At 46.4% G+C, this 144,179-nt stretch overlaps 1 protein-coding gene across 1 annotated transcript; it reads left to right on the top strand.

The window, feature by feature from the left end:
- The first annotated feature begins 39,377 nt into the window (after positions 1-39,377).
- On the top strand, positions 39,378-105,877 carry LOC139247795 (annexin A5-like). The gene is made up of 13 exons (XM_070871786.1): positions 39,378-39,502; positions 39,759-39,785; positions 55,610-55,694; positions 62,728-62,822; positions 64,372-64,485; positions 77,730-77,820; positions 79,180-79,259; positions 87,593-87,649; positions 95,118-95,211; positions 97,967-98,062; positions 98,529-98,587; positions 102,836-102,958; positions 104,800-105,877. The coding sequence occupies exons 2-13, from the start codon at positions 39,768-39,770 to the stop codon at positions 104,860-104,862; spliced, it is 975 nt and encodes a 324-aa protein (XP_070727887.1). The 5' UTR covers positions 39,378-39,502; positions 39,759-39,767; the 3' UTR covers positions 104,863-105,877.
- Positions 105,878-144,179: the final 38,302 nt, after the last annotated feature.

The raw sequence follows: 144,179 nt of genomic DNA, 5'->3' as shown, positions 1-144,179 counted from the left end.
AACTTAGTGTTAGGATGCATAAATTATTTCATAATTTAATTAATTAATACTATAACAAAATGACATTGAATATTCCAATTTAAATTTCCAAACATCATTTAAATATAAAATATGTATAATTTTAAATATAAAATGCAACTTACTCTGGCTGCTGACAGCAGGCTATGCCATCTTTTGCGGCACTGGTCCGGTGTCCGCATTTCATTGGATGCCGATGTAACCACGTCGGCAATCTGTGCCCATATTCAACAGTATGCATGGGGTGGAGGTTTCCCCTGCTCACCCCGTGTTAAATTCGCCCACCAGCCGCTCACGATGCTCACCAGAGCCTTGTTTGCCTCCTCGCTAAAGGGCTTAGCCCATTTACGGTCCAATTCGGCCTCTATTCACTTTTTTGGTAAAATTATTATTTTACACAATATACTTCAGTTTATATTATAGGGTTAGGGTAACTTTGTGTGCTAAATAATAGTTTAAAAACAGTTAATCTTTGATAAATTTTAAAAAAACGGTTATTCTACAAACACAAACTTAGCTGGCAATGATAATACTTCTTTTCCTCTCTCTCTCTCTCTCTCTCTGACCCTCCCTGTGCTGCTGAGCATGTGTGATGACCTCTGACCTCTCAAAACACGGCAAAAAAACCCACAAAAAAACCCCACACATGCGTACAATAGAGTTGCTAGGGAAGCTTTTTTTTCCACTTCCGTTTTAGGTGGACTATCGTGAGATCGCCGAAAAATCACATCGCCCATTTGACATCGCCGGGGTAAGGCCGAGTGGAAAATCGCAAAAAAAAAATGGGCGATGTGCCGGTGATCAGCAAGTCCGAAACGTCCCACATCGCTGGAACATTGCCCACTTTTTTGGGCGATGGCCCCCTAGTGGAAAGTCTAGCCCATAGAAAATGGGTGCAGGAGCAAGCCATTTGGCCCTTCGAGCCTGCACCACCATTCAATATGATCATTGCTGATCATGCAACTTCAGTACCCAACTCCTGCCTTCTCTCCATACCCTCTGATCCCTTTAGCCATAAGGGCCACATCTAACACCCTTTTGAATATATCCAATAAACTGGACTCAACAACTTTCTGTGGTAGAGAATTCCATCGGTTCACAATTCTCTGGGTGAAAACGTTTCTCTTTATCATGGTCCTATATGGCTTACCCCTTATCCTTAAACTGTGACCCCTGGTTCTGGACTTCCCCAACATCGGGAACATTCTTCCTTCATCTAACCCGTCCAATCCTGCTTCTATGCTTCTATGAGATCCCCTCTCATTCTTCTAAATTCCAGTGAATATAAGCGTAGTCGATCCAGACTTTCTTCATCTGTCAGTCAGAGAAACATAGACATAGAAACATAGAAAATAGGTGCAGGAGTAGGCCATTCGGCCCTTCGAGCCTGCACCATCATTCAATAAGATCATGGCTGATCATTCCCTCAGTACCCCTTTCCTGCTTTCTCACCATACCCCTTGATCCCCTTAGCCATAAACGCCATATCTAACTCCCTCTTGAACATATCCAATGAACTGGCATCAACAACTCTCTGCGGCAGAGAATTCCACAGGTTAACAACTCTCTGAGTGAAGAAGTTTCTCCTCATCGCAGTCCTAAATGGCCTACCCCTTATCCTAAGACTATGCCCCCTGGTTCTGAACTTCCCCAACATCGGGAACATTCTTCCCGCATCTAACCTGTCCAGTTCCGTCAGAATTTTATATGTTCCTATGAGATCCCCTCTCATCCTTCTAAACTCCAGTGTGTAAAGGCCCAGTTGATCCAGTCTCTCCTCATATGACAGCCCAGTCATCCCTGGAATTAGTCTGGTGAACCTTCACTGCACTCCCTCAATAGCAAGAACGTTCTTCCTCAGATTAGGAGACCAAAACTGAACACAATATTCCAGGTGAGGCCTCACTAAGGCCCTGTACAACTGCAGTAAGACCTCCCTGCTCCTATACTCAAATCCCCTAGCTATGAAGACCAACATACCATTTGTCTTCTTCACTGCCTGTTGTACCTGCATGCCAACTTTCAATGACTGATGAACCATGATACCCAGGTTTCATTGCACCTCCCCTTTTTTTAATCTGCCGCCATTCAGATAATATTCTGCCTTCGTGTTTTTACCCCCAAAATGGATAACCTCACATTTATCCACATTATACTGCATCTGCCATGCACTTGCCCACTCACCTAACCTGTCCAAGTCACCCTGCAGCCTTTTAGCGTCCCCCTCACAGCTCACACCACCACCCAGTTTAGTGTCATCTGCAAACTTGGAGATATTACACTCAATTCCTTCATCCAAATCGTTAATGTATATTGTAAAGTGCTGGGGTCCCAGCACTGAGCCCTGCAGCACTCCACTAGTTACTGCCTGCCATGCTGAAAAGGACCTGTTTATCCCAACTCTCTGCTTCCTGTCTGTCAACCAGTTCTCTATCCACGTCAGAACATTACCCCCAATACCATGCACTTTGACTTTGCACATCAATCTCTTGTGCGGGACCTTGTCAAAAGCCTTTTGAAAGTCCAAATACACCACATCCACTGGTTCTCCCTTGTCCACTCTGCTAGTTACATCCTCAAAAAATTCCAGAAGATTTGTCAAGCATGATTTCCCTTTCATAAATACATGCTGATTTGGACTGATCCTGTCACTGCTTTCCAAATGCACTGCTATTTCATCCTTAATGATTGATTCCAACATTTTCCCCACGACTGATGTCAGGCTAACTGGTCTATAATTAACCGTTTTTTCTCTCCCTCCTTTTTTCAAAAGTGGTGTTACATTAGCTACCCTCCAGTCCATAGGAACTGATCCAGAGTCGATAGACTGTTGGAAAATGATCACCAATGCATCCACTATTCCTAGGGCCACTTCCTTAAGTACTCCGGGATGCAGACTATCAGGCTCCGGGGAATTATCGGCCTTTAATCCTATCAATTTCCCGAACACAATTTCCCGCCTAATAAGGATATCCTTCAGTTCCTCTTTCTCACTAGACCCACTGTCCCCTAGTACATTTGGAAGGTTATTCGTGTCTTCCTTCGTGAAGACAGAACCGAAGTATTTGTTCAATTGGTCTGCCATTTCTTTGTTCCCCATTACAAATTCACCTGAATCCGACTGCAAGGGACCTACATTTGTCTTCACTAATCTTTTTCTCTTCACATATTTATCGAAGCTTTTGCAGTCAGTTTTTATCTTCTCTGCAAGCTTCCTCTCGTACTCTATTTTCCCCCTCTTAATTAAACCCTTAGTCCTCCTCTGTTGAATTCTAAATTTCTCCCAGTCCTCAGGTTTGTTACTTTTTCTAGCCAATTTATATGCCTCTTCCTTGGTTTTAACACTGTCCTTAATTTCCCGTGTTAGCCATAGTTGAGCCACCTTCCCCGTTTTATTTTTACTCCAGACAGGGATGTACAATTGCTGAAGTTCATCCATGTGATCTTTAAATGCTTGCCATTGCTTATCCACCGTCAACCCTTTAAGTATCCTTTGCCAGTCTATTCTAGCCAATTCACGCCTCATACCGTTGAAGTTACCTTTCCTTAAGTTCAGGACCCTAGTTTCCGAATTAACTGTGTCACTCTCCATCTTAATAAAGAATTCTACCATATTATCGTCACTCTTCCCCAAGAGACCTCGCACAACAAGATTGCTAATTAGTCCCTTCTCATTACACATCACCCAGTCTAGGATGGCCAGCTCTCTAGTTGGTTCCTCGACATATTGGTCGAGAAAACCATCCCTAATACGCTCCAGGAAGTCCTCCTCCACCGCATTGCTACCAGTTTGGTTAGCCCAATCAATATGTAGATTAGAGTCACCCATGATAACTGCTGTACCTTTATTGCACACATCCCTTATTTCTTGTTTGATGCTGTCCCCAACCTCACTACGACTGTTTGGTGGTCTGTACACAACTCCCACTAGCGTTTTCTGCCCTTTGGTATTCCGTAGCTCCACCCATACCGATTCCACATCATCCAGGCTAATGTCCCTCCTTACTATTGCATTAATTTCCTCTTTAACCAGCAATGCCACCCCGCCTCCTTTTCCTCTCTGCCTATCCTTCCTAAATGTTGAATACCCCTGGATGTTGAGTTCCCAGCCTTGTTCAACCTGGAGCCATGTCTCCGTGATACCAATTACATCATATCCGTTAACTGCTGTCTGCGCAGTTAAGTCGTCCACCTTATTCCGAATACTCCTCGCATTGAGGCACAGAGCCTTCAGGCTTGTCTTTTTAACACACTTTGCCCCTTTAGAATTTTGCTGTAATGTGGCCCTTTTTGTTTTTTGCCTTGGGTTTCTCTGCCCTCCACTTTTACTATTCTCCTTTCTATCTTTTGCTTCTGCCCCCATTTTATTTCCCTCTGTCTCCGTGCGTAGGTTCCCATCCCCCTGCCATGTTAGTTTAACTCCTCCCCAACAGCACGAGCAAACACTCCCCCCAGGACATTGGTTCCAGTCTTGCCCAGGTTTAGACGGTCCGGTTTTTACTGGTCCCACCTCCCCCAGAACCAGTTCCAATGTCCCAGGAATTTGAATCCCTCCCTTCTGCACCACTCCTCAAGCCACGTATTCATTTGAGCTATCCTGCGATTCCTACTCTGAGTAGCACGTGGCACTGGTAGCAATCCTGAGATTACTACTTTTGAGGTCCTACTTTTTAATTTAGCTCCTAGATCCCTAAATTCGTCTCGTAGGACCTCATCCCATTTTTTTACCTATATCGTTGGTACCTGTGTGCACCACGACAACTGGCTGTTCACCCTCCCTTTTCAGAATGTCCCTTTTCATCCGGGAATCAGTCTGGTGAACCTTCGCTGCACTCCCTCAATAGCAAGAATGTCGTTCCTCAGATTAGGAGACCAGAACTGCTCCCAATGTCCCAGGAATCTAAAGCTGTTCCTCCTCCACCATCTCTCCAGCCACACATTCATCTGCTCCATACTCCTATTTCTATACTCACTAGATCGTGGCACCGGGAGTAATCCGAAGATTACTACTTTTGAGGTCCAGCTTTCTAATCTCTTTCCTAGCTCCCTAAAATCTGCCTGCAGGACCTCATCCCTCTTTCTACCTATGTTGTTGATACTGATACGGACCGCAACCTTTGGCTGTTCGTCCTCCCCCCTCAGAATGTTCTGTAGCCACTCAGTGACATCCTTGACCCTGACACCAGGGAGGCAACATACCATCCTGGAATCATGTCTGCAGCTGCAGAAGCACCTGTCTGTTCTATTAACTATCGAATCCCACTACCACTATGGCTTTCCCGATTTTCCTCCTCCTCCCTCCCCCCCTCCCACCGTACAGCTGAGCCACCCGTGGTTCTGGCTGTACTCCCCAGAGGAATCATCATCTCCACCAATAATGGCTGGAGAGCGAGATGCACTCTGGGGACTCCTGCACTACCTGCCTGGTCCTCCTTGTCTATCTGACGGTCACCCATTCCCTCTCTGCCTGCACCACTGTTACGCTGCGGGGTGACCACCTCCTGAAACATGCTATCCATGTAGCTCTCAGCCTCAAGGATGCCGAAACCTAGAACTTAAGCTCCTCTAGCCTACGTCACTTCCTGCACATGTGGTTGTCCAGGATACTGGAAGCATCCTGGAGTTCCACAATGGTACAAGATGCGCATTCCATCTTCATATTTGCTCCATCAAAACCCCTCATGATTTTGAACACCTCTATCAAATGTCCTCTTCAGCTTCTCTTCTCTAGGAAGAACTAGCCAGCTTCTCCACATAACTGAAGTCCCTCATCCCTGTTACCATGCTGGGAAATATCTTCTGCATGCTTTTCAAGACCTTGACATCCATCCTAAAATGTGGTGCCTAGAATTGAAAACAATTCTCCAGCTGAGGGCTAATTAGTGTTTTCTAAAGCTTTAGCAATACTCCATGCTTTTATCCTGTATTCATAATGCCAGGGATCTTATATGCTTTTTTAACAGCCTTCTCAACTTGTCCTGCTACCTTCAAAGATTTCTGTACGTACAACCCAGGTCTCCCTTGTCATGTATTCAACCAGCATTGTAACCCATGTATAAACTGACCTAAGTACACCGTGAGAACACTGACCACGAGGTGGGAGACACTCCTAACCTGGACCTTCAGGTATAAAAGGGGAAGCTCCACCCACCTTCATAACTTGAGTGCTAAGGAATAAAGGACAGGTCACAGACTGACCTTCTCTCAAGCATGGGCCTCGTGTGCATTTATACTGTGTAGTAAAGACGTATCAATGGCGACAAGAAACTGGGATTTAAACCACGCGAGCATGGCCACTAGCAGAACAGACGAGAGGTACTGTGTTAAGGAATGGTTGGGACAGAGATTCAACATTGTTAAAGCAGCACACAGTTCTCCAGGCAGACAAGGGCAGTCAGGCATGCCCCAACATGTAGTCGAACCCAGAGGGGGAGTTCGACAGAGACAATGGCAAGCTGAAAGCGATTCATGCCATTACAAGGGACAATGCGGCCAGTAATGGGGCCATCAACACCTGTTAATGGTGCACTCAAGGACAATAACAGGGGCAGTAGGGACGATCGACTGGCAAGGGACCTTTTGTTTCAAACCGCAACTCATGCTGGAGGCGTGGAGGCATACATTCAGCCGGAGTTTGCAGAGATGAGCAAAATACCCGCAGAAATTGCAGAAATGGACACTGGGGGAAATCGCTGGAAGCTGAAGTTCAGCGAGTTCATGTGGAGCACGTATACAGTTCATACACCAGGACGCCACCGATAATGATGAAAGTGCTCCTCAATGGCATCCCAGTATCAATGGAGTTAGACACGGGGGCCAGCCAGTCCCTGATTGGTATCAAACAGTTCGAAAAGTTGTGGGCATCCAAGGCCAGGAGGCCAAAATTATCGCCGATTGAAGCACAGCTACGGACTTACACAAAGCAGATCATTCCGGTGATAGGCAGCGCCATGGTAGTCGTGACCCACAAAGATTCGGAGAACAGGTTGCCACTCTGGATTGTCCCAGGGGACGGTCCCGCACTACTGGGGAGGAGTTGGCTTGCTGTCATGAACTGGAAATGGGGCGATGTCAATGCAATTTCCTCTGTGGAGCGAGTATCATGCTCACAGGTCCTGGACAAATTTGACTCATTATTTCAACCTGGCATTGGCACTTTCATGGGGGCCAAGGTAGTGATTCACATAAACCCGGACGCCAGACCAGTACACCACAAGGCCAGAGCGGTGCCGTACGTGATGCGGGAAAAGATAGAAGACAAATTGGACCGCCTGTTGAGGGAAGGCTTCATCTCGCCAGTCGAATTCAGTGACTGGGCGAGCCCGATTGTGCCGGTGCTCAAGGCGGATGGGTCGGTCAGGATATGTGGCGATTACAAGGCCACCATCAATCGGGTGTCACTACAAGACCAGTATCCGCTACCGAGAGCGGAGGACCTCTTTGCGACGCTATCCGGTGGCAAACTTTTTTCAAAATTGGACCTGACCTCAGCTTACATGACCCAAGAGCTGGCGAGTGAGTCGAAGAAGCTGACCACCATCACGACACACAAGGGGTTGTTTGAGTACAACAGATATCCGTTCGGGATTCGCTCGGCCGCCGCGATCTTCCAACGAAATATGGAAAGTCTCCTCAAGTCGATTCCAGGGACGGTGGTTTTTCAGGACGACATCCTCATTACGGGTTACGATACTGAAGAACACCTCCACAACCTGGAGGAGGTGCTACGCAGACTAGACCGGGTAGGTCTGCGACTGAAAAAGGCGAAGTGCGTCTTCCGAGCTCCAGAGGTAGAATTCCTGGGGATGAGGGTAGCAGCAGACGGGATCAGCCCTACTGCATCCAAGACGGAAGCAATCCAGAGAGCACCCAGACCCCGTAACACGACGGAGCTGCGTTCGTTCCTGGGGCTCCTGAACTATTTTGGTAACTTTCTTCCCAAATTGAGCACGCTGCTAGAGCCGCTACACGTGCTCCTATGCAAAGGTCGCGAATGGGTCTGGGGGGACAGCTAGGAAAGGGCTTTTAATAGAGCATGCAGTTTGTTATGTTCCAACAATCTATTAACGCTATATGACCCATGTAAGAAACTTGTGTTAACGTGCGATGCGTCGTCCTATGGTGTCGGGTGTGTGTTGCAGCATGTCAATGCCAAGGGTCAGTTACAGCCGGTAGCTTATGCCTCCAGGAGTCTGCCCCAGGCAGAAACGGGCTACGGGATGGTAGAAAAGGAGGTATTCGCATGTGTATATGCAGTAAAGGAAAATACACCAGTACCTGTTTGGCAGGAAATTTGAGCTGGAGACAGATCACAAACCCCTAACGTCCCTTTTGGCCGACAACAAGGCCATAAATGCAAACACATCGGCCCGCATACAGAGGTGGGCACTCACGTTAGCTGCCTATGACTACACAATTCGGCACAGACTGGGCAGCGAAAACTGCGCCGATGCACTCAGCAGGCTCCCACTAGCCACCACTGAGGGGGCTACCGAGCATGGTGCTGAGATGGTCATAGCTGTTGAAGCTTTCGGAAGCGAAGGCTCACCCGTGACAGCCCGTCAGATTAAAGTCTGGACAAATAGAGACCCGCTATTGTCTCCAGTCAAGAAATGTGTCCTGAATGGGGACTGGGCAGCCACGTACAGGGCATGCCCTGAGAAATTTAAACCATTTCATAGGCGCAAGGATGAACTCTCGATTCAGGCCGATTGCCTACTGTGGGGAAACCGCGTAGTCATGCCCCAGATGGGCAGAGAGGTGTTCATCAGAGAACTCCACAAAGGGCACCCGGGCATTGTCACAATGAAGGCAATTGCCAGGTCACACGTTTGGTGGCCAGGGATAGACGCAGATCTGGAACTTTGTGTTCGCAGGTGCAACACGTGTGCCTAGCTGGGCCATGCGTCCAGTGAAGCCCCCCGTAGCCCTTGGCCATGGCCCGCCAAGCCTTGGTCACGCATCCATGTGGACTACGCAGGTCCTTTCATGGGGAAAATGTTTTTGGTTGTAGTCGACGCCTACTCCAAATGGATCGAGTGTGATATTTTAAATTCAAGCACATCCTCTGCCATGGTAGAAAGTCTATGGGCAATGTTCGCCGCCCACGGTCTACCGGACATCTTGGTCAGCAACAATGGCCCATGCTTCACAAGCACTGAATTCCAGGACTTCATGGCAGGCAATGGAATTAACCATGTTAGAACGGCACCATTCAAGCCGGCCTCAAACGGCCAGGCAGAACGAGCAGTGCAGATAATCAAACAGGGGATGCTCAGATTCCAAGGGGGTTCCCTACAAACCCGCTTATCACACCTCCTGTTGGCCTATAGAACCCGACCACACTCGCTCACAGGGGTTCCACCCGCAGAGCTACTAATGAAAAGGACGCTCAAAACCCGATTATCCCTTATACACACCACCATGAAAGAAATTGTCGAGAGCAGGCGCCAGTCACAATATCACTACCATGACAGGAATGCGAGGGCGCGATGTATTGATGTAAATGATCCTGTTTTTGTCCTCAACTACGCTGCAGGGCCCAAATGGCTCGCAGGCACTGTGGTTGCCAAAGACGGAAATAGGATTCTGGTAGTTAAACTTACCAATGGACAAATCTGCCGCAAACATGTGAATCAAACAAAAAGGAGGTTCAGCAACCCCATAGAAGAAGCAGAGGAAGAACACGATATAGAGTTCACTCCACCACAGGTGACCGAACACCAGAACCAAAGGGAGGAGAGCCCAGTCACTGTGGGCAGTCCGGACAGGCCTGAGGCACTGCAAACAGCAGACACTCAGGCCAGCGCCCAACAACCGGAGCCCCAACTCAGGCGCTCTACAAGGGAGCGTAAACCACCAGAGAGACTCAACCTGTGATCCCAATAAGACTTTGGGGGGGGGAGGTGATGTCATGTATTCAACCAGCATTGTAACCCATGTATAAACTGACCTAAGTTGTACACCGTGAGAACACTGACCACTAAGTGGGAGACACTCCTAACCTGGACCTTCAGGTATAAAAGGGGAAGCTCCACCCACCTTCATCAGTTGAGTGCTAAGGAATAAAGGACAGGTCACAGACTGACCTTCTCTCAAGCATGGGCCTCATGTGCATTTATACTGTGTAGTAAGGACGTATCATCCCTATTCCTGCATCCGCTTTAAAATGTACATTTAGTTCATATTGCTTCTCTCATTCTTCTTACTAAAATGAATCACCTAACACTTCTCTGCGTTAAATTTCATCTGCCATGTGTCTGCCCATTTCACCAGTCTGTCTAATTCTTCCTGAAGTTTGTTACTATCATCCTCATTGTTTACTATCATCTCCAAACTTTGAAATTATACCCTGTAAATCCAAGCACAGGTCATTAATAGATATCCCAATACCAACCCCTGGGAACACACTTCCCTCCAGTCTGAAAAACAACCCACTATTCTCTGCTTTGTCCCTTAGCCAATTTTATATCCATGCTGCCATTGTCCATTTAATCCTGTGGGCTTTAATTTTGCCAACAAGTCTATTATGTGGTACTTTGTTAAATGCCTTTTGAAAGCCCATAAACACAACATCAACCCTTTCCGTTACTTCATCAAAGAACTCGATCAATTAGTCAAACATGATTTGCCTTTAACAAATCCATGCTGACTTTTATTTATTAGCCCATATCTTTCCAAATGCCAATAGATTTTCCTGGATTATTGTCTCTAAATATTTCACCACCACCGACATTAGGCTGTCTGGCATGTAGTTTCTGAGTTTATTCCTCAAACCGTTTTTATATAGGAGTGTAATATTTGGAATCCTCCAGTCCTCAGGCACCAACCCCTATCCAAGGAGGATTGGAAGATTGTTGCCAGAACCTCCGCAATCATCTTCGGTTCATGCACGATTTTGAATTGCTTTAACAACACTAAAAAAACTTCTGACTCTGCAAAATGCATTCCCTTTTGGAAAACAAAGATGTATTTTAGACTAACCCCTTAACGAATATACTCATGGTTTTGCTCAGGCTTATCGAGGCACCCGATATCTTGATGGACACAGATTGTTGTATGGCACATTGATTTCATTTGTGGTCTGGTCAGCCATTTCAGGAGCAATCTGTAAGCCTGCATCCAGTTTGAAAGCGGTGAGGTAGCAGAGCAGTGATGAAGTGAGTCCTTCGTTTGCATGGTTGCATTTTTCTTCCTTTTACTTTTGAACCACACCACTGGGTGATTACCTCCCAGCAATAAGCTTCTTCAAGTACAACCCCAGGATCGATTGACACTCCATTTGTTTTCTTTCATGTAGCCAAATTAAATAGAACTTCTGCCGTACTGGAGCCAGGTTCTTCAATTTACTACAGTGATTTGTTCTTCTCTGTGTGGTCTTTAACGAAATGTAACTTAATAAACTTTTTGTTTCAGCCAGTGTGGAGCCGGCTTTACATTTATATAACCAGTCTATCATATGTATTTTTATAACAGGTGTCAGCAGCTGGAAGTATTAGCGGGAGAAATTGGCCTCCTTTGCGTCTCCCAGTGTGGTGCCTCCGTGGGCAATAACCGGGCGCTAACCACTTACCAACTGGGCACGGTGAAATTACCGGCACCTGCAAACTTGCATGGCGGGTTGGTGCTAAACCTTATCGCCTCGATCTCTTGCGCCCCAGCGATCGTGACGTCATCCGGTACATAGCGCCTCCTTATCGCCCCAGATCTTAAATTCGCTTCCGAGCCCTGCAGCATTGTCGGGCATCAACAACGACAGCTGCAGGAGGTGTTGTGACCTCGGCAGGCTGCTTGGGGAGCGGTAATTAAAGGCAGAGGTGACCAGGTAGGCCAAAATTTCATGCTCACCACTGAATGCTGTTTTTTCAATTTTTCCAATTCTGCGATTGAGCAGTCGTGCACTTTCTTAGAGTGCTTGGGGCCGCTCTTCGTGGAGCGCAGGTGCCGTCGCCCACCATTCCCAGCCTTTCCTTGAAATCACCTCAGCATTGGCCCTTCCCTTTAAGGGAGGGAAGGAGCCTGTGAATCAGACAGCGCTGCAAGGGACATTGTGCAGTGCTCTGCCGCTACTGCTCCTCTTGCTCTGTTTAGTGCTCCAAGGGCAAATGGTGGCGCTTGATTTAGCACTCCACTTCCCTCCTGGAGCACTGGAGTTCGCGTCGGATTGAATTGTGTAGCGCCCGGTGATACATTTGCGCTCGCACAAAAGTTATCGCCCCAAATGGGCCATTACGCAATTTGTAGCCCTTAGTATATTGCAATTAATTCAGAGTAAAGGGTTTAGCTGGGTCAGGATGAAAGAGAAACCATCTGCTTTGTTGCGTCTCATTGCATCCTGTAGTATTCTGTACCCCTCACACTGGGACTGAGTGTGTAGACAGTGCAGGTTAATGGAGAATTTGAAGAGCCACACTTTAACCACATAAGACTCACCTAAGGTTTGCCAAATTTTGGCCATTGCGAAGATGGGGGTGAGTGGGGGAGGTGGAACAAAATGAAAACTTCATAATTGAATTTATCATTTCTAAACTATGCTTTAAACAATTACAATTAATACTGGCCACAGAAATGTTTTTTGAGTTGAATGTTTTAGTTTCTGGTATCATAAAATAAATAGGATACTTGGGGGGAATTTAAATCCTTAAGAGCAGTGTTGAGATTAAATGCACAAGCCGGCTCCAACTTCTGGGTTGAACGGACGACCGTTTGGATGACGGCAAGAAACCTACTCGCCAAAGTTGGGATTTAATTATTGCATTCGAGTGGATAGTTACTGGCGCAATTATGAGACGCAAATGAGTTATTTTCAAATTGTTTTTACTTTCGCTCCAAATTTAACGTGAGCAGCACGGGTTTCCCTAGGCTCGGGACACTGACCAGGAAAATGGAAGGGAGTTTGAGCAGCAATTCAGGTGGGAATTAAAATTGTCATTGTCCCAGCCGAATAAATGCTCACTTATTGCAACTGCTGTCTCAGTTCCCTCTGACAAATGTTTAGCAGAAATATCTTCTGTGGTTACAGCTTTTTTCCCTATATATATGCTTTCAAACTAACAAGATCAGGCTAGAAACATACATAGAAACATAGAAAATAGGTGCAGGAGCAGGCCATTCGGCCCTTTGAGCCTGCACCGCCATTCAATATGATCATGGCTGATCATTCAACCTCAGTACCCCACCCCAGCCTTCTCTCCATACCCCCTGATCCCTTTAGCCGTAAGGGCCACATCTAACTCCCTTTTGAATATGTCCAACGAACTGGACCCAACAATATTCTGTGGCAGAGAATTCCACAGGTTCACAATTCTCTGGGTGAAAAAGCTTCTCCTCATTTTGGTCCTATATGGCTTACCCCTTATCCTTAGACTGTGTCCCCTGGTTCTGGACTTCCCCAACATCGGGAACATTCTTCTTGCATCGAACCTGTCCAGTCCCGTCAGAATTATATACGTTTCCATGAGATCCCATTTCATTCTTCTAAATTCCAATGAGTGTAAGCCTAGTCGATCCAGTCTTTCCTCATATGTCAGTCCTGCCATCCCGGGAATCAGTCTGGTGAACCTTTGCTGCACTCTGTCAATATCAAGAATGTCCTTCCTCAGATTAGGAGACCAAAACTGCACATACCACTCAAGGTGTGTTCTCAGGCCCTGTACAACTGCAGCAAGACCTCCCTGCTCCTATACTCAAATCCCCTCGCTATGAAGGCCAGCATGCCATTTGCTTTCTTTACTGCCTGCTGTACCTGCATGCCTATCTTCAATGACTGATGTAGACATAGCCATAGACATAGACATAGAAAATAGGTGCAGGATAGGCCATTCAGGCGCCCTATCCATTTACATCCCCTCACTACTTGAAGGGAGCTCAGCATCGCTCCCGCCAACTGTCCGAGCTGCTACTCCAATTAGGTCTGATACCCGTTGCTCAACATCATTCAGTTTGAGTATTTGTGGCTGAAGTGGGGTGGTTTATATGCGTATGCGAGCAGGAAGCTGCCGCACCCTGTATTAGCACTTGCGACCACGGAAAAAAAAATACACTGCGCATGCGCAAAATGGCCACCACCTTTAACAACACAAATTTCGGCTTGGGCGCACAAAGTCTGTTGTGCAATGCCTGACTTAACACCAGTGCTCCTCCAACTTACCTTTTCGCCGAAACTTGCAGTCGAAGGTGCAAACTATTTTCAGGCGCTGACTGTAACATCCCGCCGTGATTAAACCCTGAAATCCAATAAGCCCAAAATCCAGCCCTTGGACTAGCAACTCATGGGGCTAGATTTTACACTTTTGTGCAGATCGCCCAAAAATGGGCGTTATTTCCAGCGTGGGCGGTAAAAATAGGTTTTCAGATCGCCGGCTTGTCGCTCATTCTCAAAGCCCCTAGTCTCCATATTTGAAATTGGCCATTACCGCGAGTGAGATGAAATGGGCGGTAGCTTTAAATCTCTCTGATCTTCTGTCGTAAAGTGTCGCCGTCCTTAGCAACAGCATGGCAATGCACGATTCCCGCGATTCAGCAGATCAAGGGTTATCATGACATGCGCAGAAGAGGAGACAGTGGGAGAGGGAGCTCAGAGGGAGTGAAGGCGTGTGTGGGTGCAGTGTGGCTGCTTTGGGAGGAAGGAGGGAGAGTTTAGAGCTTTAAGCAAATTGGGAAAAAAAACGTAGCTGTTACCAGCCAGATATTTGACCGAATTTGGTGCCTATAATGGAGGGAGAGGAGGAGGCGTCACAGCACGCTGTGGAAACTGACGCTGGCGAGAGCAGTGAGCTGGGAGAGGAGCACATTGGAGGGCGCAAAAAAGCGAGGAGGTTCTCGGACGAGGCAAATACGTCCCTCCTGCAAGAGGTTGAGTCACGGTGGGGTGCTTTGACACACGGAAGGCGTGGGAAGCCCACCCCAAAGGCCTACCAGAAGATATGGACCAAGATAGCAGAGGTGGTCTCGTCGGCGACCAATGAGGAGCGTGAGGGCAACCAATGCCGCAAACGATGGAACAACCTTGTCGGATCTGCAAGAGTAAGTATTACATTTATTTACATGCACTTATGTATTTATATAATTTGATTTGTAAGAGTCATGAGTGACTATCATCAGATGTGAGTTCTTTCACTTTTACCGGGAATGTTGTACTCAAAGCCTGCGGTCACAGTGTACGTCTTTAGGTAAAGAATGATAATTATCATAATAATCATGATTACATCTGTCGGTTATGTGTTGTATCAGTCTCTGTGACAGTACCTAGCAATGATATCATGCAGAAGAAGCTATCAACAATGAGGTCCGTGCAGAGGCGAACTGGTGCGGAGGCCACCAGTCACCAGCGACATCACTGAGCTGGAGGAGCGGGTGTTCGCATTTGTGGGGAAGCACCGCCGGACGGCCATGCGAGCAGCTGTAGACCCTGAAGTGATGCGATGTGAGTAAAGTTTACACCATTGCGTGATGTAAAGTCAATAGATGCCACACACACTCATATCCGAACAATAATGTATGATAGATGATTTCTAAAATTGTCCTATAAATAATGCTGGCCTAATGAAAATCATTGCAATACAGAATGTGTTGATGGTCATGAAATGTGATGTCTGTGATGATTTTGATAGCGGTGGTGCTTTTGTCGTGCATATGCTGTGTGTAGTGCTGGAATCACCTTGTGACCCTAGCGTCCATTTCTCCTCTAATAACCTCATTTATGTTTTGCAGCTTAGCCAGCAGCGCGGCCCCAGACAAGACCACAGAGGCCAGAAGGTGGGGGCACGGGGTTGGACAGGCCGGACGATCCTACATCTGGTGCTGAGGAGCTCTGATTCTCGCCCGTCAATCCGCTGGGTCTGTTCTCTATGGATGAGAGCGCCGACTTCGAGGAACCTGCATCGCCACACTCCAGAAGCCATTCCACCCCAAGGGCATCTAGTGCTCCTCCGGCCATTCCCGCCTCTGGAGGTACCAGGCCCAAGCACCTCACCACAGGGGCACCCCATTTGTCCCCAGGGCGGCGCCAACCCGCGGAGGTTTCGTGGACGCGGCAGGTTTGTTCCACGAGCGCCACATGAGAGCGGAGAGATGGTACAGTTGTCCAGGAGGACTGGAGACATTGGTGACCAGCTCCTCGATACATTGGGGGGCATATCCCGACAGCTGGCTACCATGATTGAGTACGTTCCGCGGATAGCGGAGGCCCTGGAGGCGATAGCCAGGAACAATGCTGGCACAGGCCTCCCAGTGGTCCCGGAGCACGGCACTCCACCCCTAGGTTCCGAACCACCACTGCCAATGACAGATGAGAGGTAGGACCAAGATCCTGCTTCTGGATCCAAGAATGTTCCCACCTCGGCACTCCCCCGCTCCCGTACCCGTGCAACCACCGCCTCTGCCTTCATCGCCCTCAATGAGGCACCGCCTGAGGAGCTCTTCGGCGTGGAGCGAGGAGGGAAAGGGGTAGAGGTGGGAAGAAGAAGGGGAGGGGGAGGGGAGGAAAGTGAGGTGCATGTCCGCGGATGATGGCTGTGTTATATCTCCATCTGGGTGTATGCAATTTGTTGTAATGTATGGGGGAGGGCTTTGCCTTTGTATTCTGTGTTGCTGGACATTTGATTGATGTCAATGGTCGAAAAAGTGGGGTAGAGGTGGGGTGTTTTTGCCCGTGATACTTATGAGTTCAGACCAATGGTCATATAAAATGTTTTTTATTGAACATAACCTTGTTGCGTATTGTCTCAGATAGCTGGACCATTATACACTGGTGATTCCTTAACATGAAAGAGTTAAATAAAACTTAACTTGAATCAACATAAACTTTAACTGGCACCAAGGTGATGCCTGATCATTGATGCCTGAGCTGCACACACACAGCAGTGTGTCAGCTTTGTCAATCACAGCAACATTCATTTATGAGCTCCTGATGTAAGAGTCTTGCAGCTATGTAGCCACCACAGGCCCTTTCCTGCGGTCTGGAGGGGGGCGTGGGCATGGTTGCATGTTCAGCCTGATTGACTGGCCCTAGCTCAGCGTCCAGCCCCTCGTCCTCCTCTTCCTCTCCCTCCTGAGGTGGAACAACAGTCGCTTCTGGCAATTCTTGGCCCCTCCTGATAGCCAGCAACATGGAACACACGACCATGAATTTAGCTACCTGCTCAAGGTTGTGTTGTGGCTCCCCTCCCGAGTGCTCCAGGCATCTAAAGCGCTGCTTAAGCACAGTTATTGTTTTCTGGACTGTCATTTATCCAAACATGTTTACTGCTTGTACTATTACATATGATGTGCCACCAGAAGGCACTACTATGGGAAACGTACACCAACTGTATGGTCACTAAGGTGTGCCACCAGAGGGCACTGCAGAGGGAAACTTGTAGGTTACTTGTACAGGTGTGCCAGGCCTAGTATAAAAGGCAGGCCACCATATGTGATCCTCACTCTGGAGTTACATTAAATGAACTAAGGTCACTACAGTTCAAGTACAATACATTGCCTCATTATCAGAGCATCTAAAGACATAACATGGACCACATTGCGTGTGTCTCGGTGGCTCTGGTTGTATCGCTTCTCGGCATTGGTGTGGGTGTCATGCTGGGGGGTCATCGATGCCGGCCCCGGAGTCCCTTCGGCCGGTTAGATGCCGGCCCCGGAGTCCCTTCAGCCGATTGAGCGCCGGCCCCGGAGTCCCTTCAGCGACGTGTTTGGTTCCTCAGGGCCCTCAGCAAAGCTGCTTGAGGGCTGTCCTGGATTATGGGGCTCGCGTCACTGAAGCAGAGTCTCGTACCCATGGCCTGGGATAGAAGCGGGCCGGTGCAGGGTCCTTTCGGCCCGGGATAGAAGCGGGCCGGTGCGGGGTCCTTTCCGAACTAGCCCCCTGACAGCAACATTCCTGCTGCACACACTGGGAGCGACTCTCAGTACTGCCCCTCCGACAGTGCGGCACCAGGAGGATGCCCATTAACAGTGATAAGAAAAGTCCATGGGGAAGATTATAACCTTACCTGCCTGGCGTAAACTGGACAGGTAGGCAGTTAAAATTCATCAGGTGACTTACCCAGCAATGCCTTGCAGGATCCCACCATTTCCGATGTTTACCAGGTCTGTATTCTCAGGGAAGAGACTTTATTGTCTTCTCTCTGAACAGAGAGAAAGAGGAGGAGTGTGCACATGGCCTTGCCAGGATATTGGGCTTCCCCATGGTGCAGGGCACCATCAACTGCACACACGTGGCTTTGTGGGTGCCTGAGATGTACAATAACCTCAAAGGCTACCACTCACTTAATGTGCAGTTGCGACCAAGCCCAGCACATCATGATGGTGAATACCTGGTATCCTGGCAACAGCCATGATACCATCATCCTGCATCGGCCCGGTGTACCAGCAATCATCCAGCCACCACATCGAACCTGAGGGTGGCTGCTGGGAGACAAGGGCTATCCATTCTATGCCTAGCTGGTGACTCCCCTCCACAATCCCCCACTCATGGCGAGCAGTCATATAATGACAGCCATGCTGCTACGACAAACCTCATCGAGCAGACCATCGGGGTACTAAAGCAATGGTTCCATTGTTTTGACCTCTAGGGAGGAGCCCTACAGTACATGCCGGAGTGGGTGTCCCATTTTGTGGTGATCTGCTGCATCCTCCACTATGTGGCCATCATGAGGCCGCAGCCTTTCCCACCACGGGTCCCATGACCACCTCAGGAGCAGGAGACGGAGGAAGAGGAGGGGGAGTAGGAAGGGAGAAGGTTGGCAGCAGATCCCCGTTCTGGACAGGCTATCTGTAATCGCCTCATCAGACACTGGTTTCAATGAATAATACCCCAGATCCCCATTGCTCAACACCTTGCCACCTTACCATCGTTCTGTTACAGAACATCACAGCATCCTCTTGCACACAAAGCCATCACAAAAAAACATTCTAAACATAATTCATAAATGATTCAATCCAATACTACACAACAAAGTCAACTAATCACCCCTGTGCATTCCCTTAGTGTCTGCCTTTTCTATTCTAGTGCTCCTACGCAGTGCTACATGGCAGCAAGCTGAGCCTGCATGAGAACAGTCTGAGCTTCCACTGCAGTACTCAGAGGTTGGGTCACATCCGCTTGTGCTGCAATGGAAACTGCAACATCGACCATCACACCGAGCATCATGGTTGGGTCCACAAGTGTCCTAATGGAATTGTGCATCACTTCCACCCTGGAAATCATGGGCTCCATGCTCCGTGCAAAGCCACGTGCAATGTTGGAGCTGGATTCCTCCATGCTGCTTGTGCCATTGACCAAGCAGTTCTGTGTGTAAGTCTATCACCCTTCTTCTGAAGTCCGCCCCATCGAAGTGTTCAACTGATTCCTGTGCAGCAGAATTCACGTGTGAATGCAGCAATGTACTGCAAACTGCGAGATGTTGCATATATCACCGACAGGAGACTGGAAGGAGCCGGTGGCATAGAAGTTCAGTACTACTCTCATTTTCATTGCCACTGACAGCGAGGTCCTGGTGCCGATGTCAGGTGCCAGGTATGTCCGCAGACGGTTGCAAACCTCCGTCACCACCTCCTTGCAGAACCTCAGCATATCATAAGCACTGCTCCTCGGCCATCTCAAGATAAGAGTAATGTGCCCAGTAAACCCTGCGTGTGTACGGCCTCCTGCCCCGGCGTCTGGGGCCTCTCCTCTGGGGAGGATCCACATTTGCCCTAAGCTGTCTCTGCTGCCGGTGCCTTTCAAGTCGGAGCAGCAAGACGACGTGGTGTGTCATCACTGCCCCCATCACTTTGCACAGGTCACAGCGAGATAGAGATTTCAAATTTATCCGATATGGCAGCCAATGTGTTCCAGATACTAGTAGTCAATCTGACGAGTTAGCAGCAGTGCGACGCCAACACCCTACTGTCTGCGCGAGTATCAAACACAGCACTAACTGAGACCTCTGAGTCCCGGCTGCAACTCCGTTTAAATAACACCCCGCTTTGTTTCACCGCCTTGTGCAGTACAACTTTTTCAGGCGTCCTGGACGTCAGCCATTAAGTGAGACGGCAAAAGTGAATGTGGCGAGAAGGCGCCAAGGAGGCATTGCACGCATACTGACATCATGATTTCCATGGCGTTAGCCGGTGGTACATTACATTTTAACGCCCTTAAAAAATTACCATCGAATTTCATGTCAGGCGTGAACAACACCGAGCACCACTCCCAGATGCCTAACTCCCTGTTAACACCTAACACCAGCGTTATCAGCAGGCATTAGCAACTGAATTTTGACCCCTCACTGTATAGACTTATGCATGAAAAATAATCACATGATAGGACTGCCAGCATGTGGAACTGGGAGTGGGTGCCTACGAGAGTAGGAGGGAACAAATTATGGAAAAAAAGGTTCACCACGAAAGAAGAAACAAAACAGTTTCAACAGCAGAGTTTAGTGCCACCCTTGAACCATGCTGTTATGCAAACATATTTGTGATTCATACTGTCAAACCATCCAAGGTGATTTCCTTAATGATTGGTAACTCTTCCAAAATCTCAACAGCCATTTTGACATCTGGTATTTTCTAGAGTTCCTCACTGATCAGTCAAGATGGCCAGCAAGATGAAGGAAAGCATATATGCCAAAACATCTGTTTTCACACAATCACACAGCTTAGTGGCCAGTGTCCTATTAGCTGTGTTTGCGGAAGCAAATCTACACCATTCCCGGTTCCCCAACGCCGCTCCCAGTTCCCCAATGCTGGCTCCTGTTCTGCTCCACATGACTACTTCTCTCTGCTCTCTGGTGCTGCTCCAGGGGATGGAATACTTCTCTGGGTAATAACAATCAGAGTTAGTAATACTGAACTCCAATATATATCCACATTCTCCCGCAAAAACAAAGGAAATCACCCCAATGTTTGCCGCAACCTTTTCATATATCAGTGATGGAAAGTTGCTTATACCAACAGCTTAATTCATAAGTCTGTACCCCGCTGAACTTGCTGTGTAACTGTCGCCAAGAAATTCCATGATGCTACATCCATTTTACAGATGATGCCCTTTGCATATGCAAATAGGGGGCCTAACGCCTGTTTGAGGACCTCCTTTGTAAAAGTGGGCTGCTCTGAACACAGCCGGCTCCGGGCCAGCGGTGTTCAGGAAAACAAGTCTACATGTGGCCTAACCAGCCGTCCTGAAAGGAACGCTGCAGATCGCCATCAAAAATGGCGTAAATAATACTCATCTGAATGTCAAGCTGAGAATAGCAAGATTGGTCCTCCCAACCCCAAATTAAAACTGCTGGCCACTGCCGGCACACTCGCTCCTCTCTTGAGTGCCTCCCTCCCACTTTCAATTGTTGCCACACTCCCCACCCCTCCCGCCGATCGCTTCATCTCCCCTCCCCCCGATCGCTTTTCCCAAGACCGACCAGAGGGCCATTGCCGGTGGCACAGCAGCACAAAGTTGAAATGTTTTTGTTAGCAAACCTCCTGGGGAGTCTGAGCAGACATCTGCAGCTGTGATATAAATGGGGCCCAAGGCCCATATTGGTGCCCCGTTCACACTGGCCTACTATTTCTAGGTCAGCATGTCATAGGCCAGCAGCACAATCAGAACTGTTTTTGAGTTGTCACCTTTTTTGAGGCTGTGTAGTTTTTTCAAAGCCATTGGCCAAATTTTGCTGGGTTTCAAAATGAGTGTGTGTGGGAACGGGCAGTCAGGAAAGGTGGTAATGGTAGAGAGACACAGAGAAAATAAACAGAAGCAGAGAATAACAGGGACAACTTCTGAATGTTTTATACTGCAACCTTAGATCGAGTTTCTCTGGTCATTGTAGACTTGGTATGTACTTCTGTAAGTGCGTTTGCAGAAAAAATACAAAAAATTCATCAGGAAGATATATATCACCACAATGAATTCGGAGACCTGTTGAGGGGAGTATTGAAGGCTGTCAAGAGTTATGGGAGCTAGCAGGGAAGTGGAATTGGGGCCACAATCAGATCAGCCATGACCTTATTGAATGACGGAGCAGGCTCGAGGGGCCAAATGGCCTACTCCTGCTCTTATTTCTTATGTTCTTCCAAGCCTAAAGCCCTCTTATTCTGGCTGTCCTTGCTCATTGGGAACTTTATGCGTGCGTACAGTGCTTTGTAACCTGACGAATGCAGTAATGTGCTGCGGCTGAAAGTCCCCTGCTGTTGCCTGGAAGGAGCCGGAGGCATAGAAGGCCATCGCCACAGTCACCTTCACCTCGATGGACAGCACTGTAAGTCTGCCTGTAGGAGCTGGCATATTTCTGTCAGCATTTCTTTTCAGAAGCGCAGCCTTCTAACGCACTGCGTCTCAGAGATGTGGAGGTATGAGCAATGTTCCCTGTAAACCTGTGGGGGGGCTAAGGCCTCCTTCCCATATATCTGTGTCCTTTTCGAATCCGTGGCCTAACATGGCCAAGAACCCTACTTCCAGCTTGAAGCCATCTGCCAATAGCAACCAACATGATATGCTGGCGAACAATATTGCCCCCATTGAAATCTCTCACTAACCTTGTAAGCAAAGTGTCATGGCACATAAAAGCGCCGGTTCGCAACTCACAGCCTCACACAGTGTTTGCCGTGCAACCGTAGCAGTCACTGACAACTGTGATATAAGATCCTCCAGCTTCCGTTTAAAGACGCCACCAATAACGCCTGCTGCAGCCTAGGGCCATCTGTTTTTTTCAGGCGTTTCATGGAGCAGGTGTTAAATGAGGTGTGAAGGCCGAAAGTTCCATTTGGACTGATAGCACAGCCTTGCATGATGATTGACGACATAATCACAGTGAAAACGGAGAGCGGGGCGCTAAGTTTTTGTGCTGGCACAAACCAACAACCGAATCTTCCGGCCGGGCGCTAAATCCTGGACGCCCAGTATCATGCCCAAAAACAGCATTTAACGCCCTGCTGGGACGCTAAACTAGACGCAAATTAGCCGAAAATCCAGCCCCGTGTGCTTGCTTTATTAGGCCAGAGCGAACTGAGCATGCTCATACCAAACCATGTGATAATACATTACACCTTATTATTTGGGACCAGTAAAATACAGGGATCTCTGCAGGGGTATGGTACTGTAAAATCCCATCTTGTGGCACAGGGTCTGCTCCAAAATAGTCCAGTCTCAGAAGCTTTCGTAATTTATTTCCAGAGTGCCCTGACATGATTAGATTCTTGATTTGGAACATAAGAACATAAGAATTAGGAACAGGAGTAGGCCATCTAGCCCCTTGAGCCTGCTCCGCCATTCAACAAGATCATGGCTGATCTGGCCGTGGACTCAGCTCTACTTACCCGCCTGCTCCCCGTAACCCTTAATTCCCTTATTGGTTAAAAATCTATCTATCTGTGATTTTAATACATTCAATGAGCTAGCCTCAACTGCTTCCTTGGGCAGAGGATTCCACAGATTCACAACCCTCTGGGAGAAGAAATTCCTTCTCAACTCGGTTTTAAATTGGCTCCCCCGTATTTTGAGGCTGTGCCCCCTAGTTCTAGTCTCCCAGAACAGTGGAAACAACCTCTCTGCCTCTATCTTGTCTATCCCTTTCATTATTTTAAATGTTTTTATAAGATCACCCCTCATCCTTCTGAACTCCAACGAGTAAAGACCCAGTCTACTCAATCTATCATCATAAGGTAACCCCCTCATCTCCGGAATCAGCCGAGTGAATCGCCTCTGTATCCCCTCCAAAGCTAGTACATCCTTCCTTAAGTAAGGTGACCAAAACTGCATGCAGTACTCCAGATGCGGCCTCACCAATACCCTATACAGTTGCAGCAGGACCTCCCTGCTTTTGTACTCCATCCCTCTCGCAATGAAGGCCAACATTCCATTCGCCTTCCTGATTACCTGCTGCACCTGCAAACTAACTTTTTGGGATTCATGCACAAGGACCAATTGTGAAGCAGTGGAGGCGTGTCCTGCTCAGTTGGAGCTGTGAGCAGTGAGGAGAGCTGCTATCAACTTGAGCTCCTGCCTGGAGAGCCCTGAGACCAGCCCAGGAAAAGAAGGAGGGAAGGGGCTTCACCACCAACTTTTACCCAGAGGGAGAGGAGGAGAACAGAAAACTTTGAACAACTTTACCATTTCTGCAAAGAGTTGGAGAGAGGGGGAAAAACCAACAACAAACCAGTGTGGAAGGAGGGAGATTCTACATCTTCTACAGGTGGGTGTGGGTGCATTTCCCAAACAGACTTTGTTGTATCGGTGGGGGGAGGAAAGAAGACCACTGAGGGCCGGAATATCGCGGGGGGTGTGTGTGTGTGTGGAAGTGTGCGTGGGGGCCGTGCTTACAACTAGGCCCCCCCCACAATTGGAACCCCCCCCACCCCCCACATTTGCCTAGCCTGGGATAGCTGGAGCTACCAGGCTGAAGATTTTTCTCATTTACCCAATTAACATCGTTAGGAGTGTGTGCCTGGTAGCTCTAGCTACCCCAGGTGAAGACATCTTCTCCCCCCACCTGAAGACCAACCCAAAGACTGTGCTTGTGTGTTTTGCCATCTGGGGAGTGCACCCACCCACAGCTGCGAGGGGAGACCTGCCCTCGCAGTTCCCCCCCCCCTTCCCACCCCCCTCTCTCTTTCCCTGTTACTCTGATTCTCCCCTCTCTCTCTGAGGCCTCTTTCTCCCAAATTAATAAAAAAAAAACCAATTAAGACAACTGAGCAGAGGGAGCAAGGCCCCTCCCCAATTGCCAACTAGGGGAGAGGTGCCTCATTAAGAGCTCCTCTGCTCAGTCAAATCAAACGAGGCCAATCAAGACCATTAAGGCCTGTGACTTTGGGGTGGGTGTAGCCCTTAAAGGGACCCCGTGATGGCGACCCCATCCACGCCGGTGGCAGGGCCAGCGAAGACGTATGCGCAGGTGGCAACCGCTTCCACGGCACCTCCTGCGCCACCCGCTGCCCTGCCACCATTCAGATTAATCACCAGAAAACACGGGGTCAAGAGCTACACTCACCCCACAATGAGCATTGAGGAGTGCGTGCGGGCGATGGCTGGGGTAGTCGGCCCCTCGGCCATTGTCGCAGCCTCCAAGATGTCTGGGAAGGCCGTGTTCTTCCTGGGGTCGGAGCGGGCGGTGTCCCTGGCCCTTGAAAAGGGGCTCACGGTGGGCGGGACGTTCCTGCCGGTGGACCCTCTCGAGGCCACCGCGCAGAGGGTCATCCTTTCTAACGTCCCGCCCTTTGTTCCCACTGAGCTCCTCCTCCCTCACCTACACCAACTGGGGGAGGTAAGGTCGGGGATCAACCCCATACCGCTCGGCCTCAGGGAGAGCAGCCTGCGCCACGTGTTCTCCTTCCGCCGCCAGCTCTTTGTCCGGCTGGCGCGGGAGGAGACGACGGAGGGGTCTTTTAATGTGGTGCACGAGGGGACTGCCTACCGCGTCTTCTGGACGTCGGACGGCGTGCGGTGCCATGCCTGCAGAGAGGTGGGGCACGTTCGCAAGAACTGCCCCGCCTCCAAGGCCGCCAAACCACCGAAGGCGGCCAAGGCTGGCGCCGCCGCCACCCCTCCCCCTAGTTGCGTCCGCGTGCCGGGAGCCATAGGTGCGCGGGCAACGTCGGAGGCCTTTGTTTTCAGGGCCTCCAGCGGGGGGGGAGGGAGAGCGTCCGAGCGGAAAGAAGGCGCGGAACAAGGAGAAACATTTAGAGGCGGGTCCCCTCGGTGCGCCAGACAATTTGTTTACCGCGCTCGGCCCAACCCAGTCACCGGCGAGCGCGGGGTGCCCCGAGCCCGTGCCCGGGCCCTTGAATAACACCACAGAGGGGCCCAGGCGCGGGCAAGAAAAGGGAAAGGGTGGGGCGGAGCGGGAGGCCTCGGCAGGCATGGAGGTCTCCCTGCCTCCGCGCACCCCCAGGAACAAAAGGAGGCGCGGCTCCGATGAGGCGGAGGGGGAACAACATCCCTCCGCGGAGGAGTCGGTGCCCGCCGCGTGTCCCGCGTCCCCCACCAGCGCTCCCAAATTGTGCTGCAGGCGCGAGGAGTCTGTCCCCGGGGAGGGTGAGGCAGTCGAGGCTGCCCAGCCGCTGCCTCCTGGGAATGGAGTGGAAGATCTGCCTGTCGTGGGGGGCGTGGGGCCAGCGGAAGAATGCATTGCCGCCGGGCCGGGCGTCCCGGGGACTGAGGCGGGCGGGGCCGAAAAGGCCGAACCTGAGCCCGCCCAGCTATTAATCAACTGCCCCCGGGAGTCGCTCGGCCCGGCGGAAATACAAACTATTAAGAAATTTAATGACACTGTAGATGCTGGGCCGGGGGGTGGCAGCGGGGAGGGGGAGGAACACCCACCCTCGCCTCTTGCTGTGGAGCTGGAGCACTTGGAGAGCCTGGGGATTTCCTATGGCCGGGTCTCTCCTTGTTCCCCGGTTCCTGGGGCGGAGGGGGAACCCCTTCCGCTGTCATTTCCCGACCCAGCACCATTTTTAAAAGAGCCCAGTGGGGACTCCTCTGCCGACGATCCTGGGGGTGGGATCGGGGCAGAGCCAGGGCCGGTTGGAGCGGCCGGTTCATTTGCCGTACCTTGTGCGGTCGATGGGCCGGCTGCTGGCGGCCACCTCCCGGAGGAGGACGGGGACTCGGTGGGGGACGCGGGTGAAGACCTAGAGACCACCGCCAGCGAGGCGGTGGATCTGCTCGCGGCCGCCGCCGAGACTATCCTCATTCCTGCAAAGGAACTCCGGGACTTTTTGGCCCAGAGCCGGGGTTGCTGCAACCAAGCCCGACTGGCCCTGGAAAAATGGTCCGAGCCAGAGCTGATCAAGGGGTCCGTCCGCGCCGCCGTTAAAACCTTGGCCGCGGGCGGGCCCTTGACAAAGGCGCAACACCTTGAGCTGCGCGAGCTCGAGGGACTCCTCGCTGGGCTGCGGAGGGAGCGGAGTTCAACAAAAGACTCCGCTCCCTCCCCCACAATAGGTTAAGGTAGAGGTTGCACTATGCTTTTGCCATGAAGATAACCATAGCCAGCCTCAACATCAACGGCGGCAGAGGGGCACGCCGTAGATTTGACAATTTTTCGCTCCTGCGGGAGGGGAAATATGCGGTGTGCTTCCTGCAAGAAACCCACACCGTTCCGGGAGACGAAGCCACGTGGCTCCTGGAATGGCAAGGAGAGGTCCGCATGAGCCACCTCACCGCCATTTCTAGTGGGGTGGCCATCTTGCTGGGCCCGCATTTTCAGCCGGAGATCTTGGGGGTCGAGGAGCCCGTGCCAGGCCGCTTGCTGCACGTAACGGTTCGCCTGGGGGACGTGCCGCTCCATCTCGTGAACGTGTACGCCCCTCAGCCCGGCCCGCAGCAAACGCGCTTCTTTGAAGAGGTGTCCGCTCTTCTTGGCTCCGTCGACGTCGGCGACTGCATTGTCCTCGGGGGGGATTTTAACTGCACCCTCGAGGCGAGGGACCGCTCCGGTGCCCCACAGTGCATGACGGCGATGGAGAAGTTGAGGGACCTGGTCGGGTCCTTCGACTTGGTGGACGTCTGGCGAAATCTCCACCCCGACTCCAGCGCCTTTACTTGGGTGAGGCCTGGAGTAGGATGGTCTAGAGTCGACCGCCTTTACGTGTCTCGGGCGTACGTTTCCTGCGTCCCGGCGGCCTCCATGCGGCCGGTGCCGTGTTCGGACCACCACCTGGTGTGGGCGGAGCTCGCTTCGCTCCGCGCGAGGACGGGGTCCGCGTACTGGCACTTTAACAACCGGCTGCTGGAGGACGTGCGGTTCCAGGACTCGTTCCGTCGATTCTGGTCCGACTGGAGAAGGAAGCAGGGGGGCTTCCCCTCCTTGAGGCTATGGTGGGACGTGGGCAAGGCTCACGTCCGCGTCTTCTGTCAAGAGTACGCGAGGGGGTCGACCAAGAGGCGGGCGGCCAGAGTCGGGCGCCTAGAAAAAGAGGTGCTCGACCTGGAAGCCCGTCTCGGTCAAGTCGTCCAGGACCCGGCCCTGCGGACGGTGTACGAAGCGAAGAAGGCCGCGCTGAAGGACCTGCAGCTCGTCGGGTCCCGAGGCGCGTTCGTGAGGTCGCGGATCCGGTTCCTGCGGGATCTGGACCGCGGCTCCCCCTTCTTCTATTCGCTGGAAAAAAGGCAGAGTGTCCGTAAGCAGCTCTTGACGCTGCTGGCCGACGACGGCTCTCTCGTCTCGGATCCGGAGGGCGTCAACAACAGGGCCCGTGAATATTACGGGGCTCTGTTCTCTCCGGATCCGTCCAGCGAGGAAGCGCGTAGAGTTTTGTGGGAGGACCTGCCGAAGGTCAGCCCGGAGGGCGCCGAAAATCTGGAAGCTCTGCTAAGCCTGGCGGAGCTGACCGGTGCCCTCGCCCGGCTCTCGAGGGGAAAATCCCCGGGGCTGGACGGGCTGACCGTGGAGTTCTACAGGGCGTTCTGGGACGTCCTGGGGAGCGACTACGCGCGGGTCCTGGGGGAAAGTCTGGCGACCGGGGAGATGCCCCTCTCTTGGCGCAGGGCAAAATCTTCGCCAGGGCGATGTCTGCTCGCCTTGGTGCCGTGCTAGACCACATGATCCACCCCGACCAGTCCTACACGGTCCCGGGCCGGACAATCCACGATAACATCCATCTGGTCCGGGACCTCATCCATTGTTCCCAGGAGGCTGGTCTGTCGGTCGCCTTCCTATCCCTCGACCAAGAGAAGGCGTTCGACAGGGTGGATCACGACTATCTGCTCGGAACTCTGCGCGCTTTCGGGTTCGGGACGCATTTCGTCGCCTGGATCCGACTTTTGTACGCCGCCGCGGAGTGTCTGATTAAGGTTAACGGGTCCTTGACGGCGCCCCTTCGCTTTAGGAGAGGAGTGCGCCAGGGATGCCCCATGTCCGGCCAGTTATACGCCGTTTGCGTGGAGCCTTTCCTGCGCCTCTTGCGGACGAGGTTGACGGGACTGGCTCTGCAAGGGCCGGGCGTGGAGGTCGTCCTCTCGGCTTACGCCGATGACGTGCTCCTCACGGTAGAGGATCCCGCTGACCTGCGGAGGATGCGTGAGTGCCAGGAGATTTACTCGGCCGCATCCTCCGCCAGGATCAACTGGGAGAAATGTTCTGGACTCCTGGTGGGTCAGTGGCGGGTGGACTCCCTGCCGGAGGAGCTCAGGCCTTTTGCCTGGAGCACGACCCATCTCCTCTATCTGGGAGTCTACCTTAGCCCCGACGAGGGAGCCTGGCCGGCGAACTGGCAGGAGCTGGAGGCCAAGGTCGCCGCTCGCCTAGGGCGCTGGACAGGACTGCTCCGAGTGCTGTCCTACAGGGGTCGAGCGCTAGTCATAAACCAGCTGGTGGCCGCAATGTTGTGGTACCGGCTGGTCACTTTGACCCCTCCCCCTGCGTTTGTCGCCAAGATACAGAAGAAGCTGGTGGACTTCTTCTGGAACAACAGGAAGCACTGGGTCTCTGCTGCGGTCTTGAGTCTCCCGCTTGAGGAGGGCGGTCAGTCGTTGGTGTGCGTCAGCGTCCAGCTCGCGACTTTCCGTCTTCAGACCCTGCAGAGATACCTTTACGTCGAGCCCCCTCCTAGGTGGTGCGCTCTGGCGAGGTATTTCTTCCGCCAGCAGCTCGACCTCAATTATGACACGCAGCTCCTGTTTGTGAACATGGGGGGTGCCAGGACCGCCCTCCGGGAGCTGCCTGTCTTTTACAAGGAACTCATCAGGGTCTGGAACAAAGTCTCCACCAAGCGCAGCTCTCCGCCGGCTGGAGTGGCGGCCGTCCTGCAGGAACCGCTGCTCGGGAATCCGTACCTCCACGGCCGAGGTTTTATGTGGCGGTCGGAAGAGAGGGCTGTGGCTGGTGAGGTGACCAGGGTCAGGGACCTGCTCGATGGCGGAGGAGCGGGCTGGATGGTGCCAGACACGCTGGCGTGGCGCCTAAATTCTTCCAACGTGCGCCACGCGACCGATGCCATCGAGTCGCTAAAAACAGCTCTGGGCCCTGACTCCGTTAGGTGCATCGAGGAGGCTCAAGCACGTGGGGAGATCCCGTCCGAACTGACCCCCGTCCGGACGGAATTCCTCATCGGCGCCAAACCCCGGAACCTCCCTCGGGGGCCGGCGCCTCACAACTTGAGCCGCCTCGGGGAAATCCCCTCCGTGCCTTTCAGTTCCGCGCGGAGGGGTTTCCTGTACGGGCTGCTCCTGCACACCCTCAACTTTGCCATCCTCGCCGGCCGTCCGGACACGCCATGGCGTACCATCTTGCCGTCCGGAGGAGGCGGGGGTCCCCGATAGAGGGCACTCTACGCAGGGGTCCTCCCACTATTCATCGGGGACTTGGCCTGGAGGGTGGTGCACGGAGCAGTGCCGTGCAACAAATTTTTAAGCCGGTTCACGGACTCCCAGGCCGCCTGCAATTTCTGCGGTCTGGAAGAGTCCGTGTTCCATGTTTTTATGGAGTGCACAAGGTTGCAGCCCCTGTTCCATTATTTGAAGGGGCTGCTCCTGAAATTCTGGCTGCACTTCAGTCCCACTCTCCTGATCTTTGGGCACCCTGTGCGGAGGGGAGCGGGTAGGTCCGAGGGCCTCCTCGTAGGACTGCTCCTGGGCACGGCCAAGGGTGCCATCAGCCGGTCCAGGCAGCGGGCGGTCGAGGGGGTCGTTCAACCTGACTGCCTGCCTCTCTTCCGCTCTTACATCCGGTCCAGGGTGTCCTTGGAAATGGAGCACGCGGTGTCCACTGGTACGCTCGCGGCCTTCCGCGAGAGGTGGGCACCGGAGGGACTGGAGTGCATCATCACGCCCGGCAACCAAATTTTAATTTGATTTTACGTTTTTAAGTTTAATTTGTTTTAATTGCTGGTGCTTTTAGTGTCCCCCTTCCCTTTTATAGGGGGCACTGGGGAAAATTGTGATTTTAGTGCCCAAAAAAAAAACCAAAAAAGAAAAACACAAAAAAAAACCAAAAAAAGGGGGGAAAAAAAAAAGGGCCTTGTAAATGTCTGGAGTGTCACCCAGGTCGGGTGGCACCGTTTAATGTTTTTATGTTTTGCAGGTGAACTCCAAAAAGAGTTTCATGCACAAGGGCCACGGCAACCAAATTTTAATTTGATTTTATGTTTTAAGTTAATTTGTTTTAATTGCCGGTGCTTTTAGTGTCCCCCTCCCCTTTATAGGGGGCACTTGGAGAAAAAATATGTTTTTGTGTCCAAAAAAAAACCCCCAAAAAACCACACAAAAAAAAATAAAAGGGCCTGTAAATGTTTGGTGTTTCCCCCAGATCGGGGGGGGGGGGCACGGTTTAATGTTTTTCGTTTACTCCCAAAAAGAGTTTCATGCACAAGGGCCAATGGTGGAGCAGTGGAGGCGTGTCCTGCTCAGTTGGCTGAGTGAGCAGTGAGAGAAGGAGCTACCAACTTTGCTCCTGCCTTGGAAGGCCTTGAGAGCCCTGAGAACAGCCCAGGAAGAGAAGGAGGGAAGGGGCTTTCTACAATTCTAATCCATCTAGAGGGAGCGGAGGAGAGCTGCAAATTCAACCACCTTATTACTGCTACACGGAGTTGGAGAGAGAGGAAAAAGAACACCATCCAGTGTGGAAGGAGGGAGAAACTTCAACAACCAAAGGTGGGTGTGTTTTGGTGCATTCCCCCTAAAAGACTTTGTTGTATTGGTGGGGGGAGGAAAGAAGACCACTCGAGGGCCGGAACATCGCGGGGTGTGTGTGTGTGTGGAAGTGTGTGTGGGGGCCTTGCCTACAGCTAGGCCCCACACAGCACTGAAGCACCCCTCCCCCATTGCCTAGCCTGGGATAGCTGGAGCTACCAGGCTGAAGAATATTTAAGTACCCTAATTAAACATCGTTGGGAGTGTGTGCCTGGGTGGCTCCAGCTACCCCAGGTGAAGACATCTTCTCCCCCCACCCGAAGACCACCCGCAAAGACTGTGTTTCTTTTTTTTTCCATCATCTGGGGAGTGCACCCCAAGAAAAACACCCACCCATTGCTGTGAGGGGAGACCTGCCCTCGCAGCATCCCTCTTTCCCACACCCCCTGTCTCTATCTCTCTCTCTCTGTCTCTCCCCTCTCTCTCTGAGAGCCCTTCCTCCTAATTTTAAAAAACAATTAAAACAACTGAGCAGAGGGAGCAAGGCCCCTCCCCAATTGTCAACTAGGGGAGAGGTGTGCCTCGTTAAGAGCTCCTCTGCTCAGTCTTATTAAACGAGGCCAATTAAGACCATTAAGGCCTGTGACTTTGGGGTGGGTGTAGCCCTTAAAGGGACCCTGTGATGGCGACCCCATCCACGCCGGTGGCAGGGCCAGCAAGGACATATGCGCAGGTGGCATCCACATCCACGGCACGTCCTGCGCCACCTGCTGCCCTGCCACCTTTCAGACTTATCACCAAGAAACACGGGGTCAAGATCTACACTCACCCCACAATGAGCATCGAGGAGTGCGTGCGGGCGATGGCTGGGGTAGTCGGCCCCTCGGCCATTGTCGCAGCCTCCAAGATGTCTGGGAAGGCCGTGTTCTTCCTGGGGTCGGAGCGGGCTGTGTCCCTGGCCCTTGAAAAGGGGCTCACGGTGGGCGGGACGTTCCTGCCGGTGGACCCTCTCGAGGCCACCGCGCAGAGGGTCATCATTTCAAACGTCCCGCCCTTTATTCCCGCTGAGCTCCTCCTCCCTCACCTACACCAACTGGGGGAGGTAAGGTCGGGGATCAACCCCATACCGCTCGGCCTCAGGGAGAACAGCCTGCGCCACGTGTTCTCCTTCCGCCGCCAGCTCTTTGTCCGGCTGGCGCGGGAAGAGACGACGGAGGGGTCTTTTAATGTGGTGCACGAGGGGACTGCCTACCGCGTCTTCTGGACGTCGGACGGCGTGCGATGCCATGCCTGCAGGGAGATGGGGCACGTTCGCAAGAACTGCCCCGCCTCCAAGGCCGCCAAACCACCGAAGGCGGCCAAGGCTGGCGCCGCCGCCACCCCTCCCCCTAGTAGCGTCCTCGTGCCGGGAGCCGTAGTTGCGCGGGCATCTCCGGGGGCCTTTGCTTTCACGGCCTCTGGCGGGGGGGAGGGAGAGCGTCCGATCGGAAGGAAGGCGCGGAGGAAGGCGGAACATCTCGAGGCGGGTCCCCTCGGTGCGCCAGACAGCTTGAACACCGCGCTCAGCCCAACCCAGTCATCGGCGAGCGCGAGGTGCCCTGAGCCCGTGCCCGAGCCCTTGACCAATACCGCAGAGGGGCTTGGGCGCGGGCAAATAAGAAAAAGGGGGGGGGGAAGCGGGAGGCCTCGGCAGACATGGAGGTCTCCCTGCCTCTGCGCACCCCCAGGAACAAAAGGAGGCGCCGCTCCAATGAGGTGGAGGGGGAACAACATCCCTCCGCGGAGGAGTCGGTGCCCGCCGCGTGTCCCGCGTCCCCCACCAGCGCCCCCAAGCTGCGCTGTAGGCGAGAAGAGTCTGTCCCCGAGGAGGGTGGGACAGTCGAGGCTGCCCAGCCTCTGCCTCCCGGGGATGGCGTGGAAGATCTGCCCGTCGTGGGGGGCGTGGGGCCAGTGGAGGAATGCGTAGCCGCCGGGTCGAGCGTCCCGGGGACTGAGGCGGGCGGGGCCGAAAAGGCCGCATCTGAGCCCGCCCAGCCAATAACCAACTTCCCCCGGGACTTGCTCGACCCAGCAGAAATACACAGTATTAACAATTTTAATGAATCTGTACACGCTGGGCCGGGGGGTGGCGGCGGGGAAGGGGAAGAACAACAACCCTCGCCCCCTACTTTGGAGCTGCGGTACTTGGTGGACCTGGAACATTACTTTGACCAGGTCTCTCCGTATTCTCCGGTTCCTGGGGCGGAGGAGGAACCCCTTCCGCTGTCGCTTCCCGACCCAGCACCAATTTTAAAAGAGCCCAGTGGGGACTCCTCTGCTGACGATCCTGGGGGTGGGATCGGGGCAGAGCCAGGGCCGGATGGAGCGGCCGGGCCGTTTGCCGTACCTCGTGCGGTCGATGGGCCGGCTGCTGGCGGCGACCTCCCGGAGGAGGACGGGGACTCGGTGGAGGACGCGGGTGAAGATCTCGAGTCCATCGCCAGTGAGGCGGTGGATCTCCTCGTGCCCGCCACTGAGTCCCCCCTCATTCCCGTAGAGGAACTCCGGGACTTTTTGGTCCAGAACCAGGGTCGCCGCAACCGAGCCCGTCTGGCCCTGGAAAGATGGTCCGAGCCGGGGCTGCTCATCGCATCCGTCCGCGCCGCCTCTAAAAACATGGCCGCGGGCGGGCCCTTATCAAAGGCGCAAGGCCTTGAGCTGTGCCGGCTCAAAAGGTTCCTCACTGGGCTGCTGAAGGAGTGGAGGTCAACAAACGACTCCACTCCCCCCCCCCACAATAGGTTAGGTAGAGGTTGCACTATGCTCTAGTCATGAAGATAACCATAGCCAGCCTCAACATCAACGGCGGCAGAGAGGCACACCGTAGATTTAACAATTTTTCGCTCCTGCGGGAGGGGAACTATGCGGTGTGTTTCCTGCAAGAAACCCACACCGTTCCGGGAGACGAAGCCACGTGGCTCCTGGAATGGCAAGGAGAGGTCCGCATGAGCCACCTCATCGCCACTTCTAGTGGGGTGGCCATCTTGCTGGCCCCGCATTTTCAGCCGGAGATCTTGGGGGTCGAGGAGCCCATGCCAGGCCGCTTGCTGCATGTAACGGTTCGCCTGGGGGACGTGCCGCTCCATCTCGTGAACGTGTACGCCCCTCAGCCCGGCCCGCAGCAAACGCGCTTCTTCGAAGAGGTGTCCGCTCTTCTTGGCTCCGTCGACGTCGGCGACTGCATTGTCCTCGGGGGGGATTTTAACTGCACCCTCGAGGCGAGGGACCGCTCCGGTGTCCCGCAGAGCATGACGGCGATGGGAAAGTTGAGGGACCTGGTCGGGTCCTTCGACTTGGTGGACGTCTGGCGAAATCTCCACCCCGACTCCAGCGCCTTTACTTGGGTGAGGCCTGGAGTAGGATGGTCCAGAGTCGACCGCCTTTACGTGTCTCGGGCGTACGTTTCCTGTGTCCCGGCGGCCTCCATGCGGCCGGTGCCGTGTTCGGACCACCACCTGGTGTGGGCGGAGCTCGCTTCGCTCCACGCGAGGACGGGGTCCGCGTACTGGCATTTTAACAACCGGCTGCTGGAGGACGTGCGGTTCCAGGACTCGTTCCGTCGTTTCTGGGCCGACTGGAGAAGGAAGCAGGGGGGCTTCCCCTCCTTGAGGCTATGGTGGGACGTGGGCAAGGCTCACGTCCGCGTCTTCTGTCAAGTGTACGCGAGGGGGTCGACCAAGAGGCGGGCGGCCAGGGTCGGGTGCCTAGAAAAAGAGGTGCTCGACCTGGAAGCCCGTCTCGGTCAAGTCGTCGGGGACCCGGCCCTGCGGACGGTGTACGAAGCGAAGAAGGCCGCGCTGAAGGACCTGCAGCTCGTCGGGTCCCGAGGCGCGTTCGTGAGGTCGCGGATCCGGTTCCTGCGGGATCTGGACCGCGGCTCCCCCTTCTTCTACTTGCTGGAAAAAAGACAGGGTGTCCGTAAGCAGCTCTTGACGCTGCTGGCCGACGACGGCTCTCTCGTCTCGGATTCGGAGGGCATCAACAACAGGGCCCGTGAATATTATGGGGCCCTGTTCTCTCCGGAGCCGACCAGCGAGGAAGCGCGTAGAGTTTTATGGGAGGACCTGCCGAAGGTCAGCCCGGAGGGCGCCGAAAATCTGGAAGCTCCGCTAAGCCTGGCGGAGCTGACCGGTGCCCTCGACCGGCTCTCGAGGGGAAAATCCCCGGGGCTGGACGGGCTGACCGTGGAGTTCCACAGGGCGTTCTGGGACGTCCTGGGGGGCGACTACGCGCGGGTCCTGGGGGAAAGTCTGGCGACCGGGGAGATGCCCCTCTCTTGGCGCAGGGCAGTCATCATCCTGCTGCCTAAGAAGGGCGATCTCCGCCTCCTTAAGAACTGGCGCCCGGTCTCCCTCCTCAGCACGGACTACAAAATCTTCGCCAGGGCGATGTCTGCTCGCCTTGGCGCCGTGCTGGACCACATGATCCACCCCGACCAGTCCTCCACGGTCCCGGGCCGGACAATCCACGACAACATCCATCTGGTCCGGGACCTCATCCGTCATTCCCAGGAGGCTGGTCTGTCAGTCACCTTCCTATCTCTCGACCAAGAGAAGGCGTTCGACAGGGTGGATCACGACTATCTGCTCGGAACTCTGCGCGCTTTCGGGTTCGGGACGCATTTCGTCGCCCGGATCTGACTTTTGTACACCTCGCCGCGGAGTGTCTGATTAAGGTTAACGGCGCCCCTTCGCTTTGGGAGAGGGGTGCGCCAGGGATGCCCCATGTCCGGCCAGTTATACGCCGTCTGCGTGGAGCCTTTCCTGCGCCTCCTGTGGACGAGGTTGACGGGACTGGCTCTGCAAGGGCCGGGCGTGGAGGTCGTCCTCTCGGCTTACGCCGATGACGTGCTCCTCGCGGTAGAGGATCCCGCTGACCTGCGGAGGATGCGTGAGTGCCAGGTGATTTACTCGGCCGCGTCCTCCGCCAGGATCAACTGGGAGAAATGTTCCAGACTCCTGGTGGGTCAGTGGCGGGTGGACTCCCTGCCGGAGGAGCTCAGGCCTTTTGCCTGGAGCACGACCCATCTCCTCTATCTGGGAGTCTACCTTAGCCCCGACGGGGAAGCCTGGCCGGCGAACTCGGAGGAGCTGGAGGCCAAGGTCGCCGCTCGCCTAGGGCGCTGGACAGGATTGCTCCGAGTGCTGTCCTACAGTGGTCGAGCGCTAGTCATAAACCAGCTGGTGACCGCCATGTTGTGGTACTGGCTGGTCACTTTGACCCCTCCCCCTGCGTTTGTCGCCAAGATACAGAAGAAGCTGGTGGACTTCTTCTGGAACAACAGGAAGCACTGGGTCTCTGCGGCGGTCTTGAGTCTCCCGCTTGAGGAGGGCGGTCAGTCATTGGTGTGCGTCAGCGCCCAGCTCGTGACTTTCCGTCTTCAGACCCTGCAGAGATACCTTTACGTCGGGCCCCCTCCTAGGTGGTGTGCTCTGGTGACGTATTTCTTCCGCCAGCAGCGCGACCTCAATTACGAACTTGGGGGGTGTCAGGACTGCCCTCCAGGAGCTGCCTGTCTTTTACAAGGAACTCATCAGGGTCTGGAACAAAATCTCCACCAAGCGCAGCTCTCCACCGGCTGGAGTGGCGGCCGTCCTGCAGGAGCCGCTGCTCGGGAATCCGTACCTCCACGACCAAGATTTTAGGTGGCGGTCGGACGAGAGGGCTGTGGCTGGTGAGGTGACCAGGGTCAGGGACCTGCTCGATGGCGGAGGAGCGGGCTGGATGGCGCCAGACATGCTGGCGCGGCGCCTAAATTCTGCCAACGTCCGCCACGCGGCCGATGCCATCGAGTCGCTAAAAAGAGCTCTGGGCCCCGACACCGTTAGTTGCATCAAGGAGGCTCAAGCACGTGGGGAGATCCCGTCCGAACTGACCCCCGTCCGGACGGAATTCCTCATCGGCGCCAAACCCCGGAACCTCCCTCGGTGGCCGGCGCCTCACAACTTGAGCCGCCTCGGGGAAATCCCCTCCGTGCCTTTCAGTTCCGCGCGGATAGGTTTCCTGTACGGGCTGCTCCTGCACACTCTCAACTTTGCCATCCTCGCCTGCCGTCCGGATATGCCATGGCGTACCATCTTGCCGTCCGGAGGAGGCGGGGGTCCCCGATGGAGGGCACGCTACGCAGGGGTCCTCCCACTATTTGTCGGGGACTTGGCCTGGAGTGTGGTGCACGGAGCAGTGTCGTGCAATAAATTTTTAAGCCGGTTCACGGGCTCCCAGGCCGCCTGCAATTTCTGCGGTCTGGAAGAGTCCGTGTTCCATGTTTTTATTGAGTGCACGAGATTGCAGCCCCTGTTCTGTTATTTAAAGGGGCTGCTCCTGAAATTCTGGCTGCACTTCAGTCCCACACTCCTGATCTTCGGGCACCCTGTGCGGAGGGGAGCGGGTAGGTCCGAGGGCCTCCTCGTAGGACTGCTCCTGGGCACGGCCAAGGGGGCCATCCGCCGGTCCAGGCAGCGGACGGTCGAGGGGGTCGTTCAGCCAGACTGCCTGCCTCTCTTCCGCGCGTACATCCGGTCCAGCGTGTCCTTGGAGATGGAGCACGCGGTGTCCACCGGTACGCTCGCGACCTTCCGCGAGAGGTGGGCACCGGAGGGATTGGAGTGCATCATCACGCCCGGCAACCAAATTTTAATTTGATTTTATGTTTTTTAAGTTAATTTGTTTTAATTGCCAGTGCTTTTAGTGTCCCCCTCCCCTTTTATAGGGGGCACTTGGAAAAAAAAATTTGATTCTGTGCCCAAAAAAAAAGACCAAAAAAAAAAAAAAAAGGGCCTTGTAAATGTTGGTGTTTCCCCCAGATCGGGAGGCACGGTTTAATGTTTTTTGTTTGCTCCTAAAAGAGTTTCATGCACAAGGACCCCCAGGTCCCTCTGCACCGCAGCATGTTGTAATTTCTCCCCATTCAAATAATATTCCTTTTTACTGTTTTTTTCCAAGGTGGATGACCTCACATTTTTCGACATTGTATTCCATCTGCCAAATCTTAGCCCATTCGCTTAACCTATCTAATTCGCTTAACCTATCTAAATCGCTTTGCAGCCTCTCTGTGTCCTCTACACAACCCGCTTTCCCACTAATCTTTGTGTCATCTGCAAATGTTGTTACACTACACTCTGTCCCCTCTTCCAGGTCATCTATGTATATTGTAAACAGTTGTGGTCCCAGCACTGATCCCTGTGGCACACCACTAACCACTGATTTCCAACCCAAAAAGGACCCATTTATCCCGACTTTCTGCTTTCTGTTAGCCAGCCAATTCTCTATCCATGCTAATACATTTCCTCTGACTCCACGTACCTTTATCTTCTGCAGTAACCTTTTGTGTGGCACCTTATTGAATGCCTTTTGGAAATCTAAATACACCACATCCATCGGTACACCTCTATCCACTATGCTCGTGATATCCTCAAAGAATTCCAGTAAATTAGTTAAACATGATTTCCCCTTCAACTAATTTACTGGAATTGGAGCTCTATAAGAATGACTAATAATCAGTCTGTGGTCATGAGCCTGATCCATTTCATCCAGGTAGTTTCAGATGTACTGAATGTAACACAATCCCATCTTTCTAAGGGAGTTAGGTTCTCATTAATAAATATAGCCACTCCTTCATCTTTCTGAATCCCTTGCAACCCATTGAACTGAATCTCTGAACCTACCCTGTTTAGAGTGAATGAAAGAAAAAGGGAGAGTCTGTAAAAACACACACTAGCTAGAACTACACTCCCCAGCATGCTGCGTCCCCGTCACATTACACCATTTCCTCAGGCAGGGTGGGGTCAGTTGCAGCTGTACGAGTTGGAAAGTATGAGCTCACATTTCTAGTGGTTTTTAACTTGAGTTGTGCTTTTACAGACTTGGGAGAACTCTTTGCTGAGCTAGGTTACGAGACATTCTTTTACTGTAAGTATGTTTGATACGTTTTAAAACATAACGGGGGAAGGGAAAAGGCAGAGCAAGGTTTGTCTTTTCTGCTCCGTTTAACAGAATAGATGCAAAAATGTCTAGATTAGAATTTGGTTGTATATTTGAATTAAACAATACAAAATGGTAACCCAGAAGAAACTCTGAAGTGACATATTTTCTAGTTAACTTTTCTACAAACTTTCCTTTTGTGGTTACTTCACTGACATGTTTTTGCTCTGTTTGTTTTGACTAGACTAGAAAAATGGCATCGAAAGGGAAGGTAGGTCAAATATTTGCAACAAATTGAATGAAAAAGCTGCTTTGTTTATACACGTGATTAAATTGCAGCTTGATTAACTTTTTAAATTTGCTTTTAATGTGGAAAACTTAAATTGTTATTTTTAGTTTCAGTAACGTCAGACTGAATACTTACAGTCATGTGAGACAGAAAAGAGTCAGACCCACATTTTCCAGTTAATACTATGGCAGGGTGAATTGCTGCAGATTGCTTTTTATAAAATGGGTGGAAATGTTGAACTGATTCCAAATATTTGAAAAAGGCCATACAAAACTTGAATCCAGGCACACTGGGACTGCTAGACTGGATTTTGCTGTGCCTCATTTCTCCTCTTTACCCTGTACCCCCACCCAAAAAAAGGTATTGACTTATCAGGGTATGATTCCATGGTGTCGGTAATCCCAGTTACCTGACCCAAGTGGGTGTAATGTGAGCCTTGCAAGTGAGTGTCAGCAGGCTATTTGACAGGCGGAGGGGGCACAATTGAGGCCAATCCTGCCCTAATCTGATTCCAGATGTGCATTTCAGCTGTTTCTCTTCCTCCCCCAACCCTTCCCTAACCCAGTGATACTAAGGCTAATTATAACATCAAATTGCGATCCCAGCTGAGATACCTGTGGATTGAACCTGAGACTTTGATCCTTTGGCTCAGATACTTACTCGATAAATGTGCTGAGACTTTTTGGGGGAGGGGAGGGTGTGGCGATGGGAGCCGTAATATCTCTGACTGATGCTTGTTGCCATTTTTGTTCAGATGTGAGGGCAGTGTGGTTTGTGGTGTTTTTTTTCTCCACGTAGTGCCAGCGCTGCTCTGACTGCACTGTCCTCAAGGCCAAAAAGGACAAAGCTCATGATTAGAGTGTGGCAGCTGTGAACTACATCAACTAGTAGTCTGGTGTCTTAGCAGATTGGATGACCGAGTGAATTCCTTCCCACACACTGAGCAGGTGAATGACCTCTCCCTAGTCTGAACTTGCTGGTGTTTTAGCAGATTGGATGACCGAGTGAATTCCTTCCCACACTCCAAGCAGGTGAATGGTCAAATCCAAGTGTGACATCCCTACAGAATCATGTTTATTCTGATAGTTGGCTGATGTTAATAACCCTTCAAGTAGGCTGGAGTTTAATATTTTGATATTTCAAATAACAGTGTGTTGATATTTGATGTCTCCAAGATAAGAGGAGACTAATTGATGTCCTGTTACTAACTGCTCCATTTTTGACCGGGGCCCAGGAGAGACAAAGGCCCAGGGGCAGCATGGGCCAGCCCACACTGGATCAAAACCTAGCTGTCAAGCCCGTGTGGTGGTTGGTGTGCAACGACCACCCCACGTTAAAAGAATCCACGCGCAGGCATTTTCCACCCTTCAATATGTAATTCATGCTCTAGAATGTCAGGCCCCTCATTGAAACACTTGTGAACTCATCCTTTTTTGGTGTGGAAGCGGGTCATCCTCGATACGTGGGACTGCCTAATACAGGTGCAGCGCCCCGAATCCGGAACCCTCGGGACCGAGTCTGTTACCGGATTTTGCATTTTGCCGGATTTTGGAACGTCTTTCTGACGTCACGAATCCGGAAACACCCGAGCCCAGGTTCGGGTATTTCCGGATTTCGGAACCTCAGCAAGGGGGTATTCACCGGGCGATGAGGTCGTTGGCCGGGGCCCCGCTGCCGAGGAGGGACTCTGGTGGGGCTCGGGTGGTGGCGAGGCCCGAGACCGGCGGGTCCGGATTCCGGAACATTTTACGGATTCCGGACAACCCTGCCACCAATTGGTACGAATTTTGGACGCTCAACCTGTACTATACTAGTAGCCTGGCTATTGTCACCAAACTTCACTGCTGTTGAATTTAGTCTGACAAAGCAGGAATTTGTGAGAAATCAACAGTGAGTGTCAGATAGGTTAGAACTAGAATGCTGCTCGATATAATTGTTGCTTTATTGGGATTGTGAATAAAACTACACATACTCTAAGTCTATCATTTCTCAGACAAACATTGATCTTAAACACTAGTTTATCATGCTTTTTGTTTAATCTTTGTATGCATTATGCATGTTTAAAATAAAGGTTGCCTTTAATTAGGCTTGCTCCTTTTCAGTACAGTATCAGGTACTTAGTTGAGTGGAACATTTGCACAACAAAGGGATTTTTATTACATCTGGGGCATCTGATTTCAAATACATTTTATTTCCCCCAAACAACGTTCTCATATGCCAGCTTGTGTTACTTTTCATGGAACGTTTCAACTTTATTTGAAACGTTGTTGCATTCTGGTGCTTTTAAGTGAGTAGCTGATAGATGAAAGAGAAACTGGCTTTGGATTTTTCTCTTGCTGTGTCCAGTGTTGTGGCTTGGAATTTTTTTTTAATTATAGGAATTTTTTATAGTGTGCATAATTTTTTAAAGTTTTCTTGAGTATAATGTCCCCTCTCCTTTTTACAATTGGCAGTGGCTAGGCATAATACTTTAGCTAATGACTTTGCACCTATAGGTGACCTCAGCAGTACAGAGACACTGCTCCGTGACAACTGATAGTGCGAGACATTTACGTGGAACACAATCTACCATTGACCAAACTAGCAGTAAATCTGCTGCCACCATCCTGGAGAGAAATCCATTTGTTTCTGTATTTTCCCAGATTTTGCTATCTTGTGAAGGGATTGACTGCTGCTGATGTGTGGTTCCACAAGCGGCAATTTTAGCCTTGTGGGAAGTGTAGCCGTACCCAACCCCTGCAATTTTTAACTCCTAGTTTGTCGGGAGCAAAGTGATTGCCTGCTACAAGAATGTGGGGGCCTCCTAAATATTGAAATGTTAGGACCCTATGATTTAATTTGGACCCTGACGTAATTTTAATGCTGAAATGTGTGATTAGCACATAATATCTAAGCTGCCAGCAGGAGTGCTCCTACTTGTGCCTTCCATGGCCCGGGAATACCTCCTTTCTTACTTTATCAGGGACTGCTTCCATGGGTCCCTGATGGCGTCTGGCTCCTGCCCCAATTCCCACTCCCACCTGCCGGCATTGGCCTCATTTCTGCTGGCTTCAGTGGAGCTAAAATGGTATGGGCCTCATGCTGAATCCTCCATGGGGATTCCCACGCTCTATCCACCTCGCCTGCCCCAAACGGGGTTTAGATTTTTGTCATTGCTCTTCTATGAAGCACCTTGAGACATTTTTCTATGTTAAAGGAGCTAGATAACTGCAAGTTGGTGCTGGCAGCCCTCCAGTATTTCTTCAAAGGACCCATCCATAAAAAGCCAATGTTTGTGGCCTGTTCAACTGTGGAGTGCATTGCAGCCAAGCCCAATCCTCCACAGTGCAGACCCTTTCCAGCAAATGTCACTGGACAACGGTCAGGAGCAGGAACCTTGGTCTGATATTGTTTGTCTTTCCTAGCCATGAGTGCTGACACCAATTGTACTGCCTACAGTACCATCCTTGGCTGAGATAACCATACTCCGCACATATCCGAATGTGAAGGTGAAAAAAACTTGTGACCTGCAGAGCTCGCTATTATGGGAAGGCGGTATTATTAAATAATAATTTCACGGCACCTCCAAGTGAATGTTACACTAATGGTACACGACTTTGTTTTCAGGCCAGTCATTCCATTTTCCAATTCTGTTTTGTTTAATAATACCCATACTCCTTATTCCATTGAATTTAAATATTAAATATAAATTGTACCATTGTAATGCAAATATCCCATGCACCTACAATTAAGAAAAAAACATCAAATTGCCAATAACAATGAGTGGGCCTCACTCTTCACTTGTATATAAAGTGTATATCACGGCTGAGCATAATCCTGTTCTCAACTGGGCTCCACATGAGCACTTTCTCGCAATGGTCACTGGATAGTGATCGGGAGAAGGATTGCTGGCTCCAAACCCCTTCCTAAAACAGCTGATTGTAATGCCCCAACTCAACACTGGTTGAGACTGGAACCTGCACAGGCCGGGGGTTAAAATGCAGTCGGGGCCCCGATTTTTGTCATCTGATCTGTCTGCGTCAAGCCAGATCCCGCTGCCTTCCGCTGCTTACTAAAAACAGCATGTTCAAGTTACAGCCTGGAGGAACGCAGCGGGATTGGAAGGGGTAAGTCACTGCTCCTATTTTTAACTGCCTATCCGCCTCTGTCCTCTGGGCGAGCAGGGCTAAAATCAAGCCCAATATGTTAAATATTTCTATCTTGTAATGTGTCACATAGTGCCATCATCTTCAATTGGTAGAACAATTGAAATAGACTTTGAAGTAAGACTTTTTGGTGAGTTGAAAAGCAAAGCATTTAAAAGCAATATTGGTGTGCTTACAATCTCGTGTAGATTTTCCTCTCCTTTCTTGCTTTATTTGATTGTGGCCTGTTGCACAGCTCTCTATCCTTCTGATTAATCAATCTCTTTGGTATTGATTTAGCTAATAATTTTTGAGATACAGTGATTCCAGTTGTCAGAACTCTTAACGATCTAGCTCATTCCATGGACCAGTTTAAATGTCCATGATCTCCAATTTTAAACAGTCTTTACTTGAATAATTTCTTCTGCCCTGTTACTATCTTTCCCCCCCTCTTCCTTGCACCAGTCGATCAAAAGTTTCCCTGCACCAATCTGTTCCTTGTAGCCCTCAGAGTAGTTTGAGTCTTGAACTCTCCAAGATCATCAGGTGTGAATTTAGGTAGTTAAGTTTAGGGGGCTATTTTACTGAGGAAGGTTTTGCAGCCAATTTTTTCCTCGTCCAACATCCCCAAATGTGAACACTTCCAGCAGGGGTGGAGGTGGGAACTCAAGAGCCGGCGAAGCATTGGGGGCTGAAGGAGCATCGGGAGAGGGGTGGTTGGGACTCGGGAGCCAGAAGAGCATTGGAGGCCAGAGGAGCTTCGGGGGGAAGGGGCAGGAGTTGTGACTCAGGAGCATCGGGACTGGAGGGGGGAGGCCGGGAAGGTGATTGTCAGCCACAGAGGAGGATCAGAGGCCTCGGGGAGGGGAGAACAGAGGTCTCGTGGGTGGAATCGGAGGCCTTGGGATTGGAGGTCAGAGGAAGATTGGATGCCTCCGGGTGTCCGATCATGAAGCGTGGTTGAGGCAGGGAAGGCAGCGGCTGCCTGTGCGGCAGGCCACTCGGCTCGGGATAGGAGCGGCAAAAATCGGGTCATCCCTTTGGCCAGGGATAAGTGCGACGAGCAATGGGACGCTCTGGGAGGGCGAGGAGCTACTGCGCATGCACGCAGACTCCACTGTGCATGTGCACAGCTGCCGGCACTGTTTTCGGCGCAGGGCTGTAGCTCCGCCTCCCACTGTGATTGCCACGCCAAGCCCAAGGACGGTCCACGGAGCGGGGAGAATAAGGAGCTACATTTTTGGCCCCGTTTTAGGAGCAGAAAGTCGGCGCGCCTCGGATAAGTGCGCCGGAAAAAGGGGTTGGGGAAATTTGGGTCCTATGTTCCTTCGGGACCACCAGGTACTTTTGTTAAAAAAATTTCAGTTAGAGGCGTCTGCAGGAAGCCTCCGACCGCAATTTATGGGCCAATGTTAAATGTTGAGCATGAGCCAAGGTAAGTTAATATTTTTGTTGAAGTCAGTCAGCTTGCTTAAAGTACTGTCTATGGAGAGGCAGTGCACTTTGCCTAGAAGTGTAGTGCTGGGTTTCTAGATCTTCTGAATTTGAAGTACAGTATCCTCATTTTAAAATAAATAAATAACGTATACTTCCTTGGACTGAGGTAGCTGTTCTTTGATCCAAATTAAGAAGGATAGAAGGGGAGAGCTTTAGGACAGCAGAGGTGTCAGAATCTAAACCATGCAGAGATAGCGTATTGTACTGTACACGAGAACAAATTAAAAATTTGAATTAAAAAGGCACTATCCTGGTTAATACTTCCTCGAGACAAAAAGTAGCTTTTGGGCAGGTGAAACACAGTGGATGATACTAACTTTCATGGTCGAGACAGGTACAGTACTGCCCTTCACCTTGTGGATAAGTTATTTTTATTGTGCAGGCTGCTGTTAATTCTATGTCCTGGTTCGCCTCTCCATCCTGGAATGCTCCCTTTCTCACAGGGAGCAGATGTAAAACTTGTCTGTTATTCTTTGAGGACAGAGGTGTAACCACTGGTGGGAATGAGTGGGATTCACACATCTGCCCCTCCCCAAATCTTTTGCCCTGAGTTCTAACCGCTTTCCCTTCCCAGCTCCAGATCTGTTGATCGAATTTTTTTCCCCCTTTTTCATCCTCCCATACTCTCTATATAGTATGCCGCTTCCTTTCCATCTCCATATCAAACTTGGCGCCTGCTCATTAGACACGAGTTAAAACCTTGTTCCCATTTTAAACAAAATGGTTTCAGATCACTTTATATGGTATCTGAAGTGCTTACACCAGAGTTGTCTACAATTTAAAGCTAAACACTGGCATCTTCTTAACGTTATCTGGAATCAGCTATCATGGTTTTTTGTGCACCCAGATATGGGAAACGACAGAAATTCCTGTATCTTTTTTTCTTCTATCTCAATAAAATCGTACAACTTAACTGCTTGATCTCTGAATAATTTTATTTTAAATCATTTTCAACTTTGGCAAAACTGCTGTAGCATTAGTGGACATATTGGCCTGTGGTAAGATGACAGCAGCATGACTAATGTTTGCTGCCCTAATTCTATTTTGAAGGATAATTCTCTAAGCATTACTGCTATTAATTTAAAAAAAGAAGTAAGTTGCACTATTAAACTGAGTATCTGGGCAAAAGTTATGTTGAGCCACGAGTATGCTCCTGTCCAGCATTAAACTTTAAACATCTTGCTGTAAACTATTTAAATTTTATAAAAATGGGAGGCAGAGTTAAGTCCACTGTTGATCAGATTGTTCCAAATGAGAATTTTGGCAACATGGCATGTTGGCTAACGAGTGATAGATCACTAGTAGCGCACACGGTTAGCATAGTTTTGGTTCTTTTATGGGAATAGGTATGATCACCTGGCACTGGATGGATAGCTATCTTCATCTCAAGTTTAGGTGTTCAAAAGGCCTCTTAAACCAACTGCATAGAAGTATTCACCTAGAGATTTAGAGTAGAACATCTAAAATGATTCAACTTTTCTTGGAAGCTGCATTTTCATAAATGCCTCCAACCATTGCCTCAAATCCTAGTAAACCTAGTATCAGATATCCAATATACGTGTTCATCACAGGAGCTTTTACCTGTCGGGTGTTCACAGAATCATAGAATGGTTTCAGCACAGAAGGAGGCCTTTAGGCCCGTCAAGTGCATGCCAGCTCTCTGCAAGAGCAGTCCAGCCAGTCCCACTCCTCCGCCCTTTTCTCAGACCTGAAAATTCTTTTACTTCAGGTACTTATCCAATTCCCTTTTGAAAGCTACGATTGAGTCTACCTCCATCACCTTTTCAGGCATGGCATTCCAGATCCTAACCACTCGCTGCGTAAAAAGGTTTTTCCTCATGTCGCCTTTGGTTCTTTTGCCAATCACCTTAAATAAGAACATAAGAAATAGGAACAGGAGTAGACCATGCGACCCCTCGAGCCTGCTCCGCCATTCAATAAGATCATGGCTGATCTGATCATGAACTCAGCTCCACTTCCCCGCCCGCTCCCCATAACCCTTAACCCCTTATCGTTTAAGAAACGTCTATTTCTCTCTCAAATTTATTCAATGTCCCAGCTTCCACAGCTCTCTGAGGCAGCGAATTCCACAGATTTACAACCCTCAGAAGAAATTTCTCCTCATCTCTGTTTTAAATGGGCGGCCCCTTATTCTAAGATCATACCTTCTAGTTCTAGTCTCCCCCATCAATGGAAACATCCTCTCTGCATCCACCTTGTCAAGCCCCCTCATAATCTTGTACGTTTTGATAAGATCACCTCTCATTCTTCTGAATTCCAATAAGTAGAGGCCCAACCTACTCGACCTTTCCTCATAAGTCAACCCCCTCATCCCCAGAATCAACCTAGTGAACCTTCGCTGAACTGCCTCCAAAGCAAATATATCCTTTCGGAAATATGGAAACCAAAACTGCACGCAGTATTCCAGGTGTGGCCTCAGCAATACCTTGTATAGCTGTAGCAAGACTTCCCCGCTTTTATACTCCATCCCCTTTGCAATAAAGGCCAAGATACCATTGGCCTTCCTGATCACTTGCTGTACCTGCATACTATCCTTTTGTGTTTCATGCACAAGTACCCCCAGGTCCCGCTGTACTGCGACACTTTGCAATCTTTCTCCATTTAAATAATAACTTGCTCTTTGATTTTTTTTTCTGCCAAAGTACATGACCTCACACTTACTGACATTATACTCCATCTGCCAAATGTTTGCCCACTCACTTAGACTGTTTATGTCCTTTTGCAGATTTTTTGTGCCCTCCTCATACATTGCTTTTCCTCCCATCTTTGTATCGTCAGCAAACTTGGCTATGTTACACTCGGTCCCTTCTTCTAAGTAGTTAATGTAGATTGTAAATAGTTGGGGTCCCAGCACTGACCCCTGTGGCACCCCACTAGTTACGGGTTGCTAACCAGAGATTGAACCATTTATCCTGACTCTCTTCTCTGTTAGTTAGCCAATCCTTTATCCATGTTAATATAATTACCCCCAACCCTGTGAACTTTTATCTTGTGCAGTAACCTTTTATGTGATACCTTGTCAAATGCCTTCTGGAAGTCCAAATACACCACATCCACTGGTTCCCCTTTATCCACCCTGTTTGCTACATCCTCAAATAATTCCAGCAAATTTGTCAAACATGACTTCCCCTTCATAAATCTATGCTGACTCTGCCTGACTGAATGTTGCTGTGTCCTCTGATTCTTGACCCTTCCAATAATGGGAACATTTTCTCTCTATCTACTCTGTCAAGACCCTTCATGATTTTGAACGGCTCTATCAAATCTCCTCTCAAGTTTCTCTGCTCTAAGAAGAATAACCCCAGCCTCCAGTCTATCCACATAACTGAAGACACTGATCCTTGGAATCATCTGGTTACTCTTTTCTGCACCCAATCAAATCCTTCCTAAAGTGCGGTACACAGAATTGGACACAATACTCCAATTGAGGCTGAACCAGTGTTTTATAAAGGCTCATCATAACTTCCTTGCTTTTGTACTCTATGCCTTTATTTATGAAGTCCATGATCCCGTATGCTTTTTTAACTGCTTTCTCAACCTGCCCTGCCACCTTCAATGATTTGTGCACATATACCCCCAGGTCTCTGTGTTCATGCACCCACTTTAGAATGGTACCCTTTAGTTTATAATTGCCTCTCCTTGTTCTTCCTACCAAAAAGAATCACTTTGCACTTTTCTGCGTTAAATTTTATCTGCGACATGTCCACCCATTCCACCAGCCTATCACTATCCTCCTCACTGTTCATTATACTTCTAAGTTTTGTGTCATTTGCAAATTTTGAAATTGTGCCCTGTACACCCATGTCCAAGTCATTAATATATATCAAGAATAGTAGTAGTAGTCCGAGTACCGACCTCTGGGGACTCCACTGTATACTTTCCTCCACTCAGAAAAACAACCGTTCATCACTACTCTTTTTCATATCAATGCTGCCACCGTGCCTTTTATTCCATGGGTTTCAACCTTGCTGGCAAGCCTATTATGTGGCACTTCATCAAATGCCTTTTGGAACTCCATGTACACCATGTCAACCGCATGACCCTTATCAACCACCTGTGTTACCTCCTCAAAAAAAACTCGATCAAGTTAGTTAAACACGATTTGCCTTTAACAAATCCATGCTGGTTTTCCTTAATTAGTCCACACTTGTCCAAGTGACTGTTAACTTTGACCCTGATTATCGTTTCTGAAAGTTTCCCCACTGCATAGGTTAAACTGACTGGCCTGCTGGGTTGATCTTTACACCCTTTCCTTCAACAGGGGTGTAACATTTGTAATTCTCTAGTCCTCTGGCACCACTCCTGTATCTAAGGAGGATTGGAAGATTATGGCCAGTACCTCTGTGACTTCCTCTTTAACTTCCCTCAGCATCCTGCGCGATGCATCCCATCTGGTCCTGGTGATTTATCTGCAGCCAGCCTTTAAAGTAACTCCTCTTTATCAATTTTTTTTCACCCAGTATCTTCGCATGGAGGCAGAGGGCATAGCTGAGGTAATAAATCCGTACTTTGCATCTGTCTTCACCAAGGAAGATGCTGCCAAAGTCATAGTGAAAGAGCAGTATCTCCACTTCCTGATTTTTCACTATGACTTTGGCAGCATCTTCCTTGGTGAAGACAGATGCAAAGTACTGATGTATTACCTCAACCATGCCCTCTGCCTCCAAGCGTAGATCTCCTGTTTGGTCCCTAATTGGCCCCACTCCTCTTACTACCTGTTTATTATTTCTATGCCTATAGAAGACTTATAGGGCTAGAATTCGGCATCGCCCGCTTTGAGGCGGTGATGCTGCTGGGGCGATGTCTTATTGCCTCAAAGTGAAATATTCAATTGTATCGACTCAAGAGGAGAGTGGAGTGCTAAAAGAAGCATTCCACCTCCTTCAGGTGCTAACGGAGTGATAGCCCAGGAGGCCTACTCAATCCTAGTGCCTAAAGGTGACACAAATCCTGTTGAAAAAAATCAATAAACCTCACCCACACTTCCCCACTACTGCAACCAATAAATAAAAGTTGATAAAGTGAAATTTCAGCACTTGCCTTGCACTCCAGACGATATCGCTCTGGGATAGTTGCTAGACCGACTGTTTTCCCTTGTTGGTCTCAGCGCCAGGCCCTACGACAGGCGAAAGACTGAATTTTGCAAACACGGCGCTGCAGGGGTGTTGCGCACTCGGTGATGTCACCAAGTGGGTGGCGCTAGTGAGTGCTTTACAAACTGTCAGCACCACCGCTAAATCTTTACTGAAGTTCACAGCAGGCACTGACAGTGTGCCGCTCGGGCGGGAAGTGCTTAGCACCCCGTTAACATGTGGCACGTACCAATAGAATTTCTAGCCCTTACAATTGTTGCTTTTATAACTGCAAACTAAGTATGCTGGAAGTATAAGTCTGATGTCCTAAACATAGCTGTGACACCATAAAATGTCACTTGTGTTTTAAACATGGCTCTAAACAGACAGTAAATGTATCCTCTTGAGAACAACCATTACTTGTTTGACTTCTCATTCGTAAATTGTCTAATCAACTTGTGGGACTCATTGTCCAGCATGACACATCCTCTATATTTGTGTGAATATAAAGTTGAGGCTAAATTTCAAAATTTTACAAGTGAAAAGAGGAAGGCAGAAGCTTTGTATTGTGTGATGAGTAACTCACCTCCTATCCTCTCTAAGCCTGTCACCATCTACCAGCCTAAAGTCCGGTGTGAAGGAATGCTCACCACTGATCTGGATGGGTGTAGCTGCAATAAAAGTGAAAAAGCTCAAGACTTTCTAAGACCCGAGCATTTGCTTGATCCTACCACTGGACTTCAATATCTACCCTACAGCCCTTCCTACTAGTGCACTGTTGGTGCAGTATATATAATCTATAGGATGTACTACAACAAATTGTGGACTTGGACAGCACCTCCCAGCACTGTTAGCTCTACCAACAAGAAGGGCAAGAAAAATAAGATCAAGAACATACGAGCATAAGAATTAGGAGCAGGAGTAGGTCATTCAGCCCCTCGAGCCTGCTGCGCCATTCAATAAGATCATGGCTAATCTACCTCAACTCCACTTTCCTGCACTATCCCCAAATTCCTTGATCCCTCAATATCCAAAAATATATTGATCTCTGTCTTGAACATACTCAAAGACTGAGCTTCCACAGCCCTTTGGCGTAGAGAATTCCAACAATTCACCACCCTGTAAGTGGTGAAGTTTCTCCTCATCTCAGTCCTAAATGGCCGACCCCTTATTCTGAGACTGTGACCCCTGGTTCTAGACTCTCCAACCAGGGGAAGCATCCTGCCTGCATCTACCCTGCCAAGCTCTAAGAATGTTGTATGTTTCAACAAGATTACCTCTGGAGAATATAGGCCTCGTTTGGTCAATCTCTCCTAATAGGACAATTTCCCCCCCCCCCCCCCACCCTCGCCACCCCCAACCCAGGAATCAGTCTGGTGAACCTTCGTTGCACACCCTCAATGGCAAGAATATCCTTCCTTAGGTAAGGAGACCAAACTGTACACAATAGTCCAAGTGCGGTCTCACCAGAGCCCTATATAATTGCAGTAAGATGTCTTTACTCTTGTACACAAATCCTCTTGTAATGAAGGCCAACATACCATTTGCTTTCTTAATTGCTTGCTGTACTTGCATGTTAACTTTCAGTGATTCATGTACAAGGACACCCAGTCCCTCTGAACACCAACATTTCCCAATCTCTCACCATTTAAAAAATACTCTGCTTTTCTATTTTTCCTACCAAAGTGAATAACTTCACATTTCGCCACATTATATTCAATTTGCCATGTTCTTGCCCACTCACTTAGCCTGTTTATATCCCCTTGAAGCCTCTTTGCATCCTCCTCACAATTTACATTCCCACCTAGCTTTGTGTCATCAGCAAACCTGGATATATAACATTTGGTCCCCTCATCCAAATCATTGATATAAATTGTGATTAGCTGGGCCCAAGCACTGATCCTTGTGGCACCCCACTAGTTACAGCCTGCCAACTCGATAATGACCCGTTTATTCCTACTCTCTGTTTTTTGTCTGTTAACCAATCCTCAATTCATGCAAGTATATTGCCTCCAATCCCATGAGTCTTAATTGTGTTTAATAACCAATTATGTGGCACCTTATCGAATGCCTTCTGAAAATCGAAACACAGCAAATCCACTGGTACCAACAGTGCCTCCGCAAGATCCTACAAACCCATTGGGAGGATAAATGCACCAACGTCTGTGTTCTCGATTAGGCCAACATCCCCAGCATTTAAGTACTGACCACACTCGACCAGTTTCGTTGGGTGGGCCACATCATCCGCATGCCCGACTCGAGACTCCCAAACTAAGCGCTCTATTCGGAACTCCTACATGGCAGGTGGGCAGAGGAAACCTTTCAAGGACACTCTCAAAGCCTCCTTGATAAAGTGCAACATCCCCACCATCACTTGGGAATCCATGGCCCAAACCTGCCCTAAATGGAGGAAGAGCATCCGGGAGGGCGCTGAGCACCTTGAGTCTTGTCGCCGAGAGCATGCAGAAGACAAGCGAAGGCAGCGGAAGGAGCGTGTGGCAAACCAGACTCCCCACCCACTCTTTCCTTCAACGACTGTCTGTCCCACCTGTGACAGTGACTAATTCCCATATTGGACTGTACAGTCACCTGAGAACTCACTTTTAGAGTGGAAGCAAGTCTTCCTCGATTTCGAGGGACTGCCTATGATGATCTATTCTACTAGTTACAACCTCAAAAGATTGCCCAATCCTATTATTAGTTACGAAGTGCCTTGTTACCACGTCCTTAATAATAGATTCTCGCATTTCCCCTATTACTGATGTCAGGCTAACTGGTCTGTAATTCCCTGTTTTCTCTCTCCTTTTTTAAATAGCAGGGTTACATTAACTACCTTCCAATCTGCGGGAACCATTCTCTATAGCCACCTCTTTCAAAACTCTAGGATGCAAGCCATCAGGTCCAGGGGATTTATCAGCTTTCAGTCCCATTTTTTTTTACTAATACCATCTTCTTTCAGTTCCTCATTCTCACTAGACTCTTGTTTCTCCACTATTTCCGGGAGGTTTATTGTGTCTTCTTCCATGAAGACAGACACTTGGTATTTGTTTAATTTCTCTGCCATTTCCTTATTCCCCATTTTAATTTCTCAAGTCTCAGCCTGTAGAAGACCCACATTTACTTTTGCTAATCTTTTCCTTTTTACATATCTATAGAAGCTTTTGCTGTCTTTTTATGACTCTTGCTAGTTTAGTCTCATTCTATTTTCCCTTTCTTTATCAATTTCTTGGTCCTCCTTTGCTGAATTCTAAAATCCTCCAATCCTCAGGCATACTGCTCTTTTTGGAAACATTATAAGCTTCTTTCTTTGATCTACTGCTTTGATCTACTGCAGGTAATGTCTTTAGCTTCTCTGGTTAGCCATGATTGGATCACTTTTCTTGTGGGGTTTTTGTGCCTTAAAGTAATGTACGTTTGTTGTAAATTATATATTAATTCTTTAAATGCTAGCCATTACTTGTTTACCATCATACCGCACAATACTAGATCTAAAATTGCCTGCTCCCTAGTTGGTTCCTCAACTTACTGATATAGAAAACCATCTTGTATACATTCCATGAATTCGTCCTCCACACTATTACTGCAAATTTGGTAGCCCAGTCCATATGTAGATTAAAGTTCCCCATGTATTACTTGTTACATGCACCTCTAATTTCCTGATTTATACTGTGCTCTACATTACCACTACTGTTTGGGGGCCTATAAACTCCCACCAGTTTCCTGCCCCTTGTTGTTCCTTAGCTCCACACAAATTGATTCTACCTCTTGATTTTTGGAGCGAAGATCTTTTCTCTCCACTGTCTTTATCCCATCCTTTACTATCAGGGCTACCCCTCCTTTTCCATTTTGCCTATCTCTTCTAAAAGTTAAGTATCCTGGAATATCAAGGGAAGAACATTACTTCCGAGGTTCCCTTCCAAGTCTCTCACCATCCTGACTTGGACATCAAGTGCCATTCCTTCATCGTGGATGTGTCAAAATCATGGAATTGTCTAGCACCATTGTGGGAGCATCAACAGCACAGGACTGCAGCAGTTAAGGTGCAGGTCTACCTTCTCGGGAGCTAGGGATAGGCAACAAATGCACCCTTGCCATTATCGCCCACATCCTGAAACTACATTTTTAGAACAGCAGTAACTGTTGTATTTTTCAGAGTATTCCTCCTTTTTAAAAAAAATGTTAATGAAGCTGAAACTTAATCTTGATTTATACACTATCCAAAACTGCTCCTGTGCAGTAAATGTTAGATTTTTGAGGGGTATGTTTGCATTGTCAGTAATATAGAAAATAGGAGCAGTAGTAGGCCATTCGGCCCTTCGAGCCTGCACTGCCATTCAATATGATCATGGCTGTACCTCAATCTCAACACCATATTCCTGATTTTTTTCCCCATATCCCTTGATGCCTTTTGTGTTTAGAAATCTGTTTATTTCCTTCTTAAATATATTCAGTGACTTGGCCTCCACAGCCTTCTGTGGTGGAGAATTCCACATATTCATCACCCTCTGAGTGAAAACATTTCTCCTCATCTCAGTCCTAAATTTCCTACCCTGTATCCTGAGAAAAATATATACAAAGCTTCAGCGCTGCTGCATTTTGTTGAGATCACTCAAACACTGAGGATACACATTAGGAACAAACTGGGTTCAGTGTCCGATGAGGTGACATATAATGTGGTATGATGTTTGTTGTTGGGGGTGGGGATGGGGGAGAAGCAATAACATGGGACTATGTAAAATTAGCTCATTCACCACAACAGGAATGGTCAAATGGTTTGCCTTGTGCTTCCAATTTTGGCTATTTTTAGTTTTGAGTGACAAGTTACAGAATGGCAATATTCCAATTGGATGAAGTTATGGCTCCGTGCATTAGTGCTGAGGTGTATAATGAAAAGTCATGCCTCGAGCACAACTTCATCAATATTGTGGACAATGAAGCTACAGTCCAATAATCCATAATGTGTAATATTTCATAACATTAAACTTTGTCATTTAGGAGCTATTTACAGACTTGAGTTTACAAACATTTATAATCCCACAGCTGTCTATATTTTTTAATAAGCTGATACTTTTCATTGCAATTTTCTGGCTAGGCTCCAAGAGGAATTATTAAGGACTACCCAAACTTTGATGCAAATCATGATGCAGAGGTGCTTAGAAAAGCAATGAAAGGACTGGGTAAGTACTCTTGTATTAACACCAATATTGGAAATATATATATACTTCTAAACTAGAAAGTGTTTCTTCTGTAATTTTCTTGTTCTTATAAGCCTGTAATTAAGGATAGGGTGACTGAACACATTGAACATTTTTAGTTGATCAGAGTGAGGCATCATAGATTTGTAAAGGTTAGTTCATGCCTAATAAACTTGATTGCATTTTTTGAGGAGGTGATTAAAGTAGTGGACACAGGAATGCCGAGAACCAGCATTTGTGAAGCTTCTTCGGGTATGTGTGCACATCGTACGTACCCAGTGAGGCCGTAATTTGCAGGCCAATAATAGATTAAGCGAATGGGAAAAACTGTGGCATATGGATTTCAATGTAGGCTAATGTGAGGTCATCCACTTTGGACCTAAAAAGGATAGAACAGGGTACTTTCTAATTGGTAAAAAGTTAGAAACATTAAGAGGTCCAAAGAGACTTGGGGAGTCCATGTACATAGATCATTAAAATGTCATGGACAGGTACAGAAATAATCCAAAAGTTTAATGAAATGCTGGCCTTTATATCTAGAGGACTAAAATACAAGCGGATAGAAGTTATGCTTAAGCTATATAAAACCCTCATTGGACCACACCTGGAACACTGTAAACAGTTCTGGGCACCACACCTTCAGCAGCATATATTGGTTGTGGAGAGAGTGTAGCGTAGGTTTATCCGAACGATACCTGGACTCCAAGGGTTAAATTATGAAGAGATATTACTCAACCTAGAGTTGTATTCCCTGGAGTTTAGAAGGTTACCTGGTGATTTGGTCAAAGTTTTCAAGATGTTGAGGGAAACTGATAGGGTAGATAGAGAGAAACTATTTCCGCTAGTTGGCGAGTCTAGGACTAGGGGGCATAAACTAAAAATTAGAACCAGACTTTTCAGGAGTGAAGTTAGCCAACTTCACTCCTGAAAGGGTGGTAGAATTTTGGAACTCTTCTACAAATGCTAAGTGATGCTGGGTCAATTGTTAATTTTAAATTTGAGGTTGATAGCTTTTTGTTAACCAACGTTATTAAGGGATTTGAAGCAAAGGCGGTATATGGAGTTAAGTCACAGATCAGCCATGATCTCATTGAATGGTGGAACAGGCTTGAGGAGCTAAACGGCCTACTCCTTTTCCTATGTCATGTTGAGAGAGTTCTGCTTTCCCATCAGTGTAAAGACAAAATTTGGGAGCTCTTGATTATCAGTCTCTATTAAGCAGTATGCAGCTGCCCTCTGATTAGAGACTGAAATATAGCTGGTTTGGTTAACAACATTCAGCAGAATCCAGAATGAGTATTGTCTACTGCATCTTGGAGTTCAAGATACTGGACAAAGGAACTATGTTCATTTTGATTTGTGGTCCTGTATTTCAATCTGAGACAGACCTCAAACTATTTTCTCCTATTGCTGCTTCTACCCTCAATGGCTGGGGGAGGAGATAGACCTTCATTTATATGGTAACTACTTGCATCTTGGAAATATCTCAGAAGCATTTTGCATTTCATGAATGCCTTTGAGGTTTTTTGACTGACTTTTATATAGCCAAACGTTGGTTAACAAAAAGCTATCAACCTCAAATTTAAAATTAACAATTGACCCAGCATCACTTACCATTTGTAGAAGAGTTCCAAAATTCTACCACCCTTTGCGTGTAGAAGTGTCTCCGAACTTCACTCCTGAAAAGTCATTTTGTACACACTCCAAACACTAGTGAGATGAGAGCCAATTAATCTGTTTTGGTTGTGGTTGAGGGAGAAATGCTAGCCTGGACACCAGGAGAGCAGTCTGCTTTGTCTCAAATTGTGTTGTGGGATCTTTAGCTACTAGAACAGGCTTATGGGGCTTTGGTTAACTATTTCATTCAAATGGTGGCAGCTCTGGAATGCAGCACTTGGCACTGCACTAGAGTCAGTCTAGATTACATGCTCGCATTCAAGAGTGTAGCTTAAGATAAAACCTTCTGACTTCTCCCTCCCTCAATAACTTTTTGATACCCCACAAATTCAATAGTACTTCCAAATACAACCACAGTACAACAGGCATCTTGTCTTAATTGCTCACCTCAAGCTCGAAATACTAGACTTTTGGCATCCTGATAATTGAGGATTTTGTAAAGATGTTTTACTTGTAATGGATCAAGAACTGTAAACTTGTACTACTATTAGCAAAAAATGAACTTTCATTAATTCCTACCTTGTGTGTCTTGACTAATATAGATGGGTTGTAAGAGAAAAGGTTTTCAAATGTACCAATTGGAACCAAGTAGCACTCCATTAAATTTTGGCAAGACATTTGCCTTGGAAAGGGTACGGAGCAGATTCATCAGAATGATTCCTGGGCTTAAAGAGTTAATTTTAGAGGATAGGTTGTGTGGACCTGACTTGTATTCCCTTAAATTTAGAAGGTAGATCTAATCATGGTATTTAAAATGATAAAGGGATTTGATAAGGTAAATAGAATTGCATAGAATTACATAGAATATACAATCAGTCGATGCTGGCGTTTATACTTCACTCGAGCCTCCTCCCATTCTTCCTCATCTGACTAATAGCATAACCCTCTCTTCTCTTCTGCCCCTAATGCTTCCCCTTAAATGCATCCCTACTATTCACCTCAACCACTCCCTGTGGTAGTGAGTTCCACATTCTCACCACTCTCTGGGTAAAGAAGTTTCTTCTCAATTCCCTATTTGATTTGTTGGTGACTATCTTATATTGATGATCTCTCGTTTTCCCACAAGTGGAAACATTCTGTATCTACTCTATCAGAACCTTTCATAATTTTAAAGATCTCTGTTAGGTCACCCCTCAGCTTTTTCTTTTCAGGAGAAAGGGGACCCAGCCTGTCCATCCTTTCCTGACAGGTATAATCTCGCAGTTCTGGTATCATCCTTGTAAATCTTTTTTCCACCCTCTCCAATGCCTCTCTATCCTTTTTATAATGTGGCGAGCAGAACTGTACACAATGCTACAAGTGTGGGCTAACCAAGATTCAATATAAGTTTAGCATAACTTCTCTACTTTTCAATTCAATCCTTCTAGAAATAAACCCTAGTGCTTAGTTTGCTTTTGTTTTGGCCTTACTAAGCTGCGGTGCTACTTTCAGTGATTTGTGTATTTGTGTTCCCAGATCCCTTTGCTCCTCTACAACATTTAGATCTTTATTTTCCAAGTAATATGTGACCTCCTTACTTTTCTTACTGAAATACTTCTCACTTATCTGTGTTGAAATTCATTTGCCAATGATATGCCCATTCTGCAATTTTATTTATGTTGTCTTTTAATATGTTGCAGTCATCCTCAGTGTTGACTAACCTTCCCAATTTGGTGGTGTCCACCAATTTAGAAATTGTGTTTTTGATTCCAAAGTCTAAATTGTTAATATAAATTGTGAACAACAGCATTAATCCTCGTGGAACACCATTTTCCACCTTCTGCCACTCTGGATAGCTACCCTTTATCCCTGCTTTCTGTCCTTCAGCCAGCTAGCTATCCATTTTTCTAATTCTTCCCTGACTTTGCATGCTCTGGCCCCTTGTTCATTCATCTATTATGTGGTACCTTATTAAAGGTCTTTTGGGAATGTAGGTATTTTACATCTACAGCATTACCCTTGTCTACTTTCACTGTTATCTCATCAAAGAATTCAATGAGGTTGGTAAAGCAAGACTTTCCCTTTTGAAATTCATGTTGACTATTCATTATTATATTTTTGGTTTCTAGATGTTTTTCTACTTTCTCCTTTAGTACAGATTCCATTATTTTACCTACCACCAATGTTAAGCTGTCTGGTCTATAGATCCCTGGAAATGTTCTACCTCCCTTGTTAAATATATGTTTTATGTTAGCTATCCGCCAGCCCTCTGGCACTACATCTTTTCCTGATTAATTATTAAATATGTGTTGTAAGGCCTCTGCTATCTCTTCGCTTGATTGTTTTAAAATGAGCTGATATAATCTGTTCTGACCAAGGGTTTTATTGTTCGATATTTGTTTAATATTTCTCCTTTTTATCTTAAATATGGTTATAACATTTGTAATCTCATCATCCGATGTCTTGTCGACCTGATCCGTCTCCCTGGTAAATACTGAAGCAAAATAATTATTTAATATTTCTGCCATTTCACTATAACTGCCTATGATTTTATCCTAACCTTCGTGGCTCTATTCTCATCCTGACTTTCCTTTTTTTAAATTTTATGTCCCTGTAGAATACTTTACTATTATGTTCCTTGATAATTTAATTTCATAGTTACTCGTTATCTTCCTAATTGTGTTTTTGACTACTCTTCTAATTTCTTCGTATTTCCCCTTGGCATGCTGTCTTTTCTCATGCTGTCCATGTACTTAGTGTATGTCCCTTTTGTTAACCTTCAATTATTTTCCCTTGTATCTTTATTCATCCATGGTGTCACATTAGTGTTAATTTTTTATTTTTTAAGCAGAATACATTTTTCTTGGGCTCTGTTGAACATCATTTACAATGTTTTTCATAGATGTTGTACATCATTGTTTGCCAATATTGATGTCCATTTTAATTTCCCAAGTTCTATTCTCAGCCCCTCAAAATCAGCTTTTTCCAATCTTTTACCCTGGTCTGTGTGATGCTTATGTCCATCTCAATTATCCTAAACTGTATTATATTATGGTCCCTATTGCCTAAATGTTCCCCTACTTTTACTCCTCTTAATCTACTCTGGTTCAGTCCCCATTACCAGATCCAGTAGTGAATCCTCCCATGTTGGACTTCTGACATTGGTTTAGAAAGGAGTCCTGTACACATTGTAGGATCTCCATTCCCTTATCCCCTTTATCTACCTCTTCTGGCCAATTAATTTCAGTGTTGTTGATTATTATTCCATGTTATTCATTTCCCTAATTTATTTGCATATTTCTTGCTCCACCTCCCTTCCACTATTGGGTGGTCTGTAGATTACCTATTGGTGTGATGCAGAGAAATTTTCTCTGGTGGGATTAATCAGAACACAAGGGTACAGAAAGTAGGAATAAACAGGTCATTGCAGAAGGTAGAAATAAATAGGTCATTTTCAGGTTGGCAGGCTGTAACTCCTGGGGTACTGCAAGGATCAGTGCTTGTGCCTCAGCTATTTAAAATCTATATCAATATATTGGGCCAAATGTAATATATCTAAGTTTGCTGATAGTACAAAGCTAAGTTTGTGAGGAGGATGCAAAGGGACTGGAAAGGGATATAGACATGTTAAGTGAGTTGGAAAGAACATGGCAAATGGAATATAATGTGGAGAAATGTGAAGTTCTCCACTTTGATAGGAAAAATAGAAAAGCACAATATTTTATAAATGGTGAGAGATTGGGAAATGTTGGTATTCAGAGGGACAGGTGTCCTTGTACATAAATCACTGAAAGTTAACAAGCGAGTACAGCAAGCAATTAGGAAAGCAAATGGTATATTAGCCTTTATTGCATGCAATAGAATTGGAATATAAGAGTAAATATATCTCATTGCAATTATTTAGGGTCTTGGTGAGACAACACCATGAGTGCTGTGTACAGTTTAGGGTCTCTGTATCTAAGGAAGGCTATACTTGCCTTGGAGGGAGCGCAACGAAGGTGTTTCCTTCACAATGCGCGTGCGCGAACGCTCCAACGCGCACGCGCAGCGTTGCCGGCAGGTAAAAAACTAATTTAAATGGTACCCGCCCCCTCCCACTTACAAAATCGGCGCGAGTGTAGGCTCCGCCCCCCTGGGCTCCACGCCAAACAGACAAGGAGCTGCAAAGCGCTCCAGAATCGCGCATTTTTTTTCCGGCGCCGTTTTAGGCGCAAAAAACGGGCGCCCAGCTCGGAGGGGCGCCCGTTTTTTATCATGTGGAAACTTGGGCCCAATGACTCAGAAGATTAATAACAGGTGACTCGCCTAAATCCTGTCACTGTGATACTGTGGCATGTTGAAAAGTACTTAGTTTCCTCTCCTCTGGTACTGTCCTCATCCCTTTCAAAACTGCTATCGTCGCCTGCTCCCTCAAAAAAAAACTTCCTTGACCCCGTTGTCCATGTAGTATATTGCCCCATCTCCAATCTTTCTCTCCTCTCAAGTCCTTCACCATGCTGTCGCCTCCCAAATCCGTGCCCGCGTTTTCCAAAACTCCATGGGCCCGAACTTGGTCAAAGCTGAGGCCCGCCGAAGTGCCGCCCAAAGGACCACAGAGAGACCTGGCGGCACTTTGGCAGGAAGATTCTTCAAAGTTCTGCAAAGACCGCCCGGCGGCAAAAAAACAACTTTCGCCCTGAATGTGGGCGACAGCGGGCAGGAGCTCCCAATCTCAGCGGCAAATGCAATCTTTGCCAAAGTGCCGCCGAGGATCGGGTCGGGCCCAGGGACAGTGGGGGGGGGGGGGGAACACATAAAAATTATAATTTACACAAAAAAAAACCTTCAGGGGACCCCATCCACCTGAATTGCTGTAAAAACAAATTTTATTAACATAAATAAATAAAATAAGTTTACTAACCTTTTTTTTGCAGGTCTTCATACTTACCATTGGGGTTAGACCTGCCTCCATGCAATGGTCCTTCCCCCTGCTGCCGCTAACTCCCGCCCGGAGGAATCTGGCAGCTCGGCAGGCGGGAGGATATTTAAGCGTCTTGCACGCTAATGGACGTCAGTGGGCGGTTCCCAGCGGTACACTCCTCCCGCCGGCGGGAGGCCTAGAGGAAACTAGCATCGAGGGGAGACCGCCCTAAAAATGCGGCGGCAGCGGGCGGTGAATGCACCAGGTTCGGGGCCCATGTTTGAGTCCCTCCAGCCCAAACCAAAGTCACACAATGTATTCTGTTACTGTGATATGGTGCATTTGCTCTCCTTGACAGCATCTGAAAAGGAAGGCTCAAGTGCAGATCCTTCATCAGAACTCCAGCATGAAGTGCAATAAACTGACAGTCCTGCCTCCTTGAAAGATTACTGACTGCCTCATACTTGTACCTGAGTGAATATGATTTGAAAGCTTTAGATTTTTTTTTTTGTCCTGTAGGTACTGATGAAAGTGCTATTCTTCATGTCCTGACAACCAGGAGTAGTGCCCAGCGTGTGAAAATCTGCCTTCAATACAAAACTCTGTTTGGCAAGGTAGGAAAACATGTTTCATTATGCTGTTCAACTTGGTTTTAGTGGATTTAATAGGAATTATTAGACAAAACAAAATTAAGGTCCATCTAGTTCTCCATCTACTATCCTGGTAGTTGCATGATTCAGCGATAATGGAGATGTTGCCAACATGGCAACCAATCTCTATTCATTTGTTTAACAGACCCAGAAATGAGGCGAGGAAAATCCCTAGTGGTGGAAATCTTTACCAACCATAGGTCGAAAGACCCCGTTCCTCCCAAGCATGCTACACCTGCAAGTCACTTCTTAAATTGCTCATGTATGGTATTCCAAAATATTTTCTGACACAAATCGATCTTGCATTTGAATCAACAATATCTGCTTCCACCGTCTTCATAGAGGAGCCTGTTCCTTAGATTGATCATTGAAATAGTGGGGCGAATTTTAACAGCCCAGGACTGGTGGAGGAGGGTCCCAGGTTAACTTACTGACTCCTTTCCCGAGGGCAGAGTACTCGCTTGCCCCCCCAACCTGCCGCCAACACGCCTACTTCCTGTTTAATTGGTTTGGGGGGATGGGGGGCTGGGTGAGGAACTGCTCTCTAGAGACTGCTCAGTAATTTAAATATGATAACAATGCTGCGTGCCTCAGATTTTAACAGACTTTTACATTTAACGGTTGCGGGCAGTGATCCCAGGGTTTGGGGAAACCTGGCAGCTGAAGCAAGGCGAGAATGGCCAGAGCCAGCAGTTAAGTGCTTTTCCAGCTTTGCTTTTGGGCCGGGAGCAGCAGGAGTGCTTCTCACTGGCTCCCCACAAGCTCACCGGCTGCAGTTGGCCTCACTCCGAGGGAGCAACCTGCCTCCGTTTTGCCACCCACTCTCTTTCCCCCACCCCCCATTCCGCGACGTGCTTGCTCTTCCCCCCCCCCCCCCCGTTCCGCAACCTGCTCTCTTTCCCGGTCCGCCCTCCCCACCCCCCCATTCCGCGATGCATTCCCTTTCTTCACCCCCACCCCCGTTCCACGACCTACTCTCTTGCTTCCCCCCCCCCCCCCGTTCCGCATCCCGCTCTCTTTCCCATTCTGCGTCCCGCTCTTTTCTCCTCCCTCCTCCACCCCCCCCCGCACCCCATTCTGCGACGAGCTCTCTTTCATTTCCCCCCACCCCCCCACCCCACACCCTCGGTTCAACGACCCACACTCTCTTTCTCCCCCCGCCCCCCATCCTGCGAAATCTTCAGCCACAGGTTTTCTGATGTTTCTTGATTTTCAAGAGTAACGAGAGAAGAAGTATTGCAGTCTTGGACAAAAGTATTGCAGTCTTTAACAACACTACTAAAACATTGCAATCCACTTTTTATCCTGAGCTGCTTACTCTTTCTCGCGTTAGTCATTTTTATGGAGGCCTGACTTGTATCCATTCTGAAGAATGATTTCCAAATTCCTGTCTGACAATTAAATTTGGTGGGAGGGTAGGTCACTATGTTTCAACTGTATTCACTCTAGTATCTTGGCAGAGGCTTGTTCAAAGAATGTACTATATAACAGTAACATCATTTATGTGCAACAGGATCTTGTAGATGACCTAAAATCTGAATTGGGCGGGAAGTTTGAGAAACTGATTGTTGGGCTGCTGAAAACTCCTCTACAGTATGATGTCTCCGAGTTGCACAATGCACTTAAGGTAAATTGGTCGATGGATTATTCTGCTTTTTACTGTGAACTAGAAGATCTTGTTCTGCATGGAAGACCTGCTAGATGCCAGAAGTACAGTTGTATTTAATCCTAAAAAAGGAAGGTATGTTGTAACTTCATCAATTCAGTTTTTAACAATGATTAAGGCTCCAGTAGAACATCATTTATTCTAAGACCCTGGTCACTAATTCTGGAACACATCAGCTGCTGATCAAGTTGCACATGTTGATTTCACTCCCACATTTGTGCTTTTACAGCACTACTTGTAGGCCAGGAGGAGCAGGAGTGCTTCCCCCAGCCCTTCGAGGACACTTTCGGCCTCCCCTCTGCCAATCACGTCCTTTCTCTCTTCCGTGCTATGATCAGTGACCTGATCCAAACCGAGAGATCGACAAAGGGCAGCGGGCTCGGTGCTTGGGACAACTCTCTCGGGGCATATCATCCTACACTCAGCACCACCATTTCTAAATTTCTGCGTTTGGACTCAATAAAGGAGAGTTTTTATAAAATGACAGAAATTGCAGCACAGGAGGAGGCCATTCGGCCCCTTGCCTGTGTTGCTGGCATACTCACCAGTATCCTGCAACCTTGTGCTGCCTGCACATTAGAATGATTGCTGTATGCAGCCAGCGCTAACTGCGTGGTTCATGGCTGCACGCATTAGCATGGGGCCCAAAATCGTAACCCTAGCACCACTAAAAGCTAGCCTGCACCTCTTAAAGGGAGGTGCATTTTCCTGGAGCAGGTGCTGCGAGTTGTACAGGAAGTGAATTTGACCTGGGAAAGAGTGAGGAATGGCACACAACGGGAGAGAGTGGACTCAAGGTTTTTCAAAGCTGCTTTGGGAGTTTTGGTGGAGGAGGTGGAAAGCAGGAGAGGATGTCCTGTATCCGCAACAGGACGAAGAATGCCCTCTAGACACATGCTCAAAAGGCAGTGGGAGCAGATAGCATGGAGGTCAATGCCAGGAGTCAAACCCCGAGGATCTGGATGCAGTGCAGCAAGAAGTTTAATGACCTCACATGACTGCTCAAGGTCAGTGAATGTATCTTCAAATACCAGATCCTACCAACTGCACCACTTACCTTGGCTACTGGTCAATTCACCACACTTCCATCACTCACCTACCAACAAGTTCTAGTAATCAGGACTCGTGCCTAACGTTCATAGCTTCACTGCACCCTCACACAAGAAGCACTGTTACACACAACCACATCTCATAGCTTGCCACATTGGCTGCAATTCAACCATGACCGCCACATCACCCAAACCGATTTCACGACACTCACTGACACACTTCCCTCTCGCTTGCAGGCGAAGGTAACATAACTGGAGGCAACAGGAAATAACTGGAGTGAGACAAGGGTGCCTGCATATCCTAATTTGTGCATGAGACACACAAAGTTAGTATGCAGGTACAGCAAGTAACCAGGAAGGCAAATGGAATGTTGACCTTTATTGCAAGAGGGATGGAGTATAAAAGCAGAGAAGTCCTGCTACAACTGTACAGGGTATTGGTGAGGCCACACCTGGAGTACTGCGTACAGTTTTGGTCTCTGTATTTAAGGAAGGATATACTTGCATTGGAGGCTGTTCAGAGAAGGTTCACTAGGTTGATTCTGGAGATGAGGGGGTTGACTTATGAAGATAGGTTGAGTAGGTTGGCCTATACACATTGGAGTTCAGAAGAATGAGGTGTGATCTTATTGAAACTTGTAAGATAATGAGGGGGCTAGACAAGGTGGATGCAGAGAGGATTTTTCTAATCACAGGGGAAACTAAAACTAGGGAGCATAGTATCAGAATAACGGGCCGCCCATTTAAAACTGAGATGAGGAGGAATTTCTTCTCTGAGGGTTGTAAATCTGTGGAATTCTCTGCCCCAGAGCTGTGGAGGCTGGGTCATTGAATATATTTAAGGAGGAGATAGACAGATTTTTGAGCAATAAGGGAATAAAGGGTTATGGGGAGCGGGCAGAGAAGTGGAACCATGATCAGATCAGCCACGATCTTATTAAATGGTGGGGCAGGCTCGAGGGGCCAGGTCGCCTGCTCCTGCTCCTTATGTTCTTGTGTCCTAATCCCTATGGAGTTTCAGCCCCGCTTCAGCAAAAGCCGTTCCATTGAAATTCAGCAGCCTTTCACCAGCCATGCTGCAGGCACTGGGGTCGCACTGCGTAGGAGCACTCGGACAGCCAAAGACACACGGAAGACAAGCACTAAGAGAATGCATAAGGGTGATTAATTATGGAATGTGGCATGATTTCATTTATAAATTTTGTTTGCAAGGTTTATTTTGTGGTGGATTTTATTTTTGCATTGTGGCTAAGAGGACAATAAATTGATCAGTGAGCGAGGGAAGGTAAGGACCAAGGAAGGGAGGTTGCGGTTACTGGTATCGCACTCAAAATTAGTTCTTCACGGACAGCTGGGCAGAAAGAGTCTGTCTAGGTATCTTTCGTCCACTCTCCCTCCCTCTTCTCCTCGTACCTAGTGGTAAGGGCTCATGATGGCGATGTTGTCCTATGTCCCCTCTAAGGTGCGAGGCCTGCACACTTAAATTCATGGGCCGCGCAGTGAGCTTGACAGCTGAAGCGGCCCAGTATTTAATGAGCAGGAAAAGGTCATAGCACTGAGAGAATGACCCGGGAACCGCACAGAGCCGATCCAAATTAGAACGGCAGGTGGTAAGAGCCCTGGAACCCGGCGAGCATTGTCTCAGACAGCCGTTGACTAAAGGTGGCCAAAGGACCCACAGTTCTCTGTGCCCCAGCAAACCCTCTATCCACTGTGTTGATTTCCCCAGGGAGAGTGCGCATGTTCCCCAGGGCCGTGATGCAGTCTAGATCGGATCGGACGCAGTAGAAGAAACCAGGAAGTGGCGGGTAGGATGGGGGGGTAAGGGGGGCTGGAACAACGAATTAATGTTGACCAGCCCCTCGCTGCACACCTGCCGGGGTCTGTGATGCGCACTCAGTGTTGCTACAGCCTGCACTCACCCTCGCTCAGTTTCCTAGACCTGCTCCACGCAGGAAGGCAATCTCCGGCCTCACTTTGGAGCAATGCACCGTGGGAGCCTGACTGATAAGTCACTAGTTCTTTGGGTATGCAAGTTGTGCGTTGAATTATTTTGATGAATGCTCTTTTCTAGGCTTAACAAACTGATGTTGAAGACAGTATTCAGGTTCCTGATCAGGGTCTCCGTGTCACACACTTGTTACAGCGTTGCCTTTCCAACTCTGGGAGTTGGGTTTGAAGCCATTGCAGAGAAATGAAAAGAAAGTCCGTGGTCTTTTTCGAAAAACCAGGGCAGTATTACTTCATCACATAACTTTACCTGAGTTATGAAGTCATTCTGTAGGCTGAAATTACAGGAAAGTAAATAGGTTACACAATGAAATGTTACAGCTAGCTTAGAAGTAATGATCGAGATTCTGGATTTTGGATTCTCATGCAATGATTGCTGTTATATATGTAAACTTGTATTTACTCTGTACAGCCACCAGAGGGCTCATCCCTGGAGTCCCAAGGGATCCCATAATCCCTTGGGAGCACAGGTATTGAAGAAGGCTTCACAGGCTGGAGAGGCACTTTGGAGACCTGCAATAAAAGACTAAGGTCATACTTTACTTTGAGCTCAGTGTTCAGTCTGATTCTTTCTCCATACACAACAATTACATTTGACCCTGTGCAGTTTCCAAAGGACACTCGTCCTCAGAGAAGACCACTCAGTGAAGGCAGGAAAGTAAATAGTTATATTTTTATTATCTTGTGTTTGGAATAGATTTATTTTTAGGTTAACTTTTTAAAAATTAATTATCCCAATCTCCAGACAATGAGTGTCTTGGTGAACCTCCTTGGCAAAACTTTTTTTAATGTATCAATTCATGCGGTGTAATGCAGACAAAGATGATCTGTGGATGTGTAAACCAAGATGATCGTCCTGAACTGAAAATGTTGATGTGAATGATGAGTGACTGATTAAAACTGAATAATACCAAGATGGTAGGGGGAGGGAAGCATTTTTTAATCTTAAATTATGTTGCAGTTCCACAAGCGTTCCCATGGAAAGTGGTTTTAGGTGCACTTCAATGGAAAAGGTAGGAGGTGGGTGGGGTGGATTGACCCATCCACCTCCACGGAGGTGTGTGGGGGGCCTGACCCATCCACCTCCATGGCACGAACCTGGTATTGCAGTACTTCCAGGAACGGTGCAGTGGCTCTCGGCCTTTTGGCTAAGAGCATTGGCGCAGAGTGATCCTTGATGTGTGCAAGGTGACCTCTGGCGTTTGTGATTTGACAAAGAATTGGAAAGATTGGCTACGAATAAAAAAAAAAGTGGTAAAATTGAGGGTACTTAACTGGAGTAGGCCTAATTTCAGTAAATTGAGGCCAAGTAAATTGGAGTCAAAGATCAGCAAGCAGCATTGTAATGGAGCAATGAGCAGTCTTTAAAGAACAGATGGTTTGGGTACAGCCTTGATTCATCCCTACAAGGGGGAAAGGGAGGGCTACCAAAGCCAGAGGTCCTTGGATGACGAAGGAGTAGGTTGCTGAGGGAAGTAAGGGTGGAAATTGCTGAAGCGCTGGCCACAAACCTCCTTGGGTACAAGGGTGGTGCTCGAGGATATTATTTATTTCAAAAAAGGGGAGAAGGATAAACCTGGTAGGCCAGTCAGTTTAACATCGGTGGTGGCGAAGATTTTAGAAACAATATTCCAGGAGAAAATTAACAGCCACTTGGCCAAGCATAGACTAATAAAGGAGAGCCATTAAGAAAGACAGACTTGGATTTATAAAATGCCTTTCACGCCCATCGGATGTCTCAAAGCACTTTACAGCCAATGAAGTACTTTTGGAGTGTAGTCACTGTTGTAATGTGGCCAATTTGAACACAAGCAAGCTCCCACAAACAGCAATGTGATAATGACCAGATAATCTTTTTTTTGTTATGTTGATTGAGGAATAAATATTAGTCAGGACACCGGGGATAACTCCCCTGCTCTTCTTCAAAATAGTGTCATGGGATCTTTTACGTCCACTTGAGAGAGCAGGTGTGGCCTCGGTTTAATGTCTCATCCGAAAGACAACACCTCCGAAAGTGCAGCACTCCCTCAGCGCTACACTGGGTGTGTCAACTTAGCTTTTTTGTGCTCAAGTCCCTGGAGTGAGACTTAAACCGACAACCTTCTGGCTTACAGAAATTTGCGAATGACAAATCATGTTTGAGTAACTTGACTTGAGTTTTTGATGAAGTGGCAGAGAGGGTGGATGAGGGCCGTGTAACTGATGGTGTGTATATGGACTTTCAAAAGTTGTTTGATAAAGTACCACATATTAGCCTTATTAACAAAATTGAAGCCCATGGGATAAAAGGGTGAAGTAGCAGCATGGATACAAAATTGGGGCTAAGGGATAGAAAACAGAGTTGCGGTGAATGGCTGTTTCTCATTCTAGAGGGAGGTAGACAGTGGAGCTGCCCAAGATTCAGTACTAGGACCACTACTGTTTATAATGTACATTAATGACTTGGACTTGGGGGTACAGGGCACAATTCAGGACTAACTGGGTTGCTCTTCGAAAGAGCTGGCTCAGACCCGATGGGCTGAATGTCCCCCTTCTGTGCTGTATTCAATGATTCTGCAGTGCACCCATATCTGGGAGCAACTGGTTTGTGCAGAAGCGTTGATGTCAGCAAAAAGTACTTCTGCACATGCCACACCAATTTCTGTAGCATTTTGCAACTTGAAACAACTATGGAAAGCATCAAACACTTGTAGAATTGTAGCAACAGCCAGAAGAAACAGCGGGCGTACCGAGCCCAATTTCGCACCCAAGGTCTCTAGGCTATTTGCCCACAGGAAACCTTGTAGTTCCTGTTTTTGCTCAATATTCACCTGAATACTCTTCCAGCAGGGATCCAGTCGGGAATCTGGGCTGATTTTATTCTCCACACTCCCCCATTAATCTAGGGGAGCAGAGGTCAATTTTAGCACCCTACAAATACTCAGCTGAGGTCAGCTAACTCGGGGCAGGCTGAGGATTGAACCTGGGTCTGCCCTGGTCTGTAATACTCTGCTTCAACAAGCTGAGTCGTCAAGAGAACTCGGACTTTGTTAGTTGGATATTGTGAAGGTAATGGATGGCTTTCAACAAATTTATTGAATATCTATCCTAGTTAACCTTGGCAGCAGAATTGCACTGTGTCGAGAAGGGATTCAAGAATTAAACTAAATAGAAAGATGGGGGGGGGAATTCAAGAGCACCTCTTGTCAGACTGACTGGGATTATAGTTTGTGCTGAAACTTATTACTGAGCGATTTGGTATAACCACAAAGATCTAAAGATTTAGTTTATTAACTTGATGTGAAAATAGATCTTTTTCTGTAGATTAAGAGGAAATGTATCCCTTAACGGAATTCTTGAGTCCTTTGCTGTTCCTGAATGGATTTCCCTCATGTTTTGTCATCAAGCAGTTGTCTTAAAAATGTATGATGTTTTAAGGAGAATTAAAAGAATTCCCACTATTGCTTCAGTTCAGCATTCACATCTGTGCCGTGCACGTGGCAGGAAGGAAGCAACTGAGCCCAGAATGTATAAGCCGATGACTAAACTCATGACTGTTAACCATCTGCTGCTCTTTTCAGTAGAAGTTGAAATTATAGTGCATAGCACAAAAGACATTTGCTGGGAAACTGATTTTACAGCAACTTGCAATTATATAGCACCTTTTATTCTCGGAAAATATTCCAAGGCGCTTCACAGGACTGCAGCCAGACAAAAATTGACACCGAGCCAAAGAAGGAGATACTAGAATGGGTGACTAAAAGCTTGGTTAAAGGAGGAGAGAGGTGGAGAGATTTAGGGAGGGAATTCAGAAGCTTGGGGCCTAGACGGCTGAAGGTATGGCCACCAATGATAGGGCAAAGAAAGTGGGGGATACACAAACTGCAAGATTTGGAGGATTGTAGGGCTGGAGGATGTTCGAGATAGGGAGGGGCAAGGCCATGGAGAGATGTGAATACGAGGATGAGAATTTTTAACACGAGGTGATAATGAACTGGGAGCCAATGTCGTTCAGCGAGCACTTGTGGGGGATGGGTGAATAGGATTTGGTGAGAGTTAGGGTTTGGGCAGCTGAGTTTCGGGTGAGCTAAAGTTTACGGAGGGTAGAAGACGGGAGGCCAACCAGGAAAACATTGGAATAGTTGTGTCTAGAAGTAACAAAATCGTGGATGAGGGTTTTGGTAGCAGATGAGCTGAGTCCAGGGCATTGACGTTACGGATTTAGTCTAAATAGAGGTTGAGATTATCCTAATATTATGGTGTGAATGAATCCTTGATTGTTGCCACCAGGGCATACACTAAATGACTTGTTCCTAGAACAAATAATTTGAACTGTTGATATTGAAGCATTAGGACTAGTTGGTCAGGACACTTGGCGCTCTCCCTGCTTTTCTTTGGATAGTTTTATGGGATCTGTTACCTCTGCACCCAAGTCGGAAGATAGGGCCTCACTTTAATGTCTCATCGAAAAGATGGCTGTAGGAATTTTAACTCTTGGGTAGAAAAGCAGCCTAATAGGAGGGCCAATCACTTAACAGCCGGGTTTCATGAACATAGCGCTAGCTGACTTCCTGACTCAAATGTCTGGGGAAGCGGTGGAAAGTCACATAACCGGGAGGCTGCTGTCAGACCTAAGGCTGGTGCGGAGATGGGAGGTCTACACTTGTGGGGTTCGGAGGATCACTCCTCCAGGCCCCATAAAGGAAAGTTTTAAACTTGCCTTGCAGGGCCCTTCTTGCTGTTTAAAAATCACAAAGGATCGGTGACAGTGGATGTAATTCACACGCTTCATTTTAGCTGCCCACCTGCAGAACTGTAGATAATTGTAGCAGAAGGAATCATTTCTTGGTTTGTGTTTTATTACATAGGAACAGAAGTAGGCTATTCAGTGCCTCGATGCAATTAAATTAGATCATGATTTTTCTGTGTCTTAACTCCATTTATCCACCTTGGTTCAGTCACCCTTAATACCTTTGCCGAATAATCTGTTGATCTCAGTTTTGAAATTTTCAATTGACCTAGCCTCAACAGCTTTTTGAGGGAAGAGTTCCAGATTTGCTTTGTGTGGAGAAGTACTTTCTGACATCACTCCTTAATGGTCTAGCTCTAATTTTAAGGTTATGCCCCCTTGTTCTGGACACTCTCACCAGAGGAAATAGTTTCGCTCTATCTAATATCAAATCCTTTAATCATCTCAAACTCCATAATTAGATCACCTATTAATCTTCTGTACTCAATTGAATACAAACCTAATTATGCATCCTATCCTATCATCATTTAACCCTTTCTGTGTCGATATCATTCTGGTGAATCTGCACTGCACCCCCTGCAAGGCCAATATATTCTTCCTAAGGTGTGGTGCCCGGGACTGAATGCAGTACTCTAGATGGGGCCTAACCAGAGCTTTATACAACTGTGACATAACTTCTACCCCTTTGTATTCTAGCCCACTTGAGATATTATCCTTTTTAATTTTTTTTGTACCTGTCCACCAACTTTTAGTGATTTTTGAACTTGCATCCCAAAATTTCTCTGCTTATCCACAGTTCCCAGCTTCTCGTTATTTAGAAACTACTCTGATCTATCTTTCTTGGGTCCACAGAGGATGACTTCACACTTCCCCATATTGAATTCCATCTGCCACAGTTTTGACCACTTACCCATCAATGCGCTGAATTTTCACCACCATTCTGTGCCCTTTTTTTTGGCTTACGCTGTTATTTTTGGAGCAGATTAAAATCTTCAAGTTTCGCCAAAGTTTCTGTGCCATTCTAAAATAGATACATCCGATTTTTTTTTTTTAGTTCCCGAATTTTTGATGTCGCTGGGGGTGGAACCCCATTTAAGCGAGTTTGGCCAAGTACAATTTTTTCTAAAGTGGCGCAATGCACCGTTCTGGAAAAACCTTACCTACATTTAAAGTCGACGGAGAGAAGACGCCATTGTTTTAGCGGAGCTGAAGACACAACCGGGGGGCGAGGGGCCTTTTGGCCCGGGATAGAAGCGACCGGTGCAGGGGCCATTTGGCCCGGGATGGAAGCGGGCTGGTGCAGGGGGGGCCTTTAGGCCTGGGATAGAAGTGGGGTGGTGCAGGGGGGGCCTTTAGGCCTGGGATAGAAGTGGGGTGGTGCAGGGGGGGCCTTTAGGCCTGGGATAGAAGTGGGGTGGTGCAGGGGGGGCCTTTAGGCCTGGGATAGAAGTGGGCTGGTGCGGGGGGCCTTTAGGCCTGGGATAGAAGTGGGCCGGTGCGGGGGACCTTTAGGCCTGGGATAGAAGTGGGGTGGTGCAGGGGGGGCCTTTAGGCCTGGGATAGAAGTGGGGTGGTGCAGGGGGGGCCTTTAGGCCTGGGATAGAAGTGGGGTGGTGCAGGGGGGGCCTTTAGGCCTGGGATAGAAGTGGGCTTGTGCGGGGGACCTTTAGGCCTGGGATAGAAGTGGGCTTGTGCGGGGGACCTTTAGGCCTGGGATAGAAGTGGGCCGGTGCAGGGGGGGCCTTTAGGCCTGGGATAGAAGTGGGCCGGTGCGGGGGGCCTTTAGGCCTGGGATAGAAGTGGGCTGGTGCAGGGGGGGTCTTTAGGCCTGGTATAGAAGCGGGCCGGTGCGGGGGGCCTTTAGGCCTGGGATAGAAGTGGGGTGGTGCGGGGGGCCTTTAGGCCTGGGATAGAAGCGGGCCAGTGCGGGGTGCCTTTAGGCCTGGGATAGAAGTGGGCTGATGCAGGGGGCCTTTAGGCCCGGGATAGAAGCGGGCCGGTGCGGGGTGCCTTTAGGCCTGGGATAGAAGCGAGACGGTGCGGGGGGCCTTTTGGCCTGGGCCCCATCATGGAGTCATGGTTGAGTTTACAAAAAGAGAAATCAATTTTCAAATATTAGGCTCTTGGATTGCTTACACCTGTTATGAACATAGAAGTTCTTGGGAGAGAAAAATTAGCAATGACATTTCAGGATAAATTCAGCATCCCTCGTTACCCTGACAACCTCAGTTTTTCAGCGCAGACCTTAAGCTCCACCCACAGAGCTTAAGGACAATCTGCTCCACTCCAAAATGAAAGGTTATGCCGGCGAAGCATATAGGATCCTGGGCTTTATGAATAGCATACAAGTACAAAAGCCAGAAAGTTATGGTAAACCTATGTAAAACACTAATTTGGCCCCAGTTTGAGTATTGTCCCATTCTGGGCACCAAACTTTGGACCCAAATTTGGCCAGGAGTTTTTTTGGAGCAACTTGATTTTCTTAAAAATCCCCATTCTGCACATTTAATTTGTGCCAGTGTAAGTGAGTTAGTTAGGATTTTTTTTAGTTTAATTTTTTTTTTCAAAAGGGGGCGTTACCAGCCACCTATGCCTGTTTTGGCCAATTAAGCCAGTTTGGACAGCTAATAGTTGCTCCAAACTAACTTAGGCCAGTGTGCGTGGCCACTTGTGGCTGCACAGAAAACCCTTTTGGAGAGTTAAGAAATCAGCGCAGGTAGCCAGAGATTGGGGGGGGGGGGGGGGGAGATGAGGGAGAAGGGAAGCACAGAGGACCTTGCAAAGCACTAAACACCTTCACAACAGCATTCAAGAAGCATAAAAACCATCAACAATAAATAAAAAAATAAATAAAAAATAAAACTTAAGTCCTACCTTCATATCAAAACTCTCCTCCCCACCCCCCCCCCCCTAATCAAAACAAAGCACAACCATCAATAAATAAAAAATAAAACTCAAGTTCTACCTAGCCAGGGAAGTCAGCAGACCGGTGCGGGAGGCCACTAGGCCGGGGATAGGTGCAAGATAACGCACCAACTCAAGAATGCACCGGCAAGCCCTTCGGCCAGGGCTAGGGGCTGGAAAAGGCACCAACTCTCTCTCCGAGGATTGGACTTCTCTGAGGACTGGACTTCTCGGAGGATGGGATTTCTCCGAGGGACCTCCGGTTGGGTGCAGGAGCTACTGCGCATGCGCAAAACCTCCAGTGTGCATGCGTTGAGCTGTCGGCACTGTTTTTCACGCAGGGCCCTCGCTCCGCCCCCTAATGGACAGACCACGCTGCGCCAAGCCACGGGGGAGAATATGGAGCTACATTTTCTGCGCCGTTTTGGGAGCAGAAAGTAGGTGCACATTAGGTAAGTACGCCGCGAAAAAACCGGAGGGCCAAATTTGGGCCCTTTAGGAGGGATATGAAGGCTTTGAAGAGGGTGCAGAAGGTATTTACTAGAATGGTTTCAGTGATGGATTGCAGTTACGTGGAGGGACTGGAGAAGCTGGGGTTGTTGTCCTTAGAGCAGAGAAGGCTAAGAGAAGATTTGATGGGTGTTTCATCATGATGGGTTTAGATAGAGTAAATAAAGAGAAACTCTTTTCAGTTGCTGAAGGGTCGATGACCAGAATGCACAGATTTAAGGTCATTGGCAAAAAAACAGGCGACGTGAGGAAAAGCTTTATAATGCAACGATTGGTTAGGATTTGGAATGCACTGCCTGATAGGCTGGCGGGTACAGATTCAATAGTAGCCTTCTAAAGGGAACTGGATAAATACTTGAAGGAGAAAACAATTCCGTGATATGGGGAAAGAACAGGGGAGTGGGACTAATTGGTTGTTCTTTGAAAGAGCCGGCACAGACTCAATGGGCTGAATGGCCTCCTTGTGTGTTGTACTCTTCTGTGATTCTATATTGCAAAGAAATAAAATAGGGAGTTCAGAAGAAACTTTTTTTTACCCAGAGAGTGGTGAGTATGTGGAACTCACTACCGCAGGCGAATAGTATGGATGCATTTAAGGGGAGGCTAGATAAGCATATGAGGGAGAAGGGAATAAAGGGTTATGCTGATGGGATTAGATGAGGAAAGACGGAAGGAGGCTCAAGTGGAGCATAAGCCCCGACATGGACTGGTTGGGCCGAATGGCCTGTTTCTGTGCTGTATATCCGATGTGACGTTAAGGCAATAGAGAGGTTACTGCACAGATCCACTAGTATACTGACTGGTATAGGGGAACGTACAAATGTGAAGAAAAACATGAAAATTTAGATTGTTTTTGTTAGAACCGAGGGGATTAAAGGGTGATTTGAAACCGACTGTTTCTAGTTATTGAGAGATCTTAAGATCATAAGTTCCAGTGAGGTTAGCAGTCATTCAATTTAAAATCCTCAGTGATCAGGGAGGTTGGGAGACATCCTTTGCAGTTATTGGAGTACGGAATACTTTGTTTCAAGCAGGGAAAATTGCATCTTTTAAGGGAAAATTGAATAAATATTTGAAGCAGCAGATGGTGAGCCTCTGCGGAGAGTTTGGTTGGTGTGATTAGGTTTGGATTGCTCCAGCAAATATCCAGATATGATGGGCCAAATTACCTAATTCTTTGCAGTAAACGTCTATGGTTTTAGAAGCCGTAAATTTTAAGTTGCAGTTAAGAAATAAAAAGTGTGTGTGTGTGTGTGTGTGTAAAATGAGATTTCAGAAGGATACATTCATGGACATGTTCATGTTACCATATTAAAAAGTCAATCCGATCCAAACTGGTACAAAGTTGGAAGGTTAAATACTGCGTTCAGTATTTCTAATTGCTTTGATCAAAATTTTAATCTTTTAATAGCACTGTGCAAAGCTCTGAATCCACTGATGTCATTCGTTTTAAACCAGAATGCATGCGCTTGACTTGGCCTGCACTGTATTGTATTCAATTTAAAATATTCATCCTTCTTGTATTTAAACCTTTCCAAACTGGAGATTGCAAGCAATTCACAGATGTCATTTTTCTTTTTGACTGTTTGAGAAATAGAATCAGCTAACCCAGAAATGTATAATAAGAAGGGATGTAAAACAATCTTGGTTTCGAATTTTGATTTGTATACCTGCTGTACTAGCCTTGAAATGATCTGATATGGGAATGTTGTCAGCTTGGTGGAGAAAATGCCCATATAGCTTTGAACAGTCAGTACTGTTGTGCATGTGGGTTGAGGCACAACCAAGATGACACTGCCAGGCCATGGCACATCATTTTGTAGTTGAAGGGTCTTAAAGCACTCCTGAATAATTTTGGTGACAGTTGCATTTTTGTCCACATGTCTGGAATAAGTTTACCAAAACAGTCTGGAGTTCATGTGGAAGCCCCTAACCAATATGATATGTTCTTCTCTGAATTTATTGATCAGACTTGTCTGTTGTTTATATTGTATCTTCTGCAGGGCGCTGGAACTGATGAAAAGTGCTTGATCGAAATTCTTGCCTCAAGAACCAACCAGGAACTTAGAGCAATCATTCAGGCTTATAAGCAAGGTCTGGCTGTAATACATTTTGTACCTCATTTACTGTTTGACAGCAGTGGTTGGTTACGCAGTTGAGGTGTCACTTAATTGGTGATGGTGTACACTCTGGTGTTAATGGCCTATGGCTCTGGCAGCATTAACTTCAACAAGTTGTAGCTAACCATTTTTTTGGCTGTGCCTGCTCTTCACAGACTGGTGAAAGAGTTTGGTGTTCGCTGGCCTGCACCCCATCTTCCTCAGCCATTGGATATGATATACAAAAAGAATTGTGAACCAAGTCTTAAAAATTCTGCATGCATAGTTACATAAATGTTCCACTGTTTGGAGAGGAATAGTTTCTGCAGCTCTGGGAGTTGCATCTGGCATCTAGGGTTCCCAACCCTCCTGCTTTCGGCAGGGAGTCTCCCGGAATAGGCGAATGGTCCCTTGAGCACTGCCGCTGGCGACTCTGGAGAAACGGTCCTTGCATGTGCAGTCTGAACCATGGCTGTCGTGACTTGTAACCAAACCACGTTGTCCAAGCCCAGCTGGTCTTCCCACTATGTCGGTTTTGAGGATGATGACATTGGCCCAACAAAAACCATCTTGAAACGGCAAGTCCTGAGGGAGCAACTTTGGGAGGGTGAGAGAGGGGCACAAACTGGGAAGGAGGGGCGCGGTGGTGGGCGATAGAACACACAGTAGAGGGAGATAGAGTTTTTGTCGGCCTGTGATGTGCTTTGTTATATAATCTATTTTATTACGGGAGTTGGACAGATTTGGTGCTTCTCCATGAAGCTGGGTGTCAGCGGTGGGGTGTGGGAGTCACACATCCCTAGTTCATGCACCTAGTCCCCATCCCTAGTTCCTGACCTTAGCTGCAGCACTGTGGGGAGGTGCCTGACTTGCAATGGTTATGGAAGGGAGAACTATCAATAGACTGTTCTGTACCTCCTTGCTGCCAGGTGAATTTGCATGTACGGAAAGTAATTTATTTACTTGCAAACAAAGTGCTGTTGGGTGACTTTTCAGTATTGCATTCCACTCCTGGTTCAGCTTCAATGTTTTTACAGTCCTTTGGTTTTAAATTGTTGCTTTTCTAAAAAAAACTTGGCATATATGATTTTGGTGGGCTACTGTAACACTTGTTGCTGACTGCATATTTGTAACTTCCAGTGCTCTGTGGTGCACATGTTAAAATGTTTGTGTTGGTGATTCCAGTAGTGTCCGTTGGCAAAAGCCAAAAAGGTGATTCATACTTTTAGGACCAAGTGTTATTAATGAGACGTGAACATTTCTGTATGCCTTGAGGTATATTGTAATAACTCTCAAACTGACAGAGACTGCTCTGATCTGTGGCCCTAACTATTTCATTCAACACCTCTTTCAGAATATGGCAATGATTTGGAAGAAGATGTTGCCAGTGACACTTCTGGCCATTTCCAAAGAATTTTGGTGATTCTTCTCCAGGTAAAAATTTAGAATCCGTATCAAAGTACAAAGTGCCAAACCACTGTATTTATTGTAAATGTTTAGAGGCATCATGTCTATGCAATTATCCCAAACAACAACAACTTGCATTCACTTCACAGGAGGGTTATCAAACAAAATTTGACTGTGACACATAAGGAGATATTAGGACAGGTGACCAAAAGCTTGGTCAAAGAGGTAGGTTTTAAGGAGCATCTTAAATGAGGAGAGAGAGGTGAGGCAGTTTAGGAAGGGAATTGCAGAGATTAGAGCCTAGGCAGCTGAAGGCATGGCCGGCAATGGTTGAGTGATTTAAAAGCGGGGAGGATTGTCGGGCTGGAGGAGTAGGGAGGGGCAAAATCATGGCGGGATTTGAAAACCAGGATGAGAATTTTAAAATTGTGGTGTTGCTGGACCGAGGGCCAGTGTAGGTTGGCGACCACAGGAGTGACAGCACTGCCCCCCAGTCATCAAAATCCACGGCGCGGCCCTGGACACCGTGGACCACTTCCCATATCTCGGGAGCCTCCTATCAACAAGAGCAGGCATCGACGATGAGACCCAGCACGGCCTCCAGTGCGCCAGTGCAGCCTTCGGCCGCCTGAGGAAAAGAGTGTTTCAAGACCAGGCCCTAAAAACTGTCACCAAACTAAGCTTATGGTCTACAGGGCTGTAGTAATACCCGCCCTCCTGTATGGCTCAGAGACATGGACCATGTACAGCAGACACCTCAAGTCGCTGGAGAAATATCACCAACGATGTCTCCGTAAGATCCTACAAATCCCCTGGGAGGACAGGCGCACCAACATCAGCGTCCTCGTCCAGGCCAACATACCCAGCATTGAAGCACTGACCGCACTCGATCAGCTCCGCTGGGCAGGCCACATAGTTCGCATGCCAGACACGAGACTCCCAAAGCAAGTGCTCTACTTTGAGCTCCTCCACGGCAAACGAGCCAAAGGTGGGCAGCGGAAATGTTACAAGGACACCTTCAAAGCCTCCCTGATAAAGTGCGACATCCCCACTGATGCCTGGGAGTTCCTGGCCAAAGACCGCCCTAAGTGGAGGAATTGCATCCGAGAAGGCACTGAGAACCTCAAGTCTCAACGCCGAGAGCATGCAGAAATCAAGCGCAGGCAGCGGAAAGAGCGTGCGGCAAACCAGTCCCACCCACCCCTTCCCTCAACGACTATCTGTCCCACCTGTGACAGAGTCTGTGGCTCTCGTATTGGACTGTTCAGCCACTAAAGAACTCACTTCAGGAGTGGAAGCAAGTCTACCTTGATTCCGAGGGACTGCCTATGATGATGATGATGGGTAAATGGGACTTGGTATGAGTTAGGACACGGGCAGCAGAGTTTTGGTTCTCAATTTTACGGAGGGTTCAAGGTGGGATGCAGGCCAGGAGAGCATTATAATAGTCAATAGTTACTAGAGGTAACAATGGCATGGATGAGGGTTTCAGCAGGAGATGAGCTGAGGCAGGGGTGGAAACAGTCGATGTTGTGGAAGTGGAAGCAAGCAGTCTTGGTGATGGAGAGGCTATAGTGTCGGAAGCTCGGCTCAGTCAAATAGAGCACCAAGGTTGCGAACAGTCTGGTTAAGCCTCAGATAGTGGCTCGGGACAGGGATGTAGTTGGTGGTTAGGGAACGGAGTTTCTGGTGACGATTGAAGATAATGGGTTCAGCCTTTCCAATATTTAATGGAGGAAATTTCTGCTCTGCTGTACTGGATGTTGGACAAGTCGCATGACCAATCAGATACAGTGGAGGGATTGAGAGGGGTGTTGTTGAGGTAGAGCTGTCGCAGCGGACATGTGGAACCTAACATGATTTTGGATGATGTCGCTAAGGGGCAGCATGTAGATGAGAAATAGGAGGGGGCCAAGGATCGATTCTTGGACTTGAATTAACGATGCGAGAGTGGGTAGATAAGCCATTGGAAAAGATTCTCTGGCTGCGACTGGATAGATCTGAATGGAACCAGGTGACGGCAGTCCCACCCAGCTGGACAATGGAGTAGATGCGTTGGAGGAGGATGGTGTGGTCAGCCGTGTTAAAGGCTACAGACAGGTTAAGAAGGATGAGGAGGGATGTTTAGCAGTGTCACATAGGATGTTATTTGTGACTTTGATGAGGGCTGTTTCAGTGCTGTGGCAGTGGCAGAAACCTGATTAGAAGGGTTTGAACATGGGAAAGATGGCACAGATTTGGGAGCCGACAACACATTCAAGGACTTAGGAGAGGAAAGGGAGGTTGGAGGAGGAGTGATAGTTTGCAAGGACAGAGGGGTCAAACATGTTTGTTTTGAGGATGGGTTGATGACTACAGATTTGAAGGGGAGTGGAACAGTACATGTGGAGAGAGAACAGTTTATAGTAGATATGTTTGAACAAAATTAACTCTGGATATTGTTTGCCTTCATGTTCATACCTATTTTTATGCATTTGCATAACTGCTTTGTGGCGCAAATGTAAAATTGTATCCCTGAATTCAATAATGTAATCAATAAATAGACACGGAAGAAATATTAGGATGGCTGACCAAAAGCTTGGTCAAAGAGGTGGATTTTAAGAACAAGCAAGAGTGAAGTGCAGGCGTTTAGTGAGGAAATTCCAGCGGTCTTGGCGGCTAAAGACACGGCTGCCAACAGTGGGACAAAGGGAGAAAGTTGCACAAGAGGCCACATTGGAAGAACATAATTTGGGGTGCGGTTATGGGGCTAGAGGAGATTCTATGGGAAACACTCGAGGACACCGAGGCTGTCAGGGCCCGATGGAAGGAGCACTTTGAAGATCTCCTGAATCAAGACTCTGCCTTTGACTCGAGTGTTCTCGACTCCATCCCGCAGCATGCGACCCGCCACCAACTCAGTGAAACTCCAACGTTGCACGATGTAGGCAAAGCCATAAAACAGCTTAAGAATAACAAGGCTACGGGTGCGAGTGGAATCCCTGCCGAGGCACTAAAATATGGCGGAGAGGCACTGTTGGCGCGGATACATGATCTCATCTCTCTCATCTGGAGGGAGGAGAGCATGCTGGGAGATCTGAGAGATGCAGTGATTGTGACCATATTTAAAAAGGGGGCAAGTCCGACTGTGGCGACTACAGGGGAATCTCCCTGCTTTCAGCCACTGGGAAAGTTGTTGCTTGAGTTCTCCTCAATCGTCTTCTCCCTGTGGCTGAGGAGCTCCTCCCAGAATCACAATGCAGATTTCGTCCCCTACGGGGCACAACAGACATGACCTTTGCAGCGCGCCAGTTGCAGAAAAAATGCAGGGAGCAGCACCAGCCCTTATACATGGCCTTTTTCGATCTACAAATGCCTTTGACACTGTCAACCGTGAGGGTCTATGGGGTGTCCTCCTCCGTTTCGGATGCCCCCAAAAGTTTGTCAACATCCTTCGCCTGCTTCACGATGACATGCAGGCCGTGATCCTTACCAATGGATCCATTACAGACTCAATTCACGTCCGGACTGGGGTCAAACAGGGCTGTGTCATTGCTCCAACCCTCTTCTCAATCTTTCTCGCTGCCATGTTCCATCTCACAATCAACAAGCTCCCCGCTGGAGTGGAACTAAATTACAGAACCAGTGGGAAGCTGTTTAACCTACGCCGCCTCCAGGCCAGGTCCAAGATCATCCCAACCTCTGTCATTGAGCTGCAGTATGCCGACGACGCCTGCGTCTGCGCACATTCTGAGGCTGAACTCCAGGATATAGTCAATGTATTCACTGAGGCATATGAAAGCATGGCCCTTACGCTTAACATCGTAAGACAAAGGTCCTTCACCAGCCTGTCATCGCCGCACAGCACTGTCCCCCAATCATCAAGATCCATGGTGCAGCCCTCGACAACGTGGACCATTTCCCATATCTCAGGAGCCTCTTGTCAACAAAGGCAGACATTGATGCGGAGATTTAACATCGCCTCCAGTGCACCAGTGCAGCCTTCAGCCGCCTGTGGAAAAGAGTGTTTGAAGACCAGGCCCTCAATTCTACCACCAAACTCATGGTCTACAGGGCTGTAGTAATACCCGCCCTCCTGTATGGATCTGAGGCATGGACGATGTACAGAAGGCACCTCAAGTCGCTGGAGATATATCACCAACGATATCTTCGCAAGATCCTGCAAATCTCCTGGGAGGACAGGCGCACCAACATCAGTGTCCTCGACCAGGCTAACATCCCCAGTATTGAAGCACTGACCACACTCGATCAGCTTCGCTGGGCAGGCCCCATAGTACGCATGCCAGATACGAGACTCCCTAAGCCAATGCTTTATGCGGAGCTCCTTCATGGTAAACGAGCCAAAGGAGGACAGCGGAAACATTATAAGGACACCCTCAAAGCCTCCCTAGTAAAGTGCGACATCACTACTGACACCTGGGAGACCCTGGCCGCAGACCGCCTGAGGTGGAGAAAGTCCATCCGGGAGGGCGTTGAGCTCTTTGAGTCTCGACGCAAGGAGCGTGAAGAGGCCAGGCGCAGGCAACGGAAGGAGCGCGCGGCAAACCAGCCCTACCGACCCCTTCCCCCGACAAATGTCTGTCCCATCTGTAACAGGGTCTGTGGCTCTCATATCGGACTGTTCAGCCATCAAAGAACTCACTTTGGGAGTGGAAGCAAGTCCTCTTCGATTCTGAGGGACTGCCTATGATAATGAGAGGAGATTAGAGATGGAGAGGGGTGTGGCTACAGTGGGAATTAAATACGAAGGTGAGAATTTTATATTGGATGTGTTGGGGGACCAGTAGCCAATGGAGCTCAATGAGGACAGGGATATATATATATATAATATACCCATGTAATGGTGTTTATCCAGATTATTCTTAAAAAACAGAACAGTTTTGACAACCTTGCTGCTTTGAGAAATGTGACCCTTTAAGAATGTAAAAAACACACAGTAATAATTTTCTGAATGTTTTCAGATATGGTCCTGACTTTGAAGGGGTGGGAATGGTGCACATGAGTGATGCACCCTGAGAGTCCAAGGATGTGGAGATCCTGCCAATCTTAATGACAGGGCCTCATCTACATAGATGTTTCCAGAGTCCCATCCAAACCCAGCCAGATCCACTACCTGGCTGGCGGACGGGACGCAGTTTGGTGGCAAGAGGCTGCAGCCGGTGGGAACAGTCCCCCGCAGTCAGTGGGATGAGGGCCTGGAGGTGATCGGTGCAGGGTGGGCTGGGGAGGCACAAGGTCTCCTTGTTCCTTGTGGGGCCTGGGGGAAGCACTCCTGCTCCTGGTCCATGAATTCTGACACAAGTCATTTTTCAAAACTTATCTTGACCTCTTCTGGCCAGTCGGAATCTCCTGCCCTGGTTCTGCTATCCGGCTGCAGACAATGTGGGACTCCCCTGGACCACCGCCTGCCTATAGAGGGAGCCTTGGCTGACTTGAAAGTCGGAAAATAAATTGCCTGTCAGGAAATGGCTGGATTTGCATCGTTAATGGGAATTAATCTAGCTGTTGCCATTTAATTCATGTCATAATGATGGGATTTATGGTCCTGACATAAAACTCAAACCTTGGAGGCCCAGAAGGGGAACAAGTGAAGCTGTGGAGTCTCACTCCAGCAGGTAATGAATTGGTCCCAGAGATTTTAAAAAAAAAACAATGTCTTGGGAGTATTTTTCTCCCAGTCTTGCCATGCACACGCCTTTTAATGTCAGAAGTCAGGGTGCAAAGCTATTTTGACACACAGCAAATTCTAAAGATTTATTTCAGAAAATAAGTTGGGAATACAATATTTGAGGAAGAATGTTTGTCACCTACTCTGCCATTCACTTATTAACATCTCGAGGATCAATACAACAATTCCCAAACACAAATGGGTTACAATGTTCTCTTCTGCTTGATTTTAATACTTTTTTTCTTTGTCTCTTTTTTTCTCAAACCGTTCTTTCTTTCCTTCTCTATCTTTCTGTCTCTAGTTTGACTAGTTCATAAGAACATAAGAACATAAGAATTAGGAACAGGAGTAGGCCATCTAGCCCCTCGAGCCTGCTCCGCCATTCAATAAGATCATGGCTGATCTGGTCGTGGACTCAGCTCCACTTACCCGCCCTCTTCCCTTAACCCTTAATTCCCTTATTGCTTAAAAATCTATCTATCTTTGACTTGAAAACATTCAATGAGCCAGCCTCAACTGCTTCCTTGGGCAGAGAATTCCACAGATTCACAACCCTCTGGGAGAAGAAATTCTTTCTCAACTCGGTTTTAAATTGGCTCCTCCGTATTTTGAGGCTGTGCCCCCTAGTTCTAGTCTTCCCCCACCAATGGAAACAACCTCTCTGCCTCTATCTTGTCTATCCTTTCATGATTTTAAATGTTTCTATAAGATCACCCCTCATCCTTCTGAACTCCAAGGAGTAAAGACCCAGTCTACTCAATCTATCATCATAAGGTAACCCCCTCATTTCTGGAATCAGCCTAGTGAATCGTCTCTGTACCCCTTCCAAAGCTAGTATATCCTTCCTTAAGTAAGATGACCAAAACTGCACGCAGTACTCCAGGTGCGGCCTTACCAATACCTTATACAGTTGCAGCAACACCTCCCTGCTTTTGTACTCCATCCCTTTCGCAATGAAGGCCAACATTCCATTTGCCTTCCTGATTACCTGCTGCACCTGCAAACTAACCTTTTGGGATTCATGCACAAGGACCCCCAGGTCCCTCTGCACCACAGCATGTTGTAATTTCTCCCCATTCAAATAATATTCCCGTTTACTGTTTTTTTTCCCAAGGTGGATGACCTCACACTTTTCGACATTGTATTCCATCTGCCAAACCTTAGCCCGTTCGCTTAACCTATCCAAATCTCCTTGCAGCCTCTCTGAGTCCTCTACACAACCCGCTTTCCCACTAATCTTAGTGTCATCTGCAAATTTTGTTGCACTACACTCTGTCCCCTCCTCTAGGTCATCTATGTATATTGTAAACAGTTGTGGTCCCAGCACTGATCCCTGTGGCACACCACTAACCACTGATTTCCAACCCGAAAAGGACCCATTTATCCCGACTCTCTGCTTTCTGTTCGCCAGCCAATTCTCTATCCATGCTAATACATTTCCTCTGACTCTGCGTACCTTTATCTTCTGCAGTAACCTTTTGTGTGGCACCTTATCGAATGCCTTTTGGAAATCTAAATACATCACATCCATCGGTACACCTCTATCCACCATGCTCGTTATATCCTCAAAGAATTCCAGTAAGTTAGTTAAACATGATTTCCCTTTCATGAATCCATGCTGCGTCTGCTTGATTGCACTGTTCCTATCCAGATGTCCCGCTATTTCTTCCTTAATGATAGTTTCAAGCATTTTCCCCACTACAGATGTTAAACTAACCGGCCTATAGTTACCTGCCTTTTGCCTGCCCCCTTTTTTAAACAGAGGCATTACATTAGCTGCTCTCCAATCCGCTGGTACCTCCTCAGAGTCCAGAGAATTTTGGTAGATTATAACAAATGCACTTGCTATAACTTCCGCCATCTCTTTTAATACCCTGGGATGCATTTCATCAGGACCAGGGGACTTGTCTACCTTCAGTCCCATTAGTCTGTCCAGCACTACCTCCCTCGTGATAGTGATCATCTCAAGGTCCTCCCTTCCCACATTCCTATGACCAGCAATTTTTGGCATGGTTTTTGTGTCTTCCACTGTGAAGACGGAAGCAAAATAATTGTTTAAGGTCTCAGCCATTTCCACATTTCCCATTATTAAATCCCCCTTTTCATCTTCTAAGGGACCAACATTTACTTTAGTCACTCTTTTCCGTTTTATATATCTGTAAAAGCTTTTACTATCTGTTTTTATGTTTTGCGCAAGTTTACCTTCGTAATCTATCTTCCCTTTCTTTATTGCTTTTTTAGTCATTCTTTGCTGTTGCTTAAAATCTTCCCAATCCTCTAGTTTCCCACTAACCTTGGCCACCTTATATGCATTGGTCTTTGATTTGATAGTTCACCCTATTTCCTTCTGTTATTCGTTCTGTTTTTTTCTCTCTCCTCTTGTTTCATTGGTTAAGGAAATGGACTATTAGGCATGATGTTCATGAGGTCCCAGATGCGACGTTGACATCGCTGCGATGTTATCAATTTGCATTTTCAGCAAATATTTGCGGTGCAAACATAGCGCTTTCTGAAGAGTGAGGTTAAACGTTCAGTTAATGATTTTCATTGCGAGAAGCACCATTCCAGCAATTTCTGGGCTTTCCGTTAGCGTGAATGATGACAAAACATCGTAATCCGTCAGTTGTAGAAATTCATTCCAGCTGTGAAAATCATAATTATAACAATTAACATTTCTTTCCTCTCTGGTTAGGCCAATAGAGATGAGAACACCGCATATGATGAAACCGCAGTTAAAAAAGATGCACAGGTTAGTCAAAGCATTTCAAGGTTGAACTTGTTTTTTCGGTAACAGGCCTTACTCTTTAAATAATTCCATAGGTTCTTTGATCTTGCACATTTTTAGCTAGTTTTGAGGCTGTTGTGCTACTGTATCTACTTCATTTGGTTATTGAGCCTGCTCGAGATGAATATTTAAAACAATTTACCAATATAATACTGACCAAGTGAGTAACTGAATTGCATGTTTGTTAGGCAGCCCCATCATCTTGCAGTGCTACAGTAAATCAAGGCTTTTTGTAAACCATTCTACAATCTTCCAACTTTTGTCTTTCATAGAATCCTAGAAACTTATGGCACAGAAGGCGGCCATTTGGCCCATCGTGTAAGTGCCAGCTGAAAAAGAACTATCCAGCCAAATCCCACTTTCCAACTCTTGCTCCATAGCCCTGTAGATTATGGCAATTCAAGTGCCTATCCAAGTACTTTATAAGTGTGCTAAGGGTTTCTGCCTCTGCCTCTTTCAGGCAGTGAGTTCCAGACCCCCACCACCCTCTGGGTGAAAGAAGTTCTCCTCAACTCCCCTCTAATCCTTCTACCAAATACTTTAAATCGATGCTCCCTGGTTATTGACTTATCTGCTCCTTCCTATCCATTCTATCTCGGCTCCTCATAATTTTATCCACCTCAATCAAGTCTCCCGTCAGCCTCCTCTGTTCCAAAGAAAATAACCCCAGCCTATCCCATCTTTCCTCATAGCTCAAATTCTCCAGACCTGGCAACATCCTCATAAATCTCCTCTGTACCATCTCTAGTTCAATCATATCTTTCCTGTAATATGGTGACCAGTACTCTAGCTGTGGCCGAATTAGTATTGTATACAGTTCAAGCATAACCTCCCCGCTCTTGTATTCTGTGCCTTGGCTAATCAAGGAAAGTATCCCGTATGCCTTCTTAACCACCTTATCTACCTTCAGTGCTCTATGGACATACACTTCAAGGTCCCTCTGTTTCTCTACATTTCTCAGAATCCTACCATTTATTGTGTATTTCCTTGCTTTGTTGGCCCTCCCCAAATGCATTACCTCATACTTCTGCGGGTTGAATTCAATTTGTCACTTTTTTTCCTACCTCACCAGTCCATTGATATCTTAGAATCATAGAAATTTGCAGCACGGAAGGAGGCCATTTCAGCCCATCGTGTTTTGTGCCAGCTGACCAAGAGCTATCCAGCCAAATCCCACTTTCCAGCTCTTGGCCCGTAGCCCTGTAGGTTACAGCACTTTAAGGGCACATCCAAGTATTTTTTAAATGTGGTGAGGCTTTCTACTTCTACCACCCTTTCAGGCAGTGAGTTCCAGACCCCCACCACCCTCTGGGAAATTTCCCCTCCTATCTCCTCTATCCCCTCCCCCCCCGCCCCAATTACTTTCGATCTATACCTCCTGGTTGTTGACCCCTCTGCCAAGGGAAACAGATCCTTCCTATCCACTCTATCCAGGCTCTCATAATTTTATATACCTCAACTAGGTCTCCCCTTAGCCTCCTCTGTTCCAAAGAAAACAGACCCCGCATCTCCAATCTTACCTAATAGCTAAAATTCTCCAGTCCGGGCAACATTCTTGTAAATCTCCTCTGCATCCTTTCCAGTGCAATCACATCTTTCCTGTAATGTGGTGACCAGAACTGCACACAGTACTCCAGCTGCAGCCTAACCAGTGTTTTATACAGTTCAAGCATAACGTCCTTTCTCTTGTATTCCATGCCTTGACTAATAAAGGCAAGTATTTCATATGCCTTCTTAACCACCTTATCTACCTGACCTGCTACCTTCAGGGATCTGTGGACCTGCACTCCAAGGTCCCTTTGTTCCTCTACACTTTTCAGTGTTGTACCATTTAATGTATATATTCCCTTGCCTTGTTAGACCTCCCCCAAATGCAGTACCTCACATTTTCCGGATTGAATTCCATTTGCCACTGTTCTGCCCACCTAACCAGTACATTGATATCTTCCTGCAGTCTGCAGCTTTCTTCTTCATTATCAACCACACAGCCTACTTTAATATCATCTGCAAACTGCTTATTCATACCCTCAACTTTCACGTCCAAGTCATTGATATCTTCCTGCAGTTACTTCCTCACTAACAACTACATGGCCAATTTTTGTATCATCTTCAAACTTCTTAATCATGGCCCAACATTGAAGTCTAAATCATTGATATATATCAATAAAAGCAAGAGACCTAGTTAGTAGCCCTGCGGATTCCCACTGGAAACAGCCTTCCAGTCACACAAACATTCGGCGACCATTACCCTTTGCTTCCTGCCACTGAGCCAATTTTGGATCCAACTTGCCGGATTCCCTTGGATCTCATGGGCTTTTACTTTTCTGAACAGTCTGCAATGTGGGACCTTGTGAAAAGCCTTGCTAAAATCCATGTAGACTACATCAAACACGCTCATCGACGCTCCTGGTTATTGCCTCCAAAAATTCAATCAACTTAGTCAGACACGACCTTCCCTTAACAAATTCATGCTGACTGTCCTTAATTAAGCCATGCCTTTCTAGATAACGATTAATACGGTCCCTCAGAATTTTTTCTAATAATTTGTCCACCACCGAGCTTGGGCTGATATGTAATTACTCGGTCTATCCCTTACTCACTTTTAAATAACCATACAACTTTAGCAGTCCTCCGGCATTACACCTGAAGCCAGGGAGGATTGTAAAATGGCGATCAGAGCTTTTGCTAATTCTTCCCTTGCTTCTCTTAATGGGCTGGGATCCATTTCATTAAGGCCTGCCGATTTACCTCCTTTCAGAGATGCTAAACGCCTTAATATTTTCTGTCTCACTATGTTTATCTCCTTAACTACAATGTTTGCATCATTCCTCTCTTTTGTGAAAACAGACACAAAGCATTCATTAAGAACCGTACCCACGTCTTCCGCCTCCACAGACAGGTTACCTTTTTGGTCCAATCCAGTCGCCCACTTCACAGCCATCGCCCTCCTGCACCAGCTTGCGCTGCTCCCTGGAGTAATATGCTGTCCAGGGCCCCACAGCTCCGCTCCTTTTAAGGTGCAGCAGAGCTGGTCTCCAGTCATTTTGGTTAACCCTTGCCACTGGACCAAGACCTAGCTCTGTCAAGCCAGTGTGGTGGCTGGTGTGTAACAGCCACCACACATTAAAAGAATCCACGCAAAGGCAGCTTCCACCCTTCAATATGCAGTTCGAGACCTGGAATATTAGGTCCTTCATTGAAACACCTGTGAACTCATTGAACTCATCCCTTCCTGGCGTGGAAGCAAGTCATCCTTGATCCGAGGGACCGCCTAAGAAGATGACAACCTTTTTGGTCTCTAATAGACCGTACTTTTTTCTTTGTTATCCTCTTGCTCTTTATATATTTATAAAACATCTTTGGGTTTTCTTTGCCAATATTTTTTCTTGCCCTCTCTTTGCTTTCCTAATTTCCTTTTTAATTTCATCCCTGCACTTTCTATACTCCTCTTGGGTTTCTGCAGTATTGAGCTGTCAGTATCTGACAAAAGCCTCTTTTTTTTTTTTGCCTTATCCCTGCCCTGTTTGCCCCTTGACATCCAGGAGGCTTTAGATTTGGGAGTCCCACCCTTTTTCATTATAGCAACATATTTGCTCTGAGACCTCACTATCCCCTCCTTGAATGCCTCCCACTGCTCTGATACTGATTTCATTCATGTAGCTGTTTCCAGTCCAGTCTTGCTAAATAACATCTCTGTTTTGTAAAATCGGCCTTTCTCCATTTAAAAAAATAAAGACAGCAGTTATTGAAACAATATGCAGAGGTATATAGACCTTCAGAATGGACCATTGTTGAAAGTTTAGTGTGTGTGCTGGGTTATTTTTGTTTTTAGTTGGGTTCTCCAGCAGGTGTCCCAGCAAGGAGGGAATTTGGACATGAAGTGACATAGTTCTAATGTCAGAAATAGGAAGCAGCAACCCAATTGTCACTACCTCTGTAGCTGGGAGAGTCACTATAAATAGAAACCCTGTGGAGGAGGAAAAGGAGAGGAGATGCATGTGAACATGAGCAACCAGAATGAACGAAATAAATCATCTCTGCTCTATTCATTGCACTCGTCTCTAAATCGACAATTTACAAAAAGCCTAACGTGTACCTGGGAATGAAATCTAGGTTACCAAATGGAGGCTGAATAGATGAAAATTTGGGAACAACCTGTCACAATTGCTATAAAGAAAGTGCTAATGGGGAATTAAGATTCTTTTACTGAATACATCATATTCTGCATGAGGTCCACAGATTTTACTTCTCATCTGAGTCCTGGAAAGAATGTCACTGGAATATTCCCACCACCTGGTCCAGCCCCCAAATCCATCTACATTGGGCAGGGATGCTACAAAAGTCATGTCATATGCATTGAGGTTCCATTAGGCCCAGTCTCCTGTATTTGTAATAACATCTGGGACTGTCTTCAGGAGCAGGAGGCCTGGCCCAGATGTAACTAATATAACTCAGTGCTAGTGCTGAGGAGAGATATCCTTGCTATGATGAAACCTTATCTTGCCATACTAGATTTATGAATGAGTAATGAGCCAGAATTAACTCATAATCTGACAGTAAGGGAGCATCATCCAAACAGTGACCGTAACCTAAGAACAGGAGTAGGTCAATCAGCCCCTCGAGTCTGTTCCGTCATTCAATTAGATCTTGGCTGATCTGTGTCTTAACTTCATCTACCCAGCTTGGTTACATAACCCTTTAATACCTTTGCCTAACAAAAATCTATCAATCCCACTTTTGAAATGTTCAGTTGACTTGGCCTCACCAGCTGACTTGGGGGAGAGAGTTTCAGATTACCACTATCCTTTGTGCGAAGCATTGCTTCCTGATATCATCCCTGAACAGCCTAGCTCTAATTTTAAGGTTATGCCCCCTTGTTCTGGACTCTCCCATCAGAGGAAATAGTTTTCTCCCTATATCCCCTATCAAATCCTTTAATCACCTCAGTAGATCACCCTATAATCTTCTATATTCAAGGGAATAAAAGACCAGTCTATGCAACCTATCATCCTAATTTAACCCATTTTCTCGCAGTATCATTCTGGTGAATCTGCGCTGCACCCACCCCAAGGCCAATATATCCTTCCTGAGTTATGGTGCCCAGAACTGAAAGCAGTGCTCCAGATGGGGGCTGACCAGAGCTTAGTACAGCGGCAACATAACATCCATCCCTTTGTATTTCAATCCCTTTGAGAAAAGGTCAACATTCTATTAAATTTGCATTATTGTTTTGTACCTGTCCACTAGCTTTGTGATTTCTGTAATTGGACTCCTAAATTTCTCTGCTCAGCCGCAGCTTCTCACCATTTAGAAAATACTCACCTATCTTTCTTGAGTCCAAAGTGGATGACCTCACATTTTCCCACATTAAACTCCATCTGCCACAGTTCTGCCCACTCAATCCATCAATATTCCTTTGCAACTTTCTGTTCCCATCTACACTATTTACTGTGTCACCTAACGAGGTGTCAGCAGCAAACTTAGATATACAGCTCTCTATTCCTTCAACCAAGTCATTTATAAATATAGGGAAAAGCTGAAGCCTCAGTACAGATCCCTGGTTCATGGCCAACCTCAGCAATGTTGGGGGGGCGGGGGGGGAGGAAGGAGAGGAGGAGAGGAGGCTGGGGGAGGGTATTTTGCTTTTGTAATAGGATTGTTAAATTCGGCTCAAGCCATGAGAATTCTTCAAACTATCCAGTGGGCATCTGGTCTGATGCAAGTCAAAAGGTGAACTAGTCTAGTACAATTCCACATCCTGAGTTCAAATTTCCCCAATCCCTTTTTCTGGTGCCCTCACCCAAGATGCACCGCTTTTGTCCGCCTCCAAGCGCGCCGAAAATCTTCCTCCCGATTCTAGCCGCTCCCCAGCCTCTCCTAGTGATGGCGTAGCGTGGCCCAGTGGATTGGGGATGGAGCTAGGTCCCGGCGCTGAAAACAGTGCTGGGACCTCTGCACATGCGCGCTAGAGTCTGCGCGCATGTGCAGTAGCTCCTGGCAGGCCGAATCTGAGAGTGCGCGCTGCAGGCTGTGTGGGAGAGGCCCGAAGCACGCCATCCCTAGCCCTGGCCGAATGGGCTCCCTCATCTGCGGCCCACTGTGTTCCTTAAGGTAGAAGTTCTATTTTTTATTTGTTATGTACTGAGATTGATTGATTGCTTATTACTTTGGTCTTGGTGCTTTAGGTGCAGGGTTCCTTCTATTTTTTATTAATTAATTGTTTATTACTTTTTGTGCTTTGTTTAGTGCTTGATGCAAATGTACTGCTTTGCTTAGTGCTTGGTGCTTTAAATGTATTTATGCTTCTTTAACGTTGTTGAGAAGGTGTTTAGTGCTTTGCAAGGTCCCCTATCTCTGGCTGCCTGCACTGATTTCTTAAGTCACCGCAAGGTTTTTCTGAACGTACAAGAGTGCCCACTTACGCTGGCCTAAGTTAGTTTGGAGTAACGTTTAGCTGGCTAAACTTGCTTAATGCCCAAAACAGGCGTAAGTGGCTGGGAACTAACTGAGCAACTCCTGGGAAAATTTGGGCCCCATTATCTCTGCACTGAAAAGCAGGCAACCTACAGAATGCAGGATTACAGTAAATGACACTAGTGCTCTGGTGTGATTTTGTTTACTCATCGCAATGTCTGAAGGATATTCATGTTCTAATATGCCCAGTGTTGGACACACATGTAGTTTAAATTTAATTCTTTACCCATTTAAAACTTACTTTAGATATAGCAGAAGCTCTATTTATTTATTATTTTAAAGAAGCTCTCTCCTAGTCTAATTTAACATTAATAAGATTAACACTTGAGAAGCACTGTGGTATTTTTCACAGGTGCACAATAAAGTTTAGCTCTAAATGAATATTCTAGCAGGTTTTACAGCGGATCAAAATGCATGGATTGTTTCTTTACAACTTAGGAAGATTATACTTTCAATTACACCAAAGAGAGTACAGGGGAGGTTTACCAGGATGATACCAGGGAAGAGGAACTTCAGTTATGTGAAGAGATTGGAGAACCTGGGATAGTTCACCTTCGAGCAGAGAAAGAGACACCTAATAGAAGTATTTAAAATGATATGGGGTTTTGATAGAGAAAATAGGGAGAAACTATTTCCTCCGGCAAGTAGGTCAGTAACCAGAGGTCATAGATTTAAAATAATTGGCAAAAAAACTAGAGAGGAAATGAGAAATCTCTTCACAGAGGATTGTTAAGATCTGGAATGTACGAAACAGATTCCATGGGAACTTTCAAAGGGCAACTGGACATGCATTTGAAGAAAACAACTAATTTACAGGGTTATAAGGAAAAAAACTGAATGTGGGACTATATTTGACCACTCTTTCAAAGAGCGAGCTCAAGCACGATGGGCCGAACGGCCCCACTTCAGTGGTGTAACATTCTATGATTCTATAACGAATAACATCTTTATACCGCAGGAGCTGTTTCAAGCTGGAGAACTGAAATGCGGTACTGATGAGTCGATGTTCCTCACTATCATTGGGACCAAGAGTGTTCATTACCTTCGGCAAGGTGTGCTTTGCTTGCTTAACTTTCATTGCTGGTAACAAGTACTGATGTCTTTAAATGTGATGATATTGGTCATGCAATATACTAAACTATGACCCTTCAACAATATTTGGAAAGAAGCAATTCATTTTAAACTTTATTTCTCTCCTTCCTTCCTTTTCCTTCTCCTGGCTTCCTTCTCCAAAATTCTGATTATCCTGCATTTGACCTAGGTTACATTAAGCATCTGAAGGAACTTTAAGCATCTGATCACTTGGTAGACTCTGAGCAAAGCATTCTCTTTTTGTTAATTGGGAGAAAAAGTTCCATTTATATTTTATTGGGGGGATCTAAATGGTAGCGAGCTTGTATTTTTACAACCCCTGTGAGGGGGGGGGGAATGGGGGAGGGAGGTGAAAGAGAAGCCCCTAAGTGCAATTTTCAATTTAAATGGTGCAAAATACCACCCCCACCAAAAACATTTTTTCGATTTTCTGAGATTCACATTTGAAGTCAAAGCTCTTTTTTCTTCAAGTTTTTTTAAATTATGCAGTTACATCATAATTGGGATTATAACGTAGCAAGCGTACATGATTGCTGATGCCATAGATGAATTAGATGAAAATGGAAAAAATAATGGCCTGTTGGCTTACTTAGATCATAAAATGATTGAACCAAAAGCAAGTAATAGAATATTTCAAATACAGGAAGAATTGATTATCACAGTCACAGAGGATGTTATTTGTGACTTAAACTCCGACAGATTTAGTGCTATGGAAAGACTGGAGACCTGATTGGAGAGGTTCAAACCTGCAGTTGTGGGAAAGGTTGGCACCGATTTGGGGAGGCAACATTGACTTCAGAGCGGAAAAGGAGATTAGAGATGGTAGCTTGCAAGGTCAGCGGGACAAGGATATGGGTCTTTCCTGAAGAGGGTAATGAACAATGTTCCTGTAAATTGCAACGCTCCAGTGGCTTCGTGCAGCCGGCATGCCAGCTTTTCAATGAGGAAAAAAAAGTGCATGTGCTGTATTTTGAAGGGGCCACATGGCACCAAACAAAATTACAGGGAACATTGGTTATAACAGCAGTTTTAAAGGGAGCGGTACAGTCATGATTCATTAAAATCTAGTAGCAGATTTCCAACTGTAAGTTGGTGTCAACTGAAAATTGTAAAATCGTTAAATTTTTTTTGTCAGGGGTCTGGTAGTAGTGAATATGTGGAACGATCTTGGTCGTAGTAGCAAATATTCAAATGAGACATTGAAGGTTGAATTGGAGAAGGGTTCCAGGAGAACATCAGTTGAACGTGAGTCTGTCCATCCTACCCACCTCCCCACCAACACATTACACCATGGCATGATTGGGACCGACTCAGCAAGGTTTAATCCACATACTTCAATCCTTCACTGATGGAGATGGAAGATGGAGGCAAACTTGCACCACAAACATTTTGCCTTCAGAAAGAATCTTACAGTATCAACTGGAAATGTGTTTTCTGAAGCAAGACACTGGCTTTGAGGTTCCTAGTTGGTTTCTATTTTTCAGTATCCATGGTGGTATATTGGTATTGGTATGGGTGCCAATTGTTTTTTCTAGTGCAGATAATCTGATTTTTACAATGTGTTCTTGGGATGTGGGTGTTGTAGGCAAGGCCGGCATTTAGTGCCCTTCAGAACGTGGTGGTGGGCCTTCTTCCTGAATGAATGATGAAACTACAGTGTATTTTAAAATAAGCAATGCACAAGCAGCATAGATAATCACTAGACTGAAAACTTAACCAGCACATTACACCAATATACTTCATAACATTTACAGAGTCACGAGCATGTATTCTGACGTGATTTTGTCAATCCTTTGATTTCTCAACTCCTGCACAAACAGCATGAGCACAGACTGGAAAAGCTTTTAAGAACTTAAGCTGATCATCTTGCTACTTCCTGATTTACCTTGTCTTTTATTTTTTTTAATCTTAGCCGTGTCTACTCTGTGGGTCTTTATCCTTTTTCAAGATGTTTTCATTTTGTGTATTTATTCCTTTTTGACCGTACTAATTTTGGCCCAGTTGTCATAGCCTTTTTTTTAAATTTGAGCTTCTTGAGATAGATTGATGCTGAGCAACAGAGCACCTGTTCCATTTTGGGTGACGCAAGTACTGGTGTGTAGAATATAGTGTAAATTATATGCAAAGTAGCATTTCCTACATTATGCCCTAAGCACACCTTAATCACCAAATTCTCAAATACATCCATACTACAGCAGTGTAATATTTCCATATGAGCCATTGTGGCCCTTGACTAATAGTTCAGTTTTGATTTAATGTGTGGCCAGTAGAAGATGGTTTGAGTGCCTGAGCTAAATTTCACCTTAGTCTTGCAGCTTCCAGAGAAAACACTTTCACGCTAGGCTAGATTTGTAGCCTGATTCTCATGGTTAAAGGACTAGCTTTGGAATAACCTTAATCCAATTAGGAATCTCTCTAATTTGATATTTCAGCTCCTTCGCTACATAATGGCTTTTTCTAGGATCCTGAGGAAGCTGTATTGCAATATTTGTATTAAGGCTGCATAGTAACAGTAGCTGGTGAGAAACCAGGAACAATAAAGAGTTTCTGGTAAGATGAGGTGCTCAAGAATTTTAAACTTTTTATCCGTTCTATAAAAATATCTGCTTCAGGTCTTGGGTTCTAAACATCTGCGCACATGTTTGTATTTAAGAGAGGACACAACATTCTGTAATTTTTGGGGATGACTTTGTTTTAATATGTGCTCTTTTTCAGTTTTTACTGAGTACATGAGAATCTCAGGCTATGAAATAGAAGAAAGTCTGTCTTCGGAGACATCTGGAAATCTGAGAAGTGCATTACTAGCAGTTGGTAAGAAGCGAGAGCTAATGTAATGTTACATAGTACATTGTATTTACAGCACAGACGCAGGCCATTTGGCCCAACAGATTCATGCTGGTGTTTATGCACCACACGAGCCTCCTCCCATCCTTGGTCATCTAACCCTATCAGCACATCATAGAAACATAGAAAATAGGTGCAGGAGTAGGCCATTCGGCCCTTTGAGCCTGCACCGCCATTCAATGAGTTCATGGCTGAACATGCAACATCCTTCTATTCCTTTCTCCCTCGTGTGTTTATCGCGCTTCCCCTTAAATGCATCTATGCTAGTCAACTCAACTAGTGGCCGATACTGTTCCATTTCATTAATTGAAATGAATGGCTTACTAATTCCTTGTGTACACATTAATGGTAGAGCTGCAAGTGAGATTAGCTTCCTTGTCAAAAGGGACACTAACAATCCAAGCAGATAAATGATGTTTATGTTCTATTTCAGTGAAGTGTATAAAAGGTGTTCCTGAGTATTTTGCTGAGAGTCTCTACAATGCCATGCGGGTATGTTGAAACTATCTGGTTCATTTCATTTATTCGAGAAGCTGAAATTAAATATTTTCGGTAGAATATTTAAGATAAAAATGACCAGCTTCCTTGTACCCACATTCTTGAATTACATGCAGGGTGCTAGTTACTAGGAACAGCTGCTTTAAAGCTGTGATACCTGAAGACAATATATTAAAGAAACATTGGCCCAGAAATTGTGCTTGGAGGCTTCCCGCGGGAGGATGCCTCTGACCTGAAAAATTTCTACGAATCTACCTGGAGGTAGGCCCGGGAGGTTCGAGACTTCTGGTCCTGGGCCTCTACGCGAAGGCCTGTGTAGAGGCCCATGTATCCCAGGGATTTAGGTGCTTTGTATGTGTTCCTGGCATCATGTGGGCTGGCCCAACCAATCCAAGTAAGGGTATTTCCATTCATACTTATGGTGATCCCATCACCACAAGTATGAAATGGAATACCCCTAAATCGCACACTCTTAAAATATATATTTTTTTAAACATCACATTTAAAATGAATCAAAATGGAATTTAATTCATTTAAAACACATTTAATTATTTGAAAAATGCATTTGCTTTTTAAAGGGTCTAAAAATAAACTTACCTTATTTAACAGGATTTTAAATGTTTAAATTATTGAAAAAATTTATTTTTCTGTCCTTTTAACAGTGTTACGCTGAGCCTGTTTTTATCATTCACAAGAATTTCAAGGGCATTCACTGGGCAGGAGTTGGGCAAATAGCCCAACTCTCCGCCCGCGGAGCTCCTTTACTTCCAGATGCATGTGATCTGTCAAGAGGATTCTTGACGGATCGCAAGTTCCGGGTTTAGGCGCATGCACTTCGCATACTAAACCTGGAACGTGCATGCGCACCTCTTATGTGCCACTAAGGGCTACGAATTCAGGGCCATTATCTAGCAAATAGTTTGCAAAGCTAATAAACGTCCAATTCTTGATTTACCATTGCATCACTATCTTTGTTTATTACCTTTTAATGTCGTATCAAAATCAGGTAATGCAAAAGCTCTATCTGGAAGGCAATGTGTAGTAACAAAAAGAGAATTGGTCATTGAGAACCGCTCTGAACTAAGTGTGCATATATATAAGAAATAAATTTCTAATCTACAACCTAGAAATACTGTGACTCTTTGAAATTTTCCACCTCAAAGGGCTGTGGATGCTGAATGGTTGAGTATATTTCAGGCTGAGATAGATGTTTTGACTCTAGGGGAATGGAGAGATATGGAGATCAGGTGGGAAAGTGGAGTTGAGTTCGAAGATCAGGCCATAATCTTATTGAATGGCGGAGCAGGCTCAAGGAGCCCTATTGCCGCCTACTCCTAATTATGTTCTTGACTTGGAATAGTCAGAGGCCACTTTGTCTATTGAGGGTGTCACATTTCGTGCTCTAGTTGCTCTTGTGTTCTGTTGCTATGAACTTGAGTTTGTTACATAATTGACAAAACTGCTCTGCTGCTGAAATTCCTGCAGGTAAATTAGAATAGAGTTTTAAAGTAGAAGAATAGTTTGATTTTTCTGTTTCCAAGTCCATTGTATCCAATCGTTATGTATGAAGATACTTTGCAATGTGCCTTGTCAGCAAAATGATTTAATGGGGCATCTTGCTGCATATGCTGTTGGTTAGATTTATTCCTGCAATCATCAGCTTGAAATTTTTTGTGTCATAACTTGCTGGAACTGCAAGCTGATTAACACTCTGGCAAGGGTAATGGGGCCGCAGTGGATGGCAGGACCAATACTGTATCTCAATCAATGATATTTAAAAATTGAGAAAAACAGGAAAGACAGAGAAGGAGGGTGAATTACAGTGGATATCGTAAAGTCAGATCAGGCACAAAGAGAAATAGGGCATGAAAGATTGGATTAAGATTGGGAGGAAAAAAGAAGAAAAATTGGAATTAAAAAAATCTCCATAAAAAGAATTTAGTACATGCAGGAATGAGACTAAATAGTTCTGTGCTAGAGAGGTTGATTGGCATTGCATTACCAATTATCATGATAACATAGAAGCATAGAAAATAGGAGTAGGCCATTCGGCCCTTCGAGCCTGCACCGCCATTCAATGAGATTATGGCTGATCATTCACCTCAGTACCGCTTTCCTGCTTTCTCTCCATACCCTTTGATCCCTTTAGCCGTAAGGGCCATTTCTAACTCCCTCTTGAATATATCCAATGAACTGGCATCAATAACTCTTTGAAGCAGGGAATTCCACAGGTTAACACCTCTCTGAGTGAAGAGGTTTCTCCTCATCTCAGTCCTAAATGGCCTATCCCTTACCCTAAGACTGTGTCCCCCCTGGTCCTGGACTTCCCCAACATCGGGAACATTCTTCCTGCATCTAACCTGTCCAGTCCCGTCAGAATTTTGTATGTTTCTGAGATCCCCTCTCATCCTTCTAAACTCCAGTGAATACAGGCCCAGATGATCCAGTCTCTCCTCGTATGTCAGTCCTGCCATCCGGTCTGGTGAACCTTCGCTGCACTACCTCAATAGCAAGAATGTCCTTCCTCAGATTAGGAGACCAAAACTGAACACAATATTCCAGGTGAGGCCTCACCAAGGTCCTGTACAACTGTAGTAAGACCCCCCTGCTCCTATACTCAAATCCCCTAGCTATGAAGGCCAACATACCATTTGACGCCTTCACCGTCTGCTGTTGCATGCCAGCTTTCAATGACTGATGTACCATGACACCCAGGTCTTGTTGCACCTCCACTTTTCCTAACCTGCCGCCATTCAGATAATATTCTGCCTTTGTGTTTTTGCCACCAAAGTGGGTAACCTCACATTTATCCACATTATACTGCATCTGCCATGCATTTGCCCACTCACCTAACCTGTCCAAGTCACCCTGCAGCCTCTTGGCATCCTCCTCTCAGCTCACACCGCCACCCAGCTTAGTGTCATCTGCAAACTTGGAGACATTACACTCAATTCCTTCATCTAAATCATAGATGTATATTGTAAATAGCTGGGGTCCCAGCACTGAGCCCTGCGGCACCCCACTAGTCACTGCCTGCCATTCTGAAAAGGACCTGTTTATCCCGACTCTCTGCTTCCTGTCTGCCAACCAGTTCTCTATCCATGTCAGTACATTACCTCCAATATGATGTACTTTAATTTTGCACACCAATCTCTTGTGTGGGACCTTGTCAAAAGCCTTTTGAAAGTCCAAATACACCACTGGTTCTCACTTGTCCGCTCTACTAGTTACATCCTCAAAAAATTCTAGAAGATTTGTCAAGCATGATGTCCCTTTCATAAATCCATGCTGACTTGGACCGATCCTGTCACTGCTTTCCAAATGCGCTGCTATTTCATCTTTAATAATTGATTCCAATATTTTCCCCACTACTGATGTCAGGCTAACCGGTCTATAAAGAGTACTTATGCTCTTAATTACCGGCCCTAACTTTCTGCTGCAACTTTAATGGGCAATTAATGTGTAAACCCAGAAAGTTAAAGGGGAGGCCAAGGGTGGGATGTCATTTGTGCGAAGCAAACGACGGAGTTGTGTAAATGGACCAGCAAGTCCTGGAGATTCATGACTCCTAATGCATCTCTTAATCCCCTGAATGTGTGCTTGATTTGCGCATTAATAAAGGCGAGTTTAATTAATACACCATTATTTTTCCCAGCAAAATTTGGCCCAATATTACTCAAATGTTAATATAAACAGAAACCTATGTAGCTGACAGGAATTACATAGTAAGTAAGCATCATGTTGCGTGCATTGCAAGTGAACTTCTTCAACAATGCAGCTTGTCTTCGTTTGATTGGGAATGTAACTGACCACTAAACAGATTAATACATGACATGCAATTTATTAGAGGCCTGCATTGATGTGTGTTGCTTCAGAGCTGATTTTTGGCAAGTTATCTATAGTTTCAATTGGCAGGCATATTCCAGTCAAATATTGTACATTTCTTAAAATGGCAAGGACAATTATTCTAACGGGTTCACACTTGCCTGAATGTTTGGGCTCTGTAGCTTCATTTACTGTCTAATTTAAAGAAATCAGTTGTGCAAAGTATAACTTATTCATTATTGGGGTCCAAGCAGTATGTAAAACCAGATTTACTTTGATCGTGAGAGAAGACATGTTCTTTATTGAGAATATTGCATAAACCATGCAGCAGCAGCATTATCACATTGTCAGATACGGTGAATTGATCTGAGTCTGTTGAAAGTAGCTAAGTATTTTGACATTTTCTTTTGTAACTAGGGAGCTGGCACAGATGACGACACACTCATCAGGATTATGATTTCAAGGAGTGAAGTTGACCTGTTTGATATCCGTGAGAAATTCTATGCCAACTATGGAAAGTCTCTTTTCAGTATGATCAAGGTATGGCCATGAAACAACATGTACCACTTGGTGATAAAGATAAAAGAAAACTAGTCAGTGATTTGTCTCCCAGGAATTAAAACTGAAGATATGAAAGATAGATATATAACTACAAGTTTAAAAATAAATAATACAATAAAGTGCTCTTGTCTGAATGTTCGAAGTAATTGGAATACGATACTTGAGTAGAGGTGTAACTGGTGTCAGTAAAAAGACAATTTAAAGATGACTGAAATATGGTTCACTCCAGAAGATTGGAGTGAATTCAATATTAGTGTTTTTGGGATGTTCAGGAAAGAGAGAAATGCAGGACAGGAGGACAATGCTTTTAATATACAGGATAACTGAAATGAAAGCAGTTTGCCTACACTGTTAGTGAATACTTCTTAAAAGTACTTAATTGGCTGTGAAGTGCTTCAGGATGTCCTGAGGATGTGAAAGGCGCCAAATAATTATAAGTTTGTTCTTTGTTTCCTGATGTCTTGGAGCAGAGCACACATTGAAATAGACTTGAATTGACTTGCATACATTGATAGGGTTAACAATGGAGAACCAGACTCCCAAAACAGGATAAGGATAAAGGTAACATAATCTGTGAAGGGTTTGGAGGGACAATAATGTGATAGTCATGGGTAACCTCAATCAACTCCATATAAAATGAGTATATTTAAATGAAAAAAGCCACAGAATTTGTAGAATCAGAATGTAGAAGATTGCTGCCTTTGACCCAGTCTGTCAGAGTCTTGACTAGGGATAACACGTATCGTGACCTCCTTTTTGCATGGAATCAGGGCAGCATTCATATTTTAAGTAGTATTAGAATCTTTGAGAGCTATGTATCACGTGATTTTGTTTTAGATAATCTGACAATTGGCACAGCTAAGGCCTAAGACTAAACCATGACTTTGAAAGGGCAAACTACAAAGGAATGAGAGGAATTAAGAGTGATTGACAGGTACTGCTGACATCTCGGTTGAGGAGAAATGGAACAAGTTTAAACCATAATGTTGAATATGCAGGATGAAGACAAACAGTGTGCAAAATGGATGAATAGAACAATTCAAATGGGAATTATAAAAAATATATAAACCCTTAGGAGAGAGGAAATGTTGAACTTTAGGAGAGATATTAAAGTGCAGAAAGGCCACTAGAGGTTTGAATAAATAAAGGAAACTAAGCACAACAATCAAACATTCTCCAGTAAAATGTGTGCAATAAATTGCTAGTTAGGGTCATCCGCACAAACTTTAACGATGCTCAAAATTCACTTATGTTAAAGTGGGAAAGTTGGCACTAGCTTAAGTGTCACATAACTTTCCCCAGACAGAAAGGGGTTTCTAAAGCATAGGAGAAGATGATCTATCTGCTTTCAGCTGGAAGTGCAATTATAAAAAGATTAAAGGAATAAAATATTTAGGTTTGCATTTATGCATCTCCAGTTTTTACAATTTGTAGCTTCTCTCATGTTACCATTAAAATATTGTGGAAGAACCTTTCTTGAGCTCTCGAGAGGGATCTTTTAAACAAAAGGTTTAAGTGTGGGAAACTTCCACATGGTTTTAATGGAAATCTATTCTGTACAGTTCCCTCCTGGCTCTATTCATATAAGCTGTCACTAAGCTTGTCTGTGGTCTCATTCCTATTTCAAAAACTCTTGAGTATGTGCCATAGTTACATAAGATCTTTACTATCTCCAAGAGGGCAGTTATCCTGTATCAGGACTGGATCTAAATCTACTGCCAAGAGTCTAAAATGATTTCTGAACAATTACAGCTCAATCCACATTGGTAACCATGTTTTAATCTGCAGGATTACATTAACAAATTCCTTTTCTTCTGCAGACCGATACTTCAGGTGATTACAGAAATGCCCTTCTAAGCATGTGTGGTGGTGAAGAAAACTAATGCTGCTTGTGAAGTAGTCAATTCCACATAAAGTATTGAGGCTTTGGCCTGTATGATTACTTAACCAAATACTATTGTAATGCAGATATTTTTGTGAATTAAAGCTTGTAAAGCATGTTAAATAATGTATTTTTAACACTTCAGAAAGGATTCTGATATCTCCTCATTCTCTATTTGTGGTGTCTGAAATTAGCAATTCCTCTCTGACCTCAGTAGGGTTCACTATGTTGAGCTTATTGGCTCTGCAAGCTTGGATATTAGAAATATGCGGACTATTTCCCATAATCCAATAGCTAGTGCAGCTGCTAATTTAAAAGCTTTTTATTGTCATAAGTTTGTCTGAAATTAAGTGGCTAACTAGAAATTTAAGATAGTTAGGAGATAACTAAGGACTAAACATTTATCTTTGTCCTAGTCCTGGGGGAGACAAGTATTTTAATACATTTGTCAAGTGAAGGGGACTAACTAATAATCAATGTTAAGCATGCTCTCTTCTGTCATAACAGTGGACCAAGCTATAGAGATTTTTTCTGTTGTAATTGACTGTCCTGGGGATGACGTCTATTGTTTTGCTGCCCTGACCTTTACCATTAATTTGTATGGAAGATATTGGACAATGGAGGATGGTGTGTGGACCACTGCACAAATGGGTGTTTGGATGGCTGGGGAAAGTTGCTCTGTACGTGTAAAATCATTAATAGCGAGGTCGATCTTAGATATAATTGGCAATGTAAGAGGGCGATTTTGGCATCACAGTTTTTCTGGAAGCAACACTTTTAAAGTTTTTCTATCCTGTAGGTCATGCACTACTGCATCTAGTTTCAATTAACATGAGCTATTGCTACAAAGATCTCTTAATCCTTTAGCTATTGGTGAAGTAAGTGTTACTAAAATAATGTTTACATAGCTGGATTAACTATTGCCATCACCTATGGCAATATTTATCAAGTATTTTATATGGCAATAATTGCTTTTCGTGCATAATAAATGGTCTAACAAATAAATCTGTGTAAAATATGTATGTGTTTGTGTTTCCCTTTGGATCTATTACCTCAATCAAATGCATTTTGCATCCTAAAGATAATTAGTAAGGCTTATTGGAAATTGAAAAATAAATCATGGCGAGAGGATAAGAATCAACAATTACTTGAGATTACTGTAAAAGCAGCTGCTTGCTTTTATTCTAAGTCAGTAACTTTTTACATTTTAAATTAATATCAGGTTATTAAAAATGCTTGTCATTCTGTCACTGGAATTGCCTCAATTTGTCAAATATATAGGATGTGGCAGAAGCTGAACGCCAAGGCATAGTCGACGTATTTACTGAGGTGTACGAAAGCACGGGCCTTACGCTAAACATCTGTAAGACAAAGGTCCTCCATCAGCCTGTCCTCACCACACAGCACTGCCCCCCAGTCATCAAGATCCACGGCACGGCCCTGGACATTGTGGACCACTTCCCATATCTCGGGAGCCTCCCATCAACAAGAGCAGGCATCGACGACGAGATCCACCAGTGCAGCCTTCGGTCACCTGAGGAAAAGTGTTTGATGACCAGGCTCTCAAAACTCCCACCAAGCTTATGGTCTACAGGGCTGTAGTAATACCCACCCTCCTGTATGGCTCAGAGACATGGATCATGTACAGCAGACACCTCAAGTCGCTGGAGAAATATCACCAACGATGTCTCCGCAGGATCCTACAAATCCCCTGGAAGGACAGGCGCACCAACATCAGCGTCTTCGTCCAGGCCAACATCCCCAGCGTTGAAGCACTGACCACACTCGACTGTGACAGAGTTTGTGGCTCTCGTATTGGATTGTTCAGGCACCAAAGAACTCACTTCAGGAGTGGAAGCAAGTCTTCCTCGATTCCGAGGGACTGCCTATGATGATAATGAGGTTGGACCCATTTTACAAGGGATTTGGGCACAATCTTTTGTTCTGCTTTGGGGTTGAAGTTTTTCCTACATACATATAGTAAGGTTGTGCTTTGCTGCAATATATGTTAAAGGAGAAAGCACTGCAGTAATGAGTAATTTGGATAAATTCAACTATCCAGATTCTAGCTAAGTGGTTCTTTAGATTTTAGTGCCATTCCACATTTAGTCTTTCCTATCCAAATTACTCTAGGGGATAGAAATTCGGGAGTCCACTGTTTGGGGCGTTAACTTTGAAAAGTTTGCAAAATTAGCACCAGCCGCTAATGTTTTCAAACTTTAAAAAAATTTTGCGGTTAGGCTCCAGGAAGAAAATGGAGCGCTAAATCAAGTGGGGTTGTTTTCTTTGGAGCAGAGGAGGCTGAGGGGAGACCTTATTGAGGTGTATAAAATTATGAGGGGCCTAGGTAGAGTGGATAGGAAGGCCCTATTTCCCTTAGCAGAGGGGTCAACAACTAGGCATAGATTTAAAATAATTGGGAGAAGGATTAGAGGGGAGTTGAGGAGAACTTTTCCCACCCAGAGGGTGGTGCAGGTCTGGAACTCACTGCCTGAAAGGGTGGTAGAGACAGAAAGCCTCACCACATTTAAAAAGTACTTGGATATGCACTGGAAGTTCCATAACCAACAAGGCTACGGACCAAGAGCTGGAAAGTGGGATTAGGTTGGATAGCTCTTTGTCGGCCGGCACAGACACGAAGGGCTGAATGGCCGCCTTCCCTGCTGTAAATAACTGAGTCTTTGGGACCAATAGTTCTGCTAAGCTTTGTGGCCGTGCAGCGGTCTGGAAGTCCTGCGCAGGCCGCTCACCCGCTTTGATACGGGAGAAACCGCGCATGCACGAAAATTTGAAAGGGCCACACAGACACCTAAAGGGACAGCGCACCAAAATAAAAGATCACTGCTTGGGACCTCTTTTGTTGTAATATCGTCCTAAATAGCTGGGAGTCACAAGCACAATGGCTAAGTTTGCAGATGATACACAGCTAATGAAGGTGAAAGATGGCAAAGCTGAAGAGGATAAGCTACAAGAGGATTTGAACTGACTTGGGGATTAGGCAGGCAGGTGGCAGATGACGTTAAATATGGAGAAATGCAAAATGCTTCTCATGGGGACAAAAAATCCAGGTAGGGAATATAACTTCAATGGAAAGAAAATAATGTGCATGAAAAATGAAAGAGATCTAGGGGCCCTGACTGACAGTAAATTGAAGCGATCGCGACAATGATTGGGGGCAGTGAGCAAAGCAAATCAGATGCTGGGATGTATTAACAGGACCATATTAAGCCGAACTGGATAAGGTAATCTGTCCCTCTATAAATCAATGGTGCGTCCACACTTGGAATCCTGTGTACAGTTCAGGTCGCCATGGTACAAAAAGGATATTGCGGCTATTGAAAGGATAGAGCGGAGAGGAACCAGAATGATGGAGGGATTGGATTATGAAGAGGGTTTATGTAATTTGGGCATGCTCTCACTAGATAAGAGAAGGTTGAGAGGAGATATGATTGCTGGTTTTAGGATTTAGGTAGTCAAGGGTTATGGGGAACAGGCAGGAACGTGAAGTTGAGGCCAAGATCAGATCAGCCATGCTCTTATTGAATGGTGGAGCAGGCTCGAGGGACCGTATGGCCTACTCCTGCTCTTATTTCTTATGTTCTTAAATGCTCCACTTCACTGCTAGAGCCCAAGAGGCAGCAGACAGGGCAGTAGGTGTGCAGCACTACCCAATGGGCCGTGCAGCGCTGCCACATTGGAAGGCTCCTTCCCTCCCTTAAAGGGAAAGGGCCATCGCTGCAGGCTCTGCAAAAGAAGAACTTACCTGGATACCGACGGCAGCGGCGATCCAGCCCGATGCACTGCGGCAGAGTGCCGGGCTGAACGATCGTGGGGAGAAAGCAGGGAAAAAAATCAGTGAGCAATGGCAATTTTTTAAATTTACCTTGGCCGCATCGCCCTGGATGTGCCCGACCTCCCGATGAACGCCTCCTGCAGCTGCTGGTGTTTTCACCCGGCGATGCTGTAGGGGGCAGAACCAGGATTTGAGGCGATGCACACGGCGATACGTCTCGATCTCTGGGAGAAGGAGATCGGGGTGCATCGCTGTACCGCCGCCACAACCTCCCGCCGAATATGGTGGAAGTCGATCTTTTCGCCACACCCAGTCAGTAAGTCGTTCGCACCCTGTTATTGCCCCCGGAGGCGATAACGGGAAGCACTAAATGGCCAATTTCTAGGCCTACGACTTTAAAACCCAGGAAACACAAGTATACTTGGCATTTGTATAAAACAAGTAAACATGGATAAGCTAGAGGAATCTTGATATTGGCTACACAAGTGCAAGCTGCTTAAATTAATGGAAAATGTGATATTGCTCAGGGGTAAAATTAGACGATGGGATTGGTGGTTACAGGATGGGAGTATTATAAACCGGAGCCATGTGATTTCCTAGGAGAGGCAAAAACCAAATTAAAAACCCAGGCCAATTTAGGGGAAAAAAATCTGGGAAAATTCCGCTGCGACCCATGCAGGTGATCGAAACTAGTTCAGGAGATACTCCTGGCCGTATTCGGTTCCCTGCAGTACTTACCATTATATCTGCACCGGCCAACAAAAGGTTATCCAGTCTAATCCCAATTACCAACTCTAGGTCCGTAACCCTGCAGGTTACTGCACTTTAAGTGCCCATCCAGCCATCTCTTAAAAGTGGTGAGGGTTTGTGCATCCACCACTCTTCCAGGCAGTGAGCTCCAAAACCCCACAACCCTCTGTGTAAAGAAGCCCCCCTCAAATCCCCTCTAAACCTTCCACCAACTACCTTAAAACTATGCCCCTTCGTAATAGGCCCCTTCGTAATAGACCACTCCACCAAAGGAAATAGGCCCTAACTATCCACTATATCCAGGCCCCTCAATATTTTGTACACCTCAATGAGGTCTCCTCTCAACCTCCTCTGTTCCAATGAGAACCAACCCAGCCTATTCAATCTCTCCTGATAACTAAGAGTCTCCATTCAAGGCAGCATCCTAGTAAATCTCCTCTGCACCCTCTCTCGTGCAATCACGTCCTTCCTATAATACGGCGACCAGAACGGCACATAGTACTCCAGCTATAGCCTAACCAAAGTATTATACAATTTAAGCATAACGTCCCTGCTCTTATATTCTATGCCTTGGCCAATAAAGGCAAGCATTCCATATGCTGCCTTAACCACCTTATCCACCTGGCCGCCTACTTTCAAGGATCTGTGGATAAGCACTCCAAGATCCCTTTGTTCAACTACACCATTAAGTGGCCTACTCTTTCCTTATTAGCCCTCCCAAAGTGCATTACCTCACACTTCTCGGAATTAAATTCCATTTGCCACTGCTCTGCCCACCTGACCAGTAGATTGATATCCTCCTGCAGCCCATGACTTTCCTCTTCATTATCAACCACACAGCCAATTTTAGTGTCGTCTGCAAACTTCTTAATTATACTCCCTATATTCAAATCTAAATCGTTGATATATACCACAAAAAGCAAGGGACCCAGTACTGAGCCCTGCGGAACCCCACTGGAAACATCCTTCCACTCACAAAAACATCCATCAACCATTACCCTTTGCTTCCTACCTCTAAGCCAATTTTGGATCCAACTTGCCACTTCGCCCTGGATCTCATGGGCTTTAACCTTCGTGACTAGTCTACCATGTGGGACCTTATCAAAAGAGGAAAAGATTAGCAGAAGTAAATGTGGGTCCCTTTCAGGAGAAACATAGAAACTAGGTGCAGGAGCAGGCCATTCAGCCCTTCTAGCCTGCACCGCCATTCAATGAGTTCATGGCTGAACATGAAACTTCAGTACCCCCTTCCTGCTTTCTCGCCATACCCCTTGATCCCCTGAGTAGTAAGGACTTCATCTAACTCCCTTTTGAATATATTTAGTGAATTGGCCTCAACTACTTTCTGTGGTAGAGAATTCCACAGGTTCACCACTCTCTGGGTGAAGAAGTTTCTCCTCATCTCGGTCCTAAATGGCTTAGCCCTTATCCTTAGACTGTGACCCCTGGTTCTGGACTTCCCCAACATTGGGAACATTCTTCCTGCATCTAACCTGTCTAAACCTGTCAGAATTTTAAACGTTTCTATGAGGTCCCCTCTCATTCTTCTGAACTCCAGTGAATACAAGCCCAGTTGATCCAGTCTTTCTTGATAGGTCAGTCCCACCATCCCGGGAATCAGTCTGGTGAATCTTCGCTGCACTCCCTCAATAGCAAGAATGTCCTTCCTCAAGTTAGGAGACCAAAACTGTACACAATACTCCAGGTGTGGCCTCACCAAGGCCCTGTACAACTGTAGCAACACCTCCCTGCCCCTGTACTCAAATCCCCTCGCTATGAAGTCCAACATGCCATTTGCTTTCTTAACCGCCTGCTGTACCTGCATGCCAACCTTCAATGACTGATGTACCATGACACCCAGGTCTCGTTGCACCTCCCCTTTTCCTAATCTGTCACCATTCAGATAATAGTGTCTCCTTTTTACCACCAAAGTGGATAACCTCACATTTATCCACATTATACTTCATCTGCCATGCATTTGCCCACTCACCTAACCTATCCAAGTCACTCTGCAGCCTCATAGCATCCTCCTCGCAGCTCACACTGCCACCCAACTTAGTGTCATCCGCAAATTTGGAGATACTACATTTAATCCCCTCGTCTAAATCATTAATGTACAATGTAAACAGCTGGGGCCCCAGCACAGAACCCTGCGGTACCCCACTAGTCACTGCCTGCCATTCTGAAAAGTACCCATTTACTCCTACTCTGCTTCCTGTCTGACAACCAGTTCTCAATCCACGTCAGCACACTACCCCCAATCCCATGTGCTTTAACTTTGCACATTAATCTCTTGTGTGGGACCTTGTCAAAAGCTTTTTGAAAGTCCAAATATACCACATCAACTGGTTCTCCTTTGTCCACTTTACTGGAAACATCCTCAAAAAATTCCGGAAGATTTGTCAAGCATGATTTCCCTTTCACAAATCCATGCTGACTTGGACCTATCATGTCACCATTTTCCAAATGCGCTGCTATGACATCCTTAATAATTGATTCCATCATTTTACCCACTACTGAGGTCAGGCTGACCGGTCTATAATTCCCTGTTTTCTCTCTCCCTCCTTTTTTAAAAAGTGGGGTTACATTGGCTACCCTCCACTCGATAGGAACTGATCCAGAGTCAATGGAATGTTGGAAAATGACTCTCAATGCATCCACTATTTCCAAGGCCACCTCCTTAAGTACTCTGGGATGCAGTCCATCAGGCCCTGGGGATTTATCGGCCTTCAATCCCATCAATTTCCCCAATACAATTTCCCGACTAATAAAGATTTCCCTCAGTTCCTCCTCCTTACTAGACCCTCTGACCCCTTTTATATCCGGAATGTTGTTTGTGTCCTCCTTAGTGAATACTGAACCAAAGTACTTGTTCAATTGGTCTGCCATTTCTTTGTTCCCCGTTATGACTTCCCCTGATTCTGACTGCAGGGGACCTACGTTTGTCTTTACTAACCTTTTTCTCTTTACATACCTATAGAAACTTTTGCAATCCGCCTTAATGTTCCCTGCAAGCTTTTCTCGTACTCCATTTTCCCTGCCCTAATCAAACCCTTTGTCCTCCTCTGCTGAGTTCTAAATTTCTCCCAGTCCCCAGGTTCGCTGCTATTTCTGGCCAATTTGTATGCCACTTCCTTGGCTTTAATACTATCCCTGATTTCCCTAGATAGCCACGGTTGAGCCACCTTCCCTTTTTAATTTTTACGCCAGACAGGAATGTACAATTGTTGTAATTCATCCATGCGGTCTCTAAATGTCTGCCATTGCCCATCCACAGTCAACCCCTTAAGTATCATTTGCCAATCTATCCTAGCCAATTCACGCCTCATACCTTCAAAGTTACCCTTCTTTAAGTTCTGGACCATGGTCTCTGAATTAACTGTATCATTCTCCATCCTAATGCAGAATTATAATGGGGAATAAGGAAATGGCAGAGAAATTAAACAACTACTTGTGTCTGTCTTCACGGAAGGAAGACGCAAAAAACCTCCCAGAAATAGAGAACCAAGGGTCTAGTGGGAATAAGGAACTGAAATAAATTAATAGTAGTAAAAGTACTGGAGAAATTAATGGGATTGAAAGCCAATAAATTCCCCTGGATCTGATGGCCTACATCCTAGGGCGTTGTAAGAGGCAGCTACAGTGATAGTGGATACATTGGTTTTGATCTTGCAGAATTCCCTAGATTCCAGAACTGTCCCTGTGGATTGGAAGATAGCAAACATACCCTGCTATTCAAGAAACGATGGAAAAAGAAAACACGGATTGGAGGTTACACCTTCTTCTGGAAAGGCAAACCAGAGGAAGAACACTGCCTCCACGCAGTCGGTTTTGCCATCAAGAATGAGCTGGTCAACCGCCTCAGAAATTCCCCCTTGGGATTAGCGAATGTCTCATGACTCTCCGACTCACCCTATCCCGAACCAGTGCACCACAGTTATCAGTGCTTACGCCCCAACAGTCGACGCAACAGATGAGGCCAAAGAGGGATTTTGTTTCAGCCTTGAACAATCCCTGTCCCGCGTACCTACGGATGACAAATTGATTGTCCTCGGCAATGTCACGACAAGATCGGTAAAGACACAGACCTCTGGGGAGGCGTGCTCGGCAGAGAGAGGGTAGGGAAAAGCAACTCCAGTGGTACCCTGTTCCTGACAAAATACCTAGAACATGACCTTGTCATCACCAACACCTTGTTCCGCCAGAGGGACAAGTACAAGTAGCAACATCCTCGCTCAAAAAACTGGAACCTGCTCGACTATGTCATCGTTCGAGCTAGGGATCGCAAGGGCATGCGCATCACCCACGCTGTGAGGAGACTACGACTGCTGGACAGACCACCGCCTAATCCGTTCCGTCATCAATGTCAATATAGCCCCAAAGCGGTGACGGCAGCAGAAGCAGCGCCGTAGAAAAATTAACGGCGGGGTACTCAAAGACCCAGCTAAGAGAGCCCTATACAGCCAGTGCCTTTCTGCTAACCTGGTGACTCTTGATGACCCCGAGACACAGAGTGCTCATAGCGCTTGGTCTGCCCTCCAGGCCTCCATAACCAGTGCCTATGAAGAGATGGTCGGTCACTCAACCAGGAAACACCAGGACTGATTTGATGAGAATGATCAGGAGATCCAAGAGCTAATAAATCGCAAGCGCAGGGCATTTCTGAACCTAAAACTGTTATATATGTAAACCTGTAAATACCTTGTTTAACCACAGAAGGGCTCACCCCCTGGAGTCCCAAGGAATCCCACAATCCCTTGGGAGCACCTGCACAAAAGGAGGCCTCACAGGCTGGAGAGGCACTCTGGAGACCTGTAATAAAGGACTACGGTCACACATTACCTTGAGCTCACAGTATCTGGTCAAATTCTTTATTCAAGACATTACAACTGGTGACGAGATACAGATGACGAACCCCACCGCAACAATGCAGAGAACCGTGGGGATCCTGGAGAAATTTTGGAGGGAGATGATTGGGAAACCTTCATGGAGCGACTCGATCAATACTTCGTGGCCAACGAGCTGGAAGGGGAAGCGAATGCTGCCAAATGAAGGGTGATTCTCCTCACCGTCTGCGGGGCACCAACGTATGGCCTCATGAAAAATCTGCATGCTCCAGCAAAACCCACAGAGAAGTCATATGATGATTTCTGCACACTGGTCCGGGAGCATCTAAACCTGAAGGAAAGCGTTCTGATGGCGAGGTGCCAGTTCTACACATACAGGAGGTCTGACGGTCAGGAAGTGGCGAGCTATGTCACTAAGCTAAGGCGCCTTGCAGGACATTGTGAATTTGAAGGACACTTGGAGCACATGCTCAGGGACTTCTTTGTATTTGGCATTGGCCATGAAGTAATACTTCGCAAGCTTTTGACTGTAGAAACCCCAACCTTGAGTAAAGCCATAGCGATAGCCCAGGCGTTCATCGCCACCAGTGACAATACCAAACAAATCTCTCAGCACACGAGTGCTGCTGCAAGTACTGTGAACAAAGTAATGTTGTTTTTGAATCGTAACGTACAGGGCAGTACTCACATACCTGCAGCTGCACGTCCGCAGATGTCTCAGAGTCCACCATCAAGGGTGGTGAATGCAAGGCCATTCACACCTTGTTGGCGCTGCGGAGGTGATCATCACTTCCATTCATGCCGCTTCAAAGGATATGTTTGCAAGGGCTGTGGAACATTGGGACACCTACAACGTATGTGCAGGTGAGCTGCAAACCCCGTTAATCCTGTAAACCACCATGTTGCAGAGGAGGACAGATCCACGGTGGATCACGATGAACCAGAGCCTCAGACTGAGGAGGCAGAGGTATATGGGGTGCACACATTTACCACAAAGTGTCCCCTGATAATGCTGAAGGTTGAATTAAATGGACTCCCGGTGTCAATGGAGCTGAACATGGGCGCGAGCCAGTCCATAATGAGCAAAAGGACTTTAGATAAATCGTGGTGCAGCAAGGCCTCAAGGTCAGTCCTGACTCCCATTCATACTAAACTGAGAACGTACACAAAGGAACTGATTCCCGTAATCGGCAGTACTACTGTAAAAGTCTCCAACGATGGAGCGGTGCACAATTTACCACTCTGGGTGGTACCGGGTGATGGGCTCACGCTGTTTGACAGGAGCTGGCTGGGAAAGATACGCTGGATCTGGGGCGACATCCGAGCGCTCTCGTCCGCCGACGACACTTCATGTGCCCAGGTCCTAAACAAGTTCCCCTCGCTGTTCAACCAGGGCATCGGGAAGTTCCAAGGAGCAAAAGTGCAGATCCACTTGATTCTGGGGGCGCGACCCATCCATCACAAGGCGAGAGCGGTACCGTACATGATGGGAGAGAGGGTGGAGATCGAGCTGCACCTGCTGCAACGAAAGGCCATCATTTCGCCGTTCGAATTCAATGAGTGGGCCAGTCCGATTGTTCCAGTCCTTAATGAAGACGGCACAGTCAGAATCTGTGGTGATTACAAAGTAACTATCAATTGTTTCTCCCTGCAGGATCAATACCCGCTACCAAAGGCAGATGATCTATTTGCGACGCTGGCAGGTGGAAAAACGTGCACGAAGCTGGATTTGACCTCGGCCTACATGATGCAGGAGCTGGAGGAATCTTCAAAGGGCCTCACCTGCATCAACACGCACAAAGGTCTCTTCATTTACAACAGATGCCCGTTTGGGATTCCATCAGACGCGGCGATATTCCAGAGGCACATAGAAAGCTTGCTGAAGTCGGTCCCGCGCACCGTGGTCTTCCAGGACGACATCTTGGTTACAGGTCGGGACACAATCGAGCAGCTGCAGAACCTGGAGGAGATTCTTAGTCGGCTTATGTGGAACTCAGGTTAAAATGCTCAAAGTGCATTTCCCTGGCGCGTGAAGTGGAGTTCCTGGGGAAAAGAATCGCGGTGGACGGCATCAGAGAAACATAGAAACATAGAAAATAGCTGCAGGAGGAGGACATCCAGCCCTTCGAGCCTGCACCACCATTCAATAAGATCATGGCTGTTCATTCCCTCAGTACCCCTTTCCTGCTTTCTCTCCATACCCCTTGATCCCCCTAGCCATAAGGGCCATATCTAACTCCCTCTTGAACATATCCAACGAACTGACATCAACAACTCTCTGCGGCAGGGAATTCCACAGGTTAACAACTCTCTGAGTGAAAAAGTTTCTCCTCATCTCAGTCCTAAATGGCCTACCCCTTATCCTAAGACTGTATCCCCTGGTTCTGGACTTCCCCAACAACGGGAACATTCTTCCTGCATCTAACTTGTCCAGTCCCGTCAGAATCTTATATGTTTCTATGAGATCCCCTCTCATCCTTCTAAACTCTAGTGTATAAAGGCCCAGTTGATCAGTCTCTCCTCATATGTCAGTCCAGCCATCCTGGGAATCAGTCTGGTGAACCTTCGCTGCACTCACTCAATAGCAAGAATGTCCTTCCTCAGATTAGGAGACCAAAACTGAACACAATAGTCCAGGTGAGGCCTCACCAAGGCACTGTACAACTGCAGTAAGACTTCCCTGCTCCTATACTCAAATCCCCTAGCTATGAAGGCCAACATACCACTTGCCTTCTTCACCGCCTGTTGTACCTGCATGCCAACCTTCAATGAGTGATGAACCATGACACCCAGGTCTCGTTGCACCTTCCCTTTTCCTAATCTGCCGCCATTCAGATAATATTCTGCCTTCGTGTTTTTGCCCCCAAAGTGGATAACCTTACATTTATCCACAATATTATGCATCTGCCACGCATTTGCCCACTCATCTAACCTGTCCAAGTCACCCTGCAGCCTTTTAGCTTCCTCCTCACAGCTCACACCGCCACCCAGTTTAGTGTCAGCTGCAAACTTGGAGATATTACACTCAATTCCTTCATCTAAATCATTGATGTATATTGTAAAGAGCTGGGGTCCCAGCACTGAGCCCTGCGGCACTCCACTAGTCACTGTCTGCCATTCTGAAAAGGATCTGTTTATCCCGACTCTCTGCTTCCTGCCTGCCAACCAGTTCTCTATCCATATCAGTACATTACCCCCAATACCATGTGTTTTGATTTTGCACACCAACCTCTTGTGTGGGACCTTGTCAAAAGTCTTTTGAAAGTCCAAATACACCACATCCACTGGTTCTCCCTTTTCCACTCTACTAGTTACATCCTCAAAAAATTCCAGAAGATTTGTCAAGCAAGATTTCCCTTTCATAAATCCATGCTGACTTGGACCGATCCTGTCACTGGTTTCTAGATGCGCTGCTATTTCATCCTTAATAATTAATTCCAACATTTTCCCCACTACTGATGTCAGGCCAATTGGTCTACAATTATCCGTTTTCTCTCTCCCTCCCTTTTTAAAAAGTGGTGTTACATTAGCTACCCTCCAGTCCATAGGAACTGATCCAGAGTCGAAAGACTGTTGGAAAATGATCACCAATGCATCCACTATTTCTAGGGCCACTTCCTTAAGTACTCTTGGATGCAGACTATCAAGCCCTGGGGATTTATCGGCTTCAATCCCATCAATTTCCCTAACACAATTTTCTGCCTAATAAAGATATCCTTCAGTTCCTCCTTGTCACCAGACCCTTGGTCCCCTGGTACTTCCAGAATGTTATTTGTGTCTTCCTTCGTGAAGACAGAACCAAAGTATTTGTTCAATTGGTCTGCCATTTCTTTGTTCCCCATTATAAATTCACCTGAATCTGACTGCAGGGGACCTAATCTTTTTCTCTTCACATATCTATAAAAGCTTTTGCAGTCAGTTTTTATGATCCCGGCAAGCTTACTCTCATACTCTATTTTCCTCCTCTTAAGTAAACCCTTTGTCCTCCTCTGCTGAATTCTAAATTTATCCCAGTACTCAGGTTTGCTGCTTTTTCTGGCCAATTTATATGCCTCTTCCTTGGATTTGACACTATCCTTAATTTCCTTTTGTTAGCCACAGTTGAGCCACCTTCCCCGTTTTATTTTTTACACCAGACAGGGATGTACAATTGTTGAAGTTCATCCATGTGATCTTTAAATGTTTGCCATTGCCTATCCACCGTCAACCCTTCAAGTATCATTTGCCAGTCAATTCTGGCCAATTCACACCTCATACCATCGAAGTTACCGTTCCTTAAGTTCAGGACCCTAGTTTCTGAATTAACTGTGTCACTCTCCATCTTATTAAAGATTTCTACCATACTATGGTCATTCTTCCCCAAGGGGCCTTGCACAACAAAATTGCTAATTAGTCCTTTCTCATTACACATCACCCAGTCTAGGATGGCCAGCTCGCTAGTTGGTTCCTCGACATATTGGTCTAGAAAACCATCCCTAATACACTCCTGGAAATCCTCCTCCACCGCAGTTTGGTTCGCCCAATCAATATATAGATTAAAGTCACCCATGATAACTGCTGTACCTTTATTGCATGCATCCCTAATTTCTTGTATGATGCTGTCCCCAACCTCACTACGACTGTTTGGTGGTCTGTACACAACTCCCACTAGCGTTTTCTGCCCTTTAGTATTCCGCAGCTCCACACATATCGATTCCACATCATCCAAGCTAATGTCCTTCCTTACTATTGCATTAATTTCCTCTTTAACCAGCAATGCCACCCCACCTCCTTTTCCTTTCTGTCTAACCTTCCTAAATGTTGAATATCCCTGGATGTTCAGTTCCCTGCCTTAGTCACCCTGGAGCCACGTCTCCGTGATACCAATTACATCATACCCGTTAACTGCTATCTGCATAGTTGATTCGTCCACCTTATTCCGAATACTCCTCGCATTGAGGCACAGAACCTTCAGGCTTATCTTTCTAACACACTTTGCCCCTTTAGAATTTTGCTGTAATGTGCCCCTTTTTGCTTTTTGCATTATGTTTCTCTGCCTTCCACTTTTACTTTTCTTCTTTCTATCTTTTGCTTCCACCTCCATTCTACTTCCCTCTGTCTCCCTGCATAGGTTGCCATCCCCCTGCCATATTAGTTTAACCCCTCCTCAACAGCACTAGCAAACACTCTCCTAGAACATTGGTTCCGTCCTGCTCAGGTGCAGACCGTCTGGTTTGTACTGGTCCCACCTCTCCCAGAACCGGTTCCAATGTCCCAGGAATTTGAATCCCTCCCTTCTGCACCAATCCTCAAGCCATGTATTCATCTGAGCTATCCTGCGATTCCTATTCTGACAAGCACATGGCACTGGTAGCAATCCTGAGATTACTACTTTTGATGTCCTACTTTTTAATTTAGCTCCTAGCTCTCTAAATTCATCTTGTAGGACCTCATCCCGTTTTTTACCTATATCGTTGGTACCTATATGCACCATGACAACTGGCTGTTCACCCTCCCTTTTTAAAATGTCCTGCACTCGCTCCGAGACATCCTTGACCCTTGCACCAGGGAGGCAACATGCCATCCTGGAGTCTCGGTTGCGGCCGCAGAAACGTCTATCTATTCCCCTTGCAATAGAATCCCCTACCACTATAGCTCTCCCACTCTTTTTCCTGTCCTCCTGTGCAGCAGAACCACTCATGGTGCCAAGAACTTGGCTGCTGCTGCTCTCCCCTGATGAGTCATCCCCCTCAACAGTACCCAAAGCGGTGTATCTGTTTTGCAGGGGGATGACCGCAGGAGACCCCTGCACTACCTTCGTTGCACTACTCTTCCTGTTGGTCACCCATTCCCTATCTGGCTTGTACCCTTTTCCTACAGTAAGACCAATTCACTAAATGTGCTATTCACCTCATTCTCAGCCTCGTGGATGCTCCAGAGTAAATCCACCCACAGCTCCAGTACCGCAATGCAGTCTGTCAGGAGCTGCAGGCGGTTGCACTTCCCGTACATGTAGTCGTCAGGGACACTGGAAGCGTCCCTGACTTCCCACATATTACAGGAGGAGCATAACACGTGTCCGAGCTCGCTTGCCATGACTTAACCCTTAGATTAACTTAATTTATCAACAACAATGCTAAATGTTATTTACTGATAAAGAAAAGAAAAAGAAAAACTACTTACCAATCACCAGCCAATCACTTATCCCCTTTTGATTTCTTTCTATTTCTTTTTTGCTTTCTCTCTCTGTTGTAGCTGCACCAGCTGGCCTCCTCGATCTCCCATTCCGCCTCCCGACTCGACGCTGCTGCTCCCCGGACTGACGGGCCTCTTGTAGGCCTCCTCGATCTCCTGCTCCAACTCCCGACACGATGCTGCTGCCCACTGATTCGAAGACAGAGGCAATCAAGAATGCACCGAGACCACAGACGTGACGGAGCTGCGGTCGTTTCTAGGACTCTTGAACTACTTTGGTAACTTCTTACAGGGTCTTAGCACATTGTTAGAACCACTGCACTCTTTACTGTGTAAAGGAGATGAATGGGTATGGGGTAAAATCCAAGAAAATGCCTTTGAGAAAGCTAGGAAACTGTTATGCGCAAACAAATTGCTTGTGTTGTATGATCCATGTAAGCATTTGGTACTAGCACGTAATGCGTCATCATACATTGTCGGGTGTGTATTGCAACAAGCTAATGAATCTGGGAAATTGCAACCGGTTGCTTATGCATCCAGAAGTCTGTCTAAGGCTGAGGGGGCCTACAGCATGATCGAAAAAGAAGAGTTAGCGTGTGTTTATTGGGTAAAGAAAATGCATCAATATCTGTTTGGGCTCAAATTTTAAATGGAAACCGACTATAAGCCACATATCCCTCTTTTCTGAAAGTAAGGGGATAAATATGAATGCATCGGCCTGCATCCAGAGATGGGCGCTCATGTTGTCTGCATACAACTACGCCATCCGCCACAGGCCAGGCACAGAAAACTGTGCCGATGCTCGCTGTAGTCTACCATTGCCCACCACAGCGGTGCTGATGGCACAGCCCGCAGATTTAGTTATGGTAATGGAATCATTCCAGAGTGAGCAATCACCTGTTACCGCCTGACAGATTAGAAGCTGGACGAGCCAGGACCCCTTTACTGTCCTTAGTAAAAGACTGTGTGCTCCACGGGAGTTGGTCTAGAGATGCAGGAAGAAATAAAGCCGTACCAGCGGCGCAGAGATGAAATGTCCATACAGGCAGACTGCCTCCTATGGGGTAATCGGGTCGTGGTGCAAAAAAGGGCAGGGACACTTTCATTAATGACCTCCACAGTACCCACCCAGGCATTGTAATGATGAAAGCGATAGCCAGATCCCACGTCTGGTGGCCCAATATCGATGCAGACTTAGAGTTCTGCGTGCACAAATGTAACACATGTTCACAGTTAAGCAATGCACCCAGGGAAGCGCCACTAAGTTTATGGTCCTGGCTCTTCAAACCGTGGTCCAGGATCCATGTTGACTATGCAGGCCCATTCTTGGGTAAAATGTTCCTTGTGGTTGTAGATGCGTACTCCAAATGGATTGAATGTGAGATAATGTCAGCAAGCACGTCCGCTGCCAATATTGAAAGCCTGTGGGCCATGTTTGCCACGCACGGCCTGCCTGATGTCCTTGTGAGTGACAATGGGCCGTGCTTCACCAGTGCCGAGTTCAAAGAATTCATGACCCGCAATGGGATCAAACATGTCACATCTGCTCCGTTTAAACCAGCATCCAATAGTCAGGCAGAGCGAGCAGTGTAAACAATCAAGCAGAGTTTGAAGAGGGTAACTGAAGGCTCACTGCAGACTCACTTATCCCGAGTCCTGCTCAGTTACCGCACAAAACTCCGCTCGCTCACTGGCATTCCCCCTGCTGAACTGCTCATGGAAAGGGCACTTAAGACAAGGCTCTCATTAGTCCACCCTGATCTACACGAACAGGTAGAGAGCAGGCGGCTTCAACAGAATACATATCATGATCGTGCAAATATGTCACACGAAATCGAGATTAATGATCCTGTATTTGTGTTGAACTATGGACAAGGTCTCAAGTGGCTTCCCTGTACTGTCGTGGCCAAAGAGGACAGTAGGGTGTTTCTGGTCAAACTTTCAAATGGACTCACCTGCAGAAAACACTTGGACCAAACCAAATTCAGATTCATGGACTATCCAGAACAACTCACAATAGACTCTACCTTTTTTTTACCCCCAACACACACACAAGTGGCAACTGACCCAGCGGTTGACCACGAAGCAGAACCCTTCACCTGCAGCAGCCTAGCAGGACTCACTACACCCAGCAGCCTGACAAGGCCAGCTGTGCAGCAGCCCAGCGAGGGCCCAACAAACGACTCACCAAAACCAGCATTTGCACCGAGACGATCAACCAGGGAAAGAAAGGCCCCAGATCGACTTACCTTATAAATAGTTCACTATTGGCTTTGGGGGGGCAGGGGGCGGGGGGGGGGGTGTTGTTATATATGTAAACCTGTAAATACCTTGTTTAACCACCAGAGGGCTCAATCCCTGGAGTCCCAAGGGATCCCACAATCCCTTGGGAGCACCTGTACATAAGGAGGCTACACAGCTGGAGAGGCACTCTGGAGACCTGTAATAAAGGACTACGGTCACACATTAGTTTGAGCATGCAGTATCTGGTCAGATTCTTTATTCAAGACATAACAAAAACAACAAGCCAACTCGGGATCAGCAAAGCAGCTTTACAGATGGCTTAAGGCTACGGTCCAACAAAAAACACATGACCTAAAGAATAGATGGTGGGTGAGAAAGCACAGGTGATTCAGCAGCTGGCCAACAGCCATGATGTGCGAGGATTCTTCACCGCAGTCAAGTCCACCTATGGCCCAAGCACCCAAGGCCCCACCCGACTGCTGGCCAAGAACATCGAGGCAGTCAGGACCCACTGGAAGGAGCACTTCGAAGATCTCCTTAATCGAGACTCTGCCTTTGACATGAGTGTCCTCGACTCCATCCTGCAGCATGCTACCCGCCACCATGTCAGCAAAACCCCAGCCCTGCACGAGGTAGAAAAGGCTACCCGCCAGCTCAAGAACAACAAAGCATCGGGAGCGGATGGAATCCACGCTGAGGCACTAAAATATGGCAGAGAGGCACTATTGGCACGAATGCATGACCTCATTTCTCTCATCTAGAAGGAGGAGAGCATGCCGGGAGAGTTCAGAGATGATGTAATCGTGACCATCTTTAAAAAAGGCGGCAACTACAGAAGAATGTCCCTTTTATCAGCCACTGGGAAGGTCATCGTTAGAATCATCCTTAATCGTCTTCTCCCTGTGGCTGAGGAGCTCCTCCCGGAGTCACAGTGCTGATTACGGGGTACAACGGACATGATTTTTATGGCGCGACAACTGCAAAAGAAATGCAGGGAACACCACCAACTCTTGTACATGGCCTTCTTTGACCTTACAAAGGCCTTTGACACTGTTAACCGCGAGGGACTATGGAGCGTCTTCCTGCATTTCAGCTGCCTCCAAAAGTTTGGCGCCATCCTCTGCCTGCTCCACGACGTCATGCAAGCCGTGATCCTAATCAACAGATCCACCACAGACCCGATCCACATCCGGACTGGGGTCAAGCAGGGCTGCATCATCTCGCCAACCCTCTTCTCGATCTTCCTCGCTGCAATGCTTCACCTCACACTCAACAAGCTCCCCGCTGGAGTGGAACTAAACTACAGAACCAGTGCGAACCTGTTCAACCTTCGTCACCTCCAGGCCAGATCCAAGACCATTCCATCCTCTGTCGTCGAGCTACAGTACACGGACAACACTTGCGCCTGCGCACATTTAGAGGCTGAACTCCAACTCATCATTAACATCTTCACCGAGGCACACGAAAGCACAGGCCTTACGCTAAACATCCGTAAGACAAAGGTCCTCCACCAACCTTACCCGCCACACAGCACTTCTCACCAGTCATCAAGATCCACGGCAGGCCCTGGACAATGTAGACCACTTTCCATACCTCAGGAGTCTATTATCAGCAAAGGCAGACATCGATGTCAATGTTCAACACCACCTCCAGTGCGCAAGCGTAGCCTTTGGCCGCCTGAGGAAGAGAGTGTTCGAAGATCAGACCCTCAAATCTGGCACCAAGCTTTTGGTCTACAGGGCTGTAGTGATACCCATCCTCCTATATGGCTCAGAGACGTGGACCATATACAGTAAACACCTCAAATCGCTGGAGAAATACAACCAATGATGTCCCCACAAGATCCTGCAAATTCTCTGGGAGGACAGACGCACCAACGTTAGTGTTCTCGATCAGGCCAACATCCCAACATCAAAGCACTGACCACACTCGACCAGCTCCTTTGGGTGGGCCACATTGTTCGCATGCCTGACACAAGATTCCCAAAGCAAGCGCTCTACTCCGAACTCCTACAGGCAAACAATCCCCAGGTGGGCAGAGGAAACGTTTCAAGGACATCCTCAAAGCCTCCTTGATAAAGTACAACATCCCCACTGACACCTGGGAGTCCCTGGCCAAAGACCGCCCTAAGTGGAGGAAGAACACGCAGGAGGGCACTGAGCACCTCGAGTCTCGTCGCCGAGAGCATGCAGAAACCAAGTGCAGACAGCAGAAGGAGCATGCAGCAAACCAGACTCCCCACACATCCTTTCCTCCAACGACTGTCTGTCCCACCTGTGATAGAGACTGTAATTCCCGTATTGGACTGTACAGTCACCTGAGAACTCACTTTTCGAGGGACTGTCTATGATGATGATGGATGCATTGGTTTTGACCTTGCAGAATTCCCTAGATTCTAGAACGGTCCCCATGGATTGGAAGGTAGCAAACGTACCCTGCTATTCAAGAAAGGAGGGAGAATGAAAGCACGGAACTATAGACCAGTTAGCCTGACATCAGTAGTTTTAAAAATACCACAATCAATTTTTAGGGATTGGGGTAACAGGGCGCACAGAAAATCATAATAGGATCGGGCAGAGCTCCCACGAGTTTATGAAAGGAGAATTATGTTTAACAAATCTGTTAGAGTTTTTTGAAGATGTAATTAATTGGATGGATATGGGGGTACCAGTGGATGTAGTGTATTTGGATTTTAAGAAGGCATTTGATAAGGTGCCACACAAAAAGTTATTACACAAAATGTGGACTCATGGGATTGGGGGTTATATATTAGCATGGTTTGAGGATTGATTAACAGACAGAAAATAGAGAGTAGGAATAAATGAGTCATTTTTGGGGTGGCAGGCTGTAACTAGTGTGGTACCGCAAGGATTGGTGCTTGGGCCACAGCTATTCACAATATATATCAATGATGATTTGGATCAGGGGAACTGAGTGTTACATATCCAAATTTACTGACAATACAAAGTTAGGTTGGAAAGTAAACTGTGAGGATGATGCAAAGAGGCTGCAAAGGGATATAGACAGGCTAAGTGAGTGGGCAAGAACATGGCAAATGGAATATAATGTGGAGAAGTGTGAAGTTATCCACTTTGTTAGGAAAAATAGAAAAGCAGAATATCTTTTAAATAGTGATTGGGAAATGTTAGTATTCAGAGGGACCTGGCTGTCCTTCCATACGAATCACAGAAAGTTAACATGCTGCAGCAGCAAGCAATTAGGAAAGCAAATGGTATGTTAGCCTTTAATACAAAGGGATTGGAGTATGAATAAAATGTCTCACTACAATTATATAGGGCCTTGGAGAGACCACACCTGGAATTCTCTGAGCAGCTTTGGTCTCCTTGTCTAAGGAATGATATACTTGCCTTAGACAGAGTGCAACGAAGATTCACTAGACTGATTCCTGGGATGAGGGGATTGTCCTATGAGGACCCCTCATCTAAGTTATTGTTAAAGATTATAAATAGCTGAGGCCCAAGCACTGATTCTTGTGATACCCGACAATTCAAAAAGTGACCCATTTATTCCGATTCTGTTTTCTGTTCGTTAATCAATCCTCAATCCAAGATTGAGTAGACTAGGCCTATATTCCCTAGAGTTTAGAAAAATGAGAAGTGATCTCATTGAAACATATAAAATTCTTAAAGGGCTTGACCGGGTAGATGCTGGGAGGATGATTCCCCTGATTGGGAACTCTAGAACCAGAGGTCACAGTCTCAGAATAAGGGGTTGGCCTTTTAAGACTGATGAGAAGAAATGTTTTCAATCAAAGGGTTATGAATCTTTGGAATTCTCTACTCCCGATGTATGTGGATGCTAAGTCATTGAATAAAATCAAGATTGAAATTGATAAATTTTTGGATACCAAGGGAATCAGGGATATGGGGAAAATGTGGGAAGGTGGAGTTGAGTGACAGAGTAGGCTTGAAGGGCTGAGTGATATACTCCTGTTCCTATTTCTTATGTTCTTTTGGAAGAGTCAAGTCTGGAGGAAACAAAGCATAGATGAGGTTTCCGGCAGCAGATAGGCAATATTACAGAGGTGAAAGTAGGCGGTCTTTGTGATAGAGAGGCTATGGAGTCGGAGGCACAAGCCACAGAACCGAAGCAAAGCTCTAGTCATTTCCTGGGCTATTAGCAGCAGTGCTAGTTCTGGTTCCATTCCAGGAGACTGGAGACAATCCGGGAGGGATGAAAGCCCTAGTCCAATGTGAAGTCTGTGATAATTAATATATATGCTTTATCCATCACAATAATAACAGATTACCAGTGTGGTGTTTCATTTTATTCAATACTAGCTCATAGATTCATAGAATCTTACAGCACCGAAGGGGGCCATTCGGTCGTCATGTCTATGTGGACATATTTTGTGAAGTTGTAAGTATAATCAGTTAATTAATACATACTTTCTGTGCTGGTGAAGTGCATGTTACTTCAATATATCAAGAACCCCTTCTGCAGTTGCACCTCGGTTTCCTCTAAAATGGATAAGACATAGAAACATAGAAACATAGAAAATAGGTGCAGGAATAGGCCATTCGGCCCTTCGGTCTGCACCACCATTCAATAAGATCATGGCTGATCATTCCTTCAGTATCCCTTTCCTGCTTTCTCTCCATACCTCTTGATCCCTTTAGCTGTAAGGGCCATATCGAACTCCCTCTTGAATATATCCAATGAACTGGCATCAACAACTCTCTGCGGCAGGGAATTCCACAGGTTAACAACTCTCTGAGTGAAGAAGTTTCTCCTCATCTCAGTCCTAAATGGCCTACCCCTTATCCAAAGACTGTGTCCCTTGGTTCTGGACTTCCCCATCAACGTGAACATTCTTCCCGCATCTAACCTGTCCAGTCCTGTCAGAATCTTATAAGTTTCTATGAGATCCCCTCTCATCCTTCTAAACTCCAATGTATAAAGGCTCAGTTGATCCAGTCTCTCCTCATATGTCAGTCCTGCGATCCCGGGAATCAGTCTGGTGAACCTTCGCTGCACTCCCTCAATAGCAAGAATGTCCTTCTTCAGATTATAAGACCAAAACTGAACACAATATTCCAGGTGAGGCCTCGCCAAGGCCCTGTACAACTGCAGTAGGACTTCCCTGCTCCTATACTCAAATCCCCTAGCTATGAAGGTCAACATACCATTTGCATCCTTCACCGCCTGCTGTACCTGCATGCCAACTTTCAATGACTGATGAACCATGACACCCAGGTCTCGTTGCACCTCCCCCTTTCCTAATCTGCCATTCAGATAATATTCTGCCTTTGTGTTTTTGCCCCCAAAGTAGATAACCTCACACTTATCCACATTATACTGCATCTGCCATGCATTTGCCCACTCACCTAAACTGTCCAAGTCACCCTGCAGCCTTTTAGCGTCCTCCACACAGCTCACACTGCCACCTAGTTTAGTGTCCTCTGCAAACTTGGAAATATTACACTCAATTCCTTCATCTAAATCATTAATGTATATTGTAAATAGCTGGGGTCCCAGCACTGAGCCCTTCGGCACCCCACTAGTCACTGCCTGCCATTCTGAAAAGGACCGGTTTATCCCGACTCTCTGCTTCCTGTCTGCCAACCAATTCTCTATCCACGTCAGTACATTACCCCCAATACCATGTGCTTTGATTTGCCAATCTCTTGTGTGGGACCTTGTCAAAAGCCTTTTGAAAGTCCAGATACACCACATCCACCAGTTCTCTCTTGTCCACTCTACTAGTTATATCCTCACAAAATTCCAAAAGATTTGTCAAGCATGAATCCATGCTGACTTGGACCGATCCTGTTACTGCTTCCAAATGCACTGCTATTTCATCTTTAATAATTGATTCCAACATTTTCCCCACTACTGATGTCAGGCTAACCAGCCTATAATTACCCGTTTTCTCTCTCCCTCCTTTTTTAAACAGTGATGTTACCTTAGCGTGCAGTGTATTCTGGGTAGGTCCGTCTGCCATTAAGCACCAGAATGAAGCCCGAGGATCACAGAATGGGTCCCATTAAGATCATGGCCAAGAAGAATTGCTTTAGGAGTAGGGAATCAAGAAATTGAATTAATTATCACTGTGAGTTTTCTGGTTACAGATTGGGCCCATCTCTGACCTGTGGAAAGTGAAAGTGCACAGGCGCATTGTAAAGCACTTTTTTCTCAGCTTGCCAGTAGTTGTTCCTGGAAGAAGAATCCTCCACTCCAGCAGATTTTCCAGTGATTGCAAAACAGCTAATGATAACAGGCAGGGTGGCCTTTATCAGGATGAATGAATAGTTTTGAGCGTGACTGCTTTTGTTTTTTTAATATTGAACTTTAGGTCAGGCTATATTGACAGCAAAAATATTGTAATATATACACAAGCAGGTTGCTTCTTTATGCAACTCCAGCAGATTAACTTATTTACGCAACCATTATGTGAAATAAACATTTCATTCCTTATCTGCTGTGAGTGAGATTCTGAGCTGGAAGCATGCGTGCATCAGTGCAACACTTGCATGCAGCTCAGCAAAGTACCAGCGGAATCGCCACTGAGTCTGTGGTCGTGGCCATCCAAACCTTGGTCCAGGATCCATGTAGATTTTGCAGGTCCCTTCCTGGGCAAGATGTTTTTAGTGATGGTAGACGCTTATTCGAAGTGGATAGAAGGCATAATCATGTCATCCAGCACGTCCACGGCAACCATAGAGAATCTCAATGTCATGTTCGCGACACATGGTCTGCCTGACATAGTGGTGAGCAACAATGGGACGTGCTTCACCAGTCAGAAGTTTCAGGAGTTTGTAAAATTTAATGGCATAAAACATGTAAGGTCAGCACCGTTCAAGCCTGTGTCCAAAGGGCAAGCAGAACGTGCAGTACCAATTATCAAGCAAAGCATGAGGAGAGTAACCTAAGGGTCACTGCAGACCCGCTTGTCCTGCATACTGCTGAGTTACAGGACAAGACCCCACACACTCACAGGGGTCTCGTCTGCTGAACTTATGATGAAAAGAAGTCTTAAGAACAAGCTATCTCTAGTACACCTGGATTTAAATAATCATGTTGAATACAGAAGACAAAGTCAACAATGGTATCACGATCGCGCAAATGTGTCACGTGAGATTTCTGTTCATGATCCTGTAAATGTGTTGAACTATGGTCAGGGTCCCAAATGGATGGCTAGTACGGTCATGGCCAAGGAGGGCAACAGAGTATTCGTTATTAAGCTCAAGAATGGGCAAACTTGCAGGAAACACATGGATCAGACAAAGCTGAGGCACACAGACGAGCCAGAACATTCGGACGAAGAAACTATCGATGACCAACCAACCTACCAGCAGTCTTCAGAGGACTCAAGGGTCATCAGTGAATCCGGAATTTCCATCACGGACTTGTTCAATAAAAATGGACTTGCAATTTCTGACATGGCCACTGCCACCCCCAACAAGTCAGTCATCCAGCCATCAGCCACATCAAACCCCGCACACTCACCCAAGGCTGGAATCGAACTGAGACGGTCAACCCGGGAGCGCAAAGCACCCGACTGTCTCAACCTGTGAAAGACTGTGATAAGATCTCAGAGGAGGGTATTGTCATGTATGTACATTCTGTTTGTAGCCATCAGATGGCATCATTGTTGGAGGCCACTGAGCAGCATGCACATGGTGCTGCTCAGGTATAAAAAGCCAGCCATTTTTGAGTCAGGCACTTTGGGCTGTAATAAAGCAGAACAAGGTTGTACCTTACTTAGTTAAACAGTACTTGGTTTGAACTTTTATTGCATACTTAACAAGTTGCTGTCAGAGTTGAGCTGCTCCTTCAAAATCTGCACAATAATGGTACCTCGCTGAGTGACTCAGCATCCAAATACATGGAATGGTATGTAATTGCTGTACTTGCCTGATATATACGCACTAAGCTCGCCGGAAAAAGTTAGGGCTTATCCGTTCCAGTGCCATTTTAATGGCATGATAAGCCTTAATTACTACCAAACAACTACTCTGGCACTGAAAATTAACTTTAACAAGTGTGGAGTTTAATTTCTCAGATTTTAATTATTGTTGGAGATTTCAAAAAAAAAAAAATGTTTTTAACCTTTTCTTTCAGTTTCTTTGATTTCTCTCAATCCGACCTTTCTTTCTCTTAATTTTACTTTATGTACCTGATTTGACATTTGAATTCAGTGTTATAACTGACAGTTCTTGGTTTAGACTCTCCACTGCTCATTAATGATTGTCAATATGATTGATTAGGGAGACACACAGTTGCTTGCCTGGTTCACACAGGTCCCAGATGCTTTGTAGAGAGCACTGTGTTTTGATAGTTGTCTGACAGCAACGTCCAGTGCAAAAACCCACAGAGTATCTATAGATAAGTGTAACAAATGTCTGGTGCCATTCGTTTGTCACTAATAGCAAAATTCAGTCCAGTAAAGTTGGAGCCTGAATGCAAAACTGGAAGACATAAGTACAAGGTTAATTAGCCCTGTTATGTATGTAAACTTTATAATAGTGTAAGACTTGCCACTAGGGGGCGCACCTGTTGGAGACCCAAGGGTCACCTGCACACACCATGCAAGCAAGAATAAAAGATTGTTTGCCATGCTGTTTGAGGACTCTGAAGTTTGATTAAAGAGACTAAGGTCATATCAGTTTGAGCATACAGCATCCAGTCTTATGGAGTTATTCTGAACATAACAATTGGCGACGAGGATGGGATCACGAACTTTCATGCGGTTATGGCTGCCATTGGTATTCTTGAGAGATTTGTTGAGGGTGATGATTGGGAAGCCTTCATTGAGCGTCTTGACCAGTACTTTGCTGTTTTCAGAAAGCAAAGGTATTAACAACAACGTTTCGTCCCGCATTTAAAGATGAGCACTAACATTATCTGCATATGACTATGTAATCCGCCACAAACCAGGCATGGAGAACTGTGCGGGTGCCCTCAGTCAGCTACCATACCCACCACCGGGGGGGAAATGGCGCAACCCGCAGACTTGCTTCTGGTAATGGATGTTTTTGAGAGTGAGGGGTCACCCTTCACGGCTCGTCAAATCAGGATGTGGACTAGCCAGGACCCTGTGCTATCACTAGTAAAAAACTGTGTTGTTAATGGGAGCTGGTCGGCTGTTCCCGGGGAAATGCAAGATGAAATTAAGCCGTTTTACCGACACAAGGATGAAATGTCCATCCAATCGGATTGACTCTTATGGGGGAATCGCGTGGTTTTGCCAAAAAAAGGCAGGGAAACATTTATACGGAAACTACACAGTACCCACCCAGGCATAGTCATGATGAAGGCGATCGCCAGGTCGCATGTTTGATGGCCCGGCATTGACTCCGAATTGGAGTCATGCGTAAACGAATGTAGCACTTGCTCATCGTTGAGCAATGCACCAAGGGAGGCCCCACTGAGTCTGTGGTCATGGCTCTCCAAACCGTGGTCCAGGGTCCATGTAGATTTCGCTGGCCCCTTTCTAGGAACGATGTTCCTAGTAGCAGTGCATGCTTACTCTAAATGGATTGAATGTGTAATAAGTTCATCATGTATGTCCACTGCCACCATTGAAAGCCTACGGGCAACGTTCGCCACCCATGGTTTGCCCGACGTCCTTGTTAGTGACAAAGGACCATGTTTCACCAGCTCAGAATTCAACGAGTTCATGACCCACAATGGCATCAAACATGTCAGGTCTGCCCCATTTAAGCCCACATCCAATAGTCAAGTGGAACGGGCAGTCCAAACTATCAAGCAAAGCTTGAAACGCGTGACGGACGGTTCCCGGTTATCTCAGGTTCTGCTCAGCTATCGTACGTGACTCCACTCGCTTACCGGGGTTCCCTCAGCAGAATTGTTAATGAAGAGAGCACTCAAAACCAGGCTCTCCTTAGTCCACTCGGATCTCAATGATCATGTAGAAACCCGGTGTCACCGGCATAACGTGTACCACGATCGCGCGGCTGTATTGCGTGACGTTGAGGTTAATGATCCTGTATTTGTGCTTAATTATGGTCATGGTCCCAAGTGGGTTGCTGGCACTGTTTTAGCCAAGGAGGGGAATAGAGTGTTTGTTGTCAAACTTCTGAATGGACAAACATGCCGAAAGCATTTGATCAGACCAAACTACAATTCACTGACAACCAAGAACAGTTTGAAGAGGACATTACTAACATTGATCCACCAACACACACCCAACCAGCAATCGACCTCGCTGTCAACCACGAGGATAAACTCACCATGCCTGACAGTCCGATCAGACCAGCCGCGCTGCAGTGCAGCAATGATCCGACCAACTCACCCATGCCAGGACTTCAACTCAGGCGATCAACCTGGGAACGAAGAACCTCGGATTGCCTCAACTCGTAAATAACTTGTATCTAAGACTTTGGGGGGAAGTGATGTTATGTGTGTAAACTTTATAATAGTGTAAGACTTGCCACCGGGGGCACACCTGTTGGAGACCCAAGGATCACCTGCACATCCCGTGCAAGCAAGTATAAAAGGTTGTCTGCCATGCTGCTTGAGCACTCTGCAGTTTGATTAAAGAGACTAAGGTCACATCAGTTTGAACTTACAACATACAGACTTGTGGAGTTATTCTGAACATAACAAGCCCAAAGTAAGATCAGTAATTTGTATGTATCCACACAAATAGAGCTATATGGAACAGGCTCTCAATATTGTGAGAATCCAATATTAAAGTAAATATTTAAAAGAATTAATATCTAATTTGGAGTAGAATTGAAGATACAATTGAGAACAGAAATGAGATGATCAAATGTTCTGTAATAGAGTGTGCTGGTATGCTAATGGAAGCTGCAAATTTCATTATTCTGAAGGCAATTAAAGCAAAACTCCAGAATGTTCCCTAGCATGGATGAATAAAGACAAAAGGGAAAAACTGAGGGCAAGGAAAGAGACATACACTAAGTACATGGGCAGCAGAGGAGAGAGCATGACGAGTGAGAATATGAAGACATTAGGATAGAAGTTTTTTTTTAAAGTTAGGAAGGCAAAAAGGATATATGAAATTAAATTCTAAAACATAGAACAAAATAGTAAAATATTCTACAGGCACATAAATAAACAAAGGAAAGTCAGGATGGGAATAGGGCCATGAAGGGATGGATAGGATAATATCACAGGCAGTGATAATGAGATGTCAAAAATATTAAATAATTACTTTGCTTCAGTATTTACCAGGGAGACAGAACAGGTGGACATGACATTGGATGATGAGATTAGAAATCAGATAACTGCATTTAAAATAACTAGAGGAGAAATATTAAACTAATCAAACTCAAAGAGGATAAAAGCCCTGGTCCGGATGGATTAAATCCACGCATTTTAAAATAATCTAGGGAAGAGAAAGCAGATGCATTACTGCACATATTTAACAATTCATTGGACTGGCAGATAGCCAAGGTAATACCTATATTTAGGAAGGGAGATAGAACATGTCCAGGGAACTATAAACCAATCAGCCTAACATCGGTGGTAGGAAAAATAATGGAATTCCTACTAAAGGAGAAAATAGAAGAAAATCTACAAACCAAAACTGTAATAATGAATAGTCAGCATGGATTTCAAAGCAGAAAGTCTTGCTTGACCAACCTCATTGAAGTTTTTGAAGAGGTAACAGAGAGAATAGACAAGGGTAATGCAGTAGATGTAATTTATCCAGATTTTCAAACGGCCTTTAAAAGGTACCACATAATAAACTAATGAATAAGGCCAGAGAATGCACAGTCAGGGGACAAGTAGCAGAATGGTAGTTCCAAGACAGAAAGCAGAGTAGGGGTAAAAGATGGCAGAAGGTGGGTAGTGGTGTTTCTCAAGGGTCAGTGTTGGGACCAATATTGTTCAAAATTTATATTAACGATTTAGACTTTGGAATCAAAAACACAATTTCTAAATTTGCGGATGACACCAAATTGAGGGGATGGTCACTACTGAGAAGAACTGTAACAAATTACAAGATGACATTAATAAACTTGCAAAATGGGCATATAATTGGCAAATGAATTTCAACACAGGTAAATGTGAAGTATTACATCTTGGTAAGAAAAATAGGGAGATCACATATTACTTGGAAAACATGAATCTAAAAGGGATAGAAGAGCAAAGGGATCTTGGAGTACAAATACACAACTCACTAAAAGTAGTGACGCAGGTTAATAAACCTGTAAAAAAAAAGCAAACCAAGCACTAGGGTTTATTTCTAGAGGGATTGAATTGAAAAGTAGAGAAGTTATGCTAAACTTGTATCGAACCTTGGTTAGACCACACTTGGAGTACTGTGTACAATTCTAGTCACCATATTATAAAAAGGATATAGAGGCACTGGAGAGGGTGAAAAACAGATTTACAAGGATGATACCAGAAATATGAGGGTATACCTATCAGGAAAGGATGAACAGGCTGGGTCTCTTTACTCTTGAAAAGAGAAGACTGAGGGGTGACCTGATCGAGGTCTTTAAAATTATGAAAGGTTTTGATAGAGTAGAAACAGAGAGAGTGTTTCCACTTGTGAGGAAGAGCAAAACTAGAGGCCATCAATACAAGATAGTCACCAAGAAATCAACTAGGGAATTCAGAAGAAACTTCTTTACCCAGAGAGTGGTGAGAATGTGGAACTTGCTACCACAGGGAGTAGTTGAAGTGAATAGTATAGATGCATTTAAGGGGAGGCTAGACAAGCATATGAGGGAAAAGGGAATGGAGGGTTATGCTGACAGAGTTAGATGAGGAAAGATGGGAGGAGGCTCGAGTGGAGTATAAACGAGCCTCTTTGGACTGGTTGGGCTGAATGGCCTATTTCTGTGCAGTATATCCGATGAAATCCTTTGAAATGTAAAAAACAAGCGGGGTAAAATGTGCAATGGAGCAAATTTACAATGTCAGCGAAAGGAATAAACTTGAAGCATCTAGGGTTGCCCTTTGTTAATTTTTTGAGATGCTAATGGTTTGGACATTACCAAATTAATCATTAAATCCCAACATTCAGCTAACCTAAAATATAAGGTAAGTCTAAGGCCAAATTCAAATTGTAATAAAAATACTATCGTGGATATATTGTATGGACGTTGAAAGGAATTTGTAAAACATTTGTATCTGAAGTGTTTGCATAGAGTGATCACACAAGGGCACTTTTAAAATCATACATTCATTAACTTAATGTTTAATCCGTTATTATGAAAATGCACCAAATTACCATTTGGAGTCACTATTTAACAGGTCAGCACAGAATATATATACGCAATGCTTTACTTCAAGCCCTAACCAGTATCAAGTAATTACTCAGAGATATTTAAACCCATTACTCACTGTAATACTTGAGCTGACATTAAAAGATGACCAAATTTGCGCAAGGGCTTTTTTCTCAAAAGCTTGGTTTTATGTTTACTAAATGCTTGTTGCCATCTACTGGTGATTTTGAAAATCCCAGCTGAGAAAAACAGTAAGATTGGGGCATCAGAGATTAGCCCAAAAACGTGGCTGGATGAGTTGGTAAAAATGGCCAGATGGTAACCCTGGGTGGTTCTAATGGTTCTAATGGCCTTTTCTTGTTATGGCCTTTGATATTTTGAACGTTCGACCTTTCCATTTTTGGTTGATCAATATTCCTGCATCAGTGCTAATGAATATTTGATCTCTTGACACAGAAACACCAATAATTTGATTTCTACTTGGTCGGGAGAAGGTCGTACAAGACTTTACATATTTTTAAACTAGGAAATCAGAGGGGAGAAATTCAGTCGCGCCTCATTTGGGGCGGTAACCCAGGCGGAGCGCTAACGAAAATGCCAGCACTAAATTTAACCAAGTCATTGCCCATGTGCCGAACTCCGATTTAAATCCAGGGAAAAGCCGAACTTAAATGCGTGGCATAGTAATGTGCCCATTAAAGTTTTCAAAGCACTTTTTCTCAAGCTAAACTCTTATTTCTGTCTGCCACTGCAAACACGGAGGCTCAAGCACCTTGCTGTGTGTAAACATTGCATTGACTGTGACCTCCGACGGAAGTGCTTCCTCATCCCTGTAAGTAGCCACTAGCTAATGAATCTGCAAGCTTATACTGACTGTATTTCCAGACATTGTTCTTGGCAGTCACTAAATGAGGCGGCCGCACCTAATTTTCTGACCGATGAGCAAGCGTGGGCATTGCACCAGGACTGATGTCAGGATCACACTGATCGTCAGCAGCCAGGCGCTACTGGTTTGTGCCCCCGGTGAGCCTCTAATGAATTGTCAGTCGGGCACTTAAAGCTGCACTCCCGGTCGGTAACAACTTACGCCCTCATTAACGCCCCCTCTGGCCGTTAGCTAAGGCGGTAGGCAACCGAAAAGCCAGCCCCAAGGTTTTATAAGAGTGCTGCTCAATTGCTGAGAAATTATTTCAGGGAATTTTTAGAGGACCAGACAAGTGGAATCAAAGACCGGCTGAAAATGTTGTCTACTTTTAAATGTTTATACTTCTTATAAGAAATGTGAGGGGGTGAAATTTCCCTTTTGTGTGCCTCCCGTTAGCGACTTCTGTGCCAGGCATCGAATATCCGGCCTTGGAGAGGTTACCGCGCCCAATCGGGCGATAGCCAATTTCGGCCCCTTTGTCGTTTAAAAGAAGGCTAAATTAGAAAACCATTTTGTGTTCCATTCTCATCAGGTTGGACATGTTTTACATGGTGCTGAACTCTGTATCTTTTCCTTCGTCTTGTGCGTTTCTTTGGTTGAATTCCTATGGATTTGCAGACTCTTGAAAAACGGTTGCCTTTACAGTACACCCAACTGACCACACCTTTGGTGGATGGGTCTTCACCATCATGGTTAGAGTATGTGGTTTTGGGCTTGGCATTGGCAGTAAATCTGCCTTGTTTAGTTGGACACGGCAGCTCCAGCTGTACAGTTAGCTGCCCCATTTTTTCCTGTACATGTTCGTCTGATGCCCAGTTTCTCAAAAAGGCATCTAACTGGTTAGTTCGAGTTGTTTTTGGATCCCTTTAAACTTGCATCCGCAACTTTGCTGACAAAGACCATTGAAATGTCTGTTTGAAACTTCTCAAGTCTTGGGCATTGTGCAATTGCTGCCAACCAGCAAACTTTGCAATGATTTATTTGGTATCAGAGATGAAAAAAGATGCTTCTTTGAATGAAAAATATATAATAAGCTATAAAAAGAACCAGAGTTCTGATGAAAGAGCATCGACCTGAAACGTTTCTCTGTTTTTCTCTCTCCACAGATGCTGCCTGTCCTACTGAGTATTTCTAGCATTTTCTGTTTTTATTTCAGATTTGCTGCCTCTGCGGTATTTTGCTTTGTAGAAAAGGAAACTGTGGGGATGATTTTGACACTTGGATCACCACTGGTCGCTCGCATTGCAAGCAAAGAGGCGGACAAGATTTTGAGGCCCGGCCCCATTTACAACGAACCAGTGAGCTGTGAGGTGACAAATGCATCTCCTGGTGAAGCTAGGTTTGCCCCGTAGTCTCCTGGAATGGGGCATGGATCTCTCGGGCTCTGTGGCTTTAAATTTCCCGCTGTAGTAACGGCATCGTCGGCTGCTGCTACACGGAGCTGGTGTGTGTTGAGAACGATCAGGAGTCCGGGGTGGGGGGGGGGGGGGGGGCGGCGGGCGGAGGAGGACAGAGAGAGAGAGATTGGGGAATGGGAGTCAGTCACGGGGTGCAGAGGGATGGAATGGGGGGTTGGGGGATTGGAGAGGAGATGGTGACTGTGAAAGGGGGACAGGAGAATGGGTTTTGGAGATGGGGTTTGGACAGGGGGAGAGAGGGAGACTGGGGAATGACTGTTGGGGGATGGCCAGAGAGGGAATAGGGATTGGGGAAGAGAGGCAGACTGGGAAACGGAACTGGTTTTGGGGTTGGGGGCTGAGGCGGGGGAGATTGTGGGATAGAAGGAGAATGGGAATAGAGACCAGCGATAGGGGATCGGGTGAGAAATGGAGACTGAAGGTTGTGGCAAACGGGGCTCAGGCAGTGGGGAGAGAAGAAGAATCGGGACTGGGGGTCAGAGATTGGGACTGGGGTGGGAGAGATGGAGACGTGATTGATGGGGTGAATGTGGGGACCAGCATGCTCTGCAAAGCTGGGAATAGCATCTGCAGGAACGTGGTGCGTGGGAGTGGCAGCGAGAGAGAAGCGGCCAGTAAAAGGTTGAGTAAAACCTGGGAACCTGACTGTAGGTAAATCATGAAAAATTGTTTGCACTAGTGAGTAAATGGGGAACATGGAGATGCAGACTGGAAGAAACGGGATGTGAGGGAGAAAGAAGGTTCTTAAACTGAGGACTATTAATTCATTGGATGCTTCACCACAAATGGCTATTGAGATGGAGACTCAAATAGCATTTAGAAACATAGAAAATAGGTGCAGGAGTAGGCCATTCGGCCCTTCGACGCTGCTCCACCATTCTATATGATCATGGCTGATCATGCACTTCAGTACCCCATTCCTACTTTCTCTCCATTACCCCTTGATCTCTTTAGCTGTAAGGATCACATCTTACTCGCTTTTGAATATATCTAATGAACTGGCCTCAACAACTTTCTGTGGTAGAGAATTCCACAGGTTCACAATTCTCTGAGTGAAGAAGTTTCTCCTCATCTCGGTCCTAAATGGCTTACTCCTTATCCTTAGACTGTGACACCTGGTTCTGGACTTCCCCAACATTGGGAACATTCTTCCTGCATCTAACCTGTCCAATCCCGTCGGAATTTTATATGTTTCTATGAGATCACCTCTCATTCTTCTAAATTCCAGTGAATACAGGCCCAATCGATCCAGTCTTTCTTCATATGTCAGTCCTGCCATCCCGGGAATCAGTCTGGTGAACCTTTGCTGCACAGCCTCAATTGCAAGAATGTCCTTCCTCAGATTAGGAGACCAAAACTGTACACAATATTCAAGGTGTGACCTCACCAAGGCCCTGTACAACTGCAGTACAGCTCCCTGCTCCTATACTCAAATCCTCTCGCTATGAAGGCCAAAATGCCATTTGCCTTCTTCACCGCCTGCTGTACCTGCAAGCCAACTTTCAATGACTGATGTACCATGACACCCAGGTCTCATTGCACCTCACCTTTTTCTAATCTGTCACCATTCAGATAATATTCTGCCTTACTGTTTTTGGAACCAAAGTGGATAATCTCACATTTATCCACATTATACTGCATCTGCCATGCATTTGCCCACTCACCTAACCTGTCCAAGTCACGCTGCAGCCTCTTAGCATCCTCCTCACAGCTTACACTGCCACCAAGCTTAGTGTCATCTGCAAACTTGGAGATATTACATTCCATTCCTTCATCTAAATCATTAATATCATGTACATTGTAAATAGCTGGGGTTCTAGCACTGAACCTTGCGGTACCCCACTAGTCATTGCCTGCCATTCTGAAAAGGACCTGTTTATTCCTACTCTTTGCTTCCTGTCTGCCAACCAGTTCTCTATCCACGTCAATACATTACCCACAATACCATGTGCTTTAATTTTGCTCACTAATTTCTTGTGTGGGACCTTGTCAAAAGTCTTTTGAAAGTCCAAATACACCACATCCACTGGTTCTCCCTTGTCCACTCTACTAGTTACATCCTCAAAAAATTCTAGAAGATTTGTCAAGCATGATTTCCCTTTCATAAATCCATGCTGTCTTGGACCGATCCTGTCACTGCTTTCCAAATGCACTGCTATTTCATCTTTAATAATTGATTCCAAAATTTTCCCCACTACCGATGTCAGGCTATAATTCCCTATTTTCTCCCTACGTCCTTTTTTAAAAAGTGGGGTTACATTAGCTAGCCTCCAATCCATAGGAACTGATCCAGAATCTATAGAATGTTGGAAAATGACCACCAATGCATCCACTATTTCTCGGGCCATATCCTTAAGTACTCTGGGATGCAGACTATCAGGCCCTGGGGATTTATCGGCCTTCAATCCCATCAATTTCCCTAACACAATTTCCTGACTACTAAGGATTTCCTTCAGTTCCTCCTCCCTCGTCCCCTAGTATTTCCGGAAGGTTATTTATGTCTTCCTTAGTGAAGACAGAACCAAAGTATCTGTTCAATTGGTCTGCCATTTCTTTGTTCTCCATTATAAATTCACCTGATTCTGACTGCAAGGGACCTACATTAGTCTTCACTAATCTTTTTCTCTTCACATATCTATAGAAGCTTTTGCAGTCAGTTTTTATGTTCCCTGCAAGCTTACTCTCATACTCTATTTTCTCTCTCCTAATTAAACCCTTTGTCCTCCTCTGATGAATTCTAAATTTCTCCCAGTCCTCAGATTTGCTGCTTTTTCTGGCCAATTTATATGTCTCTTCCTTGGATTTAACATTATCCTTAATTTCCCTTGTTAGCCATGGGTGAGCCACCTTCCCCATTTTATTTTTACTCTGGACAGGGATGTACAATTGTTGAAGTTCATCCATATGATCCTTTAATGTCTGCCATTGCCTATCCACCGTCAACCCTTTAACTATCATTCGCCAGTCTATCCTAGCCAATTCACATCTCATACCAACGAAGTTACATTTCTTTAAGTTCAGGACTCTAGTCTCTGAATTAACTGTGTCACTCTCCATCTTAATGAAGAATTCTACCATATTATGGTCACTCTTTCCCAAGGGGCCTCTCACAACAAGATTGCTAATTAATCCTCTCTCATAGAAACATAGAAACATAGAAAATAGGTGCAGGAGTAGGCCATTCGGCCCTTCTAGCCTGCACCGCCATTCAATGAGTTCATGGCTGAACATTCAACTTCAGTACCCCATTCCTGCTTTTTCGCCATATCCCTTGATCCCCCTAGTAGTAAGGACCTCATTTAACTCCTTTTTGAATATATTTAGTGAATTGGCCTCAACAACTTTCTGTGGTAGAGAATTCCACAGGTTCGCCACTCTCTGGGTGAAGAAGTTCCTCCTCATCTCGGTCCTAAATGGCTTACCCCTTATCCTTAGACTGTGGCCTCTGGTTCTGGACTTCCCCAACATTGGGAACATTCTTCCTGCATCTAACCTGTCTAACCCCGTCAGAATTTTAAATGTTTCTATGAGGTCCCCTCTCATTCTTCTGAACTCTAGTGAATACAAGCCCAGTTGATCCAGTCTTTCTTGATAGGTCAGTCCCGCCATCCCGGGAATCAGTCTGGTGAACCTTCGCTGCACTCCCTCAATAGCAAGAATGTCCTTCCTCAGGTTAGGAGACCAAAACTGTACACAATACTCCAGGTGTGGCCTCACCAATGCCCTGTACAACTGTAGCAACACCTCCCTGCCCCTGTACTCAAATCCCCTTGCTATGAAGGCCAACATGCCATTTGCTTTCTTAACCGCTTGCTGCACCTGCATGCCAACCTTCAATGACTGATGTACCACGACACCCAGGTCTCTTTGCACCTCCCCTTTTCCTAATCTGTCACCATTCAGATAATAGTCTGTCTCTCTGTTTTTACCACCAAAGTGGATAACCTCACATTTATCCACATTATACTTCATCTGCCATGCATTTGCCCACTCACCTAACCTATCCAAGTCGCTCTGCAGCCTCACAGCATCCTCCTCGCAACTCACACTGCCACCCAACTTAGTGTCATCCGCAAATTTGGAGATACTACATTTAATCCCCTCATCTAAATCATTAATGTACAGTGTAAACAGCTGGGGCCCCAGCACAGAACCTTGCAGTACCCCACTAGTCACTGCCTGCCATTCTTAAAAGTCCCCATTTACTCCTACTCTTTGCTTCCTGTCTGACAACCAGTTCTCAATCCATGTCAGCACACTACCCCCAATCCCATGTGCTCTAACTTTGCACATCAATCTCTTGAGTGGGACCTTGTCGAACGCCTTCTGAAAGTCCAAATATACCACATCAACTGGTTCTCCCTTGTCCACTCTACTGGAAACATCCTCAAAAAATTCCAGAAGATTTGTCAAGCATGATTTCTCTTTCACAAATCCATGCTGACTTGGACCTATCATGTCACTGCTTTCCAAATGCACTGCTATGACATCCTTAATAATTGATTCCATCATTTTACCCACTACCGATGTCAGGCTGACCGGTCTATAATTCCCTGTTTTCTCTCTCCCTCCACTCTATAGGAACTGATCCAGAGTCAATGGAATGCTGGAAAATGACTGTCAATGCATCCACTATTTCCAAGGCCACCTCCTTAAGTACTCTGGGATGCAGTCCATCAGGCCCTGGGGATTTATTGGCCTTCAATCCCATCAATTTCCCCAACACAATTTCCCGGCTAATAAGGATTTCCCTCAGTTCCTCCTCCTTACTAGACCCCCCGACCCCTTTTATAACCGGAAGGTTGTTTGTGTCCTCCTTTGTGAATACCGAACCAAAGTACTTGTTCAATTGGTCCGCCATTTCTTTGTTCCCCGTTATGACTTCCCCTGATTCTGACTGCAGGGGACCTACGTTTGTCTTTACTAACCTTTTTCTCTTTACATATCTATATAAAGTTTTGCAATCCGTCTTAATGTTCCCTGCAAGCTTCTTCTCATACTCCATTTTCCCTGCCCTAATCAAACCCTTTGTCCTCCTCTGCTGAGTTCTAAATTTCTCCCAGTCCCCAGGTTCGCTGCTATTTCTGGCCAATTTGTATGCCACTTCCTTGGCTTTAATACTATCCCTGATTTCCCTTGATAGCCACGGTTGAGCCACCTTCCCTTTTTAATTTTTATGCCAGACAGGAATGTACAATTGTTGTAGTTCATCCATGCGGTCTCTAAATGTCTGCCATTGCCCATCCACAGTCAACCCCTTAAGTATCATTCGCCAATCCATCCCAGCCAATTCACGCCTCATACCTTTAAAGTTAGCCTTCTTTAAGTTCTGGACCATGGTCTCTGAATTAACTGTTTCATTCTCCATCCTAATGCAGAATTCCACCATATTATGGTCACTCTTCCCCAAGGGGCCTTGCACAACGAGATTGCTAATGAATCCTCTCTCATTACATAACACCCAGTCTAAGATGGCCTCCCCCCTAGTTGGTTCCTCGACATATTGGTCTAAAAAACCATCCCTTATGCACTCCAGGAAATCCTCCTCCACCGTATTGCTTCCAGTTTGGTTAGCCCAATCTACGTGCATATTAAAGTCACCCATTATAACTGCTGCACCTTTATTGCATGCACCCCTAATTTCCTGTTTGATGCCCTCCCCAACATCACTACTACTGTTTGGAGGTCTGTACACAACTCCCACTAACGTTTTTTGCCCTTTGGTGTTCTGTAGCTCTACCCATATAGATTCCACATCATCCAAGCTAATGTCCTTCCTAACTATTGCCTTAATCTCCTCCTTAACCAGCAATGCTACCCCACCTCCTTTTCCTTTTATTCTATCCTTCCTGAATGTTGAATACCCCTGGATGTTGAGTTCCCAGCCCTGATCATCCTGGAGCCACGTCTCCGTAATCCCAATCACATCATATTTGCACAGTTAATTCATCCACCTTATTGCAGATACTCCTTGCAT

This window comes from Pristiophorus japonicus, chromosome 2, assembly GCF_044704955.1.
Source record: "Pristiophorus japonicus isolate sPriJap1 chromosome 2, sPriJap1.hap1, whole genome shotgun sequence".
NCBI classification, from domain to species: Eukaryota; Metazoa; Chordata; class Chondrichthyes; family Pristiophoridae; genus Pristiophorus; species Pristiophorus japonicus.
This window is presented reverse-complemented; position numbering and strand designations above follow the sequence as displayed.

Bases quoted from the DNA above. Each gene is read 5' to 3' on its own strand.
- LOC139247795 (XM_070871786.1), top strand. The intron at 64,486-77,729 runs GTAAATTGGTCG...TATCTTCTGCAG, and splicing joins AGTTGCACAATGCACTTAAG to GGCGCTGGAACTGATGAAAA. The intron at 98,063-98,528 runs GTAAGAAGCGAG...GTTCTATTTCAG, and splicing joins AAGTGCATTACTAGCAGTTG to TGAAGTGTATAAAAGGTGTT.